This window comes from Pantherophis guttatus, chromosome 3, assembly GCF_059756535.1.
Source record: "Pantherophis guttatus breed Tessera chromosome 3, ASM5975653v1, whole genome shotgun sequence".
NCBI lineage: Eukaryota > Metazoa > Chordata > Lepidosauria > Squamata > Colubridae > Pantherophis > Pantherophis guttatus.
Window position 1 is genome coordinate 18,806,636 of NC_142065.1, and position 144,179 is coordinate 18,950,814.

A 144,179-nucleotide genomic window follows, 5' to 3' on the forward strand; every position below is an offset into this window, starting at 1 on the left:
AACTGGCAATTAGGTATTTGGCAGCATTTCAAGGGAGATAAAGGTGGGTGCTTATCAGCCTTATCCCGAAAGACTGTGGCAGACTTCTGTCAGACTATTCACAAACTGCTTGGAACTCATTACGGGCTGTGAATGAACATAATTCACAGCCATTGAAATAAAAAGAGGGTTTTGGGGACTAAGCATTTTGATTGTTATTGTCTCAGGAAGCCTTGGTCAGAACAGACAGATTTTCTCCATGGTGATCTTATATGGCCCTTCAGCTCTTTGACCATGCACTTATTGCCACAGTAATTGAGTCTATCCACTTTGCTGCTATCCTCCTCTTCTTCCCTTTCCTTCCACTGCTTCCAGCATTAGAGCCTTTTGCAAAGAGTTAAGTCTTTGTATAATAATAATTTTGAGGATGGTCATATATGCCCTGAGTGAGAAATCTGGAGATTCAATTCTGGATTGAATTGTTCCATGAACCCCCCCCCCCTTTTTTTTTTTTTTTGCTATCCATGGCATTATGAGGAGATCTCAATACCTCAAATCTGTCCTTCTGCTTGCTTCCTGCCTGCCCATCCATCCATCCATCCATCCATCCATCTATCGTATCTATTTATCTATGTATCATTCATCCATCCATCCATCCATCCATCCATCCATCCATCCATCCGTGTGTCTATCATTTATCTATCATCTACAGCATCTATCCCAAACCTTGGAATTGTACACGAAAGTAGCATTATTCTTTGCTTCTTAAGATTGAAGATTTCTAAATCACAAGTCTTGAACCAATATTTCCAATATTTTCTCAGCACTTGAGGTAAATAGTATGTTTGGGCTTATGGAGTTGGTCAAAGAAGCTATTGAGCTACAAATATTCTCCTTTATTGGATTTGCAAAAGTCTTTTGGTATTCCTTATCCTTAGAACACAGAACTATGAGGGATACCAAACTTGATAAGTACATTTGTGAAAATAATCTCAAAATATTGGTTGATTGCAACCTGAATGTTTTATCACTCACAAAGGCATAATTAAAAGCAAGCAAGGAAAAGAACTGTTTAACCAACAAGGCATCAAGAACAGCTAACAAGAATATACAGTAGAGCTGCATGCAGGTAGCAAAGGGGCTCAGCCTCAGGATGACAAGGAAAAAGAAGTAGAAATAGAACCAGCCATCCTTGAAGAAGAGGTCAAATGGGTGATGAACCAACTATATCATCAGAGTCATTATAGTCATGTGCCAGAAAATCTGGGAAACCAACATATGCCCATAGGATTGGAAAAAGATCATTTACATGTGCTTCATTGACTGCAAGAAAGCCTTTGAGTATGTTGATCATGAGAAGCTATGGAGAGACCTACAAGACCTGAGAGTACCAGCACATCTAGTCAAGTTGTTGAAATCACTGTACACAAATCAGGAAGCCACTGTGTGAACACCATACAGAGACACTTATTGGTTTAAAATAGAGAAAGGAGTAAGATAAGGTTTCCCCTTTCTTATTCAACCTGGGTACCAAAATATCATGAGGAAGCAAGGTCTTGAAGAATCAAAAATTGGAATGAAGATTTGTGGAAGAAACACCAACAATCTTCACTATGCTGATAATACAACTCTCCTCTGAGAAACCAAAGAAAGCCAGAGAATAATTTGATCAAGAAAATCAAACAAGAAAGTGAGAATTTTGGTCTCTTCCTGAACATAAAAAAAAACCAAAACCCAAGCTCATCACCACTGCAAGGAAGAGAAACATCAAGAGAGAAATTGTCAGTGGAGAGATAAAATGTGTGGAAAAATTCATTTGCCTAGGATCACAGTTAGTTCAAAATGGTAAATGCAGCACACAAATAAAACATCAAACTGTACTGGGTCACCCAGCAATGATGAACATGAGTCAAATATGGAAAAGCAAGGACATAAACTGGCAACCAAATGTAGGTTAATTCACTCTATTGTGCTCCCCATAGCTCTCTATGTGAAAGTTGAACCTTAAAAAAGCAAGACAGGGGGAAAAATGACTCATTTGAGCAGTGGTGCTTGAGAAGGCTCCCGCGTATTCCTTGGACAGCAAAGGTGACTAACAAGCAAGTTCTGCAGTGCATAACACCAGGCATGTCATTAGAAGGCAAAATAATGAAACTGCATCTTGCTTACTTTGGCTATGTCATGCAGGGGAATTCACTGGAGAAAGCAATTACGTTTGGAAGAGTTAGCAGTAAAAGAAAACCAGGCCATCAAAGAACATCATGGCTGGACACTATCAAAGCTGACACCAGACAGACCATAGAAAAACTCAAAGAAATAGTGCAAGATTAGAAGATGTGTAGAGACCTGGCCCATAGAAATGCTAACAGTCAGAATTTTCTGAGCAGATAACTTTCTCCTTCTCCTTCTCCTTCTCCTTCTCCTTCCTCTTCCTCCTCCCCCTTCCTCCTCCTCCTCCTCCTTCTTCCCATCATCATTGTCAGTTGTATGTGAACCATTCTGACCATCAACAGACAAGAAGATTGAACATTGAAAAGAAATGGCCCATGGTATTATATGCACTTCCTTCATCTTACAGTTGGTAAGACAATAAGGAAAGTTTGGGAAACTTATGGAAACCATTATGAAGAAACTGCTGCTAGAGTTCTAAGAGGCTTCAGGGAATATTAATGAAATATCATGTTATAATGTGTTCAATGAAAGCCACACAGGTAAAAGTCTCATATCATTTTGTCAGACACTTTAAGCAGAGAATTCCTGTTTTCCTCCAGGGAAAATGGCTTTGGAAATGGGAGAGAGTGACAGGCATAGAATCCCTAAACACGCTCCTTTCTGATCAAACTTTCAAGCAATAACGTACATGAAATTACTGCTCAAGAAAGGCTGTATAGGTTGTCTGAAATACCATCTTCAATGTTTGGCCTAGTGGAGACTGTTCCTTTTTTTCTGAATGAGATAAGACCTCAGTGTCCAAGATAGAATGACATGGCCATTGTTACAGATATGGTGCAGCTAGATGTAATGAAAAGAATACACTCTTCCCACAGGGAAATTGAGAGCTACCGGCAGAGAGCTCTCAAGAAAATCTACCCTGGCAAGTATAAGTAGCTAACTAGAATAAGCAACGAAAGGAGAACCTACATTCTTTTGAAGTTCCAAACTGACCCTAGAATATAGTGAGAGAAAAATTGTTTACATAGCATGAGAAACTCTACTACTCTACAGCCAGAGGTTAGAGCCATTTTTTCTGGTAGAGAATAACTGATAAAGTAGTCTCTGGTCATGTGTACTGGAAGAACTTAGGGCCTTCCAAAGCAATGTGAGTTTGAGCATCAAATGTGCTGTCAGCTCCACAAGGTAGACCAGACCAGGAAATCAACTCCACACAAAGGTTAAATCTATTTTCATTGAGATGAATTATAATAATAGAATCTTGAAAGTCCAACTGTGTGGTACTTCCTCCTTATAGCTCAAGGAATTATCGAGACATCTAACTGGTTTTATCTGCTTCTGGACTTAAGAAATACTACAACATCTTTTGACCAGTCAATGATTCCTGTATATCTTTTTTTTTATTTTGTCGAGTACATATTAGATAATATATACAAGTATAAGCATGAATTGAATACATAAAATGAATACAATTAAAGGGAACATTAGGACAGGGACGGTAGGCACGCTGGTGCTCTTATGCACACCCCTTACAGACCTCTTAGGAATGGGGTGAGGTCCACAGTAGACAGTCTTAGGTTAAAGTTTTGGGGGTTTTGGGATGAGACCACAGAGTGTGGTAGTGCATTCCAGGCATTAACAACTCTGTTACTGAAGTCATATTTTCTGCAATCGAGTTTGGAGTGGTTCACTTTAAGTTTGTATCTATTGTGTGCTCGTGTATTATTGTGGTTGAAGCTGAAGTAGTCATTGACAGGTAGGACATTGTAGCAGATGATTTTATGAGCTATGCTTAGGTCATACCGAAGGTGGCGTAGTTTTAAATTTTCTAAATCTTCTAAATCTCTGTTCAAGAACATCACAGTTACAGACGTGTTGCCCTAAAGAACAAAGTAAACTGTTCTAAATACAATAAATTTATGCAAAAATGTGTCATCATATAACAAGGTGGATTCTGTGGTGGTCTATAATGGCTTTTGGTTTTGGTTCCCCCCCCCCATGAATGTGGTCTATCTGTTGTGGTTTTCACATCATAGAACTTGATCAGCTTAACACGGGCTGATCTCCAGAGCAATGGGTAAATAAAATCAAGTTCTTCAAATGATTAAAGGAATATTGGAGAGTGTCAGGAAAGTAGGATCTAAGCCATACCTCACTTTCCAGGACAACCTTTCACAGGGATTTGATTAGACTTCAATAGAAGGACAGTTGAAGTTATCATTGCTTACTATGATGCAAAAACCACAACAGATAGACCACATCCATGGGGGGGAAAAACCAAAACCAAAATCAAAAACCATTCTAGAGCACCATAGAATCCACCTTGTTATCTGATGACATATTTTTGCATCAATCTATTGTATTAGAACCGTTTACTTTGTGATGTTCTTGGCTAGGTCTTGAATCATGGGATTCAACCTCTAGTTGATTAGACTGTCATATTCATTTCGATAAATAGAACAGCAGCAATGATAAACCCTTAATTTTACAGTAGCAAGATAATGATTTGCAAAGGGGCAAGTTGCAAAGTGGGTAAATTTTTAAACCTCCATGGTATTATCTGTCAAAAGTTTTTATATGTAACAGTATATTTATATGTTTCAGTAACAACTGAGAAAGTAATGAATTGTAACAATGAGAATCTTTAGTTCCATAAATGATAGCCTGATGAGCTTTATTTATTACCTGATTCTTATTTAGATGTGTATCTCACCTTTCCTTTGGAACTCTAATTCAGGGTACATAGATTAATGTACTGTATATAACACAACTTTGTAACATTGGCTGACCTAAGAGAATGACTGACCCAAAGTCAACCCACGTACTTCTATGGCTATAGATAGATTTAAAGGGGGACCACACAGTTTTAGTCTAATGTATTAAACCCAGTCCTGCACTGTAGACATTTGCAGATTTCTGGAAATTTTAGAAATAATGTAGATTTAATGCTGTGGGATTATGGGACTGAGTACACTGCATTTGGGTGGTTGCGGGGAAATATTTGCAGGATGTTGAGCTCATGTAGAAGAAGCTACAATTTAATTAAAAGATGTGCTGTATATATCTTTGAGTGTTCCATCAACTTAATGAAATATTGAGATAAAAGAAGCTGGTTTTAATTATACTCTTTCCACCTTGTGAACTTGGTTTGTTTTTAATTCATTTTCATTATTGTGTGCACCTTTCCCAAACCCAGACCTCTATGTACCAGATTAGAAGAGGTTACACTAAAGTTCCCAGTTTATTAGGGATTTTAGCAGTGGATCCACACCACCCATTCATTACAAGGCACATGAATAACAAGCACAATATACTTAATTGATTGAGATACACTTGCCAAATACTGATGACTGAATTAGTATCATGCACTTATGGCATCTCAAAGTTCTTCGCTCCATCTATGGGTAGGGACAGTAAAGGCACGTTTTTCCTGGACTCTTTCAAGAGAAGACAATTTCTCCAAAATTTTCAGTGCATTCTAACTACAGCACAGCACAGCATATAACAACTTCTTTCCTGTTCCTCGGGTTATTTATATGTTTGTACATGTGAGAAAACTGCATTTCCCCAACCATCATTTTGCATAGTCCTTAATGCCCTAGAATTAGCAATACTCCAGAACATTATAAAAGAAAAATGGCAAGAATGACTCTGTGAAAATGACAGATAATATTTCAGAAAACTAATTCTCTTCTATCTGTGGCACTTATAGGAAACAATAGCCGTATTTAGCCTGTGCCACTAGCTTCTTCATTCATATGTTAGTTTTAATCATTCCAAGTAAGAGAACAAAGTTTTTCTTATTTGATTTAAACCCCACCCTCTGAATAATTTATCCCAGATGGCCCCTTTGCATATCCTTAATATCCTGGTCAATCAACACATCAAAAACACTGACAGCAAAGAATGCAGTAGGATTGATATAAATTTAATCAATCAATACTTTCTTCCATCATAAGTGGATAACTTTATCATCTTTTCATACTAAGATTGTGCAGGTGTCCATATTAAGTCTTCTCCTTTGCATTGCTATTTGATGGTTCTTGAAGATAATGAAGATTATCTGAAGAGTAATGTTGACGTAGCCATGAACTCTTCCTGAACTCTTTCTTTTCTTAGTCAAAGCAGTCAGCATATGATTTAGAGATCTGAGATCTTACATTGTTCAGATTCTTCAACTACATATAATATAATTCCAGATTCACTGGAGTTAGATCTTCTAGAGCAGGCCTGTCAAAATGGCAGCCCATGGGCTGGATGCGTCATGCGCAGGCCACACCCAACCCGTCTCTACAAAGGCAAAAATATTGTGATACATAAGTGGTGGGATTCAGCCTGTTTGGGAGTACTGGTAGTTAAATTGCTGCCTGGCCCCACTCCTCCCTACCCCTTCCAGGAGTCCCCACGTGCCCCATTTTGGCTCCTAGGTAAGTTCAGGGAGGCCTACTAGGCCCAAAACACAGGTCGGGGGGCAGCATGTCCCCCCCGGTCCATTTTTTCTCCCAGGGGGCTGCAGGAGGCCGAGTGCTGCCTGTCACACCCCTGGCCACGTCCACTATGGCCATGCCCACCCATCCGGTCATTAGGGGAGAGGACCAGTTGTTAAATTATTATTGCAAAATATGATCCCATGATCTTCAGGCACTGCAACCATCATGAATACGAATCAGTTGTCAAGCATCTGAATGTAAATCACATGATCATGGGGATGCTACAATGGTCAGAAGTGTAAAAAATGGTCAGAAGTGCTGTTGTAACTTCAAATCAGGGTTGGGTTCTAAATTTTTTTACTATCGGTTGTGTGGGTGTGGCTTATTTTGTGGGCGTGGCTTGATGGTCATGTGACAATTCCTTAGGATTTAGCAGAGGTACTGGTCTACCAGTACAGCAGAGCTGTACCGGTCTACTCATTTGTTTTTGGAGGCACTGGTCTACCCATTTATTTTTGCAGGCACCGGTCTACTCATTTATTTTTGTAGGCACTGGTCTACTCATTTGTTTTCTTTTAACACTGATCAGCTGTAGGGCGGCCCTTTGAAGCCCTGTGGCAAGAGTTTAAATATTTTTTTCCCTCTAGCCGATCAGCTGGGACTCAGGAGGCAGCAATAGATTGGGGGTGGGGCCAAATAAAAAGTAAGAATAATGCAGGGGGGGTGGAGGGGGCAGAATCGGTTCGGTGATGTCATATCGTCACCGCTACCGGCTCGGCGGAACCGGGCGGAACCAGGCGGAACCCACCACTGCTTCAAATGGTCACTAAATGAACTGTTATAAATTGAGGATTACCCGTAATTTACTAATCGTCCTTGAGCAAAAACAAAATTTCAGGATTTCTGAAAATTTTGCAAGGAGAAAGCCAACACTCAACCTCACTCACTTCCTGAGATTCTCCAGCACATCTTGTTTTGGAGGAAATGCAGAAAGATTTATTCTGCAGGATTTGGACAAAGGGATACACCAAAGGGAGAAGGGCGGTATACAAATTAAATAAATAAATAAATAAATAAATAAATAAATAAATAAATAAATAAATAAAATCCCAACTGGAAGTCCAGAGAAAAGGAGAAGGAAAGACAAAACAAATGAATGTGTTAATCAGCTACTTGACAAAATGCAGACTGGAAACTGTTTTGTATTCTTGAGCATCTTATTTTCAAACTGCATATTCAGGGGTGGGCTTCAGATCCTTTAGTAACAGGTTCGCTGCCCCATTGCTGGGTGGGCATGGCCATGGTGGGCATGGCCTAGTCAGCTGCCTGGAGCACAGCAGGGGGGGGGGCGGAGAGCGTTTTTTGCCTTCCCCAGGCTCCAGAGGCTTTCCTTGAGCCTCCAGGAGGGTGAAAACTGCTTCCCCCGGGGTCTGGAGGCCCTCTGGAGGCCAGAAACAGGCCCATTTCCAGACTTTCAGAACTTCCGGTAGGTCCGTTTTTTGCCCTCCCAGACCCTCCGCGAGGCCCCTGCATTTACCTGGAATGATGAACAGACTGCGTGGAGATTCCTGGTAGGGGAGGAGTGGGGTGGGCGTGGCCAACCAGGGGTTGCATTTGGGGGTTTGCCAAACCCCGGTGATCCTTGTCTAGAGAATTGCCCGAACTCTGCCAAGCCCCCAGGAGCCCACCCCTGCATACTTTTCATATTGCATTACCTTGCAACTTTTTTTAGGAATAGGCTCCCTTTACTTTTTATATAAAACATTTTCCAAGAAATAAACATAATTAATTTATTCATCGTTATTTCTTTAAACTGTAAGCAGAACTAGATCTATGGAGTTATGAATGAAGAGTTGATTAATTAGTGACAGAAGCAATTTGAGATAACGAAGGACCGAATGCTGTTTGTTTGGAGAGATGCCAGGTACTCACAATTAATTTCGTTACTGACTCGATTATATGCATGCTGCTTCCTAAATCAAATGAGCATTTTGCTGAAAGGTAATATCGCCAATAGTTTTCCCCCTCGTTGCTTTACACAGAGTGATATTTCAAAAGAGCTGAGAATCTGGCTTGTATTGTTGATACAAGGTAAGGCTCTGCAGATCCAGGTCTACAAGGCAGTTTTTCTTGCTCCATTTAGAGGAAGTAAGGCACTGTTTCACACAGCTTTATTTTAAATGGGATGGGTTTTTTTCTCCTACCCTCTAAATTGTACCCCAGTTTGAGTCAGTGTTTGTGCAATCTTAAGAATATGATCAAACCAACAGATCAAAAGCACAGATTGCCGAAATAGTTCTTTTATTATGTGTTAGAAAGAGTCTCTGGCAGACAGATCTAGATGGCAAAAGGACCAATTACTTTCAATCACCGCTTCCATGATCCCATTGTATACATCAATTCTAGTAACGACAGGGAATGAAGATGATATTAAAAGAATTCAAGGATGAACTTTGCACACTGAGCCTGACAAGGTGGCTCAGTGGCTAAGACACTGAGCTTGTCGATCAGAAAGGTTGGCAGTTCGGTGGTTCGACTCCCTAGTACAGGTCTCCTGGGTGAGTAGGGGGTTGGGCTAGATGAACTCCAAAATCCCTTCCAACTCTGTTACTGTTACAACTGGGAATGGACAAACATCTTCCTTTAGCTATTTGTATTTACATTGCTGATTGTGGGACTTGGCAAAATCACCAAAGATGTAACCAAAAGCCACATAAGATAACAAATATTGCTAATCCCTGGATCCATTTAAAAAAAAAATTAGAATAGGGATGTGATTTTCAGTGATTTATAGGCTCTTCCTTGGAACCTCTTTTGTTAATCCAAAGGAGTTTGGAGAATCTTTAAGTCCAGCCTGGTTGAATCCCAAATGCACAGAGGCCTATCATGGACCTTCACTTAGTATAATAGCATCTGGGAAATGTCTGGGCCTTACAGGAACTGAATTTAGCTCCTCTGGTGGATTGCCTTCTTAGATTTCAAAAGCAGAGTCTTCCCATGTTCTCTCTGTGTTGGGCTTTGAGGACTGGGAGAGCCAGCTAATTTCATCCTGATAGCTGGCTCCAGAATCAGGCAAAGAAATGGTATGACAAGGGCCTATCCTATGAATTGATCTGAGACCCCAGTTCCTGGAGAATCCTGACTTTAGGAAACCAAGAAGTAGACCAAGCTAATTAGGCCAGGCAGCACTGGCAAGCAGATACTCATAAGCCCCTTTCCCTTCCAACTGTCAGAAGATCCATCTACTACCAATCTTTGGAAGACAAGAATGGTGTGTTTATACAGCCACACATTACAGAGGAAATATATTTTTTCTGTCTCTCTGCTCCACCCTTTCTTTGTGTCCAAAACCTTCTCTCTACTTAATTTTCATCCCCATACAAAGCAGATCCTGTGCAAAAAGAACTCCCATTGTGCACATGTGTAGAGAATGGGGGTGAATCCTACAAGTTGTAAATTTATTTCCCTTTTTGCTATGGCAAAAAGCCTGAAAAATATGGATTTCTGTGGTGTTGCAGGAATTTCTATCTTTCTCTTTCTGCCTTCCCCTTCTGTAGCTGAATACTATGTAAAACAAATAACTCATTGAATGTCCATTTCCTTGACCCCTTGGAATTCCTGCTTTAGTTTTCTTCTATGAAACTGAATATGCTGTTTCTTGGAACTTTTGTCTTTCTTTCATTGAATTTAACAGTGTGCTAAGCATATTATTGTTAACCACTTATTATTTAATCAATGGTCGAGGCCACCAGAAGAGCAAGAGCTAAAACTTTGTATCTCCCTTGACATCTAAAGTGGTAAAAAAGGAAGAGAAGAAGAAAGAAGAAAGAAGAGGAAGAGGAAGAGGAAGAAGAAAAGAAAGAAGGAGGAGGAGGAGAAGGAGAAGGAGAAGGAGGAGGAGGAGGAGAAGGAGAAGGAGAAGGAGAAGAAGACGACTTGTAATTTAATTGTCTTTTGTGCTATGAACCTCAAATGTTAATTAATACATTGTATTGCTTGATTGCTAATTATAATTTCATTTTTAAAGTTCCAGATTGCATAGGTATTTTAGTAACCCATCAGATTCCCAAAAAATTGGTGCTGTGAGAACATCCAGTTGGTCACAAAACACTTCAGTTGTGAAATGAAACATCTCATCAAAGAACTAAAAACACTAGGACAAACTGATATTCCAAAATTGAACTGAAGTGATTTTTTTAAAAATTTTTCTGTAGAGTTTCTCTAGATTTTTTGGGGGGTGGGGGGGGAGATAGTCTGGAGAATTTTTCACCTGATTTCTTGTCATATGATTTCACTGACATATTATTTTGCAGACAGATCTTATTCCTAATCTTCTATGTTATGCCTCGAGATTGTCCTAAGTGTGGGGAAGAAAATGCAGAGGGTGGATACCAATACAATTGTTAGATTTCTTTTTACCAAAAAAAGTAATGTTAAAAATAGGAAAGAAGGATGTAAAAACCAATGTAAAGCTGGCCATGTACATTTTTCTTTAGTGAATCCATTTTGTCACAAGGAATAGGAAGAGGATGTGTGTGGATATTAGAATGCAATAGTAACGCTAGCTGCATGACTAACAGCATGAAGGGTGAAAGTGCTAAACTAATTGAATACAGCAAAAGCAAAGGAATAATTTAATTACTGGGTTAATTAAACATGGACATGTATTACACTTCATGTTTTTCATTATGGTAGTTAACGTTGTGAGGAATTTCTCCTCAGTCTCTTCCCGCCAATCCCTTACTGGAATTCCTTTCATTTCAATGTTGATGAAATGGTGAATAAGCTTTTCATTTTATCTAGAGGCAAAGCTGAATTTGCCTACAACTGGAAGAACTTAAAATGTGTATGTGTGTATATGTGTGTATGTTTTACCCTTGCACTCTTTATAAACCCCTTGGGGTACACCCGGAGGCTCCAACTGGTGCAGAATGCGGCCGCGCGGGGGATTATGGGAGCGACTGGGCGCTCCCATGTGACTCCTCTCCTGCGCGAGCTGCATTGGCTTCCGGTGGACTTCCGGGTGCGCTTCAAGGTGTTGGTGACCACCTTTAAAGCGCTCCATGGCTTAGGGCCGGGGTACTTACGGGACCGCCTTCTGCCACCAATTGCCTCCCACCGGCCAGTTCGCTCCCACAGAGAGGGCCTCCTTAGGGTGCCGTCGGCTAGACAATGCCGGCTGGCGACCCCCAGGAGGAGAGCCTTCTCTGTGGTGGCACCTACCCTTTGGAACAATCTACCCCCAGAGATACGAGTGATCTCCGACCTCCGGACCTTTCGTCGGGCCCTAAAAACTCATCTCTTTCAGTTAGCCGGTCTCTCTTGATTTTATGATTTTATGGTTGGTTTTAAATTTTGATATGGATTTTAAATTGATAAATTTTAAACTATGGGCCAAATTTAATTATTTTAAATCTATTTTTAATCGTATTTATGTATAAATGTTTTTATTTTGGCTGTTCACCGCCCTGAGTCCGAAAGGAGAAGGGCGGTATAGAAATTCGAATAATAAATAAATAAATAAATAAACTCTGTCATTTTATCATAACCAACCAGATCAATAGTATTCTTGGAATAACTAATTCTTTTATCACGTGTACCTGTTTGTCTGTTTTTTTTTGTGTGTGTGTAAAAACTCATTGTTGAAATAAGTGGTTCATTTTCAAAGCATCCTCATCCAATAGATATGATTCTCATTCAGTTGTCTCCAATTTACAGCACTAGGGAAGGTATGAGTGAGCTGTCAAAGAAGATTTTTGTGAAGGATTATTCAGTCAAGACACTCAAGGAAACACGAGAAAGAAAGAAAAATAATCTTGCTTCAATTTAATATGAGACAGAGAGAATTTTAGATGGACTTTCAAGATTTTATTAAGTCCTAGAACAATAAACTACCATTCCTGGAATCTGTTCCTTGACTTGTTTTACCTGAAAGGGTCTATGACAACTCATCACAGCTAAATTGGTATAGCCAACTTGCCATGGCCAACTCACCAAGGCCAACTCACCAAGGCCAACTCACCATAGAGCAACTTGCCTCAGGACAAGAGTTATACTAATATCAAAGAAATGGTGGAATAGAATCATTAAAGAAAGAATGCAGATGGAGGAACAAAATGAAATATGAATGACAAAAAATAAAATATTTTTAAATTAATATTAAATAATTGAATAGAATTGTTGAATTGTCCTGTGGCCAGTTGTCTCATGGCAAGTTGGCCATGGTGAGCTGTCCCCTGGCCAGTTGGTCTAGACCAATTGGCCATGGCAAGTTGTCCCATTCTGCTTAATAGCGTATTCCTGCCACCCCCAATAGATCATATGTATTCAGAAAATTAGATATATTTTCCAAAATGCATCTCTAGCTTTTGTATTATGATCATTCACAGTGGCTTAATAAGTAACTGTAATCAATCTATTCCTATGTTACGTTTCATCAACGATGAAAACATGGGAATTAATGAAGTATTCAAGTAGGATGAGAGTTCTGCATCTAAAAGAGGAAAAAGCCTAAGTTAGCAGTGTCAAGGATGGCTCCTGGGAAGAAAATAGAATGGAAGAAAAGGATAGGCAGGAAAAAAGCAAGAACAAAAATAGAGCAACTGCACAAAGAAAAAGAACAGGTAGTCCTCAGTCTACAACTCAGTAGTGGGTTGGCCCCGGTTCAAACCGGTTTGCAAGAACCTATAGTAAAACTGGCGGGAGGCCCCACTCACTGCCCAGATGTCATAATCAGCAATCTGCGCAACTTCACCGTTCGCTTACTACCGTTCGTTTACTACCGTTGTGAACTGGTAGTAAAGGTAAGTAGAACCCACCCCTGCTACAACTCAGTGGTGGGTTGCTACCAGTTTGCCCCAGATCAGGCGAACCGGTAGCGGCAGCAGCGGGAGGCTCCGCCCACCCGCCGGGACGCTTTTGCGCGTGTCCACAAGCAAACCAGTAGCAACAGGTTTTGAAACCCACCCCTGCTACAACTGTTTATTTAACAATGGTTCAAAGTTACCAAGGGTTTGAAAAAATGTGACTTATGATCTGTTCTTGAAATTATCACTGTCAGGCTATCCCCACAGTCATGTGATCACAAATGGAAAACTTGGCCTCTGGCTTGCATTTATGACAGTTGTGGCAACTTGCAATCAGATGATGACAATTCCAGCCAACTTCAAATAAGCAAAGCCAATTGGGGAAGCCAGATTCAACTATGTGGTTCATTGCATGAATCATTTAAGGACCACAATAGAAATATACTGGGTAGGTCTAGATGTTCTCCAAAGTAGCTTCCAAACTTTGATTTACCTAGAGGTGAAGTTGTGCTGATAGTATTGTTGTGACCCGCTGGCGGCCAACAGAGCTGGCAGCAGAGTCGGACAGTGAGGAGGTTGGGGAGGAATATGCGCCAGTCCTGGGGGCTGAGGAAAGCTCGGACGAGGGCTCTGTGTCAGAGGCAGAGAGGGAGCTAGACAGCAGTGAGGCAGAGGAACAGCTGGAGCCTGTTCCCAGTGTGTGCATGCACAGAGCTGCCAGAAGACAAGAACAACTCAGAAAGCAGGGTTGACTTGGGAGTAAAGCCACACCTTGGGGGTAATTGGCCCCTCCCATAGGAAACAAAAGAGGAGCAAATGGGGAGTGGGCTTTTGCAGGAAACAATTTGTTCGTTACGTGACTCTGAGCCAAGTTTTTCCTTGTACTGCGTTTGGAAATTAGTTACCTGGCAGCCTTCCAAATGAGATAAGGTCTGTGTTTATAAATATTCCTTTGAAAAACTGTTTGGACAGGCCTTGATGAATGAATGAAAGGAATTCACAGTCGTGTAAATAAAAGAGGTTTTGCTGGGACTAAGACTCTGCATCCTGCTTTTTAAGGGAGCCTAGGTCAGAACAAGTATCTTTCTTTTGTCAGATAGTCAAGACCCGGATTTTTATTCTACATTTGGGACTTAACATTTAGAGTCTGATCATGATTTGTGTTTCTTAAACATCTCACTGTTTATTTCTCTTGCTTTACATCCATGTCTTTCACTTGCTTTTATTTTACCCGGTTCTTAATATACTGTAATCAGCTATGAGATATTCTGTATGTTTACGAGGCTTACAAATAGTATATATATACATAAATAGAATGCTTAATTGTACCTAGAGATGAAGCCAAATGGCCTTTTGAAATTCTCCACCAAATTTGTGGGCAAAGAAATTGGGTGGATGATTTTCCCTGAAGTCCCCCAGGGAGAAAGTGACATTTTCCAACCATTTCTCAAGAGCTGGGTTACCTCTTGCAATGATAATAGCCCTGCTCCCAAAGAAGCCTCATGGGAGATGCTTCCAGAGGATGCCTTTTAAAGGACAAGTGAAGTGCAACACACCAGAGATGCTGCAGACCCTGCAGAGATTACTTGCGCTGAAGGACGGGAACTTTAGCCAACTTGTAACACAATAAGAACGTGTTAATTCATCCATGAACATTTATACAAAAATCATTCCACTTTTCTAAAGCCCAATTTTTTAATCAAATTGAATACAGGTAGTCTTCAACTTACCACAGTTCCTTTAGAGACCATTTGAAGTTACAACATCACTGGAAAAAAATGTTTTTCATACTAAACACATGTAGCATCCCCATGGTCATGTGATCAAAATTTTGACGCTTGGCAACTGGTTCATATTTATGGCAATTGCAGCAAGGGGTTCTCTGCCCAGTTGGTGAGTGGGTCTGGCCATGGTGGGCGTGGCCTAGTCGGACTCCTGCACCATGGTGGGAGGGGCGTTTTTGCCTTCCCTGGGCTCCAGAGGCTTTTCTTGAGCCTCCAGGAAGGCGAAAATGGCCTCCCCAGGCTCCGAAGGCCCTCTGGAGGCTGGAAATGGGCCTATTTCTGGCCTTCCCAAACTTCCGGTAGGCCCATTTTTCAGCCTCCCCAAAGCTCCGTGCACTCCCTGCATTTACCTGCATCCAAAACGGGCCACATGGGGACTCCTGGGAGGGATGGGGTGGTGTGGGCAGGGCCAGCCAGGAGTGAGATTTGGGGTTTCTCCGAACTGCACAGAATCTTAGCTAGAGGTTCTCCGAAACCCCCGCGAACTTCCAGCAGCCCACCCCTGAATTGCAGTGTCCTGGGGGTCATGTGATCACCTTTTGTGACCTTCTTACAAGCAAAGTCAACGGGGAAGCCAGATTCACTTAACAACCAAATTTCTAATTTAACAATGGTGATGCATTTAACATTTGTGGCAGGCAAGGTCGCAAAATGAGGCAAAATTCACTTAACAACTGTCTCAGTTAGCAACATAAATTTTGGGCTCAATTGTGGTCATAAGTTGAGGACTACCTGTAATGCAGAGCTTCTCTGTCTGTCACTAGTTGTGCTTCTCATTAGATTCAATTCGAAAAAATAGTTTGAGTGGGAGGAAAAAATTACTTATCCTGTATGCTCTGTCCTGATTATTGAGCCATTATTCCACCATGTAATTTCCTTATACCAGGGGTGTCAAACTCAAGGCCCAGGGGCCGGATCTGGCCCACTGGGTGCTTAGATCTGGCCCATGGGGCTGCCCTGGAAACAGCAAAGGACTGGCCCAGGGTGCCTCTGCCAGCAAAAAAGGAGCTTGAGAAGTCCACAGGCGGCCCTCCTGAGCTCCATTTTCACTGGCAGAGGGTTGCAGGAGGCCATCACAGCCGAAAACAGAGTTCGGGAGGCCATTTTCGCTAGCAGAGCGCTCAGTCCACCACAGGTGCCCCTGACATGAGTGACATTTAGCTAGCCACACCCCCTGGCCACATCCCCCCCGCGATCAAACACAATCTTAATGCAGCCCTCAATGAAATCAAGTTTGACACCCCTGCCTTACACCATCATTTTAGGTTTGCTTTTAATTGAAAAGTTAATATCACTTCTTTGGCTTTTACATATTTGTGCAAGTAGGATTATTATTGTTGTGCTTCTTATTAGTTTTGTTTCAAATGAGTCTAAAGTTAGAAACACAGTGCCTCTAGTCTGGAAACAGAAAGTTCTAGCCTTTTAGGTATTTAGCCCAACGTATTGTAATAAAAGTGATAAAAATTGCAGGTTATGTGAAGATTGCCTCTGGTTACAATGATAAATGCTAGTTTTGGATGCCCTATAAAAAAAAGACTTCAGAAGTTAAATGTACTTTCAAGCAAATACGTCTTGCTGTCTGGTTTTCTTTTAACCATTATGACATAGATCAGTTTTTCTCTGAATGTCTCTAAACCCTGCTTCTTATATTTCTTGTTGTATACATTATTATTTTTTTTTAAAAAAAATGTCCTTCAAGGTTGCTTCTCAATAAAAGATCTGAAATTCATTCTCCAATATGTGTGTGTGTGTGTGTGAAATCTAATCCAAAGAGAATATTTCTTACTATCATTAAAGTACATTAATAATAAAGCTAAAGAAACTCTGCCATTCTAGTAATTAGTTTGGCAAAATTTATTAGAAGTGTCACTAGATGTTCATTTCACAGCTTTCATCCCCAGAAGAGGCAACATTGCCAGTGCTAATAATTGAAATTTACTGAAATGCAAGGTAAAGTAATGATGCAGAAAACTTTGTTACTGTTAGCAAGCAAGAAAGCCAGGTAGACAATTTGATGGGTGATATCCATGGTATTTGGGAGTGACAGTGAGCATTGAAGCAATCGCTATCAGGGTAGATATGATGCGAGACTGTAAATTGGTCATTGCCAGGAAAAGCAATCAGGCTGATGACTGGTTTTCTTGTAGCTTGGCTAAGGAAATACTAGAAAAATACTAAGAAAGCAGTATTTCAGTATTTTAGGGGCTGCCACAAAGAAGATGGGGGCAACTTATTTTCCAAACCACCAGGAAGCAAGACAAGAAACAATGGATGGAAACTAATCAAGGAGAAAAGCAAACTGGAATGAAGGAGAAATTTCCTAACAGTGAGGACAATTAACCAGTGGAACAACTTGCGTCCAGAAGCTTCATCCCCGGAGGTTTTTAAGAAGAGACTGGACATCCACTTGTCTCACATTGTATAGGGTCTCCTGCTTGAGCAGGGGATAGGACTGGAAGACCTCCAAGATCCCCTCCAGCTCTGTTCTGATTGATTGAAAAATGAAGATGACAAAGGGATTTGTACCTCCAACCTGAATGCTCTGCTCTTCAATGCCAGTTCAGTTGTTTGTAAAATAACTATCATCCACTCCTTCGGTAGCCTTAAGGAACAGATTAGACTTCTGTGATAACCGTCAACCTCTCTAAGATTGTATCTGGATCCATAAAGACAACAGGATATTCATTAGATTTGCTTTTCTGTCTAAATGTAGCTGGTGAACTGAAGGTAAAGAACCTTCAGTTTGGTAATTACAGACAGATTGTATGCTGATCAGTGTTTGTAGTAATGGAGTACCAGTTAAAATGATCCCATCCAGGTCAGTGGTAAAATCCAGTTTTTTTACTACCAGTTCTGTGGACGTGGCTTGGTGGGTGTGGCAGGGGAAGGATATTGCAAAATCTCCATTCCCACCCCACTCTGGGGCCACCCAGAGGTGGTATTTGCCGGTTGTCTGAACTGCTCAAAATTTCCGCTACCGGTTCTCCAGAACCTGTCAGAGCCTGCTGGATTTCACCGCTGGTTTACAGAGTCAGCATATTGCTCCCAACAATCTGGGTCCTCATTTTACCGACCTCAGAAGGATGGAAGGCTGAGTCATCCTTGAGCCGGTGAGAATCGAACTGCTGAACTGCTGGCAGCCGGCAGAAGTAGCCTGCAGTACTGCATTCTAACCACTGCACCACATGGCTCTTAACATGGCCTCTTAAATATGACTATTTAAAAGGCTGCCTTTCCTGTTAACTTGTGCACAAGAGGCCCTTTATCCAAACTTCTCAATTTCTCATATGCCTGTCCTTTTGGATGCCTTCTTTGACATTCCTAGGCAGAAAAGCATGCCCTCTTGAGAGCTGCGTTTATCTTCACATGCTCAGTGTTTAGAAAAATCTATAAAACTACATATTTTTTGTTAGGCATCATTAGATCAACATTTTTCAAAATGGAGAGCCATGAACTCTACAGTGTTACTTGAGAATGAAATATGGGGCCAGGAGACAGAATGCCTTCTATGCCAGTGCTCTCCAGAACAACTTTCATAGCTTTCTTGACTATTTAAAGAATTTATAAAGCTGTTTTCACATCAGTGACCATGGGTGGCATATAAACATTAAAATCCCTGTGACACTATGCAACACATGATGACCTAGATAAAACAAAACAATACCCGAAAACAAAAATCCACATCATCAAAAGAATAGAGTAGAGTAGAGTAGAGTAGAGTAGAGTAAAGTAGAGTAGAGTAGAGTAGAGTAGAGTAGAGTAGAATAGAATAGAATAGAATAGAATAGAATAGAATAGAATAGAATAGAATAGAATAGAATAGAATAGAATAGAATAGAATAGAATAGAATTCTTTATTGGCCAAGTGTGATTGGACACACAAGGAATTTGTCTTGGTGCATATGCTCTCAGTGTACATAAAAGAAAAGATACATTCGTCAAGAATCATAAGGTACAACACTTAATGATAGTCATAGGGAAACAGTCAATATAAATCTTAAGGATATCAGCAACAAGGTTACAGTTATACAGTCATAAGTGGGAGGAGATGGTGGGAGGAGATGGTTGATAGGAATGATGAGAAGATTGATAGTAATGCAGACTTAGTAACTAGTTTGACAGTGTTGAAGGAATTATTTGTTTAGCAGAGTGATGGCGTTCGGGAAAAAAACTGTTCTTGTGTCTAGTTGTTCTGGTGTGCAGTGTGCTATAGCATCATTTTGAGGGTAGGAGTTGAAACAGTTTATGTCCAGGATGTGAGGGGTCTGTAAATATTTTCACAGCCCTCATCAATAGAGTTCACCTAATCTCCACAACCAAATGAAGGGGAACAGCCAGATCTTCAGAGTCTTATAAAAGTCATAGGTTTGAGACACAGTTGTGCTGAATATAATGCAAGACAATGTTTCGAGAGTCGAGAAGGGCTGACTCAGTTTTCCCTTTCCCTTTTCTCATTGTGTCTGATTTTCAAAGGAAAGTCTAATCATACTTCAAACGCCCAGGGCTTCCGTGCAACGCTTTGACCAATTGACCTGATATTCTCTCTGCAGATATACCTCGCTATAAAAAGTATCTATTTTACACGGCCTAACGGTCCATAGATAACCCAAGGCTTTTCCTGACTTCTCATATTGTTTTCAAATTTTAAGTGTACGGACAGCTTTTCAAATACAAGAGGTCTTCAGACCAAGATTTAAAAAAAAAAAAGATTTTTATCTTGGAGCTATTGAAAGGAATCCATCTTGTAAAATCTTCCTCTTGTGTGTAATATAATAATTTTGCAATATAAGTATTTCTATCAGTCCTGAATTGAAAGCAGAGTAATATATATCTTTATACCTAGCTGGGTTTGGGATAACTTGGGACATAAGTAATGCCAAAATAAGAACCAAAGAATATCAAGGAGTTATCTACCTGTTTAAAAAGACAATATATAGATGAGCCTTTATAATCTTGGGTGATAGACATGAGATATATTAATTTGTTGTGTTTGCTCTTATACATAGAATGCTACATACAAAGAAGATACAGGTAGCCCTTGACTTACAATCATTTGTTTAGCTACCATTCAAAGTTACATAAGAAGTGACTTAAGGTCCTCATACTTAATAACTGCCTTATCATCCCTGTAAGTGATGTGATTGACAATTTGGGGGCTTAGCAATTGGCATGTATTTCGGATGGTTGCAGAATACTAGGGACGCATGATTGCCATTTTCTACCTTCCCAAGCTGGCTTCTAACCAGCAAGGTCAAAGGGGAAACAAATTGTGATCATGTGATGATGCCTTGCTTAGTGACCGTGGGAAAAGGTTGCAAAATAAGGTGATGTCACATGATGTCTCACTTACTTACCACATCATTTAATGATGAATTTTCTGGTCCCAATTGTGGCTGTAAATTGAGGACTAACTGTAGGGTAACATACCAGATGATTGATTGATTTGATTTGATTTCTATAGTTGTCCATCTCAGCAAATGAATTTGGGTGGTTCACAATTCAATATCCCACTCCCACCTGTCTAACAGCCCTCCTGAAAGGCCTCCTTCATGTAGAACCAAAAGAAATAATTGCACAGACTCCAAATTATTTATCAATTATATATTATCAAGATTCTGAACATTAAACACTGCCATTATTGTTAATGGATTTCAGCTTTCTATGTATGCCATCACAAAGTTGTACCTCTCAGAGAGGACTGCTGTTCCCAACTTGATATTTCCTTATGTGTTTGAACTGGAAGTCCAAGAATTTTCAAACTACATGGGTATTCTGTGAGTTATAATCCCAAAGGCACCCAGTTGGAAAAGATTGAAATAGACTGTATTGTCTGTTCTGCATGGAAGAAGAAGAAAAATCCATAAGTCTGCAAAACTCTCCCTAAACTCCAAGGGAATATGTACATAAAGAAACATTCCTGGTGAAAATATTTATTTTGGGGTAGGATTCTAGAAGAAATAATAATAGTCTTCAGTGGAAAGGTGTGATATTTAATTTGTTCTGGTTGTGACTGCATCCTCTTTCTTAAGATGGATCACAGGTTGGGGTTGCTGTTAAATCTTGAGAAGAGTATCTATTTCTATGAAAGCATTTCTGCCAATGCAAAATGATATACAGTTTTATCTACACCTACAAATGATATTGTATGTTCTGCTAGAAACTAGATAGATCAAGCACCTACATTGTAAAGGGGATGGCCTCAGATCACTCATAAATTGCATCAGGAGAGGGAAAAAAAACCACAGATATTTATTGCAGTAACATTTTGACATGTAAAATTTCCTTCAAATCAAATTAGAGTCTTAGTGACTAAATGGACATGTCCAAGTAGTTTCTTTGTCAATAAGACAGATGTATTTTGCTACTGTTTGCTTCCAGATATTTTTCTTCATCTTGTCAGAATAACACAGTTAGAAGGGACTTTAGAGGTATTCTAGCCCAAACCCCTGCTCAAGCAGGAGACCCTATACCATTTCAGACAAATGGTTGTCCAATTGTCAGGTTTCGATGCTATCTCAAAATAAATGAATTTTCAAACTGCTGATCTTTGAGGAAATTTTCTCTTTATTGAGCATAGTGATCTGTCCCTGGCTCTTTCGCATTCAGCACTGACCTTTGGCCCCCCCAAGCCCTCCCTTTCCGATCCCCAATTCTCTGCGTCTCATTGGCTATCTTCCAAGCCACTCTCCTCATCCCATCTCCGTCAAATCACAGGAATGTCCCCCCTCCTCCCATCTCCGAGGAAACAGAATCTTCAAAGGAATTAAGTAGGCAAAAGTTCAAGCTTCTCCCCTCCTTTCATATGCCAGCGCTGGAATGCTGACACCAATCTCTTCTTCAAAACATCCAGTGTTGGAGCACTCACAATTTCTGGAGGCAACTCATTCCACTGATTAATGTTCTCACTGTTAGGAAATTTCTCCTTAGTTCTAAGTTGCTTCTCTCCTTAGAGAGAGAATTAGTTTCCATCCATTGCTTCTTGTCCAGGCATCAAGTGCTTTGGAGAATAGGTTCACCCCAGAGGTGGGTTTCAGCAGGTTTTGACCAGTTCTGGAGAACCGGTAGCAGAAATTTTGAGTAGTTCAGAGAACCGGTAGTAAAAATTCTGACTGACCCTGCCCTCATCTATTCTCTGCCTCCCGAGTCCCAGCTGATTGAGAGGAAATGGGGATTTTGCAGTAACCTTCCCCTGGATTGGGGTGGGAATGGAGATTTTACAGTATCCTTCCCCTGCCACGTCCACCAAGCCATGCCATGCCCACAAGCCACACCCACAGAACCGGTAGTAAATTTTTTTGAAACCCACTACTGGTTTACCCCCTTTCTTCATGGCAGCCCCTTAGGTATTGGACCACTGCTGTTTTATCACTCATAGTCCTTATTTTCATTAAACTAGACATACCCAATTCCTACAACCGTTCTTCATATGTTTTAGCCTCCTGTCCATTAATCCTCTTTGTCGTTCTCTTCTACTCTCTTTCTAGAGTTTCAATCTAGTTTACAGAAACTCTTATCTATGGGACTACTAATACATCAATTAATAGTATGTTAAGATCTTACCATTAATCTCTCATAGAATTTCACTTGAGTGATATTTAAGCATTTGTAAGGAGGAGAAACCTAGTTTGATGTAGTGGTTAAAGAACCAGGCTAGAAACAAGGAAACTGCGAATTCTGGTATCCATTTAGACTGGGTGACCATGAGCTAGACATTATCTCTTAGCTCTAGGAAAGACAAAGTGGCAAACCACTTCTCAAATTTTACCAAGAAAACTGTAAGTACTTCTCCAGGAGGTCACCAGGAATCAACTCTGAAGAAGGAAGGAAGGAAGGAAGGAAGGAAGGAAGGAAGGAAGGAAGGAAGGAAGGAAGTGCTGCGTCCCAGGCTTCACGTCGGTCCACAGAAGCCACTGCGCACTGATTGGTTGTTTCGTTTCTGGCGTGAGTATATAAGTAGCTGTCAGAGTGCTGACAGCCGCTGCTCCTGTTAGCCGAGCAGCCTTGCTAGCCGCCAAAGCTAGCAAAAGTGTTAACCGCACTTGTTAACCAATAAATCCTGTTAGCTTTCAAAGAACCTGTCTTGCCTCAGTCTGTTTGTCCCTACCAGGACATAACAGGAAGGAAGGAAGGAAGGAAGGAAGGAAGGAAGGAAGGAAGGAAGGAAGGAAGGAAGGAAGGAAGGAAGGAAGGAAGGACAGAATAATTTGTCCGTGTTTTTTCCCATTTGGCCTGAAATCAAATCTCATTTTAAGTTAAATAAGTACTATTTAAGTATAAACATTATTTATTGGACAATATGATTTATGTAATTAAATATGCATCTTCTGTTTTTATAATCCATTACAATTGGATATACACCACCTAATGATATTGAAAACCTAGCATTATTTTAATTGTCTATTGCATTCCCCCATTAATCATTAATTATTCATCTCAAACCTGCATTGTTATATAAAATGCAAAGTCACATAATATTTATATGAGGTGAAGAACTAATACGTAAACATTTATATTAATTACACTAATAATTGATAAAATAAAGATCTGCATTTCTTTTGTAAGTCTATTAAAAGTGATCATTCCCTTACATGAGCAATTTTAAATTGAACTGGCTTCTAAATATTAAGACTGAAATTATTTATGGATAGTAGCTGATAAAAAATAAAAATAAAGGAAAGGGAGAAATAATTGGGAGATTATTGCCAATGAGGAAAAAGAAAAATAACCCTGGCATATATTTAGCCAATTTGATATATTCATATTCATAGTTAGACTCAGTTTTATAGTCAGTATCTGTAACTAAACACCTTTTTAAAAAGAGAAAAAAATCTTAACTAAAACATCTCATCGGTTATTCTGTGCAATATTAATGTACTATGTTAATTTTTCTGTTTCCATTTGACCTTCATTATAGATCCCAGCCCGAGCCGACCAACAAAGTTGATTTTTAAAAGTAAAAGATGATTGTTTGTACCTCCTAATGAAGCCAAAACTTTCTCATAGCTTTATAAATATATTTATCAATTTATATATTTATAAAGGAAAGATCCAACCTAGAAGTAAGGAGAAATTTTCTGAGAGTGGGAACAATCAATCAATCAACAACCAATCAACAATTAATCCTGGAGTTGAGGCTGCTGAAAGTTTTCAGTCATAGGCTGGACAACCATTTGACCAGGATGATATAGGTTCTCCTGTTTTATTCTTAGGGTTGGAATAGAAGACCTCTAAGATCTCTTCCAACCCTAGGATTCTATGTCTTATTTACTTCATTTCATGGAAGAGCAAAGCATTTTGTCATGGTAACTTTTGAAGATGGGATACACATACCCATTCAATACAGTTGTGTTGCCTGGTCATGCTTCTCTTCATTAAATAAACGTATTTCTTAAATTGAACACTATTTCATTAAATTGTAAAGAGATGTGTAGCTGGATCACTTTTAGCAAACCTCATAGCAATTAATGATTCAGCGTGTGGTCAAAAGGGTAATTTCGTACTAGAATAAGGATGTTTAATGAATGCAGCCACATTTTTTTCCCGTCTAAGGACGTGCAAAGGCCAGTCTTAGTGTCCTGCTTCACGTTTCAGTGGCACATGCAAAAAATTTCTCAGGAGATTATCGGTTGTTCTTTGAGGTTGAAGGATTAACAATGAAGCAAAGAAATATAACCAAAACAAAGCCTTACTTTCAAAGTTAGTTTTGAAATAGCAGCATGGAAAAGAGTCATCCAAAGTCAATCCAGGTTTCGAAGAGGCAGAGTAAGGTTTTCAGCCAGTTCAAGGGTCAGAGGTTCTAGAGTAGACATACACAATTTTTTTTTGTCAAGCATGTATTTTATGACAGATACAAGTGTAAACATAATTATAAATACATGAAAAGGATATGAATAAAAGAAAACATTAGGACAGGGACAGTAGGTGCACTGGTGCACTTAAGCAAGCCCCTTAAAGACCTCTTAGGAATGGGGTGAGGTCTACAGTAGACAGTCTAAGGTTAAAGTTTTGGGGGTTTGGGGAAGAAACCACAGAGTCAGGTAGTACATTCCAGGCGTTGACAACTCTGTTACTGAAGTTGTATTTTCTGCAGTCTAGTTTGGATCGGTTTACCGTGAGTTTGTATCTATTGTGTGCTCTTGTATTGTTTTGGTCAATATTTTTTTTAATTATTTTTTTAAAAAAATTAAATTAAATTAAATTTTTTCATTAAAATATTTTAAAATTGTTTTTGTCAGCTGTCTCCAGTAAAGGCAGCACAGTCAGAATTATTTCTTACACTTTATAATTCTAATATATAATCAGAAGGTCTACTTCTTTGTTTAGTGAAGAGCCTCATTGACCTTTGCTGTTCTGGTTTCCTCTCTACTTTCTGGTATGCGGGCTGAGAAGTCTTGTGTCATCCTCCTCTGACTTTTCCCATTGCTCAAATGATGCCTGTGTTTGATCAACCTCACGTGACATCTGACTTTGTCCTCCTAAGGTTGGCATTCTCTAGTTAGAACAGCTTCTTCTAACACCAGATTCCATCTCAGAAATCCTGAGCCTGGTCATTACACTTACAATGGAAGCATCTGGAGATGCTAAATTGCCTAGAGAATTTCCACAACGCCTATTTCAATTCATCATCAGATGAGGTGGTGCAAAGGGTTCAGATTTTGCAGTCAAAGGAAGCTTCCAGTGAAACCCATTGAAGTTGCTTTGGGACTTAAAAAGGGCATGGTGGATAATGGTTCAGACTTATTTGAGTATAGGGAAATATGCTAATACACTGCCATACATCAAGAATATCTCAGAAATCACCAACAGACTACTATAACCACAGGGAAACAGCTTTGCACACAAGCCAACTAAAGCCCTTCAAAACATTCTAAGCAAACCAAAAGACCCAGCAACCCCAGAAGAAAAAACAGGAGTCATCTAAGACATACAACGTAAGAACTGCAACAACCACTACGTAGGACAAACAGGCAGAAGACTGGCAGAACGCATCCATGAACACCAACTGGCAATCAAAAGACATGACAAAAATTTAATTTCACAATGTATACACTGATTTAACCCTAGTTTCAATTGGAAAAATGTAACTGTCAGCCTCGGCACGGCTGGCACTGCCACAGCCCACCGAGCTAACCTTGATCCTACTGCCTCCAGGAGGCCGCCAGCCACTGCTACCGCCTACTCTCATTCCTGAAGGGAAGGATGATGTCACAAGGCAGCCGGCAGCCTTCTCAGCTGTTGGATTGTAAGCATCTCCTAGCGATGGGAGGCTCCCGGAGGGAAGGAGTAAGCCTAGCAGCTCTGCAAGTGCTGGCCTGAACTGGGAGCTGAAAGTGCTGGCAAGACTGCGGCTGAAAGAGCTGAAAGTGCGGGCAGGACTGGGGCTGATTTGGGCTGATTGTAGCTTGCTGACATTCCCTGTACGCAGTAGGAAGAAGGTAGGAATGAGGTGGGTGGGTGGATAGCCCATGGATTAGGAGCATGGATAGAAGGGTGGGGCTCCTTTAATGGGCTGCTTAGGCACAAGACTTTATAAGGTGGCAGGGAATACAGAGCAATAGCTCCAACAATATTTCCTTTCATTGTTTATGGATGTCAGTCTCTACCGATAAAGCATCTTCTAACCATCATCATCAAGGTTTGGAGTTTTTTATTTCGGAACCTGTAACAATCCTAGACCAGGCCAAGTCTAAAAATGCCAGGGAATTTCTAGAAGCCTGGCACTCTGACAAATCAGTCATCAATAGACACATAGACATTAACAACATCTATAAACTATGCAAAAGAGACAATCATCCAGCCCAAAAGAGAACAAAAACACTCCAGCACCTCTCCACCTTAATCAGCACCCAGATCAGCATAGATTAAGTCCAAGGTTAACTTCAGATCAACAATCAAGTAAGCAATACCCTGATCAAGAAAACTGCCAAAGAGCCATCAGTAAACAGCCCAACCAACATCAGTAAATCAGTAAACAGCCCAAAAGCATATCTAAGACCACTCCACCAACACTGACAGGCAAGCTACCAGAATATAAACTGATAGCAAACAGCACTCCTTACTAGCACTGATGATGTTACCTAGTTACCTAGCTACCTAGTTACCTAGTTAGGATAATGAAACGTCTGCAAGAAAACAAGAGCCTTGGTGGTGCAGCAGACTAATGCACTGTTAAGTAATACCAGCTGCCTGCAATTACTGCAAGTTCAAAAATCACCAGGCTCAAGGTTGACTCAGCCTTCCATCCTTTCCAGGTAGATAAAATGAGGACCCGGTTTGTGGCAATAAGCTGACTTTGTATAAAAAAGAACACCGCTTGGGGCCCCCCGAAAGCCTTACTAAGCAGGTATATACAAAAGTATGAAGGCTATTGCTTAATGCATTGTAAGCCACCCTGAGTCTCCGGAAAAGGGCGGCATATAAATCGAACTAATAAATAAATACATACATACATACATACATACATACATACATACATACATACATACATACATACGAAAGCTCAGAGAACACCAAGAACCCCTCAAATATGCTAAGCCATTTAATTTGTAAATATGTAACTTTCGGGAATTTTAAAATAATCCAGGAATATGCATGCATTCTTAAGCACATAAAGGAAAAAGAGAACAAGTTTATTTCTAAATTCATAAACCCGCGCCTCCTTGAAGATATGCTGAACCGCACATATCCTTATAACCAGACCTTTGTGAGTGTTATGGTCATTCTCAGCATCTCATAATGAATTGGTGAGTTGCAAAGGTTATTCTGGCAGTATAATCCATTTCCTTTTAATGCAAACTTTGAAACAACTGCCTCTCACCTTTCAAAATCATTGCCGGTGTACATTGTAATGCGATCTATGGACTAGCATTGCAATTTAGAGGCTTCCACTCTTTAAATTGAAAGGAATGGACAGGCCTGTTCAATCCTTGCTACTGTGAATGATGACCCAAATAAACCTTTGTAACTCACAACCTTTCTAGCAGAGTAAATTTTACCAGGAGAATTGAACAGAAACAGTCTTGAAATATGTTGTTTTCCTGAGACACTTTATTTGTCTATGTACTGGTATGAAAAAAAAAGTTATATTGAGTGTTAAAGTGCAAATTCACCCAGATGTTGCCTGCTCTTTCCTAATTCTTTCTTTCTGGGGAACATATCATTAAAAAAAAAAAGATTATTTTTAAATGCTTTCCCAGTTTCCCCTTTTAAATGATACCTTGGGGAAAATAACCTGATTTAATGACAAATCTCATTCCCAGTGTATTACTGGAGCAATAATATCCTTTTCTCTCTTCTAAGCAGTTACTTCTGCATAATTATTATTTTTTATTTCCAAATTCCCGTGTATGTCTTTAAATTAAAATATAACCCCTGAGCTAGTTTGTGGCTGAAATGAAGCATGAAGGATAAAAATAAATGGTAGGCTAGTGTACCATTAGTGTACTATTTCAATGCTAATAAATGTTGAAATTTAAGCCTAAATTATGCATTCTAGAACAAGAAGCCACAAACTCTTTTCTAGGACAAGCCCTACCTTAGTGGACTTGTTTGCAACTGGAAAGGATATGTGTGTGTGTTGCAAATTCAACACACACACAAACACCAGAAATAAGTGTCTACTCAGCTTCTACTGGTTATTAGTGACCTCATAATGCCACTGGAATGGCAAGACTAAAATGGGTACCATGAGCCTTGCAGAAGATTAAGGTCCCATTTTACCCTTATACTTCCATCCAAGTGGAAGAATCACCTTGAATTTTAGAAAGTTTAGAGATTGCCCCCCCTAAATGAGTTAAATCAGGGGTGAAATCCAGCAGGTTCTGACAGGTTCTGGAGAACCAGTAGCAGAAATTTTGAATAATTCAGAGAACTGGTAGCAGAAATTTTGAGTAGTTCGAAGAACTGGCAAATACCACCTCTGGCTGGTCCCAGAGTGGGGAGGGAATGGGGATTTTGCATTATCCTTCTCCTGGAGTGGGGTGGGAATGGAGATTTTGCAGTATCCTTCCCCTGCCATGCCCACCAAACCATGCCCCCCAAGCCACACCACACCCACCAAGCCACGCCCACAGAACTGGTAGTAAAAAAAATTGGATTTCACCACTGAGTTAAACGGGTACTATTAGGCTCAAAGAACTCAGATTTGTGTGTATCTTAACCACATAGCTTCAAATGTGAAGAAATGGCCCTTCCCAGTCTGGAGTTGCTATAAGATCTATGGAGATTCCCAATCATCCTGATCTTGGTTGTCCCAAAGGTGCCTTTTCCAAAAGGCAGCTGGACTTTCTTGGTTTTTTGTTTGAAAATGTTTCATTTCTCATCCAAGAAGCTTCTTCAGTTGTAACTGTCCAGAAGGTGAACTTTACTGTCATCAAAAGAGTGAACCCTTGTCTTTCAGATGCAAATGGACTATTGAATCCTCTTTGTTCTCCTATGTTGTGCCATGTGTTTGAGAAGTGGTTGTTTTGTTTCCTCAATATACAGGTCTCACATGCCTTGCTACATTGTACTGCATATATCACACTGCTCTGCTTGTGTCTTGGTGTTTTGTCCTTGGGATGGAAAAGCTTCTGTCTTGATGTATTCCTGGGTTTAAAGCATAACATATGTTGTATTGGTTGACAACCCTCCTGACCTTTTCAGATATTCCTGCAATGTATGGAATGATAACATTGCTCTGACTTTGTTTTCTTCTTTGTCTGTTATGAAGGAGCTCCTGCTGGATCTTTTTGTGGATTTGATGAAGGTCCAGTTAGGCTAGCCATAACTTCTGATGATTTCCTGGTGTGTTTTTGTTCTTTCTCTTTGCAAATGAAAACCAAGAAAGTCCAGTTGCCTTTTGGTAAAAGCACCTTTGCTGCCAGGTTGCTTTGAAAGGATGAAAGAGGTTGAGGGACCCACAATCCACGGCCCATTGGTAAGAGAAATGTTGTTACTGTGTGTAAACCAATTTAGGGTTTGGGGCCTGGTTATTAACATGTTGAAAGGAAGAACTTGGTTTTACATCATAGTTTTGGTCACCACGATGTAAAAAAAAGATGTGGAAACTCTAGAAAAAGTGCAGAGAAGAGCAACAAAGATGATTAGGGGACTGGAGGCTAAAACATATGAAAAACGGTTGCAGGAATTGGGTATGTCTAATTTAATGAAAAGAAGGACTAGGGGAGACATGATAGCAATGTTCCAATATCTCAGGGGCTGCCACAAAGAAGAGGGAGTCAAGCTATTCTCCAAAGCACCTGAGGGTAGGACAAGAAGCAATGGGTGGAAACCTATCAAGGAGAGAAACAATCTAGAACTAAGGAGAAATTTCCTGACAGTGAGAACAATTAATCAGTGGAACAACTTGCTTCCAGAAGTTGTGAATGCTCCAACACTGGAAATTTTTAGGAAGATGTTGGATAGCCATTTGTCTGAAGTGATGTAGGGTTTCCTGCCTAAGCAGAGGGTTGGGCTAGAAGACCTCCAAGGTCTCTTCCAACCCTGTTATTCTATTCTATTTAAATTGTGCATTCTCTGTAGATTACTTTGGATTTTCTAAGCTATCTTGCTGTTCTTAGATGTAAGAGAAGGCAATGGCATGTTGCCAGCAGTCTCTAAAACAAAACAAAACAAAAAAAAGGAAAGAAGGGGCACCCTTCTTACAGTCTATCTCCAGGAGGCAAATGTCATCTTCTTTGTCACTACTAAAGACGTGACTGCAGCCTAAACATCCTCATTCCTACTCCACGTTTTTAATGGCAGCACAAATTCGTGCGAGAAAGCTCACAGCAAGACATATCTTGACGTGTTCTTTTAGGCTAGGAAACAGGACTTGAATACACTTAATTCCATCAGCAGACTGCAAAGGTAAGTGAACAAATCCTGATTAAGATCTAATCCAGAGCTGCATGGTGATTGGCTGACTAAGCTCAATACAGCCCAGTCATTTCTTAAAAAGATGTTACTGTTTTTATTCAGTATGGAGGAACTACAGGTACTGTTCATTCACATGTCCCTACTCAGAACGTAGAGAAAATACTTCTCCATTTAGATCACTTTTTTTATGAACATCTTTAATTTGTGATATGAACAAATCCACAGAAATGTTAAAAGAATTTTAAGTACAGCTGAATGCCATAAAGCTTGTTTTGAGATTGTGTTTAAAGTGCTAAGTGTTTGTGTGTTAAATACTAGTATTGTAATGATATGATTCTTTTAAGAAACATCCATTGATGTAGTGATAAAAATATCTGGGTGAATCTATAATGGTAATACTCTGTTTGGCTATGAGAAAAATCAGAGAGAAAGAGATAAGGAAGAATGCCATAGCGTTTTCTTATAACTGCTCATGTCATTGTATTCAGCTGTCACTTAAAATAGTCTCCAACGGGGTGAAATGCTCCCAGTTCAGACCGGATCACCTGATCCGGTAGTGATGGCAGCAGGTGGTTCAGAGAACCTGTAGCAAAAATCCCTGCCCCCCACCCCCATGCCCAACTGAGCCACGCAATCATCAGAGGCTTTTTTCTTTTTTATTTTTAAAAGCATTTTTTCTGCAACCTCTTTGGCTGAAAAAATGCTTTTAAAAGTTAAAAACAAAGCCTCTAATGATCGCGCAGCTCAGCTGGGATCGTCAGAAACTTTTAAAAGCATTTTTTTCACAACCTCTTCAGCCAAAGAGGTTGTAGAAAAAATGTTTTTAAAAGAAAAAAAAGCTTCTGATGATCAGGCAACTCAGCTGGCTTACTTGTGGGTGTGATTCTGGGTGTTGATTGCTACCTACAAAGTCCTATATGGCATATAGCCTGGTTATTACTTGGTTTGTTGTGTGGATGTTTGGGTGGTTTAGGGGTGATGAATTTGTGGTGGGTGGGAGTATGTTTGGGGGTTGTTATGTATGTTGGACCTGGTCTTTGTGTGTTAAGTGAATTTCATTGTATGGCTAAACTGTGTATACACGTACAATGACAATAAAGTTATTATTATTATTTATTTTATTCATTAAACATGAAACTCAGTCAATTGAACATTCAAAAATGCATCACAAATACCTTTGACTGGTGCTGATGATTGATATGGGTTGCTGCCAGCATCTTAGGTATTAACCAAGTACCTTCTTAAGATGTACGATGTTCCAAGTAGTGCAGTTTTTTGCAGTTCCGCTGGTGTTATTGCAGGAAGCTGCAATTTGTTGATGTATCTTATAAAATTCTTGGACATAGTATCAAGTGCCCCGATGACAATGGGTATCACTGTTACATGTTTCATCAATAGCTTTGTAGTTTCGATGGCCAGGTTGCAATATTTCATGATTTTTTTCAGTTCTTTTTCTTCGACTCTGGCATCTCCTGGTACCGTGATGTCAATAAATTGTACGTTTCGGTTTTCAATAACTGTGATATCTGGCATATTGTGTTCCAAGTGATGATCGGTCTGTATTCAAAAGTCCCACAAGATCTTCACCTTCTCATTTTCTATAACTTTTTCCACTTTATGTTCCCATGACTTTTTGAATATAGGTAAGTCATATATTTTACATAATGACCAGTGGATTAATTTAGCAACTCGGTTGTGTATTATTATTATTATTATTATTATTATTATTATTATTATTATTAAATCTAGCCCTCAAAACATTCCTATTCCAGCAGGCTGGCCTGGCCTAACTTTTCTTTTAAACTGTTTTTTAAATTTTAAATTTGTCTTATAAATTGGGGTGTTTTAAATTTGTTTTCTGGGCCAAATTATTTAATTGTATTTTAAATGGTTTTTTTAACATTTGTATAATATGTATTTTATCTTTTGGCTGTTCACCGCCCTGAGTCCTTTGGGAGTAGGGCGGTATATAAATTCAATAAATAATAATAATAATAATAATAATAATAATAATAATAATAATAATAATAATAATCTGTAGAACCCCCAGTGTTCCATAGTATCTGCCCAGCCACTTTAATCTGACAGGGTTAGCATGCTACATGTCCCTTTGATTAAACAATGCCAAAGAGGTTGTAAAAAATGCTTTTAAAAGTAAAAAAAAAAAAAAAAGCTGGCCACGCCCACTCAGTCACATTAACACCCCCACCCACCAAACCACGCCCATAGAACTGGTAGTAAGAAATTTTACATTTCACCACTGGTCTCCAAGGGCAGTAGAGTAGAATCCAGAGTAGAGTTGATCTTGACTTTGGTCAGTAGCATCTGTTCGGGCCCTTAAAATTAGTAAGATGGGAGGTGCAGCATGATGGCAAGCATGATGAAGTGTGGGATCTCAGTCTCCCTCACTTTCTACCTGAGTGAAGAGTCAGATTTTCATACCTCTTCTAAATACCAGCAGGGTGGGGGCCATTTTGATCTCAGGGAACATCCTCATTTCAGAATGTAGGTGCTGTTACAGAGAAGGTGCACTTCCATTGTCCCAAAAGATGGCATTGTTTAATCAAAGGGACATGTAGCATGCTAACCCTGTCAGATTAAAGTGGCTGGGCAGATACTTTGGAACACTGGGGTTCTACAGATTATTATTATTATTATTGTTGTTGTTGTTGTTGTTGTTATTATTATTATTATTATTATTATTATTATTATTATTATTATTTATTGAATTTATATGCCACCCTACTCCCGAAGGACTCAGGGCGGTGAACAGCCAAAAGATAAAATACATATTATACAAATGTTAAAAAACCATTTAAAATACAATTAAATAATTTGGCCCAGAAAACAAATTTAAAACACCCCAATTTATAAGACAAATTTAAAATTTAAAAAACAGTTTAAAAGAAAAGTTAGGCCAGGCCAGCCTGCTGGAATTGGAATGTTTTGAGGGCTAGATTTAATAATAATAATAATAATAATAATAATAATAATAATAATAATAGTACACAACTGAGTTGCTAAATTAATCCACTGGTCATTATGTAAAATATATGACTTACCTATATTCAAAAAGTCATGGGAACATAAAGTGGAAAAAGTTATAGAAAATGAGAAGGTGAAGATCTTGTGAGACTTTTGAATACAGACCGATCATCACTTGGAACACAATATGCCAGATATCACAGTTATTGAAAACCGAAACGTACAATTTATTGACATCACGGTACCAGGAGATGCCAGAGTTGAAGAAAAAGAACTGAAAAAAATCATGAAATATCGCAACCTGGCCATCGAAACTACAAAGCTATTGATGAAACATGTAACAGTGATACCCATTGTCATCGGGGCATTTGGTACTATGTCCAAGGATTTTATAAGATACATCAACAAATTGCAGCTTCCTGCAATAACACCAGCGGAACTGTAAAAAACTGCGCTCCTTGGAACATCGTACATCTTAAGAAGGTACTTGGTTAATACCTAGGATGCTGGCAGCAACCCATATCAATCATCAGCACCAGTCAAAGGTATTTGTGATGCATTTTTGAATGTTCAATTGACTGAGTTTCATGTTTAATGAATAAAATAAATAATAATAATAACTTTATTGTCATTGTACGTGTATACACAGTTTAGCCATACAATGAAATTCACTTAACACACAAAGACCAGGTCCAACACACATAACAACCCCCAAACACACTCCCACCCACCACAAATTCCTCACCCCTAAACCACCCAAACATCCACACAACAAACCAAGTAATAACCAGGCTATATGCCATATAGGACTTTGTAGGTAGCAATCAATACCCAAAATCACACCCACAAGTAAGCCAGCTCCCAAAGTTACTCAGTTACATAAGCATACAGAGGCATGTCTGCTACTGCTCACACTGCCACATTCTAGACCAGTTGAAGCTTCCAAGCAGTCTTCAAAGGCAGTCTCCAGTAGGCAGCATCATAGTAGTCAAGTTGTGAGGTGATTAGGGGACAAGTAATATGTCCATTAAGTCCTTGATTTCAAAGCTTGACTTTGAAGTAGACTTTAGCCTATTATGAAAATAAATGTTACATATTTAGATTTTGAATTATGATACAACAGCATCCTGGGAAATAGGGTGTAGGGGTAGGTAATGGCAGTGGATTTTATTCCGCTAGTCATTGCTAACTAAAGGGGTTGGTCATCTCATCTCCATTTCAAAGGCCATTGAGCCAGCGTTGTCAAAGACGTTTCTTTGTCATGTGGTCATCATGATGTCTTAGGGCACTGTTACCTTTCCATTGAAGTGGTACCTATTTATCTACTCACATTTGCATGCTTTCAAACTGATAGGTTGGCAGGAGTTAGAGTGAGGACGGGAGCTTACCCCATCACACAACACTTGGGTCTTGAACCTGGGCTGTCAGCTTTCCAGCCAACAAGCTCAGCATCTTAAAAGCTGAGCTTCTGCGCCACCTGCTGAAAGGAGTAGACAGGATGTCATTTAAGAAGAGGAAGATAGGAGGCTTCCCAGAGTCGTCTCCCAGCAAGATGGGCAACAAAGAAATTACATGCATTCATACATCAGTGGTGGGATTCAGCCAGTTCTCTCTCACGTGAACCAGTAGCGGCGACTGCGGGAGGGTCCACCCACCTGCCCGGATGTAATGTACAACTACTGTGCATGCGCAGGAGGCCACTCACATTCGCAAACCGGTAGGGAAGGTAAGTGAATCCCACCTCTGACATACATACATACATATATACATACATACATATTACATACATATTTTAGAGAGCCAAATGCATATTTCAGTTAAGTATATATTATAACTTTGAAGGAAAAGAAGTATCCTCATTTCTTCCCTTGCCATTGGTGCCTTCTCCCTTCTCTTTCCTTCAGCATGCTGCTTATTTCCAAAACAATCTGCTCTGCTAACAGCTAAAGTATGCACGATTGCTCAGAGAATCAGCAAATATAACAATGAATTCAGCAGCAACAAAAAGTACACATCTGAAGATTGCAAATCAACGCCAATTCCAAGATGACATATTTCCTCTTCTTTCCCCCCCCTCCCTAATTTGACGCATCCCATTTAAGAAACATGAGCTCCAAATAATGAGAAAATTAAGCAATCTTTAAGAATAAAAAAAATTATCAGGAGGGATTTGCAGACAGTGTTTCCACGTGGCTAGCAGGTTTCACATTTTGAATCAAACTTGGAAGTTTTTCAGCTATGACATCCAATTATGGTTCTTAACAATAAATTGAATCTGGAAATAAGCAAAAAATAAAATAAAATTGATAAGCAGCCCAGCAAATTTTCCCAGGATTCTGTATAATACACCAAAGATTGTAATGTTTGCTTTAAAACTTTATGATAAGTTCCAGAGGATTGAGCCAAGGGAACATTATGATTCTATAACTACACAGTGGAATGGAAGCCTTTAATCTGCCAATTATGTTCTTATGCTGCATTTCATTATGATTGTTTAACAACCAATCCATTCTATTATGTTCCTAATCTGCCTTTATGATGGTGACGATGATGATGAGATGGGTTTGGATCAGTTGAATAGCCTTAATATTTTGTTAGGAAAAATAAAATATTTTAACACGTAATGTTAAAATGGATCATTAATTCTCTATCATTCACATCCTACTCTAAGTGAGTTGACAGAACATTTAACCATTATAAAGGAATAAGAAGAACAATATCTGCGAGCCATTCTATTTTTAAATCTAATGTTTGCAGGAGAAGCACACTAGCCTTGATGTGCTGCATGCAGAATTACATAGTATATATGGCAACCAAGACTCCCATTTATAACCCTACTGCTTGGTTTAACCTAATCTTGCGTAGCTTTTCTCCGGTAATATTGAACTGCAAACTAGGGCATACAAAACTTTTGCCAGACCAATTCTTGAATACAGCTCATCTGTCTGGAACCCGCACTGCATATTGGACATTAATACAATCGAACAAATCCAGAGATATTTCACGAGAAGCGTCCTACACTCCTCTGCTCGCAACAGAATACCTTATGCCACCAGACGCGAAATTTTGGGCTTAGACAACTTAGAACTTCGCTGTCTTTGTTTCCGACCTAAGTGTAGTACATAAAATTACCTGCTACAATGTCCTATGTGTCAGTGAATACTTCAACATCAACCACAACAATACATGAGCACACAATAGATACAAACTTAAAGTGAACCGCTCCAAACTCGATTGCAGAAAATAAGACTTCAGCAACAGAGTGGTCAATGCCTGGAATGCACTACCTGACTCTGTGGTTTCTTCCCCAAAACCCCAAAACTTTAACCTTAGACTGTCTACTGTTGACCTCACCCCATTCCTAAGAGGTCTGTAAGGGGCTTGCATAAGATCACCAACATGCCTACCATCCCTGTCCTAATGTCCCCTTTTATTTGTATCCATTTCTTGTATTCATAATCATGTTTATACTTATATCTGTTATCTAATACATGCTTGATGAAAACAAACAAACAAACAAATAAATAGGATACGAGTTCTTTAAGAAGACAGTACCTTGTGCTTTAATGTTTCTTTTCTTCTTGGCATAAGAAAAGAAGGATTAAGAATGCAGGTACTCTTGTCTGCCAGCTCTGAAGGATTGACAAGGAATACAGCAGGACCTCCAACATTTAGTGGAAATGTCAAACTGTAGACACATGCCTCTGCACAGAGATAGGCTAACAGTACATTCTTTCAAAATTTGATGTCCCTTTGAACATATTGCCTTTTGCACTTACAAGAACTTTGGTAAATCTCCTTGAAGAACCATTGCTTGAAGTCCAAAACTGAGGACCTTCAGATCTGTCAAAGGATCACTATCTTTGCTTGGAACCAAAGGTGACTTAGCCTTCAGGGCTAATATCAGAAAGCTCTGTTTCCTTCAGGTTCCTCATCTCCTGATCAGCCATAAAGCCTGTGCTTTTGTCCCTTTTTTTTGGCAAGGGATGGTGGCCTCTACTGGACAAAAGCTAGACTTCTTCGGCTTGACTTTCCCAGTGTCATAGAACAAGGGTTGCACGGACTTCAGAAATGATCCAGAAGAAGCGTATCAGACCTGGTGCATACGAGAGTAAAGCTGTGCTTTGCCATTTCTTAGGTTCTTAAAGCGGTAGCATCTTTCACACAGAAGCCTGAAGGAATCCAGGCTCCTTTAACAAATAGCAGTGGGATGCTGTGCTCATAAGCAGTCAGCAGCGCTTCTTCTGAATCATTTTCAAAACATGCACAATAATAAGTAGTACCAACTTTATACATCAGTTCATACATAAACTGCATAGATAATAGACTTGTGTAAGGCTGCTGCAATTCATCTCGTACAAATAGAAGCCTTTCCCTGTTACTGAAGGTGTCAAAGGAGGCAATAAAAGTGATGTGAAATGAAGCAACAGTTTGTCTTTTCCTTTATAAGCAGGGGGTGCTGCATTGTTTGCAAAAGCAGCTTTGAAGGTTGAAGTAAAACACTCTAAGCTTGACACACCTCAGACAGAATGGTCCATGTGCATGTTATGTGGCAATACCATTTTCATGGCTGGGTGTGTGTCAAGACTACATTTCCTTTAGCAGAGTAACAGAGTTGGAAGGGACTTTGGAGGTCTTCTAGTGCAACTATTTGCTCAAGCAGGAGATCCTGTACCATTTCAGACAAATGGCTGTTCAATCTCTTCTTAAAACCCTCCAGGGATGGAGCAATCCACAACAACAACTTCTGGAGGCAAGCTGTTCCACTGGTTAATTGACTAATTAGCACGTAACAGATATAAGTAGTCCCCTTCTTATGGAAATTTTCAATGAACGTTTTGCGCATGAACACTAGATTAAGAAGAATGAAGTCGTGCCAGATGGTCTTTGGTAACCCTAACAGCTAGCATAATGGAGAAATTATGGACTCCATTTACTAGAGATTGACATTTCAAGGGTCCCAGGAGGAGGACCTTTTTTCTGTTATATCCACCCTATGGAATATGATTCTTAAAGTCTGGTGGCTTCGAACCTTGATGGGCTTCTGGAAGGGCCTGATAACCTAGTTTATGATCTTGGCTTAGGAAACAGAGAGTGGTGCAGAGCCCATAAAATAGCTGTAATGTTGAATGACTATGATTTCCCAGTGATTGCACCGTATGGCATTAAACAATTGTTGAATTGTTTTTAACTTTTGCATTGACTATATGGCTGCTTTATTTTTTTATTATTTTTTGTATTGTTTATGTTTTAATTAACCACCGCGTTGGTGATGCAGTGGACTAAGTGCTGTTATGTAGCACTTAGCTGCCAGCTGCCTGCAATTAGTGTGAGTTCAAATCTCACCAGGCTCAAGGTTGACTCAGCCTTCCATCCTTCCGAGGTAGGTAAATTGAGGACCCGGATTGTGGGGGCAATAAGCTGACTTTGTAGAAACACCGCTTATGGGGGGCCAAAAGCCCTAATAAGCAGGTATATACAAAAGAATGAAGGCTATTGCTATAAGTGCATTGTAAGCCACCCTGAGTCTTCAGAGAAGGGCGGCATATAAATTGAACTAATATATAAATAAATAAATAATTGCAAGGCACCCTGAGTCATGAATGTGAGATAGATAATATATAAAAAGAAGAAAGGAAGACAGGGAGGGAGGGAGAGAGGGGAAGAAGGGAGGGAGGGAGGAAGGAAGAGAGGGAGGAAGGGAGAAAGGGAGGGAGGGAGGAAAGAAGGAAGGAAGGAAGGAAGGAAGGAAGGAAGGAAGGAAGGAAGGAAGGAAGGAAGGAAGGAAGGAAGGAAGAATCTCAATCTTTTAATGAAGAAATCTCAAATGCCAAGCTGAGAAGATTTTGTATAAAGCAGCAGTACTCATAAAATATGAAGTATTAAACTCATAAAACTGCATCTCACTTATTTTGGCCATGACATGTGGGCGAATTCACTGGAGAAAGCAATTATGTTGAGAAGAGTTAGAGGTAAAAGGAAACCAGGCCTCCAAAGAACACATTGGCTGGCCACCATCAAAGTTGACACCAGCCAGAGAATAGAAAAACTCAAAGAAGCAGTGCAAGCTCTGAAGATGTGGAAAAAACCTGGATCATAGAATAGGCAAAAGTCAAACACGATTGAATGGATAACTTTATCGTCATAAATATAACCCTTCTTAGATGTGGTGGAATTGATTGTCAGGGCTGGGTGAATATAGAATGAATTAACATAAGCACTTTTTTAAAAGCCAGCTTGGATTCACTGGATTTTGCTAATACCACTTTGGATTTTCTGAATGACACTGTTTTGGTTATGTGAGCACTGCTATTTGGACACCCAAATTAGCATAGATGACAGCCTAGGTTTTACAAGAATAAAGTTTGCAGCCAAGATTTTGGAGGATGAAAACAACTAAGGCTGCCTCTCCATTTGCATTTTTTTTTGGTTCATGATAACACTGATGGCCACTATCCAACCCAGATTTAAGCACATTTAAACATGAGTCAAACCAATAAGCTTAACTGTGTTCAATATTGCAATGAATTCTGGCCAAGTTTTTTCAAGCATAATTATTTTGGACTTGGCAGGATGTTGCCATATGTAATTGTTGGATACCAATCCATATTTTTATCCCTGTTTCCAGAGAAAATCTCACAGAGGAGGTATGAAAATCACTCAAGGATTAGTTTATACCTCTTACATTTGTGATTTGGATTCCCTTTTCTAATGCTCAAATTCTGCGGTGCAGAATGCTATGGCACTCTCATGCAGGGGTGAAATGCTTCCGGTTCGGACCGGATCGCCCAATCCGGTAGTGATGGCAGCAGGTGGTTTGGAGAACCGGTAGCAAAAATCCCTGCACCCCCCGCCCCCATGCCTAGCTTAGCCATGCAATCACCAGAGACTTTTTTAAAAAAATCTTTTAAAAGTTTTTTTAAAAAGTTGGCCACGCCCACCGTCACATTACCCCCCCCCACCAAGCCACGCCCACTGAACTGGTAGTAACAAATTGTACATTTCACCACTGCTCTCATGCAGTTTTCTATTTTATTTTGAACGATTAAAGGCTAATTAGGAGGAAGCTATTAGAGACCATCTGAAAGCTTTGATGCAGTTTTCTAGTTTCACATAAGAAGAAATCAATCCTCAAATACACTGAGTTTTGTTGTTGTATCAATATAATTTATTTTCTTAAAATCCCAATGATGTTTCAAGCTAGAGCATGAAATTGTTTTATATACAAAAGATTATCTGGAATTCTGAATTAATTAAATCACAATAAGAGCATTTTGGAATCCCTGCTTGCTGCTTCCCCATTCCCAAAAGACAATTTACTGGTGTAGCATCTCTGTATTCCAGAAGCTCCACAAAATATACTGTTTATATTTAGGTATTGACCTTGTTTTGCCATCAGATCTGTAGTGTAAAAGCTCTTAAAGGTACGTAGCTTTTGGAGGCGAGTTTTTTTTGCTTCGATATTATGTTTCATGTACACAAATCAACTGGATGTGAAGTTATTTCTTTCCATATTTCATCCACTTCCCTTTCTTTGGCCATGATCATGCTTCATGTTCTTTATGACTACTGTTTCTTAAGCTCGGGAACTTTAAGCACTTCAACTCCCAGAATTCCCCAGCCAGTTTAAAATCCCCAAGGTTAGGAAATCCTAGTCTAGCTTGTTTACAATTGTGACTGGGGGATTCCCATTCTTCTTTAGCCATCCTGGATCATAAAAGAAAGAAAACATAAAAGAAAGATGAAAAAATACCTTTACCAGCAAGGTAAAGTACAATGAGTAAAAGAGTACCTTAATTTCAGCCGTAATAATCCAAGGGCTATCAATAGATTCAAACTCAATATAATTCACTCTAATCTTGATTGTAGGAAATACGACTTCTGCAATAGAGTAGTAAATGTCTGGAACACTCTACCTGATCTTGTTGTTAGTCTTGCTAACCCCCATACCTTTTACCTTAAACTGTCTACTGTGTACCTTTCACATTTCTTAAGAGGTCCAGCGTGCCTACCGTCCCCATTTATATGTAATCATTCTATGTGTTTATGGCTATGTTTTGCCTATTTATCTCCTTTTATTTCTGCCAAATTTTTGTCATGTATCCATGTCTATGTCTATACTGTTACTTGTTTCCTTGTACTTGTTGACAAACAAATAAATAAATAAACAAATGAGAAAGAGGCAAAATTCTTGTAAATGTCACCTGATTAAAATAAGATCACACAAAATACCTCAAGCCATTTTTCTCGTTTGCTACAGCTAAGAACATCTGCTTAAAAACATAAGCAGTAGCTGCTGGATGAGATCGCATCTAATCCCTCAGTCTGTTGTCACAGTTACCAACCAACTGCACAAGGAAGCCATTGGTCTCCTACTGGATGGCTTTCAGTAGTTGTCACTCTGCTTTCAAGGCTGATATAAATGATCCTCAACTTACAACCATTCAAAGTTACGACAGCATAGAAAAAAGTCATTTTGGGCCAGTGCTTATGCTTACAGTTGTCCCAATGTCCCCATGATCATGGCTGCTTGGCAACTGCCATATATTTAAGACAGTTGCAGCATCCAGGGGGCCACACAATTATTTGTCATCTTCCCAGATAGCTTCTGAGAAACAAAGTCAATGGGGGAAGAGGGATTCACTTAACAACCATGTGGCTTAGTACCGGGTACCGTGGCTTAGGGCCAGGATACCTACGAGACCGCCTGCTGCTACCGATAACCTCCCACCGGCCAATACGCTCTCACAGAGAAGGCCTCCTCAGGGTGCCATCGGTCAAGCAATGTCAGCTGGCAGCCCCCAGGGGGAGAGCCTTCTCTGTGGGGGCACCCGCCCTGTGGAATGAGCTACCTCCTGGAATACGACTGATCCCGGACCTCCAGACCTTCCGTAAGGCCCTGAAGACTTATTTATTCCAGCAAGCCGGCCTAGCCTAAATGGTTTTTAATGGGATTTTTAAATTTTATAGACTTGGGGTTTTAAATTGCGAGGCCGATTGATTTAATCTCTTTTAATTATCTTAACTTTTGTATTGTATGTATTTTAATTTTGGCTGTTCACCGCCCTGAGTCCCTTTTGGGAGAAGGGCGGTATACAAATTAAATTAATAAATAATAAATAAATTAATAAAATGTGACTCCACAGCTCTGGCAATATAACAATAACAACAACAACAACAACAACGACAATAATAATAATAATAATAATAATAATAATAATAATAATAATCAGCTCAAGATCTTGTGGGACTTCAGGACTCAGACTGACAGGCACTTGGTCCATAGCACACCTGACATAACAATAGTTGAAAAGAAAAAAGTATGGTTCATTGACATTGCAATACCTGGTGATGCACGGATTAAAGAAAAGAAGCAAGAAAAAATCACAAAGTACAGGGACTTGCAAATTGAAGTTGAGCGACTGTGGAAAAAGAAATCGTGTGTTGTCCCGATTGTAATTGGAGCCCTTGGAGCAATACCCAAAGGGCTACCCCGCTATTTAGAAATTCTAAATTTGCCGGACTTGAACATTTTGACTCTACAAAAAACCACCTTACTCGGAACAGCTTACATCCTCCGACGATACCTTAACAGTTCCTAGGTCCTTGGTTAGGACTCGAGCTGCTGAGCTATTAACCAGCCTCAAAGGCTGTGAATCTCACTAAAGATTAACCAATCATCATCATCATCATCATCATCATCATCATCATCATCATCATCATTATCATCCACAACTCACTTAATGACTTAGCAGTGAAAGTTCCAGTCTCAATTGTGGTCATAAGCCAAGGACTACCTGTAGCCATTATCTCCTTGGCTTCTACAAATTGATTCAACCCTTTTTTGAAACCAGCCCAGCTGATAGCCAGCAGCATATCTCTTGATGATATGGTGACACAGCTTGATGATGAATATATTCCAAACTACACTAATTTTCTTTCTCTATCTGAAAATAATACCAGAGTATAGCTGAAAGTAGTTTCCAGAAAATATGAATATCTAACTTTTTGGAGAACTGAAACTCTGTTGCATGTCACCTTGACATAAAGCTACTGTGAGTGGAACACACAGGAAGCAAAATCTCTCACCGTGAGCAGTGCTAACAGTAAACAATATCTCTTAAAAAGATCTGCTCAGTGGTTTTCCATATTCATAATTGGATTTCTAATCTTGGACAGACTTGAGACAGAAGTAATTTGCTCTTAGTTTATTGGAATGAGATGAGCTCTGTACACCAACTTTGCTGAAATCATAGATATGGACAGTCACAGAAATAGAACTAAATTAGGAGCACACAGATGGTTATGTTGGGGTGCCAAGTTGGGTTAAGATTCCTTCTTTGCAATAATCTTGTATTTATTTACAGCCAAAAGATGCAAATAGGATTTCCTATTTGGTACTTCACACTAGTGTTCTACAACCTGGTCCTCTACATTCCAGCCAAATGGGTGAGGAATTTTGCATAATGAAGTAGATAATGAAATAGATTTATAGGGCATCAGGTTAGAGAAGGCCACTCAACAACCGCAAACTGATAGAAAATTGGAATGCTTACCTTATTAGCACCTTGTAGAAGAAATGATCAGCAGGCCATTTATTGATGAGTTATCCAGGGCAGCTTTATGCTGAAATGGTCTTAGATTTATCTTTAAAAGCTTTGTCTCTGTGAAACACAGAGGAAAAAGGGGGAAAAAATTACATTGAGGTCAAACTGGAGTTCAAATCTCAAGTTTCAGCACAGGGTAATTTTTCAGTTGATGGAAACTTTCTTAACCAATTAATGGGCAGCTGAGAGAAGGTAGGATCGCACTTTTTATTCATAGGCAGAAGTGTCAGTATAGTTATGAAAGTCGAAATGGTGACCAGGACAGTGTGATCAAAGCTCCACATGTGTGATACACACATAAAAAGTTGGCTCTTCAACTGAACTGTTGTAGCTGCCATCTTGATTGTTTCATCACACCTTTCAGCTACCCCGCCCCTAAAGCTATGAATTAGAAGATCATATGATTATCCATGTGGGAATTAAGTTTGTTCTCTACCATGTATAAGACCGGGTCTTATATTAATTTGTGTTCTAAAAGACGCATTAGGGCTTATTTTCTGGTTAGGTCTTATTCTTGGGGAAATATGGTACTAAATGCACCCATTTGGCTGACAATCTTAACTGGGGCTTATTTTGGGGGGTAGGGCTTATATTACGAGCATCCTGAAAAATCATGCTAGGACTTATTTTCCGGTTGGGTCTTATTTTCAGGGAAACAGGGTAGCTGCAGTTCATGTACCATTGTTGATTGATGGCTTGTATGCCATCAAGTTGTTTTCAATTCCTAGTAATCACACTGTTCTGTCCCCCGTCCTCACACAGACAAATGCAATATCAAACATGCCTGCCAATAATTTATTGTATAAACAGACCAGAATTCCTGGCAGATGAGAGTTCTGGCAGCTAACTGTAAAACGCCTGCCCAGTCCAATTAGTACTCCCAAAAAACAGGAGAGGCCTTATCTGCAGTCCGTTTCCAGAGCGACAAATTATCCACAAGAGTTTAGTCCAAAATATATCTGAGCCGAAGCACAGGATTCACAATGTGACTTTTAGAGTTTAAACTTTTGTCCATCACAAAGCCTGCCGAACAATCACACCCCCTTTTATCCCTTGTGGGATGTGGCTCAGTGACTCAGCTCAATCCCTGGCCCTCTCATGCCTCTTCCTTTGCTGTACACGCTTCTCCCTGCGACGCTGTCTGGGATCAAGCCAGGATTCATCATTATCACTCTCTATCAATGGGTGCTCTGAAATGCCTTCCTCCTGGCCCATCCCAGGCTGTTCCTCCTGGCCTTCGGATGGAACCTGAGGCATTGCCAAAGAGGAGGGTCCTGGAGAGGGAGGCCTTGTCAGTTCCTCCCCCTCACCTTCTGAGTCCTCTTCCTCCATGAGGACAGGCTCGGGAGTTGGAGTCACAACACACACAGATACATTTTCTTCTTGACAATCTATCCGTAACAAGTTTTTTTTAGGTCTCACAATGGTAAACTTATCACCACCTGAGTCCAGAACTGAAGAAGCATCTTGGATGAGAAGTGAAACATCTTAAAGAAAAATCAGAAAACCCAATTGCCTTTAAAATAAAAGCATCTTTGGGACAACCATGACTGGAGGAATGCAAACCTCCATAGACGCCTGAGTCAGCCTGTAACTGAGCCCATCCACCTTGTTGCTGGTCATCCTTTTCTCTTTTCTTGCAGATGAAGCTCATCTTTTAAATTGCAAAACTTTATTTTATATCTTAGTTTTTCATCAGTTTAGCACTTGAAGTAAATACATACATAACTCAACATATTTTTTTTTGCCTCCCATGATTATTTGCACAAATAAAATGACAACTTGACTCCAGAACTTTTAACAGACAAAAGGAAATGTAAGTTGTTTTCATAGTGGAGGCACAAGGGAGAGATAGCTGTCTTTTCCAGAGGCCAGCAGAGAACGAGTGACAGCAGTATTAACCTCTGGTGAGCTGCTCAGGAGCATATCTAATCCTTTGAATTTCAATTCCTTTCATTTTTCGTGAAAGAAGTGGGAAGATTTTTGATACTATGTGCATCCATTGGGTGACAAGGAAGGTAACTGTGATCTCCAATGCAAACACATCTGTGTGTGTGTGTGAAAATACCAGGGAAGTGAACAAAACAAGAAGAGTGTGTATCAAATGCTATTGATGATACATTAGGGAATCTGTGGCCTTAAAAACTTGGTTGGTAAAAAAAAAAAGCTTTATTTCTCCTTCTGAGATGAAGGCATCCATACCAGTGGTGGGTTGACCCTGGTTCGGACCAGTTCGCAAGAACCGGTAGTAAAACTGGCAGGAGGCCCCAGTCACCGCCCCGGATGTCGTCATCAGTGATCTGCGCATGCGCAGAAGCAAGCGAAACGAGCACGCGTGTGTAATCCCATTGTGAACTGGTGGTAAAGGTAAGTAGAACCCACCCCTGATCCAGACATATTGTTCCAGCAACATCCTTCTCTTTGGGCAGGCTTAAAAAGTTAACACTGGTACTGCCCCTCATGATGGGTGAGGTTGCCTCCTCGTGAGTAACCTGGCTGACTGGTGTTGTTCCTGTTGCCTCTCAGCCCCGCACAACCTTGGTTGGGGGGAGGGGTTGACTCCACTTCCTCATCCTCTTTGACTGCTGGCAGGTGCTCTCACTCCATGCCTGGAACCTCCAGGCTAGCTTGTTGCAGCTGTGATTCCTCTCTCCTCAAGATCAGCTGGCTGCTCATCTGGTAGTTCTGGCTGCAGTTGCTCCATTGAACTCTTTGCTCCCAAGTCTGCATCTCCAACAACTCCTGGACTCACTTCCCTATTTTTTCCAGAGGTGCCAGGGATGATCTCCCCCTCCTCCTCCTCCTCCTCCTCCTCCTCCTCCTCCTCCTCCTCCTCCTCCTCCTCTTCTGATTCAGAGAAAAGACTGAAAGTGTACCCATTACAGCCTCTTATCAGTTTGTTCTTGTTAAAATAATGATTATTTAATAGCTGACCAGCTGATGTAAGGTTGTTAGCTGAAATGCTGATGCAATGAGAATGAGTCAGCAGGGTTATCACTTTAAGAGGCTGTCTATATAAGAGAAGTCCTGTGAGGGCACTCTCTCCCTCTGTGTATTATCTCTCTGTGTATTTCTCTCTGTGTATGCTTCGTGTTAAAGTTGAATATTGATTGCCTGGCTTTGCTGGCTGGTGGTTCTTCTCCCTGTCTCCCAAATTCATTCCCATATACCATTATATGCATGTGGGTGAATATATCCATGTAAAATGTTTGTTCTTGCAAGTTTCATTCATTTCATTACTAATTTACTAGAATTCTACTGGTTCTAATTTGGATTTGGAGAAAGGTAAATGTGTTTCTCTACATGCTGTTTGTTTTAGTTGCAAAGAGAGGCATAGCTCATTACTTTCTGCCTATAACTTTTGTGTTTTCCATCAAACAGCATAACATTTCCAGATATCTTGCTATGCTTTCAAGACTTTGTCACACTTTTGACGGTTTTCCAAAGGTATTCCTATTTTAGAAACAATTAGAAAAAAAATATCACATATTTTAAGCCCTATTCATGTTTTGTGTAGTATATGAATGCAGGATCTCCGATCACATAAAGAACACTAGTCATGGATTGTATAAACACAAGTTGCTTAACCTGGTTTCTAAATTATCTCATTTTTGGGCTTTCCCAGAAATCAGAAACCATACAAGCAGAGTTCACACAATGAGCTAAGCCACAAAAGTGGGGGGGGGGGAAAGAAAACAAAGCAAAGCAAAGCAAGACTACCATCATGATCCAAAACTCAGGACAAAAATTAGCTAAGACTAATATACAAAAATATTATCATGTTGTGTGAATGCATCTGCTATACCTTTAACTGACTTTGTATGATAAAAGGGCAGGCACCTCCTCTCTATCACATTCAACACATCAACAATGGCTCAGACATTCAAATCAATCTTCTCTTAGGCATAAACTTTAGTACAATGCAAAAAAAGATTGTACCCAAAATCTCACTTTTGGGGTTATGCTATGCAATTGGTTCCTTTGGATCCAGACATAATGAGCACACCAATGAATAATGAAATTTTAAGGTTCATTATTAACTCAAACAAAAAGATTTTAAAGCATAATATAAAAAGCATACATTTCTTTCAAGTTGTAAGGAACTCTTTAATAATGACAACCAAGATACTCCAAGGGCAGTCAATTTCTACAGAACCCAGGGCTAGGTCTGTGCAGTAGTGCACCCACCTTAAAAGCCAGTAATAGGGTAAAAAAAAAAAAAGCTCAGTGGCTAAGACGCTGAGCTTGTTGATTGAAAGATCGGCAGTTTAGCGGTTCAAATCCCTAGTGCTGCGTAATGGGGTGAGCTCCCGTTACTTGTCCCAGCTTCTGCCAACCTAGCAGTTCAAAAGCATGTAATAAATGCAAGTAGAAAAATAGGGACCACCTTTGGTAGGAAGGTAACAGTGTTCTGGGCACCTTTGGCATTTAGTCATGCCGGCCACATGACCATGGAGACGTCTTCGGACAGTGCTGGCTCTTCGACTTTGAAACAGAGATGAGCACCACCACCTAGAGTTGGGAATGACTAGCACATATGTGCGAGGGGAACCTTTACTTTAAATAGGGTTTTGTTAAAACTGGCATCATGGCTTCCTTCCAGGGATGAAATGCTTCTGGTTCAGACCGGTTTGGCTGAACTGGTAGTGATGGCGGCCGGTGGTTCAGAGAACCAGTAGCGATGGCGGTGCGAGGCTCTGCCCACCCACCCAGTCATCATTACTTCCTGGTTTTAACCAGGAAGTAACTTGCTTTTTACCCTCTGCACATGCACAAAAGGGTTTGCGAATGCATAGAGGGTCCATGTGTGCATGTGACATGCGCATGGGAGTGAAGCATGCAGGCACGGTGCATGCACTTCTGAACCGGTTGGGAAGGTAAGCAGTGGTGGGATTCAAGTAATTTAACAACCGGTTCTCTGCCCTAATTATTTCTTCCAACAACCAGTTTGCCAAACTGCTCAGAAAGTTAACAACAGGTTCTCCCGAAGTGATGTGAACTGGCTGAATCCTACCACTGAAGGTAAGTAGATTTCACCCCTGCTTCCTTCTATAGTTATGAGACCGCAAGACCTGATCTTGGTTGAGGGGCACATTACTCTAAAACAGGAACTGAAAGCCTGAGACTGATAAGAAAAGCTTTGTAGCTATGTGAAAATTCCCCCCTCCTTTATTCAACAAGCAACATTTAAAAACAAGCTGAATGCCAGCTCAGAATGAGCTCTAAACTTTTAAATTTTTCTTAATATGAAGGAGAAATCAAAATATGTCACCAAACTCCTTGAAATGCAATGGTTTTCTGCATTGCCACCACAGGTTGGAAAACTGCATTTTGAACTCTGGGGAAGGAAACAGCAGGAATGATGTGGGAGGAGGAGAGAATCTCTTCAGCCTTAGATAAAAAGGAAAATCAACAAGAAGTTGGAAGAAATTCAAGAAACCAAAGACGAGCTTCGGTTTCATCCTAAAAAAAAAAAAAATAACATGTCTAGTTAGAAAGTATGCATTAATTTTTGTTAAGATGTGTGTTTAAACGTATTTTATTATTTTTGGTGATTACTGTCTCTAAAATTTATGTTCTCTTCAAATGTTCCGTAAATTCTGTGCTTTATGTAACTCCACATTCTATATCAGTGTTATTTTTTATATTAGTAGCAGATCTATGAGCTTGTGATATACTCAGGACCTTAAACCATTTTTTTTAATTCTGTAGTTTTGCCTGAAAGATTAAGATTAAGCTCCTGTCTGTGATTTTGGCATTTTTCTACTTTATCTCATGCTGATTGTTTTACGTATGCCTACTTAAAATTGAAAATGCATTGTATCATTTCCCCCTTTTAAAAATAAAAATTTGATTTTATTTACATCTTGTGAGAGAGATCTGTGTCCCAAAGAAAAGAAGCGGGGGTGATTTTCCTAATCACAATGCATAGAGTTAGGAGGTGGTATTATTCTCCAAAGCACCTGAAGGCAGGACAAGAAGCAATGAATGGAAACTAATCAAGGAGAGAAGCCTGAGTGGCGTAGGAGGCTAATGCCTCCTATTAAGGCAGCATTTAACATCCAGCTGCCTGCAATTACCAGGCTCAAGGTCGACTCAGCCTTCCATCCTTTCTAAGGTGGGTAAAATGAGGACCCAGTCTGTGGGGGCAATAAGCTGACTTTGTATAAAATATACAAAAGTATGAAGGCTATTGCTTAACGCATTGTAAGCTGCCCTGAGTCTTCGGAGAAGGGCGGCATATAAAAATAAATAAATAAATAAATAAAAAGAAGCAACCTAGAACTAAGAAGGAATTTCCTGACAGTTAAAACAATTAATCAGTGGAACGACTTGCCTCCAGAAGTTGTGGGTGCTCCAATACTGGAGGTTTTTAAGAAGAGACTGGACAGCCACTTGTCTGAAATGGTATAGAACAGAACAGAACAGAATTCTTTATTGGCCAAATGTGATTGTACACACAAGGAATTTGTCTTTCATGAGACAACAGATGAGTAACTGGGAAGATAGATTGGGAGATGTCTTAAAATGTAGGAATGTGGCAGAATAAAAGAAAATAAAGCAATGATGCTATATTAAACAGCAAAACCAAAAAATAAAAATAAAAATGCCTGTTTTCCCCAAAATACAGAGAACTTGCATCAAAGGCAAGCACGTGGCCCATTTTTAGAAACTTTTACTGTCTTATTTAAATATAGAATTGTTTATATATATTTCCTTCACTTGTCATCTCCAGATATTCCTGGAGATTATGCTAAAATGTGGGCAGGCACGAGCATGCATGCACAGGCCATTGTTTTCCAATCTAGCAGTTTTCTGCTCTATGTGCTTCATTCCTATGTCCTTCCTGTTTGTTTGTTTTTTCCATTTCTTATGTAGGTTCATAGACTGGATGAGTGAACATGGATAAGCTCAAATGTAATAGCAATATACAATTTGTCTTCATTTCCATTGTTTTTTTTTATAACTACATTGAATATACCAATAGGATTCATTTGTTTCTAAAATGAACGAAGCCTGTAAATATTTCTTCTCTCTCTCTCTCATTTCTTCCCCCCAACCCCTGAAAAGAAAATCAGAACTTTATTGTGTTAGAATTGTGAGAATAGAAAAATTATTAATCCTTTCCAACTAATATTTTTTCTTCCAAATGGGAGATTGATTTATAGCTTAATTGTTTGCCTACTTTATATGGGAATGAATCTAATTGTGTTCATGATAATTACTCTGAAAAATTGGTTTTCTAATTACCTTATCTGATTCATCCGTGGGAAAAGCTATTCTGAGTATAGAATTTTCAGTTTGAAAGGTTTTCAAGAGAAATGTAGAATTTTCATCCTTACTTACCCTGACTAGGTGGCTCAGTGGCTAAAACACTGAGCTTTTCGATCAGAAAGGTCGGCAGTTCAGCGGTTCGAATCCCTAGTACAGGTCTCCTGCATGAACAGGGGATTGGACTAGATGACCTCCAAGGTCCCTTCCAACTCTGTTACTGTTAAACGTATAGGGCTGCCTGCTCCACACAGAAGCAGCCACTCTAGAGGAAAAAAAAGTTCTCCTAGTACCTACTTTTTTGGAACTGCCAAGGCATGCTGCTTCTCGGAACAAGGGCTCTCTGGAGACAGAGGCCTAGTGAACATTTAGTTAGCATTGTACCTAACTGCACTTAGGAGGATGCTAAAGATTGAATTGTTCCTGAGAGCATTCAAACTACTTTGGGCATATCATTATTTTAGAGATTTTGTATTGTTATTCTTAAGAGGGACGTGATGGCTCAGTGGCTAAGATGCTGAGCTTGTCGGTTGAAAGGTCGACAATTCAGCGGTTCGAATCCCTAGTACCGCGTAACGGGGTGAGCTCCCATTACTTGTCCCAGTTTCTGCCAACCTAGCAATTCAAAAGCACGTAAAAAATGCAAGTAGAAAAATAGGGACCATCTTTGGTGGGAAGGTAACAGTGTTCCGTGCTCCTTTGGCATTTAGTCATGCCAGCCACATGACCACAGAGACGTCTTCGGACAGCGCTGGCTCTTCGGCTTCGAAATGGAGATGAGCACCACCTCCTAGAGTCGGGAATGACTAGCACATATGTGCAAGGAGAATCTTTACCTTTACTGTTATTCTTAGAATTGTTTTAATTGTTTTCTATCATGTAAGCCACCAAGAGTCTGTTTGATTGCAGAGGGATAGGAAGGAAGGAAGGGAGGGAGGAAGGAAGGAAGGAAGGAAGGAAGGAAGGAAGGAAGGAAGGAAGGAAGGAAGGACGGACATTGGATACTGTAGATATCTCTGGATGTATATATTGAGGTCTGCTGTAATAGTGAAGGAGTGTGGAAAAATAAAACATTGTTGATTGGTAAATGAAGCACTGATTCTGCTATTATTGCAACCAAAAGTCATATGAGGCATCAGCAAAGTAATAGGAGACAATTTCCTGACTGTGGTTATTTTTTTAAATTTTGATATAAAGTTCTATTTTTTGAGGTTTTGATTCTTTCTCTCTCTGTGTGTGTGTGTATTGACTATGGATCTTCAATTATGATCTATAATTAATTTACCAACTTCTTTTTGTTTACTTCATGCTCATACACAGATGCATCAGAGGTAGTGAAAGAGTGCAAAGGAGTGAGTACCAGCATCTGAAAATTATCCAGTGAGTTTTGGAGATGAAATGTCTGCAGTAGCTATTGACTCTTCCTATTTTGACAGAAAAGAAATTGCTTCTGAAACATGGAAAGAAAAAATAATTGAAATTATCATGATTAGGATGTACAATTTATGCACTTTTCTGAGTTGATGGTAGCAAAGATGTATGTGCAATCTTCTAGTTGTTCAGTTCTTTCTTTGCAAGTCTGAATTTATTTATTTTATTTAGTATATGGCATATCATACAAAGACTTGACATTTATATTAACATTTCAACTAGATTAGTAGTACCCAATAAAATATAGATGTTAAAAAGATCTAGGTTCAAAGACCAATGTCTAGGCCCGTGATGGTGAACCTATGGCATGAGTGCTAGAGGTGGCACACAGAGCCCTCTCTGTGGGCATGCGTGCCATCACCAGCCGCTTTTCTGGCTCATGCCTGCTGGCCAGCTGGTCTTCACAGGTGCCGGAGCACCAGAAAATGGCCTGAAACTGCCCCCAAACCAGCCAAAAAACAGACAACTTTTTGGGCTGTTTTCCAGGCCATTTTTGGGCCATTTTCTGGCTGTTTCTGGGCCATTTTCAAACCATTTTCCAGGCCATTTTTCAGACCAAAAAGTGCCTAAAAAGGCCTGAAAAACGGCCTGAAAAATGGCCTGAAAACATCCAAAAAAAAAATGGCCAAAAACCATACCATTTTTTGGGTTGTTTTCCAGGCTGTTTTTGGGCCATTTTTTGGGCCATTTTCAGGCCATTTTTCGGGCCATTTTCTGGGCTGTTTTTCAGGCCAAAAACTGTCTGAAAATGGCCAAAAATGGCCAAAAAACCCCAGGTATGTGTGCGCCGGCCAGTTGGTCTTCGGGTTCCCAGTGCTCCAGCACACACCCATGTATGCGCATGCATGTGCATTCCGGTTTGGACACTTGGTGTCGAAAAGGTTTGCCATCACTGATCTAGGCCATCTAACCATTGAAGTGCAGTATCTTTTATATTTAAAAAATCAGATACTGGACAGGTATTTGTCCTCAGCTCACAGCCAGACACGATGTGATCTACAGTTTGACCTGGGACCCCACAGTCACACTGAGGGGAAGATATTATACCCCATTTATACAGAGAGTCCAGGCAGATGCCATGTGAGGTGCGAATCTTATTCAGGATTGTCCATTGTTGACAGGGCAGTTCAAAGCTTGGCACCTTTTTTGACCAAATCTGAATGATTTCTCAGTTAAATCCAATGGGTTTCTTTTAGATCAGGTAAAAGGGGGAGCCCAGCAACCTGTAGAATGATGGACAGATGTGTAATTGAAAATAGTCGTACCCTTGGCCATTTCACTAAAAGCTTAATCAAAAGGTATTGAAAAGGAACTTTAAAACACCCTAAAATGCAGCTTTATCACAGGGGAAGGAAATTTTCAGCAAATTCAAATGCTCTTCAGGCCCCAATTTTGGGATGCAGAATAAACATGCACAAAATAGTTTCCAAGACGATTAAGAGAGCAGCAGATGGATTCTTGATAACAACTTTTTAATATATCTCATAAATACCAAGCGTCTTAAAAATTTTATGTCGGCCTTTGTCCTGTGACCTGAGCTGATGTAAGATACTCGGATTCCAATTTTACCCTTGCTAAGTACTTCTTATTTAGCTTTAAGCAATAAAATAATGCCTTTGCTAAATGCATTCTACAGCTGGTGAGATAAGAAAATATTGTCATCTGCTGTAGAGATAAAAGCCGTGCTCAAGAACATGTTTTTAGCTTGTTTAAAAACATTTTGACGTCAATAAAATTTATGATTTTATCATGTGAGTCTATGTTTGTTATATTTCCAAGTAGCTAATTTAATGTAGGAAAGGGATATTTCATACAAATGGTCTCCTCATCTGAAGATACTAATAAGAGGAGATGAGGAGAACTTATATTCTCCTCATCTGAAGATACTAATAACGACTTAATATTTTTTTATTTGCTGTAGAATATGACTCACCAAACATTGTAAAACCAAGAATGATATAAAGTGTATATCAAAATTTCATTTTTTAAACAAAACATAGGTTTGTTTCTTTAAATCATCTCATTCCTATTATATTAAATGAAAGATAGCCATTTTCCTGGTAGGCAAAGTGGTGTTATTTTAACTTTTCTAGTTAAAAGTAGCAGTTGAGCTCTCTGTACATGTATAGGTAGAACCTTCTAGCTCAAAAATTACTGAAAAAAGTTCTCCTCTGTTATGTTCTACCCAGTGGTTTCATTTGAATTGCAGTGTGATGGAATGTTGTCCAGGTTTCCAAAGAGGGAGGGAGTGCATTCCAGAGGAACAAGAGACAACTCAGTTCAGATAGTTTGTATAAGAGAAAGAGGGTGAAGACAATTCCTCCCTAACAGTTCCCAGAGTATATCCTTTATGGGGTGGTAGCAGAGTTGGTATTCAGCTGGTTCATACCAGTTCGGATGAACCGATAGCGGAGATTGTGGGTGGGCCCGCCCGGGCCCGCCCGCCACAGCTCTATGCCATCCTATTTAGGCATGGTTTTGAGGCTGGGCGCATGCACGGAGGGCGCGCACATGAGCAAAGTGAATGCACGGAAGGCTGGGAGTATTTGCGGAAGGTGCGCATGCAGGGCCAACCGATGGCAACAAAATGTGAAACCCACCGCTGGGTGGTAGCATGCTTTAGTTTGGCAAGATTGATGTCAGGTTCCAAAAACCAAGAAAGACACATAGAGATTCTTCCAAGCTGATTTCTTTAGTGTTCTTCCCATATAGACAGAATCTTACCAAACTAAAGCATGCTACAACATCCACAAATTATGTTCCTATGATATGTTTAAAGAAAACATCTGATAAATTGACCATTGTAATCCAGGCTGGAGGTTATTAAAACAGATTCTCCAGGGCCTGGTGGTAAGGTGACTGGAAGCACGTGGCTTGTTGGTCAGGTGGGCGTGGCCAAGTCAATGTCACTTCTTTGCCCTTTTTTAACCTACAAAACACAACACAACACAACTGGCTCACCCACAATATAAAAGCAGCTGTGCTAGACCCAAAATGGCCCCTGCAACAAGCAGGAACCTCACACAACCACAAAAAGCCCAAAAAACCAACTTTCACACTTTACACACACATAATTCCACATACAGCTTTGTGAGATTTTGTTTGTTCGTGTAGTTAGAGTGAAACACTACAGAAACACACTAAATCTCAGAAAGCTGCACAAATATTATTTTATTTATTTTATTTTTATTTTTATATAAAAGCAGCTAAATTTAAAACTTCCTAAACTTTAAATGGCTAGGTCTAAAAAAAAGAACAACTAAAAAAAACCCAATTAACTATTTTTTTAAAGCTCCCAAAGGGGAAAAAAACTTACCCAATAGAACAGGGGTCTCCAACCTTGGCAACTTTAAGACTTGTAGACTTCAACTCCCAGAATTCCTCAGTCAGCTTTGCTTTGCTGGCTGAGGAATTCTGGGAGTTGAAGTCCACAACTCTCTGCCTGCTTGATTGCAGGCAGGGAGATTCAGTTGCTTGCTGATTATTATTATTATTATTATTATTATTATTATTATTATTATTATTATTTTATTTCTATACCGCCCTTCTCCTGCGGGACTCAGGGCGGTGTACAGCCAAGATAAAACATTGCATATAAAATTTAAAAACAATTTAAAAAACAATGGATGCAATGGATTGCAGGGATTACAGCAAGGCATTGCGACCAGCCGCTAAGGTAAGCAAGCTGAGGGGGAGAGGGGGAAGGATTTTTGCTACCGATTAGCAGGCAACAGCTGAGATCGTCAGAGCTGAGATCGTCAGAGCTGGGCTCTCAGAGCCATTTAAAAGAAAAAAAAGGCTCTGATTATCATGCGGCTCAGCTGGGCATGGGGGCCGGGGGCAGGGATTTTTGCTACCGGTTCTCCAAAGTGCCCGCCGCCATCGCTACCTATTCGCCCGAGCCGGTCTGAACCGGGAGCATTTCACCCCTGCTCCAGGCCAAGAATAGCTGCAGTGGAGAAACCAGCCAAAGCAGCAAATTGGTAATAATCATGACCACAGCAGTCAACTCCAGAAGTTAAGTAGAAAAGTGTTTCCTTTGGACCAAATTAGTGTTTAACAGTGACTGAACTTTCTTGTCTTTGCCACCATGGCAATGATGCAGTAAATGATGGAATTAGATGGCTCACATCTTGGGCAAGAATTATGGCCCTATTTATCAGTATGATTTGATAGCTTTAATCCTTTCTAAATCTATTACAATATAGACTTTTAACCAAGTCATCTGAAAAAACCAATTAAAAATGTCTTTGGATTTTTATTACTTTGCATTAAATATCAAAGGGTAATAATTTATACCTAGTCTGAAGACATAATTCTCTTTATTTAGAGAAAGAAAAAACTTGTGAGATCCTAATTGGGTTTTAAAGCCAAAGAGAACATATATTTTCATAATACCCAATTATTTAACTGCAAACTTATGTTCTTTCATTGGCAAAAACATAGCTGTTGGAGTATCTAAAGGTGCCAAGGTAGTTTTAAAAATAGATTTTAGTAATTTACCGAAACAGATCTTTAGAACTGATGTACAAAGCAGAAAAGCAGAAAACAGAGAGGTTTAGAAGATCATTTAAAGAAGACCAAACATTTCAAACATATATTACACAATGCTAGTTAGATGGGTGTAAAATTATGATCACATTCTTTATACCATCAATAAAAAAATTAAACAGAAAGTTGTATCACATGTCCCAAGCAAAGAACAGAATAAGTACAACGTACATGTCTTAGGCATTCCAATTATCCAGCTAATGCAGGGTTCATGATTTTCAATTATGGGACTGCATTATGTGAAATAATGTACCACAGTCTGAAAAATCACAGCAGACCAGTTTAATAATATTCAGGCTCTATTCTTTTCTCCTTGCCTTGTTTATTTCTGTGCATTCCTTCTATGCCAGGACTATGTGTGCATCAATCTACTTATCAATGAAATGGTTCACTCACAAATCTATTTACTTAATTCTGTCTTTACCCTGATATTTTTAAGATCAAGCCGGGGGTGAAATGCTCCCGGTTTGGATTGGATCGCCCGATCCGGTAGTGATGGAGGCGGGTGGTTCGGAGAACCAGTAGCAAAAATCCCTGCCCCCCCCCATGCCCAGCTGAGCCGCGCGATCATCAGAGGTTTTTTTTTCTTTTAAATGCCTCTGACAATCCAAGCTGAGTTGCTTGATTGGCAGAGGCTTTTTTAAAAAAAATATTTTTTAAAAAGCCTCTGAAGATCAAGCAACTCAGCTTGGATCGTCAGAGGCATTTAAAAGAAAAAAAATCCTCTGATGATCAGGCAACTCAGCTGGGATCGTCAGAGCCTTTTGAAAGCATTTTTTTACAACCTCTTCGCTGAAGAGGTTGTAGAAAAAATGGTTTTAAAAGTTAAAAAAAAATTGGCCACGCCCACCCAGTCACATTAACCCCCCCACCAAGCCACGCCCACAGAACCGGTAGTAACAAATTTTAGATTTCACCACTGGATCAAGCTATAGTCTTATCATAAACTCTTTCAGTTTCTTAAACTGTTTGGTAATCATTTCTGAGCAATATTGTCTGTTACCAGATTCATTTGCCAGATATAAAAGAAGCTTGTTTTCCTATATTAATTTTTTTTACATCTCTATTGTTCATTACTTTTTCAGCATAATGTCAAAAAGTTCTAAGTTTCACTTTGTTAGGAAATTATTGTCCTAGCTTTGGTTTTTATTAATTAGGATGAAAATGTGGCAATTCTGAGCATCTCCCATATCTGAAAAATGCAATCCACTATATTTTAATAGATTGAAATCTGTGGAATTAGGATCAAAGCAGATACATTAACTTTGTCACATACAACTGATTGTGTTAATTTTATTTTTCTGTGTCCAAACAGAGGAGGAAAAACTTCCTCCTCCAAACAGAAAGTTTAAGACTCTTAAACCTATGTGAGGTTGTCACCATATTTTTAAAACTAAAATAGCAGATTCAATTACTTGCTGCATGTTTAATATAATACTTACCTTTATATAGAAGAAATCACAGATTCTGCTATTCCTTGACTAGACTGATTCAAGGGTTTTCTTTTGGGTGCATTGTGGGGCATTGCAGAAAGTGATCATAAATGATCACTGAGATTTTTGGAGGCCAGGTATTTTTTAATATCCTGATGGATGTCTCTGTTTCAATATCTTGTTGAGTGCTGAACATATGACAGTTTTGAACCTAAGGGCTGATGTGTTCTCCATATATATATTCATAATGTAAAATCATTAAATCGTTGCATCTATCTAGCCTTGGTTGATTCTAAAAAGCTAGAAGAGTGAGGTGATCAGTTCTTTGATAGAAACAGCCAGAAATCCCAGGGCATGGACTAGATTGGGAAGTCAAAGGATACAGAAGATGGCAGTGATCACCCACTCGCAACATGGATACATGGAGATGGCAAGGAATTTTGATTATATCTACACAACTAGCATGTCCTCTGCATAGAATACACCAGTAAAAATCTGAGAGTGGAGAATTTTAATAATCATTAAATGAGGAGAGGAAGTAAATCTAGTAACATTAAATATGTTAAATCAAGCTGTTCTCGTAGAATAATTGTGAGGCAATTTCTTTCTGCTGAAGTCCATGTTCTCTTCTGGATAATCCTTTGGAAGAGGACACTCTGTTTTGAAAGGCAAGATCTCAATCAACAATGATGGGGGCCATCCTTTTATTTTTTATTTTTTGGTCATTCATTGGGTGGCCGCTGAACTGCCTACCTTTTGATCGACAAGCTCAGTGTCTTAGCCACTGAGCCACCATGTCTCGTAGAGTTAAGTATAGATAATATTTAAACATATTTTAAAATAAATATTTTAACAACTTTTGAACTATTAAGACACACCAGCATTTTACATACTTTATTTAAATTAATATTATGGATGACTTTATTTTATTACATTGTCTTTCCTTATACTCAGTTACTCTTGTAAATGTCATTACATAATTGAATCTGGGCACAGGATAGTCAACGTCTTCACTAAGTATTCTCTGCTTGGGTAAGTTCACCTAAATGCTTGCAATTTTGAAGGAAAAGGAAGACATAACAAATTGATTTTGATAATAGGGTAGAAAAAAATAACAGCTGGGTATTGAAAAATCTACTTTAGTGCTATTTTCAAAATTAACTTGCGGCATGTACAATTTATTAAGCTAACAGGATTCATCAAGTTTAATAAGACACTGATTTTTTTTCCTCCAAGTGCATTTTACAGCAAGAAAAAAACAGGAGGTTGCCTAGATTACATTCCATCAATAAACCATTTCTTTATTCACTTATTTGTAACATAATTTCATAAAATAATAGAATTACAGAGGGGACTATCTTGGCTTCCCTTCTCAGTGCAGGAATTCAATTTAAAGCATTCCCATAAGATACTTATCTTCTTACTGATGCTACTAACCCATCAGTTGTGTATGCATTGTCAGGTGCAAGAAATCAGGAACCGGGAATGAATTTAAATGTACACAAAGTTTATACAAATATACAAGAATCTGAACTACTAATGGTCAAGGTGAATTAGCACCAGATAAGAATCAATGGACTTCAAGAGGGCTGGACGTAGGTCTCTTATGGGGATGTAGAGATTCCAGACTGATGATGCACTTGACCCTGCCCTCAGGCTCAACATGCCTGTCTTCTATATGTAAATACATTTCTACAAACAACCAGAAATAGTGCTTGAAGCTGTTACAACAAGCCCTCTAAAAACATGGCTATTTCATCCCTACTATAGGAGAGGCTTATGCTTACAGATTTGGGAAATTTCATTTTCAGAACCTTTGTCCAATTCTAATTATTTCTTTCAACTTCATATTCAGTGTTTGAGTTTTTTTAAAAAAAAATCCAAAGAGCATTTTCCATATTTTATTCAGAAATAATAATAATAATAATAATAATAATAATAATAATAATAATAATAATAATATTTATAAAATTTGTATGCCGCCCTATCTCCAAGGACTCAGGGCGGCTCACAACAACAATCGATCGAGCAACTGTTAAAATCAATAAATATACATAAGAATATAAAAAAATTTAAAAATTTTAAAATATACTACCCCATCAGTCCAGGTTGGGGGACATAAATAGCCAGGTTTTCAATTCACGGCGGAAGGTGCAAAGGTCAGGGGCCAACCGGAGCTCCAAGGGAAGTTGATTCCAAAGGGTGGGGGCACTCACAGAGAAAGCTCTACCCCTGGGGATCGCTAGCCGACATTGTCTAGCCGACGGCACTCTGAGTAGGCCCTCTCTGTGAGAGCGCACCGGGCAATGGGAAGTTGACGCTTGTTGAAATCCCATTATTTCTGATTTGTCAATCTATTTTCCAAATTTGGAGTTAATCAAAAATGTTATTTTTTTCTGCAATTCATGAAAGAATCTTATAAGCTTTCTGAGATACCAGCTTGGAATAGTATCTCATTTATAAACATTATTTCATTTGAAAAGTGCTCCAATGCCTTCTAGGAAGAGTAGGAGTTAAGAATCAGGAGACAATGGGATTCCCCCACCTTTTTTTTTAAAAAAAAAAGTGGAATACTCTTGTCCCCTCTTGAATGTCTAACACAGCAGTTCATCTGCCCACCCACTGATAAAATATATTGGAAAAAATCTCTCCCCTCCGAATTATTTAAGAGGGGTTTGCGTTTTCCTTACATTCCTTACATATGCCTGAAAACACAATACATTGTGTTACCATACAGTATCATTGAATGTGTTGGCTTTTGAGTAATTCCAATTTGTGGTGATGAACCATGTTTTCCAAAATTATACCTGATTCAGAAATTCTCTACGCATTTAGCTTTTGAATGGTATCCAAAATGGAATGGATGGGAAAAGTAGCAAAAATTTCTGACTGCACAGACAATTAAATTCAATTAATATTAAATGTAGTTAATATAATCACTCTTCAGACATGTATCTAAACCAGTGGTGGGTTGCCCCCGGTTCAGACCGGTTCTATAGAACCGGTAGTAAAACCGGCAGGAGGCTCCGGCCACTGACCCCGATGTCATCAGGAAGCTTCTGCGCATGTGTGTGGCCCCGTTGCGAACCGGTAGTAAAGGTAAGTAGAACCCACCTCTCATCTAAACCCTTGGAGGTCTTTTTTTTTTAAAATTTGATTTATATGCCGCCCTTCTCCGGAGACTCAGGGCGGCTTACAATGCATTAAGCAATAGTCTTCATACTTTTGTATATTTATACAAAGTCAGCTTATTGCCCCCACAAACTGGGTCCTCATTTAACCTACCTTAGAAAGGATGGAAGGCTGAGTCAACCTTGAGCCTGGTAAGATTCGAACCTGCAGAAATTGCAGGCAGCTGTGTTAATAACAGGGTGCATTAAACCACTGTACTACCAAGGCTCCTTCATCCAATCCCTGCACAAGCAGGACCTCATACAAGCAGGAGACCCTATACCATTCCAGACAAGTGACTATCCAGGCTCTTCTTAAAAGCCTCCAATGATGGAGCTCCCACAACTTCTGAAGGCAAGCTGTTCTACGGGTTAATTATTCTCACTGTGAAGAAAGTTCTCCTTAGTTCTTTCCTGGATTAGTTTCCATCCATTGTTTCTTGTCCTGCCCTCTGGTACTTTGGAAAATAGGTTGACCTCCTCTTCTTTGTGGCAGCCCCTCAAATATTGGAACACTGCTATCATGTCATCCCTTGTTTTCACTAGACTATCTAGGTGATGTATAGGTCACCAATATGTAGATGACAAAACCAATATGTAGAGAATATCTTTTATAGGTTTCTAAGAACTGCACTTAGGGCTTTTGGTTCATGTGTCCCTTGGATTGTATTCTTGTAATGAAACATGCAGAAAAACTGTTGGAACGTGTAGCAGCATTAGAAGAAATAAAAGGAGTTCAACTTAATTGGAATTGGATAAATTTCCATCATCGTAAGGAACCATGGTGTAAGGAAAAAATCAAACTGAACAGAAGTGAAATGAAAATGTTGTAAAACTATTCTACCATTCAAAATCCTTTGAATACTGATGTTCAAAGTAACAGAAGTATCTGGGCCACCTTTTGCAATTCTCTTCAGCAGAAAAGAGGATAAGAGTAATGCTGTAACTCAAGTGAGTCCTTCTCACATTTGCAACGTAAACACCCCCCCCGCCCGCTAAATGTGAAGCAGTAGATCTCATCTAGAGAGAGATTGCAAAGAGATGAAAAAGTAGTTCTCGGTGACTACACTTTGAAAAAGCACCGTAAAGACAATTCTTTGGCAGGGTGAGAGGGGTTATGTTTTGAAGCTGTCATTTCAAAGTGCTTCCTCTTCACTTCTTTTTCAGAACTATGATAATGAGGAGGGGGAAATCCTCCAAGGTTTAACAATGGCATTCTGATGCAGATTTGTCTGGTGGTATGGATGCCTCCACACTTGAGCATTATTTGAAATCCAGTTCACTGTAGAAAGAAGATTGCGAGTTCTAGTTCCCCTTTAGCCATGAAAGCCAACTGGGTGACTTTGGGCCAGTCACTGTCTCTTAGCCCAGTTCACCTCACAAGGTTATTGTTGTGGAGAAAAGAGGAGGGGGAGGAGGAAGGAATATTGGTATATTCACTGCCTTGAATTGTATAGGAAACAAAAAACGAAGGGATAAAACTCTAATAAATAAATAAATAGATAATTTGGTACATGCTTCCTATATTTTGATCAATGCTTTCCCCAATTCATGTACAAGGGGAAAAAATGAAAATGAAAGGGGGGTGGGGGAGGAATTCCTAAATCCAGCCCTCGTTTAGTATATTTTCTTTGTCAACAGTACCAAAGAGAAGCACAAGTATAAATAATACACTCTTACATTTGAGGCTTTTTATTTGAGGTTAAACCACAGGGACTATTTAGTTCTTTTATTGATTCATTCCTCCTGTCCTACCCACCTCACCTAACTGATTCTTGGAAGCTTACAATAAAAAAAAAGTCCTAATATAAAAGCATAAATAAGAACGAAGTTAGAAACAGAATTAAAAGTTAAAAAGATGGAATGAACATCCTCACAACTCCAAACATCCTCTGTTTTTCGTAATACTCTCCAACTTCCATGTCAGTGGTGGAATTCATTTTTTTTTATTACCGGTTCTGTGGGTGTGGCTTAGTGGGCATGGCAGGGGAAGGATACTGAGAAAAATCCATTCCCACTCCACTCTAGGGGAAGGATACAGCAAAATCCCCATTCCCTCCCCACTCCTGGGTGAAGGATACTGCAAAATCTCCATTCCCATCCCACTCTGGGGCCAGCCAGAGGTGGTATTTGCCGGTTCTCCGAAGTACTCAAAATTTCTCCTACTGGTTCTCCAGAACCTGTCAGAACCTGCTGAATTTCACCCCTGCTCCATGCCAATTGCAGAGCCATAGCTTAACACTCTTTCTGAGGGCCAGAAGATGGAGACCCACCTCTCTTCTGGATGACAACAACCATGAAGCAACAACGAGGCCTGACCAATAATAAGAAAAGATAAACTGAGGTAGAACATTATCCAGAGAGGGGCAAATTGTTTTAGAAATAAATCTGAGGGGGTGGGGAATCCTCTGAAGAACCGTTGAAAGGTTGAAAAAAAAAGCTATTAAGGGGAGAGATGAAAATGGTGATCAAATATCTGAAGAGCTGTCATTCAAAAGGACTGCACAGACTTGTTCTCTATTATTTCAGATGGCAGGACTTGAAGTTTGAATGTACTAGCAGGCATTCTAGTCAAAGGCAGGGTGAGTGAAAGATGCAAAAAGGACTTCAGTCAGGAAGGATAGGGACAGGGACAGGAGAGAAAAATGCCATACTTTGAAACAAAACTGTCTTTTTGCCATAGCCAGAGCACACAATGGAACAGACAGCAGCAGTGAAGAATGAACTGGGCTTCTCCAATTACGTGAAAAAGTTCTTAAACAATATTGTTTTTTTGGGAAAGCTCTATTTCAAACCACATACAGTTGTGAAAATTATTTATGCCTATAAATAATGCTATGTATATGTAATAATATATGTTATGTATCTAAATACAAAATAATGTATGTTATCTATGTAAATAATACGTAATTTTATCTATTTATTTATTTCAGTGTTCCAGAAAAAACCCCAACTCCAACTCTGAAACAAGCATTTTTCAAAATTCTATTTACTAGAATAGGTATATAATCTGAGAGGTCCGGGTTTTCCCTCAGTAAATCAAAACCCCCCAAACCATCCCCTCACTCCTCAATTGATCACATGCTCCAATCACCATCCATCCCATCTCGAGACAGCCCTCTGACCACTCCTTCTCCAGATGAAGGATCGGCCTGTCCTTGACCGACAGGAAGAATGCTATTATGTCCAAGGACAACACCTCTACTAAATCCCCCCTCCTACTTTCCCACACATGAGAAGGTGGCAGCATGGAAGCTTCCGGCCTAATATGGCTTCCAAAGCTGACATTTCTATGCCTTCCATCTCACCAAGGTGACTCTAAGTAGCTTACAGTCATACCATTAAAATACTTATAAAATCTTAAAACAGTAAATAAGAACTATAGAGTTAAAAATTCAGATAAAAATTCAGTTAACCGTGATGGAAAGGAATTGAGCAGAGTACACATGGGGAGGAGGTGGAACCTAAGTAATCCATTAATCGAAACCATCCCCCCATTGGGGCCCCAGGTCATCTGGCAGAGTCAGGTCTTTATGACATCTTGTGGCCCGTCAGTGGCCTGTGCAGCTAGTAGCTGATTCCGACAGCGAGGAGGCTGGTGTGGTGATGCACCAGCAGCCTGTGCAGTTGGCACTCGACAATGAGGAGGCTGGAGGAGATGTGGTGCCAGAGGCAGGGATCCAGCCAGGGCCTTCAGAACCTCCAGAAGCTCCCATAAGTGAAGAGGAAGAAGAGGAGGAACCTCTTCTTGATGCACGGGCATGCAGAGCTGCCAAAAGGCAGGAGTGGCTCCTCAGGAGGAGGTCTCCTCGAGAGCAAGGCTTGGGGCTAATTGGCCACTTCCCTAGCCTATTTAAGGAAGGATAATGAGTGAGGCAATTTGCAGGAAACAACCTTGTTCATATTCCTTTGCGTCTTGATTCCAGAAACGTCTGATCGGCTCTTGCTCCTTTCTTGTCAGTTTTCCTGAAAATTGCTTCTGGGCATTCTGCCAACCATAGTAAGATTACAGTTATCTGAAATACTGTGCTTCAGAATTGAGTTATTATTCTTTGGATTCTTGTCAGCTGTTAATGAAGTTAAATTAACAGCCCTTGTTCAGAAAATACTGATTTAAACTGTACTTGTGTTCGAACAAGTACTAAGAAAACTCATTAGTAGTTCTTAATTAGTAAACTAAGGTTTGTACGGACTTTGTGTGTGCTATAGTTCTTTGAGATCCATAGCTGGGGCAGAACACATCTATGGAGATTCTCAGTCATCCAGGTCATGGTTGTCCCAAATGTGTTTTTTCAAAAGTCAACTGGACTTTGTTCTTATTTGAAGACATTTTGTTTCTTGTCCAAGAAATATCTTTTTAAAGACCTTTTGGAAGGTCAGAAGGGTAGGCGTGGATCTCACCCCAAGGGGCAGGTTATTCCAGATGATGGACAACATGGCAGAGAAGATGTTTCTCCTGGATCCTGCCAGCCAAAATTCCTTGACTGATGGCATCTGAAACATGCCCTTTCTGCTAGCATGCTTGGGGCAGGCTAATTCCATTGGGATAAGCCAGTCCTTTCGATTACCTGGACCCATGTTTATTATGTATGTATGTATCATTTCTTTTCAAAAATCAATGTGAAACATTACAATCAATAAATATTCAAATCAAGGCAATATCTCCAATCTTGCAAATAAACTATGTTGTAGTCATTGAATAAAGGACACTGTAGGCAAGGTAGTATGTAAAGAACATATATTCCCTGGAGTTGTATACAATGAAGTAGAACCTGCTGAGTAGATAATGAAGCTGCATAAATGTATTATTCATGTATCACCCATCTTTCAAATGAATTTGAGGTGCCTAGCAATCACCAAAAGGCAGAGTGCAACAAATACAGTTTCAAAGGCCAACCAAGGGAAACAGGAATTGACAATTCCTCACTAGTAAAAGACAGGCATCTTGGCTGCTCTTTTAAAGGGAAAGAAAGTAGGGCGCAAGTAAAGTTCCCTAGACAATCTCCCATCACTAAAAAACTTTGCATCAGATTAATATATACCATGTGTATGATCAAAAGTGCAAAATTGTATGTGTTTGTCAGTATGAGTTTTATATAAGGTGAAAAATTTGTTGGAATGATTTATTGCTCTGAGATGTGCCAGATATATAGTGATCTATATTTTTGATTTATTTGATTGATGGATCGATTGAGTTCTATAGTCGCCCATCTCACGATATCCTTAGTAGAGGAATTGTATTCCTTTCTCCATGCTTGAAGACTTTCCTCTATTAGTTAGCTGAAAGTTTTCATAGATCCCTAGAAAATTTTCCATATTTCATTCTAGGATTCAAGTGTGCACCCTCCTTCCCATGAAAACTATATTTCTGAATATTCAGTGAAAAGCACACTGAAAACCAGAGGTGATCGTCACAAACTGTAATGACCAGTTCGACCAGCACCAGAAATGTGAGTGTGCGCGCATATGTGCAGTGTCACAAAACACGACAATTCGCTTGTGTGCACTGTCTGCACCAGTGGTGGGTTTTGAATTTTTTCACTACCGGTTCTGTGGGAGTGGCATGGTTTGGTGGGTGTGGCTTGGTGGGCGTGGCAGGGGAAGGATACTGTAAAATCTCCATTCCCACCCCACTCCAGGGGAAGGATACTGCAAAATCCCCATTTCCTCCCAATCAGCTGGGACTCTTGAGACAGAGAATAGATGGGGGTGGGCCCAGTCAGAATTTTTACTACCGGTTCTCCGAACTACTCAAAATTTCCGCTACCGGTTCTCCAGAACTGGTCAGAACCTGCTGAAACCCACCTCTGATTTGCACGTGCAGGCAGCATCAAAAAACATGGCAATTTGCTCATGTGTCGTCCGTGCATTCATGCAGCATCAAAAAAACACAGCGATATAGGACGGGATTGTGCCCGGGCGGGTGGGCAGATGGGCTGGCTGGGCGGGCCCACCTGCAGGTCACAACTACCAGTTCGCCTGAACCAGTCTGAACTGGCAGTAGCCCACCCCTGCTAAAAACTGGAAAAATTCTGACACAAAAATATCTAATAATGGAGCAGAAATTCATTTGGGTTATTTTTTAATGTGAACTGACCCTATTGGCATCTCTGAAGCATATTAATGAACCTGAATATAATATTGAGCTCAAGTCACGACTTTTCTAAATTTTTATGATGGGCTTCACACTTCAACAAATGTTATTAAAAATTCACATTGAGACAAAGTGCGCTCAAAAAGCATTCATTTGGTAAAAGTAGGAGCGAAAGAGGGTTTTTTTAAATTTGAAAAAAAACTATTAAAAAGATTGAGGCAGGGAAGAATACGTGGAGAAATTCATTTAAACATTTATAGTGTTTGCATATGTGTGAGTTGTGCATGTGGGCAAAGGTTCTCCTCTCTTCAGAATTTGCATACTGATGGAAAATGGGGACAAAATAAACCTGTTCAATTAATGATGTTCAATTAATTAATAAGTACTTCTAATTGGATGTCCTTCTTCCTTGCTATATTGTGCAGACTCATATGCACAAAGATGGATTAAGGTAAGGGACTCAGTGTATGTGGCTACTTGGGGCAGAACAGCAGTGGGCTGTTGAAGTGGGCTATGGGCAAGTGACCACAGGAATCTCTTTGCTCTGGAAGCTTCTCTCCCATGATAGCATCCATGTTCAGTTTGGGTGAGGATCAAAGAGGATTTCAGATCCTTCCCAATACTTGAAGATCATGCAGAAAGGCAGAATAGCTATAGCACTTAGACATATATACCGCTTCATAGTGCTTTCACAACCCTCTCTAACCAGTTTACAGAGTCAGCATATTGCCCCCAACAATCTGGGTCCTCATTTTACCAACCACGGAAGGACAGAAGGCTGAGTTAACCTAGAGCCAGTGAGGATCAAACTCCTGGCAGTTGGCAGAGTTAGCCTGCAATACTGCATTCTAACCACTACACCATCGTGGCTCATTATGTGAAAATTTATGTAAGTAGCCAATCTACTCTTCCTAAAGGGAGGATAACTATATTTCTCTTCTACACATTATTCCAGAATTCTATTCTTTTTATACTGAAATTTGCAAAGACTGAATTTTTCAATCATCTTTAGCTTCAATAAACTTAATTACTAGTGGTCTCTGTTTACAAAAACAAACAAACAAACAAACAAACAAACTAACTAACTAACTAAAACCCTTGAAAAGTTAATTGTATCACAACACTAAAAGCCAAATAGGAAATTATAGCAGCATAAGGATACATAGCAAATTAGACACAACTTTTGTGTGTTCAGATGCAAGTTCTCTGGACTGTGTGATGGGCTGATGAATTATTGGGGTCGCACAAACTGCTAAATCATAAACTATGGTTTATAAAGTACAATGGCTGGGTTTAATTTGAAACTCTAATTTCAAATCAAACATAACATTATGGCTTCATATGATGAATTTGGTTTTTGTCTTATTACTATCCAAGTACTGCAATCAAAACTATGGTTTCTTTATGTAATGTAGTAGTTATATTCAAGTAGGATCTCTAGCTTTAGTTATGGAACCTCAATGGATAACCTAAGACCTTTTGTAATCTTAGCTCAAAATGTACTTGTAAGGAAAAAAAAGAGAGAAAACAATTGGATGGCACTATACCGTATTTTTCGGAGTATAAAACACGCTTTTTTCCCCCCCAAAAAAGAAGGTAAAAATCTGGGTGCGTCTTATATTCTGAATATAGCCCACCCAGCCTCGCAAACGGAGATTTCAGCGGCTAAAAGAAGCCTCTGAAAGAAGCTTCAGAAAAAAAGCCTTTCAAAGGCTTTTATCTAAAATAATATGGCAAGCAACAAAAGAAGAATCAGTACAGGTTCTAACCAACTATGCTAACAAATCTGGAGAATGACACAATAACCAACAGATCCAAAGAGGTTAATCTACATACCAATACCAAAGAAAGGAGATTGAACAGACTACAGATAGTCATTCAGAATAACAGCTTCTGAAAGAAGCTTCAGAAAAAAAGCTTCCAAACAGAGCTTTAGAAAAAAAGCCTTTTTTTTTTTTGAAGCTCTGTTTCGGAGGCTTTCAGAGGCAGAAAAAAAAAGCAAGACACAGAGCTCACAACCAACGAACCTATTGCTAAAATTCACCTCTGGGAACAGCTGATTGGGGGTATTCCGAGAGGCTGATCCACCCACCAATCAGCTTTTTTCTTATTTTTCTCCTCAAAAACTAAGGTGAGTCTAATACTCTGAAAAATACTTATAGAAAAATACTTATAGAAAAATACTTATAGAAAAATACTTATAGAAAAATAGGAAATCAGTCAAACCAACCAACCTATAAATTTTGTTTCCCAATAGATTTTAAAAACCTTACAGAAATAAAATTCACAGGATCTGAGACATTTTAAAATTATACTATGTTCAATTATACTCAATTTATCTGTTATAGTAATGCATTACTAGCCAAACTTGAAAACCTTGCAGTTTTGTTGAGGAGTTCAGGAGCAAGTTGAGTTCTACAGCAAGGATCTAGGTCCAGGATCATTGGTGTAATTTGTTGTGCTATTACTGTGATTTGCTGTAGCATTAATCTGCTTGAGGTTTGTGTACACAAGAGAGTGAGAAAGAGAGAGAGAGAGAGATCCAGATAGATCAGGGGTGTCAAGCTAGATTTCATTGAGGGCCTCATTAGGGTTGTGCTTAACCTTGGGGGGCCAGAGTGGGCATGGCCAGGGTGGGCATGACTAGCTCGACATCACTGGTGTTCGGGGTGCCTGTGGTGGCCCGAGGGCTCTAACAAACAGGCATTCAAGCTCCATTTTCAGCTGCAATGAATTCTTGTAACCCTCTGCCAGTGAAAATGGAGCTCTGTGGCCCTCACAAGTTCAGTTTTTGGCTGTGACAGCCTCTCGCAACCCTCTGCCAGTGAAAATGGAGCGGCTCTCCTGAGTACCATTTTCACTGGCAGAGGCACCATGGGCTGGTCCTTTGCTGTTTCCAGGGCGGCCCTGCCGGCCAGATCTAAGCACCCCATGGGCCGAATCCGGCCCCCAGGCCTTGGGTTTGACACCCCTGGGATAGATAATGAAACCATTTACATTGATAAATCATATATAACGGGGTGAAATACAGCAGGTTCTGACAGGTTCTGGAGAACTGGCAGTGGAAATTTTGAGCAGTTCGGAGAACCAGCAAATACCACCTCTAGCTGGCCCCAGAGTGAGGTGGGAATGGAGATTTTGCAATATCCTTCCCCCAGGACTGGGGAGGGAATGGGGATTTTGCAGTATCCTTCCCCCAGGAGTGGAGAGGGAATGGGGATTTTGCACTATCCTTCCCCTGCCATGCCCACCAAGCCACACCACGCCCACCAAGCCCACAGAACTGGTAATAAAAAAATTTGGATTTCACCACTGATATATAGGGAACAAAAAAAGCATGGCTGCTACCGTTTTGTAGCTCTTCTTCAGTGAAAAAGAACCATCACACGAATTACAAAATCTACGGCCTGCTTTCAGTATGTTATGAATGATATTCTAGCAGTTCCAAACAAATATATACCTGTTGGAGGAAAAGGTGCCTGAAGCTACAAGTTAGATAGCATGATTTACCTCTCTAATGAGTGCATACTTGATACATAAAATAAAATTTCAGAACATGACATTCTTCTTTTCACATATGACACTTCCAATTCTTGCAAAGAATGATATGCTAGAGGAATGGATGCCTCCTCGTCCTTTAATTTGACAAAATAAATGAAAATGAGAACGGCAATTCTCTATTGGTAATCTTGGCAGAGGGTTGTATATCAGGAACATCTGAACTGATATGCATGGCTATCTCTCAAGACTGGAGTCTATGAGTGGAGAAATAAAGAATGGATGTGATGGCATTAATCCATAGAACTCAAGTCCCTAAACAGAAGGGCCTGACAGAAGAACAATAAATAAATAAATAAATAAATCACATGGGCTTTTCATTTATCAGGGTTAATGCCAGGATACAGAATGCTAAAATGTGAATAAACAAACCTCAAGCCTTCTTTCTTTAGTGGTTAAGCTGGAATCTCCCGGAATTGTTTGTGAACATCTTTTTCCCAAACTGATTAACTAAAGGGCTTTTTTCTTGTTTTAGCTTGACTGAAACATCCATCTGGTCCATTTTGTCATATTTTGAAACACTCCTTTTACAAAGAGTTTCCACATGATGTAGCTCACCATTTTTTTTCCTTTCCTATTTATTTTTTTTACTGGCTATGAGTGTTGATATTGGAATATTGCTACAAAGAATCCAGAGCCTTCCCATAGATTTCCAGTTCCCAATATTCCCCGTTTCTTTCCATCTGCCCATCCATAGCAATCTTCTCAAAATCTTCTCACCAGCCTTCTTGATGCCCTTCTCATCTTCCACCTTTCCAAGGCCTTCCCATTACTGCCACTGAAGCCCCCTAACCATTTTCAATGGTATGCTTTAAAACAACTATAAACACTATGTGTTTTATTTAATGACAAATGACAAAAATGAGGTGTAAAAATGGCAACATTCAGTCACCAGTTTCTTTACACCAGATCCTGAATAACATTTATTAATTTATAATTTTTTTAGAATAGAATAGAATAGATTTTTTTATTAGCCAAGTGTGATTGGACAAACAAGGAATTTGTCTTGGTGCATATGCTCTCAGTGTACATAAAAAGAAAAGATACATTCATTAAGAATCATAAGGTACAACACCTAATGATAGTCATGGGGTACAAATAAGCAATCAAATCTTATTAGGAAACAGTCAATATAAATTGTAAGGCTACAAGCAACAAGGTTAAAGTCATACAGTCATAAGTGGGAGAAGATGGGTGATAGGAACGATGAGAAGATTAATAGTAGTGCAGATTTAGTGAATAGTTTGACAGTGTTGAGGGAATTATTTATTTAGCAGAGTGATGGTGTTCGGGGAAAAACTATTCTTGTGTCTAGTTATTCTGATGTACAGTGCTCTACAGCATCGTTTTGAAAGTAGGAGTTGAAACAGTTTATGTCCAGGATGTGAGGAGTCTGTAAATATTTTCACAGCCCTCTTTTTGACTCGTGCAGCATACAGGTCCTCAATGGAAGGCAGGTTGGTAGAAATTGTTTTTTCCTCAGTTCTAATTATCCTCTGAAGTCTGTGTCTGTCTTGTTGGGTTGCAAAACCAAACCAGACAGTTATAGAGGTGAAGATGACAGACTCAATAATTCCTCTGTAGAACTGTATCAGTAGCTCCTTGGGCAGTTTGAGCTTCCTGAGTTGGCGCAGAAAGAATATTCTTTGTTGTGCTTTTTTGATGACTTTTTTATGTTAGGTGTCCATTTTAGATCTTGCGATATGGTAGAACCTAGAAATTTGAAGGTCTCTACTGTTGATACTATGTTGTCTAATATTGTAAGAGGTGGAAGTATAGAAGGGTTTCTCCTAAAGTCTACCACCATTTCTATGGTTTTGAGTGTGTTCAATTTCAGATTGTTAAAGTCACACCACAAGGCTAGTTGTTCAACCTACCATCTGTATGCGGATTGCACTATTATTGCACTATTATTTGATCAACCCGAAGCAGCAGAGATACTGCCTCCTATTTTGCCCCATAAAAATGGTCCTATGAGATGGTTTGGGCTTAGAAAGTATGATTGAATCATAGTCACCCGGCCAGCTTTTATGCCTCAGACAGGATTAGAATTCACAGTCTCCTGGTTTCTAGCCCCATTCCTTAGCCAGGACACTCAAATGGCTCCCAGCATCTACATCTGGAACTGACTGGATAACAACAGTGCCTCCCATTTAGCCTATAGCAGCCCTTAGCTCATGTTGCCTAGGCTTCAAAACAAAGTAGAGCCAAGTCTACTCAAAGGTTAGAAAGTGAAGCTTTCAATGAACACTATCTTTAAAAAAATGAAAAAGGCAGAAGCAAACCACTTCTGGACTGCTTCCAGGAACCTGCACAGCAGTTGCTGTATATTCACAATATATCGAGCCTGACTTGCTTAACTTTCCATTTCTCAAGCCAAAACAATTGAAAGTAGAATTTTAGTCCCTGTCCATTTACTTTCATATCACTTTATTGGTTCCAAATCTCTGTCATTTTTTGTCCTTGTTTTCTAACTTTGCTTTTCTAACAGAAGGACTGAAATTGAAACACATATCATGAACAACTTGACCAAGAAAATGAGAGATGGCAGAGTGATAAGCGAGCTGCTGCTTTCTTTTTCTCCATCCCTGTTAATACTGAGAAATTTTACATTGGATAAAAATCTATGGAACACAAGCCAATATACTAAGCCCTTGCTTTCTAAAGAATAAATCATTAGAGAGGAGGAAGGAGAAAAACTCAAACTAGACCTGCAAGCTTAGTGTTTTAATTTAATTCTAGTTGAAAGCACAGTCTAATTCTATAAAGGGAAAAAAAATGACAATCTATGGCAGTGATGGCTAACCATGCCAAAAGTGGGGGGAGCGTGGGGGGGGGATCACACACGTGCGTGCCCACACCCCATAATTCAATGCTCCCCGCACCCCCTGCGCATGTGCACGTGACCTCCCTGTGCTCCCCCCACTTTTGGCACACAATGGTGGGCCAGGTAGGCCTGTTTTTCACTCTCCCCATGCTCCAGAGTCTTTCTAGGAGCCTGGGGAGGGCAAAATGGTCTTCCACACCTACTGGAGGCCCTCCAGAGGCCGGAAACAGCCTGCTTCCAGACTTCCAGTGGGCCGAGAAGGCCCAAAAATCAGATGGCCGGCACGAACATGTGCGCTGGAGCTAAGCTAGGACAATGCTTATGTGCCCACAGATATGACTCCGTGTGCCACCTGTGGCACGCATGCCATAGGTTCGCCATCATGGATCAATGGCATCTTCCCTCCAACAATACCACTAGGAATGGCACTATTCCATGATAAAGGATTAATTTCATTGGACTTTAATCTCCCCTCATCCCAATTTTATTATATCACAATGTACCATCTTTATTCATATGGAGGCATTAGCAATATCAATAGCATTTAGATTTATATACCACTTCATAGTGCTTTTACAGCCCTCTCTAAGCAGTTTACAGGGCCAGAATATTGCCCCCAACAATCTGGGTCTTCATTTTACCAACCTCAGAAGGATAGAAGGCGAGTCAACCTTGAGCAGGTCAGGATCGAACTCCAGGCAGTGAGCAGAGTCAGCCTGCAATATTGCAGTCTAACCACTGTGCCATCATGGTTTGTTATGGGAAAATTTATACAATTTATAGCATAAATTTACTCTTCCAATCTACTCTTCCTAAAGGGAGGATAACTACATTTCTCTTCTACATTTTGTTCCAGAGTTCTATGAAACCCATTCTTTTTATATTGAAATTTGCAAAGATTGAATTCTTCAATCATCTTTAGCTTCAATAAACTTAATTACTGCTGATCTCTGTTTACAAAAAAAAAAAAAAATGAAAATTGCATCACAGCACTAAAAGCCAAATAAGAAATTACGGCAGCATAAGGAGACACAGCAAATTAGACACAACTTTTGTGTGTTCAGATTCAAGTTCTCTGGACTGTGTGATGGGCTGCTAAAATCAGTAGTTATTTCCCCAGACTGATGAGACAAATTTTATTTTCCCATCAACTAGATTTGAAAGTAACACATTTCTAAATCCAAAGGAAACTAGAGACATATTTTATAAGATTTGCCTCTTGATAATCTTCCATTTCAGTTTCCCACAACAGTAAAAGACCTGTTATTTCAAATTATATAGTATAGCCTATTTTCAGAAACATTCAGAAAATGTATACTCTGGGATACTTTTCCAGTGCAGTAATTTGTCTTGTCCACAATCCTGAAGAAAATACATCACAGAGGGAGGGAATATTACTCCTGTTAACATTTTATTCTATTCTTCTGCACTCTTTTGGAGTTTAAAAGATTTGGAGAACTTTTGGTTAGTAACTGTTATTTCAATATTCATGGCATAATGTATTTCAGTCTTCAAACAGTGTTTATTACTTCTCATCTCATCATGATGCCAACTTAGGAGGAATAATGACAAGCTCAGAAAGAAATAATATGAAAGAAATTTTCATGGCAAGAAGAAAGCTTCATGAAAGCTGTCTTCCTTGGTTTCGCTATATGGAGGTTTATTTGTCCTTCTCTACCATGGGTTTCTATTACTTGTCTGATGGGGTTACAAAATAATTTAGCACAGGGCAGTGGTGAAATCTGAACTGGTTTGCTACTGGTTTGCTGGCCACGCATGCGTGCTGCACACCAAATGCACACTCCGTGTGTGCATCTGTGCACCATGTGCCAAATGCGCACTGTGTGAGCATGCACAGTACACACCAAAAGGAGGCTTGGGAAGGTAAGTAGAACAGCGAGGGGGGGGAATCAGCTGTGCTGCGTGATTTAGCTTTGCTAGAAAGTAGGATTTTCTGCTTTCTAGCAAAGCTAAACCATGCGGCACAGCTGATCGTCAGAAATACCAGTTTGGAGGAACAGGTGGTTTTTATCACTTCAATTTCACCCCTGGCACAGGGGTGTCAAACTCGTGTCATCACAGCTTCGTCATATGATGTATCACACTTTTGCCCAGTAAATCAGGAGTGTCTGCCCAGGCCCAGACACTCCTGATTTAGCAGAAAGAAATAGAGAAAATGAGAATTATCTACCTCGTGGCATGAGAGAATGTTGGAAGAGATATGAATTTTCCTGATCCAGTTTGAATGAAAGATTCAAAATACTGAATCGTTTTGATCTGAAATGGTATTCCAACTCAACAGGATAGAAATGATTTGATCCATTGAATTGAACTATCAGTTTCCTTTGAAGGTGGCTTTTACACAGACACAAATGCAATCAAATTGATTCAACGTGATTATTTAATTGGATGAAACAAATCAATGATTCAGTCAGACTAACTTTGAATCAAATGTCTTTGTACATTCATAGAGAATTGTCTCTGCACCTGCTTCTCCTACATGAAAAGAATAATAATGATGGCATATTTTAAAAGATTGCTGGGAAACTATCTAAAACATTGTTCTCTGAAACCTTACCTGGAAAAACGGAAATAAGTGTTGAGTTGAATACAAATGTATTGTATATACTTGAATATAAGCATATATAGAATATAGTTGAATATGAGTATATTTATATACTCTTGCATTAATAAAAAGAAACTCTTTTTGTTGTTGAAAAAGTGTATGAAATTCAGGTGGTCAGAATGGAGGAGAAACTAATCTGTACTGCCAAAAGGAAACAATTATGATTCTCTTTGGGTAGATTGTGGTGGGCAACTCCCAGCCCTCATATGGGCCTCTAGCACACCATTTGTGGATCCCCAGTACTCCAAAATATTGTTGCCAAAATCTAATAATAAAATCTGGCCAATGTTGGCTCATTTTTAGGGTTTTTTATCATTTTCGGAGGTGGGAATGAAAATGGCTTCACTCTAAAAGTCTTCATGGCCAGTTTAACAGATTAACAGAGCTGGAAGGGACCTTACAAGTCATCTAGTCCAACCCCTTGCCCAAGCAGGAGACCCTACATCTGCCTCTACCTAGGATCAAACTCACAATCTCCTGATTGTGAAGCAAGAGCTCCACAGCAGCTGGGCTATTTTAAAGGGACAGTAGAGTCAGGCTATTGGATCCTTCATGGGAATATCACTCCAGAGGCAGGTGCTGATAGACATCATCTAGAACCTATCAGATGATGCTAGATGATAGATGGGATGAGTATTTTTCTTATCTGATAAGATATGACATCACAAGACCTGTCACAACACCCTCAATTGACACACCCACACCTAAGCCCTTATAAACAGAACACTGACACTGACATCCCCTAAACTGCACTGAATATGTTACCTAGCCTGGTAATGAAACGTTCAGAAACCAATCCACAAGCTCAGAGAATAAACCTTTACCCTCACTCACAGATACTGTATGTCTGTAATATCAACAGATACCTTTGAGTTGCTTTTCTAGGCACTATGAACACAAGAGGTTCTTGTAGCTTGTATATCTTGTATCTTACAAAGCTGAAGTATTTGTGTCTTGGGCAATATATAAACTCTTAGTAATTTTCTAAATTTTATACTTCAGGGGCAAATGTGTCAACTGTTTAGAAGCAAATCTATTGCCTTCTGCACTTCCCCTACAAGCATCTCAAATCTTGTTCTCTTTTTGGAATCTTACCAACCAGGTTGAAAAACTAGGATAGTAGCACAATCTGTAGTTTCGGAACAGGCCTCACAAATCTGTGACAATGCTGTATATTTGACCACATAGTTGATATTTGATGAATAGCACAATTTGTGATAGCTTCTCATTTTGTTCTTCATTGTCACAATGTGTTGTTATTTAATTTTAAAAACAAGGTAGCAATAATTGTTGGAATGTATAACTTGCTAACAGTACTCTATACCATATGTATATTCCTTTATCTGTTTGTAAGAGATATTTTCAGAAACTGAATGAACCATTTCAGATGTCTCCTTGGAGAAATTCTCATTTCTTCAGTTTCTACTTAGGAAATCCCACCTACAGGTTTGTGTGAGAGATTTTAATTTCCCAGCTTGAAGATAGACCTTCTAATATGAATGTCAACAATACATCAGCAAATGACACATTTTTTCTATAGATAGCTTCCCCTCTGGCTTTTTGGAATTGGTGTATATTTTTAGAATTTGGAAGATATTCGCATCCATATGTTTTACAAAGTATGTAGCTTCTTGTTTTTTATTAGCCACCAATGAGATGTGGCTTGCATTAGCATAGCAACTCTGGTTTCAATCTTATGTTCATGATAAATTATCAATATCAGGCAAAATCAGTAGTCCCACCTGGACTACTGCAATGCTCTCTACATGGGGCTCCCCTTGAGGAGCACCTGGAGGCTCCAGCTGGTCCAGAATGCGGCTGTGAGGGTGGTTATGGGAGCGACAGGGTGCTCCCATGTGACCCCCCTCCTGCGCGAGCTGCACTGGCTCCCGGTGGTCTTCCGGGTGCACTTCAAGGTTTTGGTTACCACCTTTAGAGCACTCCATGGCTTAGGACCAGGGTATCTATGAGACCGCCTTCTGCCACCAGTAGCCTCTCACTGACCAGTATGCTCCCATAGAGAGGGGCTCCTCAGGGTGCCGTCAGCCAAACAATGTCGACTGGTGGCCCCCAGGGGAAGAGCCTTCTCTGTGGGGGCACCCGCCATCTGGAATGAGCTCCCCCCGGAGATACGGAGGATCCCGGACCTGTGTGCTTTCCGCCATGCCATCAAAACATTTCTTTTCCAGCAGGCCGGCCTGGCCTAACCTCTCTTTTAAACTGTTTTTTAAAAATTTTTAAATTTTTAAATTTTAAATTTGTCTTATGAATTTGGGGTGTTTTAAATTTCGTTTTCCGGGCCAATCATTTAATTGTATTTTAATGGTGTTTTTTTTTAACATTTGTATTATATGTATTTTATTTGGCTGTTCACTGCCCTGAGTCCTTCAGGAGTAGGGCGGTATACAAATTCAATTAAAAAAAAAAATCAGTTTGATAATAGAATGGAAATCGTTTTCTTGAATAACCTTGATTGAAGGTGGAATACAGAATACAGAATAATAAGATCAGATGTCTACTTGTCTCTTTATTTATCATTGGAAGAGCTGCAACAGAAATGTCATTTGCTAAAAAGTGTGGAACTGAAATAATCACTGTTAAAGCCATATTAGTTAAGACGTGGCACTGTTAGCAAAGATCCAAGTTCTAATAGAAAAGATGAAGCTCTATATAGCCATGATATAACACTATGATTTGCTCTAGCTCAGGGTTTGTCAACCTCAGCAACTTTAGGGAAGATGTGCAGTCTTCTTAAAAGACATTGCTGGATGGGGAATTCTAGAAGTTGGTGGAATGAATAATGTTGGTTTTGAATCAAACATGATTATGAATACATGAAATGGATATAAATAAAAGGGAACATTAGGACAGGGATGGTAGGCACGCTGGTGCGTTTATGTACACCCCTTACAAACCTCTTAGGAATGGGGTGAGGTCCACAGTAGACAGTCTAAGGTTAAAGTTTTTGGAGTTTGGGGAAGAAACCACAGAGTCAGGTAGTGCATTCCAGGCATTGATCACTCTGTTGTTGAAGTTGTGTTTTCTGCAATCGAGTTTGGAGTGGTTTACTTAAGTTTGTATCTATTGTGTACTTATGTATTGTTGTGGTTGAAGCTGAAGTAGTCATTGACAGGTAGGATGTTGTAGCAGATAATTTTATGTACCACACTTAGGTCAGACCGAAAACTTCACAGAATGAAGAATGGGTTTCAGTTGGAGTACCCTTTCTAATGTAGAAAAGTAAAGAAAAAGATACTAATCCTGGCAACTATAGGGATATTATTTGCCTTCATACATCTATGTTATTTATAGCAATAGTAACAAACCTAGTGAAAATTAAATGAAGCAAAACAGACACTTCTGAAAATTCACAAGGCATAAAAGGCCACTTACTGATCAAAGGAAAAAGAAGAAAAAGAGGCCTTTTAATCGATTTGATAAACTATAACAAGGCATATGATCAGTGGTGGGATTCAAGTAATTTAACAATTGGTTCTCTGCCCTAATGATTTCTTCCAACAACCAGTTCACCAAACTGCTCAAAAAGTTAACAACCGGTTCTGCCGAAGTGGTGAGAACTGGCTGAATCCCACCACTGCATATGATTCATGTCTTCATATCTGGATCAGGAAATGTCTAAAAATGTTTATGATTAGTAAAAAGTGTTCAAACAGGCCAGGGATGCTTTGCGAGTTGACAGATACTTGAAATGTCAATGAATGGACAGAAAACAAGTTAAAAAAAACAAATGGTGAATAGTTCAACAGAATCAAAATTAGGAGAGGAATATTCTAAAGTGGTTTACTGTTATCTTTATGGTTTGTTTGATCACTGATCCTGCTTACAAATAATTTAAGCAAAACAAAATATGGCTTTTGACTCTCAGAGCAAAGACAAATCAGCTATATATTCAAGACCTAAAATTATTCTGAAAATCAAAAGCAAAGCTTGAATCTCTATTAAACGATGCCGATACATTCAGAGAGGATATCAGAATACAATTCATCTTAGACAAAGGTGCAAGTTTAACAATTAAAAGGGGCAAAATTATTGAAGGAGATTAATTCCAGCTAATCAATGGGAATGTCATAAGACAATTGGCACCAGAGGGAGATCAAAATACTTAGGGTTAATGGAAACTTCTGACTCATGAGCAAGTTAAAAAGAATACTAGCTCTAATTATAGGAAATGCATTAGGAAGAAATTGTAAACTAATGCAGGAACATAGTGAAAATCATAATCACTTGGGTTGCTCCTATTATTCAATATACAGCAGGTATAATTAATTGGATACAAGCTGAATTAGACATACCTGATGGGAAAAACAAGAAAATTAATGACCGCGGATCATACTTTCCATCCAAGAAATATTCTTGAAAGGCTCCACTTTACCAGAAATATGGATAGGAGAGAACTCCTTCAAGTAAAGCAAAAAACTGGAACTTAGACATAGACTTAGAATAACTTTATTGTCACTTTAAATGTACACTAATCGGCAGACATTAAAATGAAATTTTGTTGCATACAGCTCTCAAAAGGTCACCATCACCAATATACATTACATAAACTTATAGGAAGGAAGGAAGGAAGGAAGGAAGGAAGGAAGGAAGGAAGGAAGGAAGGAAGGAAGGAAGGAAGGAAGAATTAATTATGTATATATCTACATACCCACATATCAGTAGTGGGTTTCAAATCCTGGTGCTACCGGTAGCGCACAAGTGCGGGCACTCACTTTGCAAGCGCATGGCACTTCTGCACATGCGCAGAGCATTTTTTATGATGTCTGGGTGGGTGGGCGGAGCCTCCCGCCACCACCACTACCAGTTCACCCAAACTGGGGCAAATCGGGAGCAACCCTCCACTGCCACATATATTGTATTATATGACACAGAGAAACAACACAGTATAGTTTGGATGTATACATGTACATGGTGAAAAAACCGGATCTTGCGAGTTTACCAGCTGGATGGCATAGGGAACAAAGCTGTTACAGAATCTGGTAGTTCTGCTAGAAATACTTCAAAACCTCCTCCCAGAGGGGAGCAACAGACCATAAAGTGGGTGTGTGCGGTCTCTAACAATGCTTTGAGCTCTAAGCATATAGTGCTTATAAGCAGCATCCTGAATAACAGAAAGTGAGCATCCTATAATGTTCTCAGCTGTCCTTACCACTCTCTGTATGGACTTTCTATCTGAGATAGCACGTTTGGTTTTGGGCTGCCACGAAACCAAACGGTGATGCAGTTTGTTGAAAGGCTCTCAATTGTGCCTCTGTAAAAGATGGTCAGGACAGAAGGAGAAAGATGTGCTCTCCTCATCCGATGCAGGAAATGCAGACACTGGTTTGTGCACTTCGCTAAAGATGACTGTGGAGAGACCAATTCAGATTGTTAGTTATCTGCAGTATACTTAATACTGTTGATCACCTCTACAGCTGCATCCTTGATACTGAGTGGAGTATGACTACGCTGGCTCTTTCTAAAATCTACAATGATCTCCTTTGTTTGGTCAACATTTAGAAGCAGGTTACTTTTATTGCACCAGTCCATCAGAGCCTTCACCTCTTCCCTCTAAACATCTTCATTGTTGTCTTGGATAAGACCCAACACTGCCAAGTCATCCACATACTTCACAATATAATTTGGCAGATTTGGCACAACAGTTGTGGAAAATGATTATATTAGACCTAGTAGAAGTTTATAAAGAAAACCTACCTGTGATAGAAGGTAGTAGGCTGGATTCTTGGTGGGGTGAGGTGGAGAGAAGCATTCCAAAGAGAAGCATTCCAAAGAATGCTTTCCATTATGAGCCGAGGTGACACAGTGGTTAGAGTGCAGTAGTGCAGCTAGTTCAGCTGACTGCTAGTTCAGCAAATCAACGGATCAAATCTCACCGGCTCAAGGTTGACTCAGCCTTCCATCCTTCCAAGGTGGGTAAAATGAGGACCCAGATTGTTGGGGGCAATATGCTGTTTAGTATACTGTCTTTGGTGTAAGCCACCCAGAATCCTCGGAGAGTGGGCGGCATAGAAATATGACTAATAAATAAATAATAAATTAATTAATTAACAGGAAACTCAGTTCAGATTGAGTGAGAGATAGAGGATGAATGCAGCCTCTCTTTAATAATTCCCAGAGTCTATCCTTGATGTAGATAATAAGGTGGTTCAGTTTGGCAAGATTTTATCTGGCCAAAAGATACAACTTGCATATTCTGTGATTACAAAAAGATTTATATTACAAAGATAGAAAATCACTTATAATATCCCAAAGTATTTACTTCTTTCCATCTTGCAATAAGTAATCCATGTCTAGGAATTTTCACTGATGGATTATTTATAATAGTTATTTGAATATAATACCGTGTTAATTATCCATTTTTAAAAACTTCTTATAATATCAGAATTTAGTGATCTATAGGTGGCAAGGTCTGTAATGACTTGCCTTGAAGTTTGCAGAGCACTTCTTTAGCAAGGCTCTGTTGAAAGGTTCATCAGGTTTATGTTGGACTTATATGTTCTCCGGTCTTCTCATATAATTGTCACATTGATATTACTGACATTATAGAGCAACCAAAGTGACATAGCCTTTGCATTGCTACAAGCTGAATTGTCCATGTCATTTTTTTGGAACTGAACATTTAATTTCCAGATTTGGAATGAGTAAAGTCTTTTTTGAATTGAGCTCCTGGGGCCTCATGGATACATTCATGGATTTTTCCTGGGAACGATGCAAAGTGCTGCTGTATTCTGACATTTTACTTGTTTTTCTGCATTCCTTCTCAAACCCTACAGACTTGTTGTTTGAAGATCTCCCTTATAATGACAAACCAGGCCTGAGTCTGTTTATCATGAAACCCAGACAAGATAGCCAGTCAAAAACCTTAATCACATTCTAGGGCAGCTCTATCAAATATGGCTAATTTGATAATTTACTAGGAAAGTAAATCTAGTTTTTAGACATTTGTTCACACAGGCTGGTCACTCTATTGTTTTTCAGAAAGAAAAACTGAATTGGGTTACTCTAGCTACAGCAATATTTAATTGTCAATTTTCTTCCAACTCCCTTTGATGGGCATAGTAATATGGGAAGTGGCAGGTTCATTTTCTAAATCTGAGATTCAAGTACCTTCAAATTCATTACTATTGCAACAAAGAAGAAATGTTTCACTTCTGGCAGTGAGTCTCAGCTGCATAGCTTTTGTGAAGAGAATGGAAGAAAACTCACATGGAAGAAAGAGAAAACTCCACATACAGCTTTGCTTAAAATATTTAAATACAGTGTGATCACATCCTGTTCTACATTGCACTAGTATTATAATCAATACCCTTCTGAATTTTGCTAAAACAAAATAAATATCATTGGAATTAACTGAACGGTTGTTATAAAATGTATCTGCCATCAACCCCCTTCTCCAGGAAAATAGATTGCTTGTGAGACTGTTAAGGATATTGTTGTGTTACCAACCAGCAGAGTAAGTGCACAGAGAAACGGTACTGAGAGCAATGAATACAATACATACAAACTGGTTTAACAAAGCTTTTACTTTGTAGTGAAAAACAATTGCATAGTCTTTTAGTCAATCCAAGTCTTTAGCCATTCAAATCAGTTCGAAGTTACAGATATCTTCTTACCAGACAAACAGCAGTTGGTAATAAATAGCAATTCAATGCTGGTAACAAATCAAGATGGTAGCATATCCATCCACGTCTTCACACACAACAGTAACAGTTCCAACCAGCAAGTCAAGCAGCAAGTCAAGCAATGATGAGAGCAGGTCCAACAATGACTATAACTCGGCTTTCTTCTTATATACAGTTTACACTAGTAATTATCCACTTAAGATAAGTGAAGTCAGCAGTGCAATGACTCAACAGTACAATTATGATAATTGCAGTCAGCATTCAGTCAGCAGTCATTAGTCATTACAATGACTCAGCATTACATCTTAGAGTTACAGAATACATTTAAAGTTATAGCACACATATATTGCCTGGACAACTTGTTAGGCTTACACCATATCCTAACAGAGACTAAGATTTGCAGATTTGTGACTCCAAATCAGAAAGCAGTAACAAAGTTCAGATCTGTCTCAAATATTTCTAAAATAAGAACTGAATGAGAAAGATCTGATCTTTGGTGCTACTGATCTTTGCTGTTGAATTCCCATTAATATCCCATCACAGATGTTATATTCCTGGTTTTCTAAATTGCTGCCCTATTAAAAAAATCATCATCATCATCATCGTCATTGTCATCATCATCTGCTCTTTCAGTCTTTAAATTGAACAAGAAAAATAGTAGATGTTCTGATTTGTTGTGACTTCAGTCTCTCGTCTTTAGAAAATAGTTGAAAGAGGGACCAGGCTAATGATAAAACCCAATGCCCAGAATAGTGTTCTAAATAAAAGAATTAGATGTTTTATTCTTTTTAAAACTGAAAGATAGTGGCAAATATGTCAGGCACAAAGAATCAGAACAGAATTAAGTTCCAGGTAAGAAGATTAATTGTTCAAGTCTATACACAAGAATCTAGTCAACTAACAGTCAGTACTAAATTGGCCTAGACAAGAGTCAACAGAATTCAAGGTGGAGTGGTGGTGGCTGGATTTGAAACATTTATGGACATGTAACGATTCTGGGCTGAATCCTCTCTTGATTCCATCCCCAGCTTCTGCCTCTTCTTCTCCTATGAATGTGCCCCTTACCTTGTCTCCTACACCAGGGGGTCTCCAACCTTGGCAACTTTAAGACTTGTGGACTTCAACTCCCAGAATTGGAGTTGGGAACTGGGAGTTGAAGTCCACAAGTCTTAAAGTTGCCAAGGTTGGAGACCCCTGCCCTACACCATTACCCTGCCCCTTACCCTGTCTCCTACCTACACCGTTAAGTAGAAGAGAGCTTTTAGCTCCACATAGCAGGGGTTTCTACTTTGTAATGGTCATTCATTCCACTTCAAAACATATTCATATGACACATTACAGATCTCAAAGTAACCTCTTCTCCCCTTAAAATCCTTTGATGCATTCTACTAATTATAGGAACATTGGCTATAATAATCTAATGATTAAGGGAAAGCTCCCTTCTATATACTTCACACAGTAAACAGGTAAGTTGAGAGAGCCTTTTAAATATGGTACAAGAAAACCAGCTGCAGATTGAAAGCTTCCTATAACAGAATTGTTTTCCATTTTCCATTTGGTATCGCAAGAGTCATTGATCTGGGAGGGCGAGGCCATGCTGAAAAGGGTAACTTTAAAGAAGCTCCGTTATGCTTTCTTGTTACATTTTGAAGGGCAGTTTTCCTGGTTGCCCTGTTAAAATTTATTGAAGCCTGTCACTTGGGTTTTAGTTACACTTCCAGCAGCAGCAGCAGAAAGCAGGATGAGTTCACTTTTTAAAAATACAGGAAACACTCTGGACCTAGTAACTCAATTTGAAGATCAATATTCTTCCATTATTTAGCATCCTGTCCTTCTGGGGCACATTTTATTGTGCAGAGTTTAACTGGTGAGAAAATTTGGAAGCTTTTTATTCTGTCTGCCATTGTATGATGCACTCTAACATACATTGTCAAATGGTTCAAAATGGGTTGGAAAAAAAAGTTGCCTTAAGGGCAAAAAAAAAAAATCATTGTTTCCAACTGGATTGAGCTGGGGAAAAATATTGATTCTTAGGGATAGATTCATAAGGTCTCCCTGTTTTTCTTTTTCTTCTTCTTGTGGCATATCCATCATCGGACGTTGGCGATCACATTGGCAATCCTATTTTTGTCAACAGCTGTATGAAAAAGTGCTGCTGAGTTTTGTCCAAACTCAGGTTTAGACAAAACTTCAGGTTTTGAAGCCATGATAAAGGTTTAGAAGAGTTGGCAATTAGCCCAGAAACCAGGTTTGCAAGGAAAATTCACTCTCAAATGCTCAACGAATGACTGGATGAACACACGTTGTTCCCTGCAACGTTTGCCAGCTGTGTGCAAACTTAAATAGGCTAAGGGAGTGGCCAATTAGCCCCAAGCCTTACTCTCGAGGAGACCTCCTCCTGAGTAACCACTCCTGCCTTTTGGCAGCTCTGCGTGCTCGTGCATTGAGAAGAGGCTCCTCCACTTCACTCTCTTCACTTGAAGGAGCCTCTGGAGGATCTGAAGGCCCTGGCTGAATCTGTGCCTCTGGCACCACATCTTCTTCAGCCTCCTCGCTGTCCGACTTAAGCGCCAGCTGCACAGGCTGCTGGCGCGACACCACACCCGCCACCTCGTTGTCAGGATCAGCCACAATCCGCACAGGCCGCTGGCGGGCCACAACATCATCATAAACATGAACCATTTGCCAAGCATCTGAATTCTGATCGTGTGACTGTAGAGATGCTATAATGGTCGTAAGTGTAAAAAACGGTCATAACTCACTTTTTTCAGTACCGTTGTAACTTTGAATGGTCACTAAATGAACTGTTGAAAGTCAAGGACTACCTGTACTGCAATCCTGACTAACTATTCTGATTTTCAGGATAGCTGTGTGAGCCCAGGAAAATTCACATTTGGATTTGAAACAAATTAAATAGGTGGCAAGAGAAAATATGTAGCCCAATGATTAGCTGCTTCCTAATTTATTCCATTCTGATAACTGTGCATAATGAATGTATGCTCGGCTCAGAATTCAGAGCTTTGTTGAGTTCTATAATATCTTTTGCTACTTAAAATACATGATAATACCCACAAAAGTAATATGCGGCCCAACTAGACTAAACTTTGGAAACTGTGAATGTTCTTTTCTTACCTGTTCTGTACCTTTCAGTTTGTCAAAGCTGGCTAAAAGCCCTGCCTCCATGTTTCCACTTCCCCCTCTGCTTTCATAATTGATTACTTAATTGTACAATGTTGTGGCTTGCTAGGACTGTGATTGATAGTCTCTAGATGAGGATTACTGACTTCTGTACAGTTATTCAATTTGTTTTCCCCGAGAGTTCACTGTGGAGAGTTTAGTCCAATACCACCAGGGACATGAATGTCCCTCCAATCACTCATTGCCATTACCTGCAGAAATACACTAGGCACCAATTTACAGGCCTGCGATCACAAATTGGGGAAACAAAGATCTATACTGTTTGTACCAAAAAGAAACATTCTATGTAAGTAGCTTTGAAAACAATATACCGATTGCTAGCTAACTCCTATTTATTCTTGTGTTGACATAAGCAAGAATTGCACAGTTTATTCCAGGCAGAGTAGATTGGTAACCCATAGATTCAATGAAGCCCTAAAACTGTCTTTTGTATGTCCCATTGCCACTGCAATACTTACCTACCTACCTACCTATTTACTTATCAAATACTAGATGGAAACTAATCAAGGAGAGAAGCAACCTAGAACTAAGGAGAAATTTCCTAACACTGAATTACTTACTTACTTACTTACTTACTTACTTACTTACTTACTTACTTACTTACTTATCAAATACTGGATGGAAACTAATCAAGGAGAGAAGCAACCTAGAACTAAGGAGAAATTTCCTAACACTGAACAATCTTCAGAAATTGTGAGTGCTTCATCACTGGATGTTTTTAAGAAGAGACTGGACAGCCACTGTCTGGGATGGTATAGTATAGGATCTGCTGCTTCAGCAAGGGTTTGGACTAGAAGGCCTCCAAGGTCCCCTCCAGCTCGATTCTGATTCTGATTCTATTTATTTATTGATAATTTGTGTGTGTCCGCCCCCCCACATCTTGCCACAAGGCATTTGATGTTAATCAAATGAACTATTTAAATCATCACCATTTTGTTGCTATTTTCTCTGTGTGTCTGTTTTCTTCCTATCAAAATAAGAGTCTATTGTACCTAAAGATGGAGAGAGCTCTGAGTACAAGATAGATTTTATATTTTTGAAAATGGTGAAGATAGGACTTAGTCTGTTTCTTTCACTTTCCCAGCAGGCTTTTAGAAACGCAACGTGGAACGGTAGCAGCACAAAGAAAAGCTTAATTTGAATATTTCAACTTTAAAGCTTGCCAGGGATGATGGGACCTGAAGTTCCTCAATGTGTCTGGGGAACATTAGTTTAGGGGACGTTGTTTCCCAACAACTAAGGTGAAATTAAATTAACTTTTAATCTTCAAAGGAGGAGAGAGAGAGAGAGAGAATATTCAATTATATTACAAGAGGTCCTCTTTGATCAGAAATACCGTTCAAGATAACATGCCATGATTTAATCTCTTTAAATGTATGCAGCCTTTTCCTCTCTCCTTCCTCCTCCCACAAATTTCTACAAAGACAGCTTTCAATAATTCACTATGTCTAATGTCGTAAAACGTTTAAAAGGCTTTAGGTATTGCAATCAGAAAAAGAGCTTTTGATTTTATATTTTTCAAATCAGGGCCAAAGCATAGCCAAATCAAAAGACCCCAAAATGCATTCCAAACTTTTTATTCTTGGGGGGAAGGAGGGAATTAAAGCAAACCAGTATGCATCAGCACTTTCTAAGAAAATAAAAAGTCAAATAAAACTTTCTCTCATTTTAGTATCTCTTCCTCCAAGTACTTATTGGAAGATTTGCTTCAATCAATGTATCAGAGTACTACTATTTTTTAAACTTTTTGGTCTATATTTAAAAAAAAAACTCTGTATTAGTTGCTCAGGATACCAATGGCAAATTGTAGCCATACATATTGGTTCCTGGCAAATAGATGGGGAAGAAATGGAGGTAGTGACAGATTTTTTTTTTCCTGGGCTCCAAGATCAAGATGGGGACTGCAGCCAAGAAATTAAAAGACGCTTGCTCCTGGGGAGGAAAGCTATGGCAAATCTAGATAGCTTACTAAAAAGCAGAGACATTACCCTGCCAACAAAAGTGTGTATTGTCAAGGTTATGTTTTTCCCAGTTGCATGGCTGTGAAAGTTGGACCATAAGAAATGATGAACGCCAAAGAGTTGAGGCCTTTGAACTATGGTGCTGGAGAAGACTCCTGCGAGTCCCTTGGACTGCAAGGTGAACAAGCCGGTCAGTCCTAGAGGAGATCAATCCTGACTGCTCTTTAGAAGGCCAGATCCTGAAGATGAAACTCAAATACTTTGGCCACCTAATGAGAAGGAAGGATTCACTGGAGAAGAGCCTAATGCTGGGAAAGATTGAAGGCAAAAGAAGAAGGGGATGACAGAGAATGAGGTGGCTGGATGGAGTCACTGAAGCAGTAGGTGTGAGCTTAAATGGACTCCAGAAGATGGTAGAGGACAGGAAGGCCTGGAGGAACGTTGTCCATTGGGGTCATGATGGATCGGACACAACTTTGCAACTAACAACAACATATTCGTTAAATAAACAAATGCATATGTTCCAAAGATACATCAATTTGTTAACCATCATATTATTTCAAACTTCTTGAAACTCCAATTTATTTTGAAGTAGAAAGTTTCCTTCCCATTTATTTTAAACAAGGGAAGATTATGAAACAAATATGAAGAGAAATGAAAAATAAGGTTAATGCCATTCATTGTTCTCTGTTTTATCTCTCAGAATATCGGAAAGAGTGTGATTGCATTTCAGAACTTCATCCCAAGAAGATGGCATATTGGGTTTTTATTGCTGACTTGCAAAACAAAAGCAGAATCCAAAGGAAGAGAGACAGAGGCCAATAAACTGAAGACTGAACTATGGTCAGTGAGGAAGATAATATTTTATTTTTCGTTTGCTTTTAAAATGGGAAAAATACTTCAAGTTAATTATAAACAACTGATTGAAAATATGCTAGTGTTGCTTTCTAAAGGCTAAAGTATCTTAATGTAAGGCCTAAAGTAACTATTTTACGATCCTATACTAAACCATTTTTGGAATGTTTAGTGGACAGTATTTCATCAAGTGTTGAAGGATATAAAGGGTGACCTTTATCTTGTAATCCAAGCTTTAACTTTTTCAACTACCAGGGGAAGCATGGCACCTCCAAAAGAACAGAGACAATGACCATGGCAGAGAGCTGGAGAATAAATCAGTTCAACGGAACTTCTCCAGGAGATTACATACAGATGCTCTGGACAGCTGGTTCTCACGAGGAGACCACAGAAAGCAAAATTCCACAGATTTGAACCTATGATTCTGTGATTCAGTGATTGAGAATCTCCATATACTTATAGAGGGTCAAGGATTATCATTCTGGTGGTGGTGCAGTAGTTAGAATGTAGTATTGCAGGCAAACTCTGTCCACAGCCTAGAATTCGATCCTGAAGTTGACTCAGCCTTCCATCCTTCTGAGGTTGGTAAAATGAGGATGCAGATTGTTGGAGACAATATGCTGACATTGTAAACCATTTAGAGTGGGCTATAAAGCACTATGAAGCCGTATATAAGTCTAAGTGCTATTGCTTCAAATTAGTTTTTACTTGTGATAAAGATTGGATGTTGCTTGTTTAATTATGTATTTTTCTTACTTTCTTCATTTCAGTTTTTTCCTTGCAATCTCTCTCTCTCATTTGTATTTGCTTTTATTATTGTAATCAAAACCTTCAATTAAAATTATTATTAAAAAAGAAACCAGGACTTTAACTTTTAGAAACTTTAAAAGATTCTATGTTCATGTGCTTTTATTAAATTTTTTAAAAAGGAGCTTTCATTTTCAATATTTTTACACCCAATTTTTAATGCAATTTTAATGAGACTTCAAAAGCAAAGAAGGTTAATTCTTCAGGTAACAATGTAAATTCAATTTCTTGATTACCTGAATTGTAAATAACCCAACTTTTGAAGAGCACTTGGAGAACTCAGTAATTTATTTGCTGCTTTGCTTTCTCAATATAATATCCCTTTACAAAACACAGCCACTGTATTTCAAAAGCCATTGCTGTTCACTGCTATTCCCTTAGCAGGACATCTGTTTCAACATTCTATAAACATGGAGCTTTATTTACTTACCTGAAAGCTTACCATGCTCATTCCTGAAAAGATTTCCCCAAATAAGGGTTGTGCTGTTCTTTGGTTTTGATGGCAAAAGCTGCTCCGGAATGGATGGAGCCCATGCACCACTCACCTATAACTCCCAAAACCAAATACACCTTTTTCTGGGATTGTAGTCAACATCAGAAGATAGCCAGATGATTCTGTGAAAAGGCATATGGGAGGGAGGGAGGGAGGGAGGGAAGGAAGGAAGGAGGGAGGGAGGGAGGGAGGGAGGGAGGGAGGGAGGGAGGGAGGAAGGAAGGAAGGAAGGAAGTTGATGTTAATGCTTTATTTTACTGCAACAGAGGAAGTCGGAAGTCAACATTTCTTTTTCTTTTTCCCAGCCCTTCCTCACTTCTCTTCCCCCCTTCCCCTCACTGCTTTGCTTTTTACTTTTGTATTTTGTATCTTATTTTATTTTATAACTTAATAAAAATGCTACTAAAAAAGGAAGGAAGGAAGGAAGGAAGGAAGGAAGGAAGGAAGGAGGGAGGGAGGGAAGGAGGGAGGGAGGGAAGGAAAGAATGAAGGGAGGGAGGGAGGGAGGAAGGAAGGAAGGAAGGAAGGAAGGAAGGAAACAGATTTACTTTTATATTGTGCTAAAAGCATTCCTTTTCATGTGAAAGAATGCTAAAAGCATTCCTTTTCATGCTTCTAATTTTCTATCTCATTTCTGCATGATTAATTTCTTTTGAATTGTTCTTGATGGTATTTTGAGCTTTATTACTATGTGGTGATTATGCTGTAATTTATTCTGTTGTATTTCTCTGTACAGTGTACATCTCTGTTATGGCATCTTCCCTCTAGAATAGTATCCCCATATGGCTCTCACTTTGATGATATTCAAAAGGTCTATGAAAACCTGGCTCTATCCTACTGGGGTAGTGATTGTGAAACGCCCTATATTTCTTTTATGTTTGAGTTGGATGTAGGGTCCATGCCCCTTTTATCTGTATCTGTAGAGTCTTTTTCCCCCTATTTTATTGCTTTCCTAAAGCTTTCCCTTTCATTGACATGTAGCAGAATTCAACAAGGCAAGTACAGAGAGGAAATTGGAACAAGGCCAACTGATTTCATCTAGGGAAAACGCTTCAGAGATTCAGCTCCTAAAATATTTAAGGCTTTAAAGATGAGTGGTGTCAGCAGCTTGAATTGGTCTCAGAAGAAAATAGGCAGCCAGTCAGGTTTACATGACAAAATGAACACATTCTAAGATAGCTTTTAAAACCTGGAAGCTCCTTTCAGTCTTATCTGAAGCTTCAACGTTCCAGAGCAAGTCATCCCTTCCACTGGGAACCCAAGCAAAGGTGATGGTCTATAAAGCCAAGGTAAATTGTTCTGTCCCCGTCTCACACACGCACACCAGCAGTCGACCAAGAGTTCAAATAAACCAACAGACAAGAATTTCCTTTGATAACAGAATTGGCAGCAACCCAGTGGCTGCTTGCCAATAGTTTTTACTTACAATGGGAGGTTAATCTCCTCTGACCGAAAACATCAAAGTCCACAAAAGCCAAAGAATAGTCAAGTCCAGTCCAAAAAGTCAGTCCAAGCAGAGCATATTACAAAGTTTCAGAAATACAGAATGACTTGCTAGCTTTCAGTTTTGTCCGTTACAAAGCCTGAATGGCCACCACATCCCCTTTTATCCCCTGTGGGGTGTGGTCCAGTGACTCAGCTTAATCTCTGGCATGCCTCCTTCTCTGCTGCATGCGCTTGTCTTTCCGATGCTGTTGGGGATCCAGCCAAGACTTATCTCCATCCCTGTCTAACTGTGGCTGCTCGGAAATGCCTGGCTCCTGGCCTATCTCTTCTCCTGTGGAAGACACCTGAGGCATTGCCAGAGAGGAGGATCCTGAAGAAGGAGGCCTTGTCAACCCCTCTCCTTCACTTTCGGAGTCTTCCCCCTCCGAGGCAGCAGCATCTTAAACTCAGAAGAGAATATATAAAGCATTGTCAAAAGACAAGACAAGCTTGCTGCATGAACAAGCTGAATCAAAGCGGCGGGTATGCAGGGGTACCCAAAGGTAGCAACAGACATTACCTTCAGTGTTTGGCTACTTTCTGCTCAAACTTTTAGTCCAGAGATAGTAGAAGTCTTACCAGAATTCAACCAGTTTTTCTCTTGAAGGAGCAAGAATAAATTCTTTTACTAGCAAGGAATTTAACCTTGAATTCCACTCATTTCTTGTTGCACCACCATTTTCATGAATTTGGAGTTTTGACTCATTAGAGTTCTGGTGAGATAAAAGAGCCTGATTCTCTGATCCATGATAAAGTCCAATATCTAACAGAATAAAAGAATAACAGAGTTGGAAGGGATCTTGGAGGTCTTCTAGTCCAACTCCCTGCTCAGGCAGGAAACCCTAAATCATTTCAGACAAATGGTTGTCCAGTCTCTTCTTAAAAACAGAAGTTGTGCATGTTGGAGCACGCACAACTTCTGGAGGCAAGTTGTTCCACTGATTAATTGTTCTAACTTTCAGAAAATTTCTCCTTAGTTCTAGGTTGGATCTCTCCTTAATTAGTTTCCATCCATTGTTTCTTGTTCTGCCTTCAGGTGCTTTGGAGAATAGGTTGAGTCCCATCTTTTTTGTGGCAACCCCTGAGATATTGGAACACAGCTATCATGTCACCCTTAGTCCTTCTTTTCATTAAACTAGACATACCCAATCTACTTTTAGTTCCATGTATCTATATCCATATCTATTCTTATCTCCATGGATCTTTATCCATCCTTTCTCCTCTTTCATTGATGAAAATTGGTCTCAGGCTACAATGGATCATGCTGACTTCACTCCACCCTATCCAGGAAATGACCATACTTGCTCAATGAGATGAATCTAATAAAATTCTGGATATTTTGCTCTGTTCAGGCCATCCAAGTTGGATAGAAGAATCTTTCAAAATGACAAAGCTGTTTTTTTCCCAAGAGAAGTGAACTTTCATTCAGAACAAAACAGAGGTAACCTTCAGCCAGGATAGTGAGAATTCTTCTGAAGCTATGTCGATATCAGAGGATTCTACAGTGATGGTCACAACCCTCAAAATGGCAGGTGGGAGTAGAATAGAGTAGAATAACAGAGTTGGAAGGAACCTTGGAGGTCTTCTAGTCTAAGCCCCTGCTTAGGCAGGAAACCCTACACCACTTCAGACAAATGATTATCCAATATCTTATTAAAAACGTCCAGTGTTAGAGCATTTACAACTTCTGGAATTGTTCCACTTTGGAGAATAGTTTGACTCTCTCTTCTTTGTGGCAGCCCCTGAGATATTGGAATACTGCTATCATGTCACCCCTAGTCCTTCTTTTCATAAGACTAGACATATCCAGTTCCAGCAACCGTTCTTTATATGTTTTAGCCTCCAGTCCCCTAATCATCTTCGTTGCTCTTCTCTGCACTCTTTCTAGAGTCTCAACATCTTTTTTACATCATGGTGACCAAAACTGGATGCAGTATTCCAAGTGTGCCCTTGCCAAGGCATTATAAAGTGGTATTAACACTTCATGTGATCTTGATTCTCTTCCTCGGTTTATGCAGCCTAGAACTGTATTGGCTTTTTAGGCAGCTGCTGCACACTGCTGGCTCATATTTAAGTGATTGTCCACTAGGATTCCAAGATCCCTCTCAGAGTTACTACTATTGAGCAAGGGACCACATATACTGTACCTGTGCATTTTGTTTTTCTTGCCTAAATGTAGAGTAGGTGATCAAAACCCTGATCCTTTTCTTATGTATACAGTGTACAGATTTCACATTAAAAACAGCAGAGCTCTGATTACCCAGTCATACCAGTGACCATTGCTGCAGATGCCTCTCTATACATTGGCTCCCATCTGATTAAAATCAATTTGATCTGAATTTGCAGTCAGTTCAACAATGTGGATTGTTTCACCAAACTGACTGAATCCAATTTTCTAATCCATTTTTTTTAAAAAAAAGGATTTTGCAAAGGTAGAAATATGTTAATCAGTTGAAAGGTATCCAGTTCAATGCCCAGTCCAAATTGTTGATCTGATTGGAATGAGGCAGGGGTGAAATGCTACCGGTTCGCACTAGTTCGGATGAACCGGTAGTAAAAAAAAAGCTACTGATTTGTCCAAACCGGTATTTCTGACACAGCTGTGCCGCACGATTTATATTCACTGGAATCCTGCTTTCTAGCGAATCTAAATCGTGTTGCACAGCTGTTCCCCCCCCTCGCCATTCTACTTCCCTTGTTAAGCCTTCCCTTGTTAAGCGAAGCATGCATTTGGTGGTCACTGCGCATGCGCACGCATGTAGTGTGCATTTGGTGTGCACTGCGCATGCTCATGCAATGTGCTTTTGGTGCATAATGTGCATGCATGCACAGTGCACATTTGGCATGCAGCGTGCATGCACATGCAGCAAACTTATGGCAATCCGCAGAGGATTTCACCACTAGAATGAGGGTTGACTTGGTGAATCAGTACAAATATTGTAAATAAAGTCTCTGAACAGAATATTTTCACAGCCTTAAATTTTGCTATAGTTATTGATTGTTATGCCTGGTTGCTCAGTTACCCAGATGTTTAGACAGGTTTGGTACTTTTATCCATCTATCAAGTCCTTCTCAAGGAACTGAGATAAGCAGAATGTCAGACCTGCCCCAGTCCGCCCTTCAGGAAAGCAACACTCTTGAACCCATTGAGTTGAATTTTAAAAAAAAAAACTTTTGCTGAGAGAAATTGGATGCAGTAAAGTCAAGTGGAATCTGAGGTTCCTGCACAAAGTGTAAATCAAGTTGTTTAGTTTCCCAGTCCCAATTCCTAGGACCAGTCCGCTGGCAGCCAATGCAATGCTGAGGAGATATTTTGAGAATGCTGGGAAGGAGTCGGAAGTCAAAGCCTTTTTCCCCCTTTTCTTTTCTACACTTCTCCTTCCCCTTTCCCTCCCTTATTTTTCCTACTATTTGCTTTTGTATTTTTGCGTTTTATATTATAAACTAATAAAAACTGTAAACATTAAAAGAGAGAGAGAGAGAGAGAGAATGAGAATGCTGAGGTGCTAAACAGATAGCCATTCACACTCAGGATGTGATGGCCTTGGAACCTGGTGAAAACTGCCTGAGAAGAAGTTTAGGCAGGCAGATTAACAGAATTGGAAAGGGACTTTGTAGGTCATCTAGTCCAACCCCCCACCCAAGCAGGTGACCCTACACCATTTCTGACAGATGGCAGTCCAGTCTCTTCTTGAAAGCTTCTACTGATGAAGCTCCCACAACTTCTGAAGGCAAGCGCTTCCATCGGTTGATTGCTCTTACTTAAGTCTGTCCCATCTCCAAAAACAGTCCCCCTCCCTAATTCCCAAGCAAACGGCCCAAGAAGAAAAATCCCAAGCACGCCATCCTCCCCACTCCTTCCATAGCATAATGGCAGGAGACCATAGCAGCCGATGGTGAACCTGTCACAAATGATGTTTGATGGTGTTAAAGGTATTATCACAGGATGTAAGTTGTCCCAAGTAAAGCTTATTACTACTATATTATTATTATTATTCAATTTTTATTCTACGTTTGAGGTGGGGGTTAATTTAAGACAGCAAACTTACTTAATATTCCTTTCTCTTCCTATTTCCCCCCACAATAATCCTGTTTGGTGAGTTGGGCTGAGAGCATGTGGCTGGTTCAAAGTCACCCAGCCACATTTCATGCTTAGGGCAGGTCTTATAATCTTCTGGCTTCTAACCTGGTACTTTAACAGCCACACTATGACTCTTTCTATAGGTATAACCAGGGGTGGGTTCTACTTATCTTTACTACTGGTTTGCAACATGTGCATATGCACATACGCAGAAGCTTCCTAATGATGTCCAGGTCGGTGGGCGGAGCCTCCCGCCGGTTTTACTACTGGTTCTTGCAATCCGGTCCAAATCAGGGGCAACCCACCACTGCATATAACCAGAAGTGGGTTTCAGCAGGTTCTGACCAGTTCTGGAGAACCGATAGTGGAAATTTTGAGTAGTTCGGAGAACTGGTAGTAAAAATTCTGACTGGCCCCACCCCCATCTATTCTCTGCCTCCCAAGTCCTAGCTGATCAGGAGGAAATGGGATTTTGCAGTAACCTTCCCCTGGAGTGGAATGGGAATGGAGATTTTACAGTATCATTCCCCTGCCATGCCCAGCAAGCCACGCCCACCAAGCCATGCCACGCCCACCAAGCGACACCCGTAGAACCAATAGTAAAATTATTTGAAACCCACCACTGGGTATAACATATAGGCAAGTACAGTATGTTAAAAACAAGAAAGTGAGAGCAACAGTATTCCTGGTTAAAGACAAGTAACTGATAGTGATTGATAGCATTTGATATAGTCCATAGCCTATCCACACAATGGCTAAGATCTGATTCAAATTTTATTCAGGTTATTGATCCCATCTAACATTTCAAATCAATTGAGCTATTCAAGTTGTTTCAGTTTGAGTTTCCCTATCAATTTAGAAAAGAGCACAAAGGCCCTTCCAAATTGCCGAATCAATCAATTTAGTTCACTCAATCCAATTCAACCTTCCAGTGTGATTCAGAAAGTTAATTAAATCCCACTGGCTTTGAACTGAATCTGCAAAATCAATCTCTGAATCAAAGCTAATCACACCCCTGATAAACAAACAACCCGTAAGAAAGTTTGGGGGAATCATCACAGCATTATGTAGATTTCCTCTTTTCTTGACCAGCTGTCTGATGAAATTTAATTCATGTGTAATACTACAAGATGGTTTCCCACAATGAAAAGTCTAGCTGATCCCACCGAGGCCAATACAGGAAAAGCTTGAATCAACATTGCTCTCAGTGAGATGATGTTTGCAAAAAGCAAAAGAATGTGATCAGGCTGGCTTTATACCAGCTGTCAGTCATTAAATGAAATTAATGTTCTGACAATCAAGTTTGCAAAGAGAACATGGAAATGATAATACAAATGCCAGGTCTCCTGTGTCTTTCCTTTTTTATTATCAGTATTTCCCAGGGAGGTTTCCTAGAGCATCCACATGATGTTTGGACTACTAATATTATCACGAGTCTTTTTTGAGCAGCTATCCCATGTTTCTGTATTTAGAAATTCATCAATATGCAGGATTTGAGCCAGCTCCAAAAACAATAGTACTGTGGAAAAAAAAATAGATCCCTAGTTCAATGTTATATCTGGATAAATCTTTAGCAAGATGTATACTGACTTCTGCTAGAGCAGACCAAAGATTTAACTTATTCTGCTTCTGCTCCCAATGAAATAGAATATCACAAGAAGACTGGACTCTCCCAGCTTTGTTTCCTAAGAACTGATAGTCAAAGATTTGTTGTTCTCAAAATCAGGAAACATAAATAGCAATAGCGCTTAGGCTTATACACCAATTCACACTGTTTTTACAACCCTCTCTAAGAGGTATACAGAGTCAGCCTCTTGCCCCCAACAATCTGGGTCATCATTTTACCCTCCTCAGAAGGATAGAAGGCTGAGTCAACCTTGAGCCTGATGAGATTTGAACTGTCAAATTGCAGGCAGCCGGCAGTCAGCAGAAGTAGCCTGCAGTGCTGCATTCTAACCACTGTGTCACCGCAGCTCTTTATAAATAGACTTATATTTCATCGATTGTGCTACTCCTTTATGTAGATGATTACCAAATTCCATCTAAAAGAATATCCAACACTGCATCTTCTAATAACAAATTGCCTGATTGAAAGTTCCTGCTTTTCAACTTCCTTGACTTTAACTTATGGAAGGGGGTGTGCATGGTTGGTGGTGGTGGGAGGAGAGGCTGAATTTCCTTCTTTCTAGTTGCCCCAGACCATGAACCACTATGTAACTCTTCGCCTGACTCTTCTCTTCTGAAGAGGAATAGATAGCCATTAAAATCAGAGAAAACAGTAGAAGCTGCAGAAAGCTATCACACCTACCACCAAAACTGTGGAAGAGCAGAGGTGATATTGTCAAACTGTTGGGCAGCTGCGTAAAATTGAAATAAATCTTTTTTCAAATATAATTGTCACAGAATTCTTCTCAATAAGATTAACTGATAGAATAGAATAGAATAGAATAGAATAGAATAGAATAGAATAGAATAGAATAGAATGGAATGGAATGGAATGGAATGGAATGGAATGGAATGGAATGGAATGGAATGGAATGGAATGGAATTTTTTATTGGCCAAGTGTGACTGGACACACAAGGAATTTGTCTTGGTGCATATGCTCTCAGTGTACATAAAAGAAAAGATACATTCGTCAAGAATCATAAGGTACAACATTTAATGATAGTCATTGGGTACAAATAATCAATCAAATCATACTAGGAAACAATCAATATAAATTGTAAGGATACAAGCAAGAAAGTAACAGTCACGCAGTCATAAGTGGGACGAGATGGGTGGTAGGAACAATGAGAAAACTAATAGTAATAGTTTTGGCTTGGGTTACAAAACTTCCAGCAACTGAATTATTCCCTGTTTAGAACCAATATATGTCCTTGTGCATTAGAGACTTTGAGATTTTCCTTCTAGCAGTCTTCTATACTTTAGCAAGGAAGAAGTTCCCTTTAGTGGGAGAAACAAGCAAATGATTCTTTATAAGTAGATCCCCTGAATCCTTATCAGTCTGTGAACTAGCTTACACCATTACCCACATCAAGCCTTTTTCTCTTTCGGAGCCTGGATAGTCCATTTTCCCCTCCTCCCTCCTGGGATAAATTTCTAGTTGAACCAGAATATGCTTGCCCAACCAGTATCTTGGTTATTGGAGTAACCAATGGTTGCCAAGCCTCCCTTTTTCACCGCAGTGTTGGAACAGAGCACTGTTATCCATGCTGGGAAGCTACCCCTGAACTTCAGGACTGACTGTTTGCAATTTGAATAGCTTTAGATTAGAACATTTTTCAATATGATCAGGATGCAACATGCAGAGCTGGATCAGGGGCATTATCAGATTAGAGCAGGCTTAACTACCAACAGCCAAGGTCACCAAGGCATCCTCAGCAAGTAAAGGGGAGACTAGGGACCGAGATTTCTGAAAGACAGAAAGAAAATGGATTGTAGGTATGAAAAAGATTTCAAATTGGAGCTTGTTGAAATACATTTGCGAGAGTTTTCTGACTTCTGAAAAGGAAGGTCAGAATCTTTGCCTTTCTTTGATTCTATTTTTTTTTTTTTAAGAGGATGGAGAAAAAGAAGCAGGTATGAAACTTCAAAAACTACATCAAAGAAAAACAAAGAGCTGATTTTTGATGTGAAAGATAAAAGATACAAACTGCCCATTTCCTACAACCATTTAAAATACCGTAGGCAGAGAAGATTGAGGTTTTTAATTACGGCATTTCATTTGAAAATAGGCAGGCTGCACTTTAGAATATCTTGAAATCCTTTTAGCACCAATATCTTCATCGGAGGAGCAAGGAAGTCTTAAGGCAAAAGTGCTTTTTAAAAAAACGTGCATTGTTTATATATTTATGTTTACCGAATAGATAAGCTACAATAAGCAGAATGGAACTTATGATCTAATGAATGGAAAATAATGACTTACTTAATGTAATCTTTATGATAGCAGTGTTCAAATATTTGAGGGGCTGTCACAGAGAAGAGGGGCAGTGTTGGGTTCCTCCCGGTTCGGTCGAGCCGGTAGCAGTGACGATATGACATCACTGAACCGGTTCTCCCCCCTCCGCCCTCCCACCCCCCCACCCCCCACGTTATTCTTACCTTTTATTTGGTCCCACCCCCAATCTATTGTTGCCTCCTGAATCCCAGCTGATGACTAGAGGGAAAAAAACTGTTTAAACTCTTGCCGCGGGGCTTCAAAGGGCCGTCCTACAGCTGATCAGTGTTAAAAGCAAACAAATGAGTTGGGTCGTAAGTGCGAGGACCTTCCAGAAATGACTGACAGCTAGCCACGCCCACCTAGTCACATGACCTCCAAGCCACACCCACAAAATAAGCCATGCCCACAGAACCGGTAGTAAAAAAAATTAGAACCCACCCGTGAAGAGGGGATAGGCTTCTTCTCCAAAGCATCTGAGGGCAGGACAAGAAGTAATAATCAAAATAGTAATAAGACACTTCATTGGCATGAGCTATTACTAGCAGTTTCTCCAAGGACCACTGAATTGACTGGATCAATGTCAGTTGTAAAATGGCATGGATAATTTTAACCTTGATTCTTTTTGGTTATACAAATTTACAGTAGTGGCCAAAATTGTGGAAACCTTTTGGGAAAAGTATATTTTCTAAAACTAGCTAATAACACCACTTTTTTGGGGGGGGGGTAAAATCATAAAATTATATATCAATGGAAAGATAATTTAATCAAGAATGTAACTTTTATGAAGGATTTGCTATTAGAATATCAGTTTCAGTATAAAGAAGAAAAGTGAAACTCGTAGAAAAAATGAGATATAAAAAAATTATCACCATAGAAAAAACGAGATATACAAACATTATCATGTCAGTTAATACTTAGCGGGGTAACCTTTAGCATGAATTATGGCCTTACAACGTCTTCCCATGGAGTGAACCAAGTCTTTTAGTTCTGCAACTGTTATAATGTGAAACCAAGATTGAAGGATTGCTTCTATTAACTGGGTTTTATTGCTGGGTCACTTCTGACTAACAAGTTTCTTTAGTTGGCTCCATAGATTTTCAATTGGGTTAAGGACTGGGCTATTTCCAGGCCATTCCAGCAGTGAAATATGATTATCTTGAAACTAAAAAAAAAAAAGTGGTGTTATTAACCATCAAACCTCAAAAATACACTTTCCCCAAATGGTTTCTACAATTTTGGCCAGTACTCTACCTGGTTTGTTAATTTAATTCAATTTATGATATGAACCCAGAGTTAACTCAGTAACCAAATCAAGCTCATATAGCAATTAGTTTTGACAGGTAGAATCCAGGGGTGAAATCCAGCTGGTTCTGACAGGTTCTAGAGAACCGGTAGCAGAAATTTTGAGTAGTTCGGAGAACCGGCAAATATCACCTCTGGCTGGCCCCAGAGTGGGGTGGGAATGGATATTTTGCAATATCCTTCCCCCAGGAGTGGGGTGGGAATGGGGATTTTGCAGTATCCTTCCTTTGCCATGCCCACCAAGCCACGCCCACCAAGCCACACCACGTCCACCAAGCCACGCCAACAGAACCGGTAGTAAACAATTTTTTTTTTTTTAATTTGATTTATATGCCGCCCTTCTCCGAAGACTCAGGGCGGCTTACAATGTGCTCAGCAATAGCCTTCATCCTTTTGTATATTTATACAAAGTCAGCTTATTGCCCCCACAAACTGGGTCCTCATTTCACCTACCTTAGAAAGGATGGAAGGCTGAGTCAACCTTGAGCCTTGGCGAGATTCGAACCCTGCAGTAATTGCAGGCAGCTGGTCTTAATAAGCTTAATAACAGGGTGCCTTAAACCCCTGTAGTACCAAGGCTTGGATTTCACCACTGGTAGAATCTCTACATGCTTGTATTAGAGGCAACATCATATTGTATTCATTATGATGTATACTACCTACAGTCATTTGTGGCTATAGAAATCAAATCAAATAAATAAAGTTCTGCAATCCCAAGGCTGACCTGTTCTATGGTGCCTCCCAAATGATTATTGTCCACCTTCTGTTGCCATTACCTCTATTTTATTCTTCATGCTTTTAACCCTACAGGAACCCTGTGCTTCTTCCTTTTATAATAAATGTCTGTAACAAAAGAATCACTTTTATATTTCAAGCTTGCTTTATAAGAAAGAGGTCTGAAGCGGGTACTGTGCAGTGGCAACCTGACTCTAGCCTTGTATCTAACATTTCTGCCTGCCAAGAGGTGTGTCCTACCTGAGTGTGTGATTTTTTTCAAGGGGAAGACGAAAAAAGAATGTACAAAAATTAAAGTCTCAACCTGAGAAGATCAGAACATCACTTCCAAAGATCAATAGGAATTTTGTATACAATTCAGTCCCGTTTTTCTTTTCCACTACTTACTGAAAGCTAGGATTGCATGCTGTGTCTAAATTAAAAGGAAATCCCTCCATAGTGTTTGCATAGTGAGAATGATGTAGAAATAAGTGCTACGTAGATGTTTTCATGAGAACTTAGGGAAAATACCTTTTAATGGGGAGAAAATCACACACCAAACTGAAATATAATGGTGTCTCATAGACAAAGAGCATTTTATACCAGTAATTGTCTTTTTGATCCAATGGAGCTCTGCCTACCGTATGAATTGGAGGAGGTGATGCTATCTGATGGTTCTTCCTTCCTGTCTGGTTACGAAGACCATTGAAAAAATTGTTATGAGGAATTCAGGCTGCATTAATAGAGGGATAGAATCAAGATCATGTGAAGTATTAGTACCGCTTTACAAAGTTTTAGTGAGGCCACATTTGGAATACTGCATGCATCACCACAAAATACGAAAGAGGTTGAGCCATGGAAAGAGTGCAGAGAAGAGCAGGAAGGATGATTGGGGAATGGAGACTAAAACTTATGGCGGATGGTTGCAGGAACTGGTTATCTCTAGTCCAGTGAAAAGAAGGACTAGGGGAGACATAACATCAGTGTTGCGATATTTGAGAGGCTGCCACAAAGAAGAGAGTCAACTTATTTTCTAAAGCACAGAAGGCAAGACAAGAAACAATGGATGGAAACTAACCAAGGAGAGAAGCAACTTAGAACTATGGGGAATGTCCTAACAGTGAAAACAATTAACCAGTGGAATGACTTGCCTTCAGAAGTTGTGGGTGCCCCATTGCTGGAGGCTTTTAAGAAGAGATTGGACAGCTGCTTGCCTAAAATGGTATAAGATCTCTGCTCAAGTGAGGGTTGGACTAGCAGTTCCCCAATGTCCCTTCCAACTCTGTTATTTTATGTTATAAGGTGACATAAGGAGTCTTAGAATGAGAAGGGAACTACCTCCTCTACCCACATTTCTATTAATGAGAAGATTCTGACAATTCTCAGGTGTTCTTGCTAACACCATTAAATCCTAGATCCAGCCTCAGACAACACAGGTATACATGTTCTAGTCTTCACTGCTCAAAATTGTGAATGGAACAAAGGTATAAGATAAATATGATTAAAATCAAATGCAAATGAAATAGTTGTTGCTCTGCTTATTTCATAAGTCTGTTCACAGACCCTGGGCTAATGTTTTACCATTAGATTGGAAATTGTACAGTTTTTAAATTTTATTTTCCCAGCATGGCTACTAAAATTACTTTTTAACCGTTCTATTATTTTCATTTTTGTTAGATGCCCAGAGCTTTATATCAATGGCACTTATAAAGATGAGAATAAATATTTTCTCGCTTCAGTCACATCCAGAACTACAATTTAGAGGTCTCTAGAGGTCATGCCTAATACCTATGGGGACTTTAAAGAGCCCAGGGGGCTCAGCTCAGGAAGTCATAGGTAGGTCAGATAGGCTACCATTCCATCATTCATCTTAGTAGAAATATCCTCTGCACTTAACTAAGGGAGGCAAAGTGGAAGATTTCTAATACCTTGAAAGAAAAATACTGTATCTCCTGCTTCTCTGCAAATGACTGAAACTATCAGTGATGGTATCAGCATTGGGACCTAAATTGTTTTATTAAGTAGTTATGTTGTGTTTTATTTTGTTCATCACCCAGAGTTCTTTTTGGTAGATAGATGGCTACATAAAGTTGCTTAATAATGAAATGAAATCTCATTTCAAGAGTCTAGCATGACTGCAGAGTTACTCTGATGACAGATTTAACAGATTAACAAAATTGGAAGGGATCTTGTAGGTCATCTAGTCCAACCCCCCACCCAAGCAGGAGGCCCTACACCATTTCTGACAGTTGGCAGTCCAGTCTCTTCTTTAAAGCTTCCGGTGATGAAGCTCCCACAACTTCTGAAGGCAACTTCTGTTCCATTGGTTGATTGTTCTCACTGGCAGAAAATTTCTCCTTATTTCTAGGATGACCACCAAATCCTGGTCAGATATAGATGACGTTCACAATGTAAGGTAAATCAAATGATCTCCAGGTTAACATGCCATATGATCCAGCAAAATGAATTCTTTTCCTCAGAATGAATCCAAATCTGTGGGCCAGATTATTTGTATCCTAGAATATTAAGAGTACTGAAGGAACTTACTGATGGTCTGCATAACATGTGATGTCAATCTGCCTTAAGCTCCTAAATCAGGGGTCAGCAACCCATTGCTCTGGAGCCACATGTGGCTCTTTCATCCCTCTACTGCAGCTCTCTGTTGCTGGTCAGCTCCAAAATTGATAGGGCTTTCAGTTAGGACAGGTGAAGGAAAAAGGATGCCACGCTAGGAGAAGATTATGTTGAGGGAACCGGACTTCAGGTCAGCTCCAGAATTGAATGGGGGCTTCCGGTTAGGACTTTTGTGGCTCTTTGATTGTTTAAGGTAGCCGACCCCTGTCCTAAATAAAGGGCAGGAGCAGTTATCAGGAACAGAAGGTTATATTCCAGTGTAATAGAGAAGATGGGGAGAAGGTTCCATGTCTTTCCAAGGCCACTGCTTCTCTTTTCTCTTTTCTCCCTCATTTTTCCATTATCACTATCTGTGTGTATGTGAACAGACACACACACACACACACACATACTTCAGATCTGGGAAGGAAAATGACACCAATGAATCCTAATTAAAAGTCATTGCAAATGAATGAACAGATTTTCTCATTTTATTTTCTAAAACATAGACATCCGGGAATACAGTCAGTCCCAGCAAGATGAACTCCTAATTACGATTCAAAGTATGTTTGGGTTCTTATCTCTGTGAACATAACAGCCTGGAGGTTCGAGTCTAGACGTTTTTTCCCCCTCAGTTCCTCATATATATCTACCATGTGAGAATTTGGTGGTAGGAAGCAGGGATGGGATGGAGTACAATTTTGAATCTGAACTAGAAAAATAAACACAACAAAACCCAGCACTGCATGTATTCCGTAGGCACTCAGCAGGGAATGTTTGATTCCTGTGACAACGATAGCTGTCAGTAACAAGGAGGCAAAGAAGTTTTAAAAGGAAGGGAAGGAACACCAGAGAGTACAGGCCGAGCCCACGGAGAAGAAACCCTTCATTTCCGCACTGCTCTAGAGGGGAAGGTCAAAATCCATCCAGGCAGGGATGGGCTGCTGGGGGTTCTTAGGGGTTTGGGAAAACCTCTAGTTAAGATTCTGTGCAGTTCAGAGAACCCCCAAATCCCACTCCTGGCTGGCCCCACTCCACCCACCCTGCCCCTCCCAGGAGTCCTCACACGGCCCGTTTTCGATGCAGGTAAGTGCAGGGTGCACCTGGAGGCTCAGGGAGGATGAAAAACAGGCCTACCAGAAGTTTGGTAGGCCAAACTCCAGAGGGCCTCTGGAGCAGGGGGAGGCTGTTTTTGCCCTCCTGGAGGCTCAAGGAAAGCCTCTGGAGCCCAGGGAGGGCAAAAACGCCCCCCGCCGTGGTGCAGGAGGCCGAATAGGCCATGCCCACCATGCCCACGCCCACTCAGCAACCGGGCAGAGAACCCCTTGCTAAAATTTTTGAAGCCCACCCCTGCATCCAGGCAATGTCAAGCTTACCTTGGAAAATATTTTATCTTTTCAACATTTTGATCAGGCTCAGTGAACACCGAATTTGCCTCACTGTTGAAAGGCAAGCTTGACTAGCACCAAGTGGCCATAACCATAAATCAGTCAAGTCAATAGGAAGGGAAACAATGGGTTGTTGTCTGAAGACTCTGGGGGAAGGACAACCTTGAATGCCTAATTAAATGGAATGCATTGCAAAGGAGAGGGATGAGAGCAACCAAACCAACAACTCTTGGCATTGCTTTTTCGAAATGTGATTATATTGTATCTGTAATGCTGGACTGGGAAAAAGGGAAGGTACTAATGAGAAATGATGATAAAAAAAGTAAATAAATGGATCTAGCAGAATATCTGAGAGAGGAAAAAGAAGTGAAACTGGCACATGGCAATTCTTCCAGGCTCCCTTCTTTATTGCTTTATATTGATAGACAAAATCTTGCCAGACTGAGGAGTCTACGATCTGCATCTACCATAAACTCTGTGAACTATTAGGGAGGAACTAATTTAGTGACCATATTTTGGACAGAGAGGAGCGCTGGTTTGAAAGAGAGGGTTAAAGAGGCCATTTATGTCAAAATTGAGCAGCCCTCTCTCAACAGAGGGGGAGGGATATGACATCATATATCTCCAATCTACAACAGTCCTTTCAATAGTTCCAAGAAGGCTCCATACCAATTTGCACCACTCAGATGGCCCTGATGGCACAGATAAACCTCCAGGTGGCCTCAACAACTCTTTAAAAGGATGCAAATGACCAGCTGTCTGCAAGGAGCATAAATCCTTCTATTCCCCACCATCCAGTCAGAGCTGAAGAAATTTCTTGGATGAGGAGGAAAACATCTTCAAAGAAAAATCAGAAAGTCCAGTTGCCTCTAGAAAAAAAGCACCTTTGGGACAATCATGACCTGGATAACTGAGAATCTCCATAGACTATTAGGGAGGGACTGTCTTTACCCTCTTTCTCTCACACCTGCTTATCATGGCTGAGTTGCCTCTTATTTCTCTGGAATGCAACTCGTCCCGCCTGGGAGATCCACCTCTTCACTGCATTTCATCACATATATGGACATTTGTGGATTGCTGCCCTAAACGAACAGTATAGTATAGTCCTTGACTTAAGACCACAATTGAACCCAAAATCTCTGTTGCTAAGTGAGACATTTGTTAAGTGAGTTTTGTCCTATTTTATGACTTTTGTTGCCACAGTTGTTAAACGAATCATTGCAGTTGTTAAGTTAATAGCAGGGTCGGGAAGTGAATCTGGCTTCCCCAGCCACTTTGCTTGACAGAAGGTTGCAAAATGGAACCACATAACCCCAGGACACTGCAACCGTCATAAATATGAGCTACTGTAGTTGCCAAGTGACTCAGTTTTGACCCTGGGACCATAGGGATGCTGCAACGGTCATAAGTATGAAAAATGGTCAAATGTCACTTTTTTTTTAGTGCTGTTGTAACTTTGAATGGTCACTAAATGAACTTTTGTAAGTCGAGGACTATCTGTATGGAAACAAGACATTAGATCCAACAAAATGTGCTGAAGACCACAACCATTACTCAAGGAGTACCCCCTGTATCATTTTTTTTAAAAAAGAACATTCATGTTAAAATTGTAGTTTATTTAATCAGAGCTTTTACAACATTATTCAGCTTTGGGTAATAAATGAGCAAAAGTATACTTAGTTGCATTTCCTTGAAATGAAGGGATTGTTTTATTCTATTAGTTCTGAGGTTATAAGGACTCAAGTGTGCATTATTGACCAGAGGGATAGATTAGGCAGTGACTGAAGTGGCATGCAACCAAATAGCCTTTGCAGAAGAGGAACAGAATCTGGCAAGTCTGAAAGTACCCATCTCACTACTAATTTTACTCTTCCCAAAACTATGGAGGGTCGATTCTGAGACATTTTCTCCATCTCTCCTCCTTTGGAGTCAAATTTCGTTTATCAGACCGTTATATATAGGCTGTAGCTCTTCTTCTTCCCCCCTTCAAGGTCATCCCCACATACCATTACAGTGGAATCCAAATCTATTGTGGATTTCTTTTGCATACATTTTTACAATTTGATTATTAATTGGGGAAGTCTTTGGAATAGAAGTCTCAAAGGTGCTTTTTTGTTGTTATTATAGTCCAGTTGCCGTATGAAAAAGCAGCTATTTACATTCATGTGCATAAATGCGAGTTCCAGCATAATAGACGAGGATGGAGAAACCTGTCATTTTGTAATTTCTCCATGATCATAATCTGAGACAGAGTTGAAGCCACTCTTTCTGGATTTCCCATAATTTTGTCTTTAAGTGGCCATGGGACCACTGTAACAGCCCAGGTTATAAACTTCTGTAACAAATACATTTAATAAAGATCACCAGATGAGTTTGCATTTGTAATGAATTATCACAAGCAGTCTCCTTGAATTGTCACAGATTTTTTTTTCTTAGCATCATGTTAGAATAAATTTGACAAGTAAAATTTGGAAAGTGAAATATCCACTTACTAGGTAAACACAATTTTACTAGGGCTAGTAATATTTCTTAAGGAGGATTGGCAGATATTCCCACAGATAAAGTATAATAAAGTATCCATCACAAGGAGTTATTTTAAGAAACTAAACATTGTCTTTAGAGATTTCTTCGATGTTAAAACTTGGGCAGTATTTTTTAAAATGTTAATATTTTATTCACAGACTCAGGAGAGTGAGCCATTAAAAACGAAACAAACTTAACTGAATGACAAATTAAACTACAGTATGCCTCAAGCAGCCAGCACACATATTTATATATATGTACATATTCCATCTGTCAAGTGTTAGCTTCTGAAGTATGTGGCAGAAAGAGAAAACAGAAAGGAAAAGAGGGGGGGTTCACTGAGACCTCATGCATGCAATGTATATCAGGCTCTGTGCAAAGCTAAGCAGCCCTGAGCAAAAACAGAACCAAAGTTTATACCTTGACTTACAACCATTTGTTTAGTGGCTGCATGAAGTTACAATAGCACTGAAAAAAGTGATTTATGCCTGTTTTTCACATGACCATTACAGCATCCCCATAGTCACATGATCAAAATTCAGATGCTTGACAACTGGCATGTTTTTATGACAGTTGCACTGTCCTGGGGTCATATGATCACCATTTGTAAGCTATCCAGTCAGCTTCTAACAAACAAAGTGAATGGGGAAAGCCAAATGTCAGGGTTCCGTATAACATCCCCAATGAAAGAAGACTCCGAGGCGCAACTTCCTCAAAGTTGTTGAGCTACCAACAGGCCTGGTAGCTCAGCAGACTAAAAGCATTGTGATTAACACCAGCTGTCTGCAATTGCTGTAAGTTCGAATCTCACCAGGCTCAAGGTTGACTCAGCCTTCCATCCTTTCTAAGGTAGGTAAAATGAGGACCCAGATTGTGGGGGCAATAAGCTGACTTTGTATAAATATACAAAAGTATGAAGGCTATTGCTTAATGCATTGTAAGCCGCCCTGAGTCTCTGGAGAAGGGCGGCATATAAATCAAATTAAAAAAAAAAAGTTCTATTTTATTAGAAATGTCATATTGGCACATCTGGGAAAACCCAAATCTGAAAGCTTCTAGGTTTCCCCACCCAAAGGAAAGTCCAAGTTCCTGCTCAGCACTCACATGTCCATCATATGGCCCAATCAATGCACCATCCCAGCTGGAGATGCCTCCCAGTCACACCCCTCCAGGTGCAGGGCAGATTGTCCTTGACTCTCAGAGAAAGGAATGTTATTATGACTATATATCTCCCCAGTTCCATACAATCCCCCCTCCCAGTTTCCCACAGCACTAAATGTGGCAGGCCTGAAGGCCCAATGCAAAAGATGGCTCCCAGGCCTGACACCACATTTGCTTAACAACCACTGATTCACTGAACAACTGCAGTGATTCATTTAACAACTCTGGGAAAAAAGGTAATAAAACTCACTGAACAATTGACTTGCTTACCAACCTTGGGCTCATGTATGACTCAGGTAAATCAAGGATTACCTGTATAGCCTTGGCTCACTACATTGCAAAGAAAGGCACAGGAAAAGTAGACAGAGTGGAAATTAACAGTGTGACACTGGAATGTTTTAGATAAACATCTGTGATCATATTATAGAGCTGTGGTGGTGCAGTGGTTAGAACGCAGTACTGCAGGCTACTTCTGCTGACTTCTGGCTGCCTGCAATTTGGCAGTTCGAATCTCACCAGGATCAAGGTTGACTCAGCCTTCCATCCTTCCAAGGTGGGTAAAATGAGGACCCAGATTGTTGGGGGCAATATGCTGACTCTATAAACCGCTTAAAGAGGGCTGTAAAGCACTGTAAAGCAGTATATAAATCTAAGTGCTATTGCTATTATTATTTATCCCTTCCCACTAATCAGCATGCTCATAATATCTCTGAACTGAAGCAATTTGGTTTATTGGGCCACAGGTTCCTGAATGGACCTTCTTTTTGTCGCTACTCAGGGTCAATTCAGATTTCTCTGAATGTTTTCTTGAAAATGCATCTTCAACTGTTCATATGTATTGAGGAGTGGGAGAAGCCAAGATGTTTGGTAGTGAATGATTATATCTAGCTAACATGTGTAAGGAGGGATAACCTTTTACCTCCACAATACAAGCAAAGTCACTGACACTTGCCTCCCCCTATAATGTGCTACACAAAAGATATTGTTGATGCGACACAAGTAGAACTAGATGCTTTAGGCCACAAAATTAGGAAAAAAGTTGACAATACATCATACTCTACACCCCAAAACCACCATAGATCATTTGAATTTATCAAGGAAAATTGGTGATTGTGGCTTGTTACAAGTGAAGCAAAAGTAGGAACATGAAATCGGAAGTCTAAATGATTACATAAAGGCAAGCAAAGAGATTATGTTAATAAAGTCATAAATGTCTATAAGAAGAGAAAAAAGTCAGTTGGTGAAATTGGCCTTACAGTTATGATGTAAATCACTCCGATAAAGCTTGGAATAACTCTGACATCTAGTAATTTATGACACATTTGTCACTGTGGATCTTTTTCTACTTTTTTTTTTTAAATGATCAAACTTTTTTTTTTAAACCCTCTAATGTGTAGACCATGTAAATTTACTCTAATGATTGCAGTGGCATATAAAATGATGAATAAAATAAAAGTTCCGATTGGCCAGATAAATTGTCAAACTTGAAATGTGGGCAAATATATTCTGAGCCCATTTTAAGACAGTTTGCAATTCACACGAAAATGGGCTCCTCAGAAGATATGCACAGGAAAGGGTGCAATAAAGAAGAAATATGTACAAAATTAGGCTTTTTAAAAAAAAGACCACATTGGTGGAAAAACATCAGTGCAAGAGGGAAAGCCACCTAGAGTTGTTTGGATAGTGATATGGATGGGATATAAATTCACTAAATAAATAAATAAAATAATAAAATACGTATATGTACAATAGGACAATGTTCATATAAATTTGGTGCACTTTTTGATCTTGTTAAAAAAATGATGATTTTGCATTTTCAAAAAGAAGGTTATTGGGAAAAAGGATAATTTATCTTCTATTCTGCTGTCTCCTGCTACTGAAAAGGGATTCTGCAACACCTAGAGATAGCAGAAGAGAAGAGAAAGAACTGAAGAAAATCACAAGCTACCAAGGCCCGCAAATAGAAGTAGAATGACTGTAGCAAAAGAAAGCAAAGATAGAACCAACCGTAACAGGAACCTCAGATGCAATCCCAAAACATCTGGAGCCCCACTTGAACACCATTGGCATTGACAAAATCACCACCAGTGAATTGCAAAAGGCAGCTTTACTTGGAACAGTTTACATCATGCAACCAGTGGCGGGTTCCTCCCGGTTCGGCCCGGTTCCCCCGAGCCAGTAGCGGTGATGATATGACATCACCGAACTGGTTCTGCCCCTCCCGCCGCCCCCCCGCGTTATTCTTACCTTTTATTTGGCCCCACCCCCAATCTATTGCTGCCTCCTGAGTCTCAGCTGATTGGCTAGAAGGAAAGAAACTTTTTAAACTCTTTCCGCGGGGCTTCAAAGGGCCGCCCTACAGCTGATCAGTGTTAAAAGGCAGTGTGGTGGTAGACCGGTGCCTCTAAAAACAAATGAATAGACCGGTACCTGCAAAAATAAATGGGAAAACTAGTGCCTCCAAAAACAAATGAGTAGACCGGTGCTTGCAAAAATAAATGGATAGACCAATGCCTCCAAAAACAAATGAGTAGACCGGTGCCTGCAAAAATAAATGGGTAGACCGGTACAGCTCTGCAAGCAGTTAAAAGCCTGGTAGACCAGTACCTCTTCTAAATCCTAAAGAATTGTCACATGACCATTAAGCCACACCCACAAAATTAGCCACGCCCACAGAACCAGTAGTAAAAAATTTTAGAACCTACCCCTGCATGCAACAATATCTTTAACACCATCAAACAACATCTGCCTATCCCAGTGTCTTGGAAAGGATTGATAGGTTGCTGAAAATGCCAAATCCACACTAAATATCTGGCTGACTGTGCAACCAACCATAAAAAGGCAAGATTGATCATTCCAACACAGAAGGTATGATCAGAACAAGTGCCATGATGTAGCAAAGGGAGCTCTGAACTAATTTTATCCTTTATGGGTGACTTCCTTGTGTACAGTTGCTTTTGTAAATGTCTGGATGTGAAGAGTCATGCAAAGTTGCAGAGGTGAGTTGCCCAAATTTTATTTATGTGTGTTCTTTATTTTCAATTTATATGCAGATATGCCTTCCTTGACAGAATACCATCTAGGTACAAATGACAGACTGGAACAGTAGCAGGATTTTGTCGCTGACAATGTTTTTGTCAAATGCATTTATCAGAGCAAACTGAAATTCAGGGCAAGAGCTTCCAGAGTACAAATATATGCAGCTGAAAGTATCTTTTTGAAATTTTATTTAAAATATTTATCCCAGTGTTCTAGCCAAAGAAAAGTAAACAAGTGGGATGGGGAGAGCTTTGACACAACTTTATACTAATCAATGATCAATATGTATAGCTGGAATAAATTTCAACCACTCATTCCATTGGAGTTTAATAAAAAGAGAAAGAGAGACATCCATGATTTCCACAAACTTACTAGCAATACTGAATTATTTGTTGTAAAAAATAAATTATCAATAAGGACGACAAGGCACAAAGAAGATTTGCAGTACAAGTAATGTCTACCATAACTTTTTTTTTTTTGGTGGAAACCCTGAATAATTCAACAAATATTTAATTTAATTTCTCCCTTTTTTATATCAGTGTGGTTGTGACACACAACTGGAATGGAAGCTGAGCATTTCAAAACAAATCTGATGAAATATAAATGTTAGTCTACACATAATATGTTCCTTCTTTTTTTAAAAAAAATGATTTTATTTAGCCCTAAAGAATATAGGTTTAGAATGAAAAGACACATGTTTTATTTAATTTTTAATGAAAGGCACATGCTTGTACATACATACACACACACAGAGAGAGAGTCCTTAGCTGCATGGCTATAGAAATATAACACACACAAACATATATATATATTTCAGCAAATGTAATCTCACTACAGTTTTTAATATTCTTAATTGAATGTTTTCCCCCGTCAACCCAATAAAATACTTTACAGCAGACCAAATGTTGCATTCACAGAAAAAAAAAAAAAACACCTGTGTAAAATAAAAAAAGATCTATAAAGCTTAAACTCAGCTTTATATTTCTTATAATGTCCTCTTGATCTCTGCATCCAGAAGTTTTGGCAGACACATTTATTCAGGCTTTAAGCCTCAACTACATTAGACTGCTAATAATATTTAAAATTAAAGCCATACATAAATCTTGGAAATGGTTCCTTAGAAAAGCTGACGATCAAGTTGTGATCCCATGATTTTCACTGAGGAAAAATAATGATTGAAAAATGGATTGAAATTTGCAAATTGGTGATAAACCAATGGTAACCAATGACACCAAAGCAAGCACATTCAAAATCAGTCTCAATGGGGGATACTGTATGTGTGAATGGGGGGGTGGGGATAGAGGTGGGAGGGAGCATATTGTATTTTAAGACTTCTTTGTTACAGATATTTCTCTGGGCAATGTTTGGACCTCCCACATTTAATTCACAAGTATGGGATTTGCTGGCTCCATTACCAAATGGGGTTCATTTCCTCCTTCATGTTTAATGGCTTTTCTTCAAGCTTTTCCCCCCAGCCATTCCATAATTTTGGGGGGAGGGGAGCTGTTTTACACCAGGGGTGGGTTCTACTTACCTTTACTACCTGTTTGCAATGGGAGCGTGTGCACTTCTGCGCATGTGCAGAAGCTTCTGCGCATGCGCAGATCATCCATGATGACATCATGGCGGGTGGCCGGAGCCTCCTGCCGCCTTTATCACCAGTTCGCAAGAACCAGACCGAACCGGGAGCAACCCACCACTGCCCCAGACCACATGCGACCCTTTGGCTGTTCCTGTCTGGCCTGGATTGCTTTTATTTCAAAGGTGACTGCTTTTTTGTTTTCAATTTACATGTGTGCATGTGTGCATGCCTATAGACCTTCAAAATCCTATTGGTTTGGTCTACCACAACATTCCCAGTTTAATTGCCCACCCCTGGTCTAAAGGTTAAAAGAGAAGGAGTCTCTCTCTTACCAATTTGTTTAGATTTGGTTATCTTGGCTAAATAATACAACAGGCTGGAATTTCTGGGGATTAATTTAGCTCATCTTGATCTCTATTAGTAAATAGTAAGTAAGCTTTTTATTGCAGTCAGAGACCAAATTAAAATACACATAGAAGGGGAGTATATTTTACAAATATAGATAGATCATGTGAGAGTACACCATCTACTGCCTCAGATACAATCTGTACTGTCAATATAAGTGATCCTCTGCCGTAGGGGTTACCCGTCTCTTCCCCCGTTTTTTTTCAGCCACGACTGCAGCAAAAATTTTTGCTACCTTTGGAGTTATATTGGGGTCTGTGTCCTGGAGTAGGAAATAAAGGCTGGACAGATCAGGTGAACCAGAGAATCTCTGGGAAATAGGAGAAATGAATCTTGATCTTATGTCTCGGTAGTGGGGACATACGAATGTAATGTGGAACAAAGATTCCGGGGATCGGACATCACATGTACAATAGATGGATTTTACTCCCTCCAAGAGCCTACTGTCGAGGACATTCGAGGGGATCACATTAAATTGTGCCTTCATAAATGCGAGCCTATGTTTGATAGAGTGTAACATGGAGAGATAAGGCGGAGGGTGAGGCGAGGGAACAATACCAAGGGAAAACGGTGAGCATGTTCCCAATCCATTTGCCAGATTTAATTGTCTATCAATGTCGTCCAGCCGTTGAAAAATCAACGATTTGGCAGCATCAGGGCCTAAAATAAAAGCTTCAACGGGGGAAATCCCGATCTTCAAAAGTTTTATATAGATATTATGGGCCCAGGGACTATGAAAAGGGTCCCGCCATAGGCATTGGCCTAGGTAATAGCCTGGGAGTCTAGTCCACAGGGACAACCAATAGCCAATTGCACGTTTCCACAAGATTGTAGCAAGTGAGGATATGCCCAGTTCCAAATGAATTGCGGCATTACTTACGCAGGGAGGGACTCCCATCAAACGGCGCAGGAACTGGCTATGAACAGACTCAAGGGAGGAGATGTTGGATTGGACCCAGAGGGGGGCGCCATAGGTGAAAGCAGCTATGACTGAATGACTTGGTTATAGAAGTTGTGGATGCTGCAACACTGGAGGTTTTTAAAAAGAGATTGGACAATTATTTGTCTGAAATGGTATAGGGTTTTCTGCTTCAGCAGGGGGCTGGACTAGAAGACCTCCAAGGTCTCTTTCAACTCTGATATTCTGCTATTCTCTTTTTTTTTTCAATTGGCTAAAATAAAAATTCACTGGAGCAGACATATCTTATAGCCTCCTTCAGAGAGCCTTTTTATATTGTCTGAATAGCCTCACCGACTTTTAGGCAGTTTTCTCCCTTTTCAGTTGCGGCCTTCTTACTGCACTTCTAATCTCTTAACAATCTTCATTTCCGAGTGAGGGGGCAAAGGAACCTTCCTAATTCTTTGAGCTATAGTATGCTCATTTAAAATCTCAGATGTTTTTAATCTACCAAATCTTTGTTCTCAGCACCTTAACACACAGTTCTGAGTGTTTTAGAAAAAGCGTGTATGAACTCATTCTGAACAGTTGAATTATTGAACACTCTGATGTCCTTCTGTTGATAAAAGAAGGCCCAAGGATAGCCAGAACTTTTGTTAGTGATTTCCAGTTCCTTGTTTGTATTAACTGAGTCTGTTTGCTGGTGTTCTTCAGTAATCCTGAGATCATTTTTGGATGTCCCACTGACCTCTACAATCCTTTCTGAAAGTGCTTCATTAACAGTCACTTTTTTTCTCTTTCATTCCTTCCACTGTCCTGTCCCACAGACAATCAAATCTAACATGAACAGTCTTTAGACTAGCTTCTGCTGCCATCCACAACACAGTGGTGGGTTCCTCCTGGTTCGGTCCGGTTCGGCCGAGCCGGTAGCGGTGATGATATGACGTCACTGAACCGGTTCTCCCACCCTCGCCCTCCCACCCGCACCCCCACCCCCCATGTTATTCTTACCTTTTATTTGGTCCCATCCCCAATCTATTTCTGCCTCCTGAATCCCAGCTGATGACTAGAGGGAAAAAAACTGTTTAAACTCTTGCCGCGGGGCTTCAAAGGGCCGTCCTACAGCTGATCAGTGTTAAAAGCAAACAAATGAGTCGGGTCGTAAGTGCGAGGACTGGTCATAAGTGTGAGGACCTTCCAGAAATGACTCTAACCAGCTAGCCACGCCCACCTAGTCACATGACCTCTAAGTCACACCCACAAAATAAGCCATGCCCACAGAACAGGTAGTAAAAAAAATTAGAACCCACCCCTGCCACAACAGTATTGTTTTGTCAAAAAGAAAAGCAACTTTCTCCTAAAGTCCTTTAAAAAAAATTGGCCAGCTACTGTATGTCTAGGGCAGTGATGATGGACCTATGGCTCGTGTGCCGGAAGTGGCAAGCAGAACCATCTCCCCGAGCACATCAACCATCGCCCATTGCTCTTCCGGGTTTCAGTGTGGCCAGCTGGTCTTTGCGCACGTGGGAGTGCTGGAAACTGGAAGAGCAACTCCCTGGCGCTCATGTGCAAGCCAGGAAGCTGAGTTTCTGGTTTCCAGCATGTGCAGTTGGTCTTTGCATACGCATGAGTGCCATAAACCGGAAGACCAGGTGACTGGCACGCATGCGCACACTGGAAACCGGAAGCTCAGCTTCCTGGCGTGCACATGCGTGCCGAGGAGCTGCTCTTCCAGTTTCTGGCATTCCCACACGTGCGCGCCGGGATGCTGTTCTTCTGGTTTCTGGTGCTCCCCATGCACACACATGCTCCCATTTCGTCACTCAGTGTCAAAAAGGTTTACCAACACTGGTCTAGGGTATCAGGGATTCTGTGAATTGACCATAACTTCTGTCCAGATACAGCATTTCAGCTAGAGAGAAATTCACCCAATTTTCAAACTTTTTATAAAGCTTTTTTTTTCAAATGACTTGTTTGTTTTTTTGTATGAAATATTTTGAAAATGTTTGAAAGATGGCCCCCCATAATTACTTTTCTCTTTTGGGGGTAAGTTCATACTGCTATTTTTTGTTCATCTTCTTTTGCTTCATAACTCTGGCTTCGGCAACGTTATCACTGAAATTTCCCAAATATATTTTCTTTCAGAATCTTTAGATGTCTCATTCCTTTTTGTTATTTGTCTTTTTCCCACTCCCCCCCACCTTTTGCATTTCATTTGTCAAGCATGGTGAAATCAGGAAGTCCAGAAAGTTCAAATTAATATAAAGGTTTATTGCAAGCTTATGCTCTCTATAAGAATCTGAGCTACTAACAGTTAAAGCAAATGGGCTGTAAATAAGAGTCAATGGAATTTAAGGTGGGCTGAACTTAGATCTGTTGTGGCATGAAGACATTCAAAACTAATGATGCATTTGACCCCTCCCTCAGGCTCAACCTGGTTATTTCCTATATAATTTCTTATATATGTTGTATTTAATTATTGAACTGAATTATTATATTGCATGGAATTGAATTATTGGATATTGTATGTTCTTGTGTGGGTAAAAAGAGAGATTCCAAGTTGAACAGGCTCTTGTATGATTGTTAATGTAACTCTTTTGAGTAATTATACAAATACACTCAGAGTTACATCTATCCCATGGTTTAAAGTGACAGCCTCCTGGTTTTCTTTTTTTCCAGACTTACCTTAAACTGCTTTGTAATTTTTCCTATGACTTCTGTCCTTTCTCCTGCCATATCAGTTTATGTCAGCCAAACTTTTTTAACTTCATTACCATTTTTATCCAGTTTTCGAATTTTCAAATAGTGCTTGTGGCATGCAGATAAAATTTAAATTATAAAAAACCCCAGTGAATCGCTTATATTTATAATAATTTGGGATTTTTCCCCCAGGAATACTATCTGAGGCAAATCCCTCTGAATACACTAGAATGTCAGAGTGGTAGCTGTATTTCTGATGAATTAGATTTTTTTAAAAAATAAATAAATAAATACAATCCATTTAATGAAGATCCAAATACTCTATTATTACTCTTTGTTAATCAAAAATGTGAATTCTGTGGTAATAATGAAAGATACCGTATTTTTTGAAGTATAAGACACACCTTCCCCCCCCCAAAAGGGGGTGAAAATTTAGGTGCATCTTATATACCAAATGTAGCCCCACCCACCCACTGGCCCCGACCCTTTGGCCTCTGCCTTGCAGCAGTTACCTCCTTACAAGCAAACAGCAAGAAAAAACAGCTCCTTTCAGCCTAATTAGCACAAGAGCCTCCCGACTCTCAGCTGATTTGCTCTCAGCTGTTTTGCGCAGGGCTCTGCTGCTTGCTGCAAAGAGGTAAATTGCTGGAGCAGATTTTTTTTTTCCTTGTGCTAATCAAGCTACGCTGAAAACAAAAATGAAAGTAAAGCAGGCTGTTTGCTGTTTGCAGCAATGAGGCAAAATTGCTCAGAGGCAGAAGGAGATTTCTTTTTCTTCTTTTTCCTCACCAAAAAAGGTAGGTGCATCTTATACTCCAGTGCATTTTTACTCTGAAAAATACGGTATACTATATTGTTATAGTCTTCTAAACCACACAAAACACCCTGTACAACCATACCTATGCCTCATCACATCTAAGTAACTGTATCAGTATATAAAATGGTGTTCTCTATCCTACTTACACTGTTTATACATAAGTGTTATATACGAATTATTTTATGAGGGCACAGATGATTAATTTCTACTACATATATACCACCCACAAACATATAGCATATAGCAGTGTTCCTTAAGCTTACTTTTTCCCTCAGGATCCCTTCCAGTGGTGGGCTGCTGCCGGTTCGGACTGGTTCGGGCGAAGTAGTTGTGCTATTTAGCTGCGTTTTTTTAAGCTGTGCGCATGTGTGCAAGCCACACATGTGAGCAAAGCACATGCACGGAAGGCTCACGCATGAGTGAAGCATGCACATGCACTCACATTTTCGGTACTGGGAGAACCGGTTGTTAATTCATGTGCTGCCCAACTCTGATCCCTTCCCACTTTTAAAAATTATAGAGAACTCCAAAAGAGCTGTCTGTTTGGGTTGGTTATTTATCAGTATTGATCATTTTAAAAATAAAAACTCACACACTCACTGCCGTTAGTGCTCATCAGAATTGTTGGAGGGGAATTTAATATTACAGATAGTCCACAACTTAAAACTGGTCATTTAACAACAGTTCATATTTACAATGGCCACAAAGGCAGTTGTAAATGATGGCCACCCCCCATGGTCATGTGATTGTATGATGTCAGGTACTTGGCAACTGGTAACCTTGTTGTGGTGTTTCACAGCCACGTGACTGTAATTCACAATGTTTTTTGTCAATTTCTGACAATAAACATCTATTCAAATTAGTGATTTGCACTTATGTCCACTGCAGTTTTTTAACAACCACCAGGTTTGCTTAACCACCATTGCAAAACTGGTAATAAAATCACTTCCAGTCATGTGGGGACCTTGACCATAACAACCTGTGACTCAGGGGTGAAATGCTCCCGGTTCGGACCGGATCGTCTGATCCGGTAGCAATGGAGGCGGGTGGTTCAGAGAACCGGTAGCAAAAATCCCTTCCCCCTCCCCCCCATTGCCCAGCTGAGTCACACAATCATCAGAGGCTTTTCTTTTATTTTTAAAAGCATTTTTTCTAAAACCTCTTCGGCCAAAGAAGTTATAGAAAAAATGTTTTTAAAAGGAAAAAAAGGCAAGTCAGCTGGGATCGTCAGAGGCTTTAAAAGCATTTTTTTTATAACCTCTTCAGCTGAAGAGGTTGTAGAAAAAATGGTTTTAAAAGTAAAAAAAAAAAAAGTTGGCCACACCCACTCAGTCATATTACACTCCCCCCACCAAGCCACGCCCACAGAACCTGTAGTAACAAATTTTACATTTCACCACTGCTGTGACTAGATTTCTGATGCCAACCATGGTTATAAATCTAGGACTACCTGTATATAGAATGGCAAGTATTATGGATTATTGAGAGCCTCTTCGGGGTCTTTGGACCACTGTCCAAACACTGTCATATATGAATGCTTCCAATATCCATGCCATGTATGCAGTATATTTAGGACATAATAATATGCATCTGGATGGTTGATCCAAAGTAGTTTATTCCACTCTGTTACACGGTCCTTTATAAACTGTACCCCAGTTAGATTGAGCCAAACTCAAGAGACACAAAAGCACTGAACCCTGGACAGGTAGTTTTTTTTACATCTTCCTATAAGAATTGAGGATATGTTTTATTTAAAAAAAAAAAGATATAAAAGTGAAATGTGAAATTTACAAATCTATAGTTAATCCTTTCTATTATCTTTATCCTAAAATATATGTTGCTATTTTCTCTAATATTATATATGCATATGTATATGTATGTATATATATGTATATCAGTGGTGGGTTTCAAAAATTTTGACTACCGGTTCTGTGGGTGTGGCTTGGTAGGCGTAGCATGGCTTGGTGGGCGTGGCAGGGAAAAGATACTGTAAAATCTCCATTCCCACCCCACTCCAGGGGAAGGTTACTGCAAAATCAGCTGGGACTCGGGAGGCAGAGAATAGATGGGGGTGAGGCCAGTCAGAATTTTTATTACCGGTTCTCCGAACTATTCAAAATTTCTGCTACCTGTTCTCCAGAACTGGTCAGAACGTGTTGAAACCCACCTCTGATGTGTGTGTGTGTGTGTGTGTGTGTGTGTAACATTACAAATTTTATAACATTTTGTCTTTACTATTAATATACTACACTCGATACTATCAGTAAAAGCTAGTTTGGTGTATCGGTTAAGGCATCAGATAGAAACTAAAAATACTACTGCCTTAGGCACAAAGCCAGCTGAGTGACCTTGGGCCAATCATTTTCCCTCAGCCCTAGAAAGGAGGCAATGGTAAACTACTTTTGAAAAACCCTCCCACAAAAACTTCAGGATTTTGTCCAGGCAGTCTCCGTGAATCAGACACAGTCAAACGGATGGGGAAAAGAAAAAAAAAAGCATTACTGATAAAGTTTACTACAAATCCTGTTCTGACTTCTGCCTAATTCCTCTCTCTGGGATTTCTTCTATGCCTTTTCTTCTCTGTTAATGGGCAGCATGCATGCACTTTTCTATGTTGTTCTTTGCCTTGCCTCAGTGCTTCTTTTTACACAAGACCACCCACTTGTTTTAAGAGGAAAAAAATGCCCACCTTCTTTAATTTGACTGCTTTTCTCTACTCTGGTGGCTGAAGAGCTTCCAAAAACACAAGTTTCCTCCCATCTCCTTTCACACCTGTGTCAAGGTTGCAGCTTTATTGGCAACTCTGCAATGCTGGGGAAGAAGCTCAAATGGGATGAGGACTAAAGTAAAGGTAAAGGTTCCCCTCGCACATATGTGCTAATCGTTCCCAACTCTAGGGGGTGGTGTTCATCTCTGTTTCAAAGCCAAAGAGCCAGCACTGTCTGAAGACATCTCCGTGGTCATGTGGCCGGCATGACTAAATGCCAAAGGTACACGGAACACTGTTACCTTCCCACCAAAGGTGATCCCTATTTTTCTACTTGCATTTTTTTACGTGCTTTTGGATTGCTAGGTTGGCAGAAGCTGGGACAAGTAACGGGAGCTCACCCCATTATGCGGCACTAGGGATTCGAACCTCTGAACTGCCGACCTTTCGATCGACAAGCTCAGCGTCTTGCCACTGAGCCACCGTGTCCCTCGCAAGGTAGCTTAGGTCCCTGCAATTTTTTTCTGAGCAGCTCGCTTTTACACATATCCACCCCCAAACTCTAATTAACACTTGGAAACACATGCTACTAAAAACCAACCTAGAAACTAAGGAGCAGATTTGTTTTCACACTTCAGCCTGTACCTATTTATTCTGGGGAAATTTATCAGAGCTCATTTTGCTTCCTAGGTTATGAAATTACCATATCATTTTACATGACCGATATTCAGATCAGAAACAGAATGGCCTATTTATTTTAATGTCACTACCCTGCCCGTTCGGAGCAGACATATCTTATGACCAATTATTGGTTAATTGGGAATCATCATTCAGAGGCTTGCTGCTTGAACACTGGGGGAAAAAAATGCTGTATTAGTGTCTATGATCTCTTTACCCTTTCATCAAGAAATGTCAGCCTCCCATGTAAGCCAGACAGGGAACAAGGCTAGATGAACTAATCCCACTTTATTGTAAGACTACATTAACACAATCTTGCAAATCTAAAGATACAAACCTCACACCACTTTTAATTGCTTCATCCTTCCTAAATCTCTTCTTTCAACCATTAATCTATTGGGGGCTCTTATTTCGCACGCCTGATTGCTTCCTAGGTAGCATGTTATCCCCTCCTCCTTCAAGGTCATCACACATTCCATGACAGGAAATAAGTCACATGTGTAATATGAATTTTTATTTTAGCCAATTAAAAAAGAGAGAATAACAGAATTCTAGAGTTGAAGGAGACCTTCAAGATCTTCTAGTCCAGCCCCCTGTTCAAGCAGGAAACCCTGTACCATTTCAGACAAATAATTGTCCAATCTCTTTTTAAAAGGCTCCAGTGTTGGAACATCCACAACTTCTATAGCCAAGTCGTTCCACTGATTAATTGTTCTAATTGTCAGGAAATTTATCCTTAGTTCTAGGTTTCAGGGTTCCAAGTAACACCCCAATGAAATAAAACTCCAAGGCTTGAGCTTCCTCAAAGTTCCATTTTATTAGAGATGTCATATTGGCACATCTGGGAAAACCCAAATCTGAAAGTTTCCAGTCACCTCGTTGCAGCTGCAGGGCAAAGTGGCCTTGACTCTCTGAGAAAGAATGTTATTTTGACTACATATCACCCATATTCCATATAATCACCCCTCTCATTTTCCCATAGTAGAAAAGGTGGCAGGCCTGAAGGCCAAATGTGTAAGATGGCTTCCAGGTCTGACACTAAATTGTTTCTCTCCTTGATTAGTTTTCATCCATTGTGTCTTGTTCTGCCTTCAGATGCTTTGGAAAAATAGGTTGTGTCAGATGTAAATGCCTTATTCCCTAATGTGTAAATAATGTATATATGGGATATCAGGGGTTAACTTATTCTTTGACTCTTAATGTATTCATAATTCACCACTCCCACTCTTGGCTCCACCCTTTGTATATATAAGGAGCCACCTTCACCATTTTCTTGGCTTCTATCTGTGAATATTCAGTGAATATAGAATGCCTATTATAATTAAAGAGAAATATATTTAAACCTCTAACTCTCATTATTATTATTGAGTCTGATCCTAAAAATATTGCAACAAGCTGGTAGCAGAGGATGGTTAATTGACTCAATAAATACCTAAAAATGTCTAAGAAAGATAGGCCCAACACCAGGGCCTACAGCAAAGAAATAGAAACTGAACAAGAAATAATCAACGAATCCACAAACGCAATTTCGAGAGAATCCGAAGAATACACCACTGAAGAAGAAGAATTAATAAATGAAAATGATGGCCAGGAGGAAATCGAAATAGAAAATAACGAACTCAGGTCAGAGATATTGAAGTTATTAAAAAGCCAGAAGAATGATGAAAGCCTCATCGCGAACCTCCAAGAAATGCTGAAGAACAGCGGAGCAGCGAGAGAGAAAAACATCGCTAAAGAGAAACCCAAAGACCAAAAAACTGTGAGTGATATGACTACAGAGAAAGTCGTTATGAAAAAGAAAAAATGTGATCCCGCGCGAAATTTTGAATGGCAGCCATCTTGGTTTCAACAAGCCTCCAAAGTGAGCGAAACAGAGCCAATCAAAATGCTCAGTTCAAAATTTCTGGCGCGAAAAACGTTATCAGACAACGAAAGTGAAAAGGAGGATTCAAACTCTTCGGAAGAGCCAGAATCAGAAAATGAAGACGACTTAACGAAATCCCAAGTAAAGTCAGCAATGAAGACGCTTTTTGCTGCATTTGGGCCAAAATTAAAAATTTCCAAAGCGCCAACGAAGAAGCAAGCGAACAAGCCGATACTTCAAGACCTGCACGCTCCCATCCTGACTTCGAGAACGACGACGCCCGAGCCCAGAGAGCCATGTCGATTCCGCCCTACACCGCAGACCGAAGCAAGTGCCAACGCACCCAAAAGAAAGAGAAGAACAGTCGCCGCCATCAGAACTCCTAAGACCGAGCCAGAGACCGACTCGTCTGAAGAGGAGCGGAGCGAGCGAGCTACAATGGAGAGAACCTTCCACGACGACGTCAAAGAAGAAATGAACAACGCGCATGTGCGAAACTACGTAGACGGTCCGGAAAGACTTGAACTGGCCAGAGAACCGCGCAGACTCGTTGCGAGCATCCCCATGCCGTTTTGCAATTTCCTACACTTGCGAGACCACGGACTACCTCAGGTTGTAAGTAATGGACAAAATAATGTGGGTAACTTACCCAGTGACTTCCCAAAACTTAGGATTGATGGCATTAATTTACAAGAATGGTATCAACAGCTCCAGGTTGTCTTTATGAAAGAAAATTTACTATTTTTTATCACTAGTCCCCCAAGAAGACCTTGGACTTTAAAAATAGATTGTTTACACCATAAGGCATTTTTCTTAATAATATCTAGCGTGTCTCCTGCAATGTATCATAGCATCAAACCAAATCTAACTGTTTCAGAAATAATTCAATGCATGTTTAATTTGTTTCACAGCGATAGTGTAGCTACCACCACAAGAATGTCTAAGGACTTCTTTTCTTCCAGAGTAAAACCAGGGGTTTCCATAAGTGAGCATTTAATATCTTTAAACAAAATAAGAGCTGAGCTGCATTTGAGGGGGGAAGTGATTTCAGATCAAACAATGAAAAGTGTTATTATCAACTCACTTGATTCATCATGGGATAGTTTTATGTCACACTTAGACACCATCAATCTAGAATATTTATCAATAGAAAGTCTGTCTAACAAATTGATAGCAGAAGACAATTCAAGAAAAAATCGTTATAGCAATCACACAGAACACAAATCTTTTAGGAAGGTAGCTTTCCAAGAAAAATATAATGAAACTTTTAAATGCCACAATTGTGGGTCCAGGGAACACAATAGAAGAGATTGTCCCAAAATTTCAAAGGAAAGACATAGGTCAGAATATAGGAATAAATACAATTATAGACAGTCTTCCACAGATAGACATAAATATAGAAGCCCACCAAATTACAGAGAAAGTAGAGGGGGCAGAGAAAATTCAAAAGAGAGAAAATCTGGTTCACTGAATGGACTAAATAAACAAGACAGCACTAAAACGCAACAAAATGAGAACAATAATTGGCTTATTGATTCTGGGGCAACTAATCACACCACTGATAACAAAAATATATTGTCTTCATTTACAGAAGATAAGTTTGTAATAAAGGTAGCTAATCAAGAAAAAGTTCAAGTATTAGGCAGAGGGAATGTGACCTTGCCTGGTCTAGGAAAAATAGAGGGGGTATTGTTAATACCAGAAATACCTCATAACATACTAAGTGTCATAAAACTAAGCAGAGATTCTGACATCAATATAGTTTTCTCAAAGGGAAAAGCAACTTTAGAGAAGAATAAAACAAATGTAGGCACTGTGATGATTAAAGGAGGCCTACCCTATCTGATAACAAAAGAAAGATGGTTACATAACATTGATTCAAATATGGAAGATTGTATTGAGGCAGATGATGAAAATATTAGTAACAGTGACAATGATGAATGTAAAATATCTCATGATCACACAGATACACACAATGAGAAGAAACCAAAAATAGGTAAACCAATTCATGACGAGTGTGCTCATATCTTACATAGGAAGTTAGGACATGCAAGTTTTCCTGTAGTACAAAAAATGACTGAACACGCAGAAGGTGTCAAAATAAAAAATTGTGAAAATTATTTGGAATGCTCAGTATGTAAATCTACTAAATTAAAAACTAGTCCCAGGCCAAAAAAATCCACCAGATCAACTAACAAAATTTTTGACTTAGTACACATGGACTTAGTTGGCCCATTAACTCCATCAATCACTTATAGAAAACGTTACTTCCTAACAATAGTAGACGATTACAGTCGCTATGGTTTTGTTTACACATTAAAACACAAGGATGAAACCTTTCAAAAATTTAAGGAATTTTACAAACGCATAGAAACACAACATAATATCAGAATAAAACAAATTATGACAGATAGGGGATGTGAATTCATGTCTAAAGAATTCTCCCAATGGTTAAAGGATAGAGGAATGCTACATTACACGTCTAGTCCATTTTCTGCGTTCCAGAACGGGATTGCAGAGAGAAAGAATTCCACATTACAAACCATGATTAGGTGCACATTAGAGGATGCTGGTTTAGGCAAACAATTTTGGTCAGAAGCCCTACATTATTCAAATTACACTCAAAATAGAACCTGGTCCAGTATTGTGAATAAGACACCATATGAGGTGATGTATAATAGGAAACCAAAATTAGCACACATGCACATATTTGGGGTCACTGCAGACGTACACATACCTAAACAGTTGAGGAGAAAGGGAGAAAACGTATCCAGAAGACTAAGATTTATGGGATATGAAACTGGCACCAAAGGGTACAGATTCATTGATAATAATAATAAATTTATAGTTTCCAGAACAGCTGTGTTCCATGAACAGGCCAACTGGTCTAAATTACATCTTAATGAAATATTTCCAAATAAATTCAAAGATACCAAATCTCATGAGGAAGGGACAATAGAAAATCAAAATGTCAACAAAAATAAAAACAAAACCAAAACATGGACAAATAGTCAACATAAAATAAAGACAGACACATTAACAAAAAAGGAAGCAAGATATTTGCATGACTACCATAGCAAACCAGAAAGAGCTATTAGGAACAACAGAAATCAAATACCAAATAAATACAGAGATTACATAATGCATATGGATGGTGAACAAATAACACCTAATACATATGAGGAAGTATTAAAACTCCCTCGTGAAGAAAAAGAAAAATGGGAACTAGCTATGAAAAAAGAGATGGAAAGTTTGCAAGGATTAAATGTATTCACACCTGCGGTTGCACCTAAAGATAAAACAATTATTGGTACCAGGTGGATTTATAAAATTAAGAACCTAGAAGGAGGCAATACCTTATACAAAGCTAGATTGGTTGCACAAGGTTATGCACAAAAATATCCGGAGGACTATACTGACACATACTCCCCCACAGTAAGAACAGAGAGTGTTAAAACAGCTCTAGTAGTAGCATCCGCACTCAATCTTGATGTATTTCAATATGACATACAGACTGCGTACCTACACGCAAAACTAGATAAGGAAATATATGTAAGAGCACCTCACAGTCAATACACTAATAAAAATGAAATTTGGCTATTGAACAAGAGTTTATACGGATTAAAGCAATCTGGCAAAAGATGGTACGATTGCTTGGTAAAAGTACTTAAGACCATGGATTTCAACGCTACCACTGCTGATAACTGTTTCTTTGTCAAAAAGAGTGATGATCACATTGAATTTGTATTGATTTATGTAGATGATATTTTATATATAGGAAAACACAAAGAGAGAAGAGAAATCTTTGTAAACAAGCTAAATGAACATTTCTCGTTGAAATCTCTAGGTAAAGTAAACAAATACCTTGGTGTACAAATTAACAAAACTAGAAGGGGATTCAAACTTACTCAGAAAGATAAGATTATTGAACTTCTAAACAAATGCAATTTAAACAATGCCAAACCCTGTGACACTCCTATGCAAACTGATTTCCTTAGAAATACTGATGAATCTTCCCCTGAATTCAAGGATAATACATTTTATAGATCAGTCATAGGTTCACTTCTTTATATATCTAATTGGACCAGGCCAGATATTGCATTACCACTCAATTTATTATCAAGGCACGTTAGCAAACCAACAATGTATCACTGGGAAGCTGTCAAAAGAATTTTAAGATATCTGAAAAGTACATTAGACTTTTGCCTAGTATTAGAACCTAGTGATAATAAAGAACCAAAACTTACATGTTACGCAGATGCGGATTGGGCTGGAGATATATCATGCAGAAAAAGTACTTCTGGTTATATTTTTCTGTTAAATGACTGTCCAGTTTACTGGTACACTGGTAAACAAGAACTGGTAGCCACTTCAACCACAGAAGCGGAATATGTTTGTTTATCCAAAGCTGCAAATAACCTTGTATGGTTTAATGATTTAATTTCAGATGTTTGGAAAAAACCTGCTTTGCCTTTTGTTATGCATGAAGACAATAAAGCGGCCATTGAAATATCTAGATCCGATGCCATTGGACAAAGATCCAGGCATATAGATATAAAATTTAAGCATGTGAGACAATTGTCTCAAGATGGATTTATCAAAGCAGTGCATTGTGATACCTCTGAACAATTAGCTGACATATTGACGAAGCCTTTACCTTCTAAACAGCACAAATACTTAACTTCCAAATTGTATGTCTTATATTGTCCTGAATCTGAATGTAATTGGTGTTGTATAGCGAACCGGCATTTAGAGGGGGATTTGTCAGATGTAAATGCCTTATTCCCTAATGTGTAAATAATGTATATATGGGATATCAGGGGTTAACTTATTCTTTGACTCTTAATGTATTCATAATTCACCACTCCCACTCTTGGCTCCACCCTTTGTATATATAAGGAGCCACCTTCACCATTTTCTTGGCTTCTATCTGTGAATATTCAGTGAATATAGAATGCCTATTATAATTAAAGAGAAATATATTTAAACCTCTAACTCTCATTATTATTATTGAGTCTGATCCTAAAAATATTGCAACAGGTTGACTCCACTCTTCTTTGTCGCAGACCCTTAGATATTGGAACACTGCTATCATATTATCCTTAGTCCTTCTTTTCATTAAACTAAACATAGTTTAATGCAATTCCTGCAAATGTTCTTTGTATGTTTTAGACTCCAGTTCACTAATCTTCTTTGTTGCTCTTCTGTGCACTCTTTCAATATCTTTTTTATATCATGGTAACCAAAACCAAAAGGGATGTGGTGGCTCAGTGGCTAAGACACTGAGCTTGTCGATTGAAAGGTCGGTGGTTCAACGGTTCAAATTCCTAGGGCCGCGTAATGGGGTGAGCTCCCGTTACTTGTCCCAGCTTCTGCCAACCTAGCAGTTCGAAAGCACATAAAAAATGCAAGTAGAAAAATAGTAGAAAAAACCAAACATCTTTGGTGGAAGGTAACAGCATTCTGTGCGCCTTTGGCATTTAGTCATGACGGCCACATGACCATGGAGATGTCTTCGGACAGCGCTGGCTCTTTGGCTTTGAAACGGAGATGAGCACCACCCCTTAGAGTCGGGAATGACTAGCACATATGTGCAAGGGGAACCTTTATCTTTACCTTTAACCAAAACTGGATGCAATATTCCAGGTGTGGTCTTACCAGGGCATTATAAAGCAGTATTAATGAAATGTACTAGGTAGGAATCAACAGTACTAAACTAAGTGATGCAATAAATGTGGATATTATTCAACACCATTCTAAGATCAGACTCACCCTGAACCTACTGGCCTTTCATAAGGCTTTGAAAATCTGGTGTTATCAACGAGCTTGGCCCCTGTGTGCCTAATCCCATATCATGGATTAGTTAATTACTTTGTTGATTGCTCTTTTCCCTCAGCTACTATATGCATATTATTTATAATTTTGAAATTTTTAAAATCTTGCTTATAAATGTTGTTAGCTTCACCACCTGAAGTCATGAACTTGAAGTGGCTATATAAATTCAATCAGTGAATCAATCAATCGATCTCAGGTTATGTTAGGAGTCTTGCTTTGCACATACTTAAAAATCAATGAGCAAGAAACTTTGGATAGTATGACCATATTATTTTCATATTCTGTGATAATCCGTTAACTTTTTTTTCTTCACTTCATAGCTTTGATCTTTCTTTTTCTACTGAGACTTTTACAATTGATTTCAAATGTGTTTTGGTTTGTCATTCTCTCACACACACTTCTTAAATCTTATTTCAATCTTCCTTTGCAATTTAATTACCTTCCAATATCCCCCCATCCACTTGTTTCTTAACTTTTGGAATAAGCTGATTACGTTCAATATCTCAAGTGCTTTCCTTTTAATTCTTGTTTGATTTATCCCCATCCATTCTCTTGAGCTTTATTTTCCTTTGCATTTAAAGCATATTGTTCTGTTCTCTTGCTTGGTTTCATCTTCCACTTGTAATACTCTTGCTCTTCCCTTTCCTTTTTCCAACATTGCCTGTTCCAATCTTGTGTTTTCCAGATTCTTTTACTTATTTTGTAATTCTTCTGGCATAATGCAAAGCAAAAATTGAGTTGAGTATAATAACTAAGCTGATGAAAATTTGTTGGATTCTATTTCTGTAAAGGTATTGAAAATGTAGGGTGCGCCTGGGAATTCATGGGATTGAGCATAAATTCCTAAACACTGCTTTCTGGCACCTATTGATCAAGAAGGATTAGGAATCATGCACAACCATCAATCCTAAGCATTTTAACCAACAAAAAGGCTTAGAATGGTGGTATGGTTATACTCTCTCCCTTCCAGAAGCAGTTCATCTTATTATGGTGATTAAAGTCATTTTCATCAAAGATTAAGCCCTTAGTCAGGTTAAATGGATCCAGAGAATTTGTATCAAATTGGATTCTTGTCATGATGGACTACAGTTACAATCATTTCCAGTTTATTTCTCACTCATGTGCACATACCCTATTGGGAAACATGAATCTCATGCCATCCCTTACTCTCTACCTGGGCTTTCAAGTAGCTCTGTTTAAAGCATATAAGAAACACTATCCTGCTTGACATCCAGAATTAATTAAAAACGCATGCAAATCACCATCAATACAATTCTAGGGTATGGCAGGTTCTGATGGAATGCATGGTAACCCAATGAATTCTAAGTGACAGCTAAATGTTACCAGTTATAATGAACCTTTGCTCTCTCTGGCACACATACATGCATCCCACTTACCCATATCTTTCTCATCTAGACTGCCAGGACTCTTGTCATTTCACAAGTTTGTAGCTGTCAGTGGTTTGTACCATGTATTCAGTGCCCAGTCTTCTTTGCCTGTCTTCCAATGGCCTTTCTCCTTTGATCCTAATTGACTTGGCTCCTTCTTATCTTACCTCCCAAAGGGATGTTTTTGACAAGATTCCTGGCTTTTGTCCTCTCTACATATGTGCCTGCTCCATCTTTCAGTTATGATATCTTCAGTCTATTCTCACATCCTCACACAGACTAGTTTTAAAATTTTATCCCATTAATTCAATGGAAAAACCTAAAATAAACCTTTGTGATTATTTTTTAAGAGAATTGTGCCATTTCACATGACTTGAATGAGAGAGAGAGATGGAAAAACAGAACAGAAGAAGAAAATATATAGAGATTAAGGTTGAACTGTGGAGTTGTGGTGCTCTCTGAGTTCTGTTGTTTGATGTGGATGTTGATTTGCTCAACTACATGAGATGATCCAGTCTTTTTGTTTGTTTGTTTGTTCCTTAGCTATCTTTAGTTCTTAGCAGACTAGTTAGGCTAGACTAACAGACTATCTAGACTAGCAAACTACTCTACATTAACAGAATACATCTAGGGAATTCCTGGAAACTTGGCATTCAGACAAATCAGTCATTAATAGATATATAGAGATAAAACCAGGGGTGCTATTCAGCAGGTTCTGACAGGTTCTGGAGAACCAGTAGCGGAAATTTTGAGTAGTTCGGAGAACTGGCAAATAACACCTTTGGCTGGCCCCAGAGTGGGGTGGGAATGGAGATTTTGCAGTATCCTTCCCCTGCCACACCCACCAAGCCACACCCAGAACCGGAAGTAAAAAAATTTGAATTTCACCACTGGATAAAACACATTTATATATCATTTGAAAGAGACAATAAAAATGTTGAGACGGAAACAAACCAACAAACAAGAAAAAGAAAAAGAAAACAACCAGATAAACAGGGCTTAACCACAGACAAATAATCAAGCAGAAAACAATACTCTTAAGCGAGGAGAAAACCACGCTCCCCCTAACACTAGCAGTGCAAGCTACTGTATATAAACAGGAAGGAAGCCCCTCATAGTAATGATGTTGCCTAGTTGGTAATGAAACATCTGTAAGCAAATAACCAAGCAAATAACCAAGCTCAGAGAGCACCAAGGAATCCATGCTGTTAGAAGAACTAAGTCCACTTTCATGTATTGCTGGGGAAAATCAAACTCATCAGCAAGGCAATAGACAACAGCTAATTTAAAGCTTCATTCTGGGAGAACAGTTAGTGCATTATAGCACATATTGTGGGCATAATTAAACAGGAAAATTAGCTGGAAGATGCTCTAGTATTACGACAATCTCTAGAGGAACCTGCAGAGAAATGAACTAAATGACAACAGGACTAAAGCCAAGAAGGAAATAAATTACTTTACAATTGTCTAAATACAGAGAATAAAAATGGCTCTTGCCAGGATTGAGTAAAAGAGTAGATGTGCATGGGAGAAAATGACCTCCCCAGTTAGAGCATTATTTTTCTGCTTTTCTCTACAGCTGAACCAATCAGATAAGAGGCTTTAAAACCTGAAGTCAACTTCACACTGGCTTACCTCTTCAGCGGTGGGAATTTCTGCAGAAGGAAATGAATGTAAAGTTCTAGTTTTGTGTTCAATTGTTTCATGTATACATATCTATGCATAGATTATATCTCCAAGCTAAAGCTCCTTCTGAGAATGAAGATTTTTTTCTGGAGAATTAGAGGATATATAAAGGTAAAGGTAAAGATTCCCCTCGCACATATGTGCTAGACTCTAGAGGGTGGTGCTCATCTCCATTTCAAAGCCAAAGAGCCAGCATTGTCTAAAGATGTCTCCATGGTCATGTGGCTGTCATGACTAAATGCCAAAGGCGCACGGAACGCTGTTACCTTCCCACCAAAGGTGGTCCCTATTTTTCTACTTGCATTTTTTACGTGCTTTCGAACTGCTAAGTTGGCAGAAGCTGGGACAAGTAATGGGAGCTCACCCCGTTACGTGGCACTAGGGATTCGAACCACTGAACTGCCAACCTTTCAATTGACAAGCTCAGCATCTTAGCCACTGAGCCACCACATCTCTATAGAGGATATATAGACACACACACAAACTCACACCCTCCAAGAGAATGGTGGAAGAAGGAAACTGATAGTGGTTCAGAAGCTATGGGAAGCATGGTGAGAAGAAGATGTGATGATTGGCCAAGAAAAGAAGCAAAGGCTTACAGTCAAGGTGAGATAAAAGTGAGAAGTGCTCAACAGAAAATAAAGCTAGCAAGACTGGTGTATAGCTATCCTTTTCTCTCAATATTCTCAATATTTCAATATTCAATATTTCAATATTCTAACCTCTAATCATGGCTTTTAAACTGCTGCCATGGCTTTTAAACTGCTGCAAGTGAACAAGGATTGCTTGTTCACTTGCAAGCTTCTCATTGGTGACTATGAGGGCTAATACCATTACTTAAAGGAGTAATATAATTATACCCCTTTACTCTTTCAATTACTTCTAATTACTCTTTTAATAATTCCATTCTAAAAAAGTTAGAATTGAATTATTATTTAACTCTTGAGAACTAGTTTGGGGCAGTAGTTAAGACATCAGGCTAGAAACCAGGAAAATATGAGTTCTAGTCCTGCCTGGGCATAAAGTCTGCTGGGTGTCCTTGGGTAACTCATTTTCTCTCAGCCCTCGGAAGGAGGCAATAGCAAACCACACTGAAGAATCTTGCCAAGAAAACTGTGGACACTTTTCCAGGGAGTCTCAATAAATGGGACACAACTGAACAGAAGAAGATAGAACTGCATAAATAGATGAATTCTATTAGTACTATTTGCATTTTTTTTCTTTCATGGAATTAGATTAATTTTAATATTCTATCATTATAATTTTTTAAAAAAATCTAAACCTTAAAATGAAGTCTACCAATAATTTTCTCATTCTCTCCTTCTTTTAGGAACTGCATCTACATGGAGGGAACTGCATCTACATAGAGGGAAGTATGCAGTGGAGTACCCCAGGGCTCTGTTTTAGGCCCAGTGCTCTTCAACATCTTCATCAATGCCTTGGACGAGGGGATAGATGGGGAACTCGTCAAATTTGCAGATGACACCAAGCTGGTAGGAATAGCCAACACTCCAGAAGATAGGCTCAAGATACAGAAGAATCTTGACAGACTTGAACATGGGTGCTATCTAACAAAATGAAATTCAACAGTGAAAAAAGTAAGGTTCTACATTTAGGGAAGAAAAACAAAATGCACAGGTACCATATATGTGGTACCTTTCTCAATAGTATTTATTTATTTAGCATATGGCTGGTCACACACAGTGTTAAAACAGTTCATTTTTACAGGTTAAAAACAATTAAAACAATAAAAAAGCAGTAAGAAAACCTAAAAGGAAAACAGAAATAACATTTCAAAGTTTAATGTCGAGTTTGGAGATCCAGTCAGTAGCTGCCGTTGTTATGCAGAGGAAGTCCCTAGAATCTCCTGGATACCTTCTGTTAGAGCATTCCCTCACTATGTGCTGGATAGTCTGTCGAGGGGCCCCACAATCACATTGTGCTGAAGGTGTCTTTCCCCATTTATACAGGGAGTCAGCACACACCCATGAGTAGTAGTAACTGTGAGAGGGATCTTAGAGTCCTAGTAGACAACCATTTAGATATGAGCCAGCGGTGTGCAGCAGCTGCCAAAAAAGCCAACACAGTTCTGGGCTGCATAAACAGAGGGATAGAATCAAGATCACGTGAAGTGTTAATACCACTTTATAATGCCTTGGTAAGGCCACAGTTGGAATATTGCATTCAGTTTTGGTCGCCACTATGTAAAAAAGATGTTGAGACTCTAGAAAAAGTGCAGAGAAGAGCAACAAAGATGATTAGAGGACTGGAGGCTAAAACATAAAGAATGGTTGCAGGAACTGGGTATGTCTAGTTTAAGGAAAAGAAGAATTAGGGAAGACATGATAGCAATGTTCCAATATCTCAGTGGTTGCCACAAAGAAGAGGGAGTCAAGCTATTCTCCAAAGCACCTGAGGGTAGAACAAGAAGCAATGGGTGGAAACTAATCAAAGAAAGAAGCAACTTAGAACTAAGGAGAAATTTCCTGGTGGTTAGAACAATCAATAAATGGAACAACTTGCCTGTAGAAGTTGTGAATGCTCCAACACTGGAAGTTTATAAGAAGATGTTGGATAACCATTTGTCTGAGGTGGTGTAGGGTTTCCTGCCTGGGCAGGGGGTTGGACTAGAAGACCTCCAAGGTCCCTTCCAACTCTGTTATTCTATTTCTATTTTTCTCTTTAGATGAAATTGTAGGGAACTTTGTCATCCTATCTCATTGTATTAAAGGTTACAAAAGTCATTTTCTACATCAGCAATTAAGATTCTTGAAAGTGCCATTCTTGTGATCATTTCTTCTTTAGTCATTTATGCACATTTTCAATACATACATACATACATACATACATACATACATACATACATACATTTGAAAAATAGGTCCAATTTTTTATCAATCAAACTGAGCCACAATATATGTGAAATGAATCATGATAGTATGGTAGAGATATTCAGAAAGGTGTTGGACACATCATTTCCATTCACCAAATTGTCTCCTCCTTCATGCAGAACAGAGAAGGGTCACTCATGGTCTCCTGCTTTCCATCTCTATTCTGCTACTGTTATATACATAAAAGGTTAAAGCTGGAATAACCAAAGACCTGTCCTTTTGGCACTACCACCCAAATTAACCATGGTATTATTCCCAATAATAAAAAAAAAAAAATGAGGGATGTGGTGGCTCAGTGGCTAAGACTCTGAGCTTGTCGATTGAAAGATCAGCAGTTCAGTGGTTAGAATCCCTAGTGCCGCATAATGGGGTGAGTTCCGGTTACTTGTTCCAGCTTCTGCCAACCTAGCAGTTTGAAAGTATGTAAAAAATGCAAATAGAAAAATAGGGACCACCTTTGGTGGGAAGGTAATAGCGTTCCGTGCGCCTTTGGCGTTTAGTCATGCCAGCCACATGACCATGGAGATGTCTTTGGACAGTGCTGGCTGTTCGGCTTTGAAACGGAGATGAGCACCGCCCCCTAGAGTCGGGAATGACTAGCACATATGTGCGAGGGAAACCTTTACCTTTACCTTTAATCCATTCTAGAACTACAGAGAAATTTCGTGATAGTGAGAACCATTAATCAGTGGAACAACTTGCCTCCAGAAGTTGTGGATACTTCAAGACTTGAGGTTTTTAAGAAGAGATTGGATGACCATTTGTCTGGAATGGTATAGTGTCTCCTGTTTGAGCAGGGGGTTGGACTAGAAGACCTCCAAGGTCCCTTCCAACTCTATTATTCTCTTATTCTGCTCTAACCATCCTTATTTATTATTTATTTATTTGCTGTATTTATACATATTCTCATTGAATCATTCTAGGGTTTTACAGAGCTGTAGTGGAATGTATACTAGATTCCCAGAAAGAAGGGACTACATTGCAGAGAACCAAGAGACAGAAAATTAAGATGCTTCCTCCAGCAATTCTCAGAATATATATATATTTAATGATGCAAGTAGTTGTTTTAGTTTGGCAATATGGTCTGTGGATGAGGAACAATATATAAAATTGCATAGAAGTAACTTTATGTTCCTTTCTTGGCTTTGGGGTAGTCCCAAAAATGGTTTTAAAAGTTTGAGACAGACAAAAAATCCAAGAGAAAAACTGATTTTAATGGGGTAACTAATTGGGGAAGGCCAACCTAAAGATTATGTGTTGAAAAGCTACCTCCCATTCCTTCATTAGATCCTGTCTTTTCTCCATGGCCTCAAATCAGCTACCATGTAGATCTCACAATCACAATGCTGTGAGGGAAGTTGTGTTTCAGTGACCAGCCAATGAATTTTCACAGCTGACACCAGACTTAAGACTTCTTTGGTCTTATTCCAAAGCTTTAACTGCTGTACCTTATCATTTGAGCCTGACATATAAAAGACACTTCAGAACAAGAGCCAACATGGGTAAAGTCAATGTTAGATTGCAAAGCCATCCCTGAAAATTGTAAGTTCTGGGAAAGAGGGTCTAACAGTTGATGACATTCTTTTATTTAAAGAACAAACACAATTTTCTTATACAGAACTTTGTTCGTGGCACATCATCGTTCCTTTTTTGTTCTTAGATACATCAAGTTAAAGTGACTAAAGTAGTTATTAGCTTTCACTGATGAAACATGAAGGGATGCGGCTCTAAGATTTTTCTCTTTTACAGTTACACCATCCAGAGCTTTTGCCTGACAACCACATACATACATAACTGATCAACATTCTACAGGGTACAAAAAAGGAGTAAGAAGCAGTAAATCAAAGGAATTAAAGGCACGAGACAAGGAAAAGAAAAGGAAGGATAGGTAGAGCCAATATGCAGTCACACTATTCACCATCCTAGCACACTAACCAGTCAAGTGTATTTTTGCATTTGTAAATGTATTCCAAAGCAGGGGTCACCAACCTTTTGGACCTCAGAGACCACTAAATTCATAATTTTAATATGATCTGCCTAATGACTGGCTGGGTGGGCATGGCTAGGTGGTCATGTGAATGGGTGGGCATGCCACTTGATGTCACTCACATTGAGGGGTGCCTTGCCGACCTCTCCTCTCCTCTGCTCACCCCTCCCCTCCCAGCCACTCCTCGCCTCCCCACCTGGGCTCCTTAGGAAGCAGTTGTTGGAGCTAAGCAACCACCATGAGAAAGAGTTGACAAAACAGCTGGCTCAGTTCAAATTGAATCTGACGGAAAAGGAGGGAAGACCTGTGGGAGTGCAAGGCCAGGTACTGGCGCCTGGAGGCTCAGTGGGCTGAGATGATCAGCCAGTTCCAGGCCATGAAGCATTCCCACTGGAACAAGGCCCTCCAGCTCTTTGCCACTAGCAGCACTTCCCTCCAGCCTTCACCCAAAGCCCCGCACCAGGAGGCTAAAGCAGACCCCAAGTCAGAATTCTGCCCCCCTCCAACCCTTACAAAAAAACCCCAAAGGGGGAGACTCTCTGCAGGAATGCAAATGTTCATTGCATGTATTTAGACCAGGGGCCATAGTTTGAGGACCCCTGATTTAGTGCAATATAAAAAATGCAAACAATTTTTCTGCAGACCACCAAAATTTTCTTGCGGACCACCAGTGGTCCATGGATCACTAGTTGGTGACCGCTGTTCCAGAGTGTCCACCATTGCAGCATGCAGGAGGGTAAATGACCCATAACACCATAATCAAATATTTCAAGAGAGCCAACCAAATCAAATCAGTTAGATTCAAAATGGCTCCCTCTGGATTTGCTGCTTTACTCCAACATTTCATCTAATCATTTTCTACCCAGCCTAAACCATGATGGGTCCCTCCTTCTGTAGTGGCCCAGATAGGTAAATTAAAAAGCTAACACCCCAACAATTCCCAAGGGAATAGGGTTGGACCTCTCCCCCCTGCACTGGCATCAGCTGAAACCAAAATAGCATGATCTCCACTCCCGATCCAAAGCTAGTCCAAAATAATAACCTGGTTGGTGCTTTGAAAGTCATGGAGGGCTGGGTTGTTTATACCACCTCCATCCTGAGCTCTCAATGGGTGAATCTATATGCATAGTGAATGGGAGAAAAAAACCAGCTAAATCAAGAAGAGAGAGAAACATAAACAGCATGCAAGAGATAAAGGGGTAGAATACTTAATATCAAGAACTTCTTAGTAATAAGACTCTTCCTTCCCTTCCTTTCCCTTCCCTGAGAACTTTTCAGAATTTTTTCTATTGGGAATAATAGGTAAAGGTAAAGGTTCCCCTCGCACAGAGGCTGTCCAGTCTCTTCTTAAAAGCCTCTAGTGATGGAGCACCCACAACTTCTGTGGGTGCTCCAATTTCTGAAGGCAAGCCATTCCATTGATTAATTGTTCTGAATGTTAAGACATTTCTCCTCAGTTCTAGGTTGCTTCTATCCATGATTAGTTTCCATCCGTTGTTTCTTGTCTTGCTTTCTGTTGCTTTAGAAAATAGGTTGACCCACCTCTGTGTGGCAGTTAGTCCTCAAACATTGGAACACTGCTACCATGTCACCTCTAGTCCTTCCTTTCACTAGACTCCATAAATTGCTACATCATTAAGTTTAAAGCAATGAGGTGCCACATGCTGGATGGAGCAAGCTCTAAACTTCCTTTTCTCCTTTTCTTTTTCTTTTCTTTTCTTTTTTATTCTGTGAAGTTTTCAAAAGCATTTAGTGCCATTTGTCAACACTGCAGCAAAGGAAGTGAAAAGCCCACAGGGCTCATGCACCAGAACCTAAATCTTTAGGCAGGCATTTATTGTAGCTCAATTTAAAACCGTGATTCCTCTGGATTATTGTCATTGCCATGGGCTGCTCTGAGGGCAAGTGAAACAGCAACTTTCAATAACTTTATTTCTAGGGAACTACTCATTCTTAAAGCAAGCCAGCCCCTGGACTGAATTCTCCAAGCCATTTAGTTTTCCAGAAGAGAAGGAAATGAAAGAGGATTAGAAAGGCTTGTGCTGTCTCTTTAATTATTTACAAAGTGTTTTTAATCACTGCTGTCAATTCATTGTGTCCAAAGAGCTTCCAAAGGGACAAACGTTTAGTACCACAATCACTCTGGTCACCGGCCATTTGACGCATTCCAAAAGAAGCGGGTTCAGCTGGCCCTACGCATGGCAGAAGAGTGCCTAATAAATTGGCCCACTCAATGATACGAAAGTTGAAAGCGTATTAATATTAAAATCTGTCTCAGTGAGTAAATGTAAATACCAAATGAGTTGTCAGTGGGATGACGCTGCTGAAAAGCAAGGCCAAAGGAAAACCAATTTTTGTCAGCAGACTAGTCTTAAGGGGGAAGGATTTTTTTTTTAAAAAAAGACTTAAATAAATTTAATTAAAATGCAAGGCAGTTGGAAAGTTGGAAGGCACCTTAAAGAATTTAGTTCACTCCCTGCTCTATAATTATCCTTATCATCCTCATCCTCATCCTCACCATCCTCACCACCACCATCATCTTCATCTAATTATTGTAATTAGATCAGTCAGTTTCTACTTAACAATTGAGAGTATTGAAATCAGCAAGATGGTTTATCTGATATCTACGTAAATGCATATTATCCAGCTGCCTAATATTATCAATGCCTAATGAGGCCAGTTGTTCTGCTCTAGCTATGGATCCCAAAGAACGCAGCAGCACACACAAAGTCCGTTCAAACCTTAGTTTACTAAATAAACCAGTCTTTTACAACAACGGCTGTTAATTAACTGCATTAACAGCCGCCAAGAATTCAAAAAAGAAGAACTGAAAACTTACTATGATTGGCAGAATGCCCAGAAGCAATTTGCAGAAAGCTGATAAGATAAGCAAGACAAGAAACGAAGGTATGTGAACTAAGTTGTTCCCTGCAAATTGCTTCAGTCGGCATTCCTCCTTAAATAGGCTAAGGAAGTGGCCAATTAGCCCCAAGCCTTACTCTCGAGGAGACTCCTCCTGAGGAGCCACTCCTGCCTTTTGGCAGCTCTGCGTGCCCGTACATTGAGAAGAGGCTCCTCCTCTTCGTCCTCTTCACTTAAGGGAGCTTCTGGAGGTTCTGAAGGCCCTGGCTGAATCCCTGCCTCTGGCACCACATCTTCTCCAGCCTCCTCATTGTCTGACTCGAGTGTCAGCTGCACAGGCTGCTGGTGCAGCACCACACCAGCCTCCTCGCTGTCTGAATCAGCTACTGCACAGGCCGTGTATGGGCCACAACACCAGTATATTGATGGCAGCTAGATAATATGCATTTATGTAGATCAGGGATGTCAAACTGGATTTCTTTGAGGGCCGGATCAGCACTGTAGTTCTCTGTGAGCTGGGGGGGGGGGGGCGGTGGTATGACGGGATGGATGCCTCCTGCAGTACTTTGTCAGCCAAAATGGGGCACAGGGGAGCCATTTATGCCCCCCCCGACAAGCTTTTTGGCTGCCAGAGGCACCGCAGGCTGGTCCTTTGCTATTTCCAGGCTGGCCCCAGGGGCCAGATTTAAACACCCTGTGGGCCGAATCCAGCCCACGGGCCTTGAGTTTGACACCTTGAGTTTGATGTAGATGTCCAGCATATCCGATAAACTATCTTGCTTCAATGGGACCACTCTGCCCCACTCATTCTGGTAAAAAGTGCCCAAAGTGGAACCTGCCAGCCAAGAAATATCATTTGGTGGAGACCAGAAGAGTCTTTATTACTGTGGCCCTTGGAACTTCCTGTCACCAGAGGAGAAATCCCTCCCTATCCTTGTAGCACTCCTGAAGAGTCCTAAAAGCTGATTTTGCCAATTGGCTTTAGGGTCCTGATGGAGGCGCTCCAAGCTGAAAGTGGCTACCAGAAGTGATTGGTGCAGTGATACCAAAAAGCATCACCTCACTCAGTTCAATTCCTTGGTTTTTTTCAGC

At 39.7% G+C, this 144,179-nt stretch overlaps 3 long non-coding RNA genes across 4 annotated transcripts; 1 reads left to right on the plus strand and 2 right to left on the minus strand.

Moving 5' to 3' along the window:
* Positions 1 to 6,063: 6,063 nt before the first annotated feature.
* Positions 6,064 to 21,000, minus strand: LOC132711227 (uncharacterized). Its single transcript, XR_009622058.2, has 3 exons — positions 20,857 to 21,000; positions 17,698 to 17,827; positions 6,064 to 6,441 (listed from the first exon to the last, which is right to left on the minus strand). It is a non-coding gene; the product is annotated as an uncharacterized LOC132711227 (long non-coding RNA).
* Positions 21,001 to 24,660: 3,660 nt separating this feature from the next.
* LOC117674809 (uncharacterized) lies at positions 24,661 to 83,362 on the minus strand. 2 transcript variants are annotated; one of them, XR_015733636.1, is made up of 4 exons: positions 83,299 to 83,362; positions 81,897 to 82,001; positions 44,571 to 44,678; positions 24,661 to 24,967 (listed from the first exon to the last, which is right to left on the minus strand). It is a non-coding gene; the product is annotated as an uncharacterized LOC117674809 (long non-coding RNA). The 2 variants fall into 2 exon arrangements; XR_004593990.2 differs by lacking the exon at positions 24,661 to 24,967 and adding an exon at positions 41,160 to 41,721.
* Positions 30,003 to 36,324, plus strand: LOC148114510 (uncharacterized). Its single transcript, XR_015733637.1, has 2 exons — positions 30,003 to 30,088; positions 35,919 to 36,324. It is a non-coding gene; the product is annotated as an uncharacterized LOC148114510 (long non-coding RNA).
* Positions 83,363 to 144,179: the final 60,817 nt, after the last annotated feature.